A 121896-nucleotide genomic window follows, 5' to 3' on the forward strand; every position below is an offset into this window, starting at 1 on the left:
CGACTTTGTCAGTTTGCAAACCAATTTTCTTTATCAGCAACATTGAATCCATCAGGCTGAGTCATATAGATTTCCTCTTCCAAATCACCGTGTAAAAACGCGGTCTTCACATCAAGCTGAACTAGTTCAAGATCATATTGCGCAACCAAGGCTAGCAAAATCCGAATAGACGAATGCTTCACAACTGGAGAAAACACTTCATTGTAGTCTATTCCTTCTTTCTGAGCGTAACCCTTTGCTACCAATCTAGCCTTGTATCGAATTTCATTTTTACCAGGAAATCCTTCCTTCTTTGCATATACCCATTTGCATCCAATTGCCTTCTTTCCCTTGGGCAGTCTCACCAACTCCCAAGTCCTATTTTTATGAAGAGACTGCATTTCTTCATTCATAGCTTGCTTCCACTTTACACCATCAGAGTTACTTATTGCTTCTGTGTAAGTGGAAGGAACATCATCATCTGCAATTGGAAGTGCATAGGCCACCATATCGTCAAGCGAGCAGGCTTACGAATCTCTCTTCTTGGCCTCCTATATGCAATTGAATCTTGTTGCTGTAGAAGTTCTTGGGTCGAAACTTCTTCATCATTTGTTCTTTCAATATTAGCTGGATCATCATTAACCTTTTCAAACTCCACCTGCTGCAAAGTACTACTGGTTTTGTCATCCTTTGTGAATCCTCGTTCTTCATCATGGTTGATTCATCAAAGTTACATCTCTACTGAAAACAATCTTCCTTGTATCAGGACACCAGAGACGGTATCCTTTTACACCACCAGTTATACCATGAATAATGCTTTCTTTGCTCTTGGGTCTAACTTAGATTCTTTTACATGATATATGCAGTGGAACCAAAACATGTAAAGAATCATAATCAGTAGCAGGTTTACCAGTCCACATCTCCATCGGAGTTTTTCCATTTATTGCAGCTGATGGCAATCGGTTAATTGATGGCACGCATATGTAACTGCCTCAGCCCAAAATTCCTTGCCCAATCCAGCATTGGACAACATACATCGAACTTTCTCCAGTATAGTCCGATTCATGCGTTCTGCCACCCCATTTTGCTGTGGTGTATCCCGAACAGTGAAGTGTCGCACAATGCCCTCATCTTGGAATACTTGTAGAAATGGATCGTTTTTGTACTCAGTACCATTATCTGATCGAAGTCGTTTGACCTTTCGACCAGTCTGAGTCTCCACCATCTTCTTCCATTTCAGAAATGCATCCAAACTTCACTTTTTCTTTTCATTAGATACACCCATACTTTTCTTGAATAATCATCAAGAAAAGTGACAAAATAGTGCATACCTCCCAAAGAAGCCACTTTGGTAGGTCCCCACACATCACTGTGAACATAGTCCAGAATTCCTTTCGTATTGTGAATTGTTGAACCAAATTTTACCCTCGTCTGCTTGCCCAGAACACAATGTTCACAAAATTCCAATTTGCAAGAATTTGCACCTTTCAACAAGCCTTGCTTCGCCAAAGTCTGCAAAGCTTTTTCACCAGCATGTCCCAATCGCCTATGCCATAACCTGGTAGCCTCTGAATCTGCATCTTTCACAGAAGCTGTTGATGTTGATCCAATAACTGTACTTCCATTTAAATAGTACAAGTTATTTCTTCTAGTGCCTTTCATCACCGTCAATACCCCAGCTACTACCTTTAGTAATCCATCTCTCAAAGTGATTGTGAACCCTTTAGATTCTAGGGCCCCTAATGAGATGAGATTTTTCTTCAAGCTGGGTACATAGCGAACATCTGTCAGAACTTGGATTGAGCCGTCATGGTTCTTCAATTTGATTGTACCTACACCCATTGTCTTACAGGCACTATCATTGCCCATAAAACAACTCCACCTTCTAGTTCTTCAAGACTAGAAAACCAGTCCTTATTAGGACACATATGGTAAGTACATCCCGAATCCAATATCCACTCATCCGTTTGACATGCCATTGCCATGCCAACCAAGCTAAAGTCTGACTCCTCATCATGCTCCGCTACACATGCATTAGAAATAGCCTTGCCCTTTTGTAGCTTAGGACAATTCTTTTTCCAATGCCCTTTTTCACGGCAAAAGGCACATTCATCTTTGGCGGGTCTCCCTTTGGACTTTCCCCTTCTACCAGATTTGCTGCTGTGTGAACGACCTCTTACTGTTAAGACTTCTGCGGTTGTATCTCTGTGATCTCTTTTATCTTTCTTTCGAGTCTCAGATCTATACAACGCACTACAGACTGCATCAAATGTGATCGTGTCCTTCCCATGAAGCAATGTGGTGGTAAGATGATCATATTCATCAGGAAGGGAATTCAACAATAATAATGCCTTGTCTTCATCTTCAAATTTCTCATCCAAATTTAGCAAGTCTGCTAAATTTTATTGAATGAGTTCACATGGTCATTCATCGACATACCGGGTGCATACGTGAATCGATAAAGTTTCTTTTTCATATAAAGCCTATTTTCAAGACTTTTCGTTAGAAACTTTTCTTCCAGTGTATCCCATAACTTCTTCGCTGATGTCTCTCTCATGACGGAGTACTTCTGCTCTTTGGCCAAACATAGGCGGATTGTACCACACGCCTGTCTATTGATCTTGGCCCACTCCTTGTCATCCATCTTGTCAGGTTTTTCTTCAAGGGCTATATCCAGCTCTTGCTGACATAAGACATCCAGGATCTCACACTGCCACATACCAAAATTATTGGTACCGTCAAATTTCTCTACTTCAAATTTTGCATTTGTCACAGTAGTCCTTGCTGATGACGATGCTGCTGCCATTTTTCTCCTCAATCCCAACTACTGTATACGTGAACAGTACTGTATACGTGAATAGTGCCGTATACGTGAATAGTGCCGTATACGTAAATAGTGCCGTATACGTGAATAGTGCCGTAAACGGTCGTATTCCCCAAGTACGAACCTTGCTCTGATACCAATTGTTGCGCGGAAGCGTGTGAAAGAGTAAAATTATTGTACTAAAAAATCACACTAAGTTCAATTCCCAGGAAAGAGAGGTGGATCACGAGGATCACTTAAGTACCAAGTCTTTCCTAGCCAGAATATCCCTCTATCGTAATTTAATAGCACAATAAATCACTACAATCAAATTCACAAAATATGAACAATAAATAGTAAAGAACACCAGAATTTTAACGAGGTTCGGCAAATTTTGCCTACGTCCTCGGGCACTACCAAATATATTTCACTCCAAAAATACAAGTGAAACTTTACAAATAGGGAGAGAGAACAATGCCTTAAGTAGAGAATGGCAAATGTGGGATGATGAGAATGAGCAATGGTTGGCCTATTTATAGTTGAGATTCAAGGGCCACCTTGCAAAGTCACTATTCACTTAGGGACCAAAAATTGCTATTTTCCCATGCCCAACACTAAATAAATATTTGGTGCCCATAACTTTGACCTTTCCAAAGTATGGGTAGGTATGGGAAAGGTATGGGCAAGGTATGGGGTATATTCTAATACATAGAAACAGTAGAATCCACACTCAAATTCCCCAACGATTGCAATGTTTGATGCTTATCTAACCCCCTTTGTGACCTTGAATCCTTGCCCGAAAACAATGACGACCCTTTACTCCATTTGAACGATCCGACCATCCCTTGCGTTAACGGGAATGAAAGTCGCCTCTTCGATTCGTTCCCGGGTGTCCCCATGAACCTCTCTTTCATGTTTTCAAGAAAAAAATGAGAAAGTATTATGTTATTGGTGGGGTGAAAAAATAATTAAGCACTAAAAGTATTTTTGGAGAGGAAAACCTAAAATTTTATCTTTTCCTTTTCTGAACATTTCTAAAAAGTCAAAATTTCAGCTAAAAATAGCTTGTTTAGCACAGTAAACAGCTTGTTTAGCACAGCTTTTATTTTAAAAATACTTTTAGAGTCAAAAGTATTTTTTTTAAGCACTACTAAACAAGGCATTAGTAATTTGCTTGTTTAAGGACTCGAATTTATCATTCTGAACATTTTGTAGATTTTTTAGAAAATTGTGCATATTATATTTTTTTTTTTGAATTTTTAAAGTTTTTCTATTTTTTTAAGGGGACGACTTGCTCGTTTACGAAATTAATAAAGACTTGAAGGGATTTTTAAACCAATTTGATAATCAATTTTTTTATTATATAAATTAAAATTTTTAACTTGATTTAAACTCGAACAATTAAATTATTTATTAAAATTTATTTAAAAACCAAATAACTCAATTCCATCTACTAAAAAAATTTTCGAATTGAGTAAAATTTTGCTTCAATTATGATGTGGATTCCCGGGAAAAAAATGCACATATTACATGCAGATGCAGATACAAATTCAGCCCATCCATAGATAAATATTGAGGCCATGATTTAGAGATAAGTCCCCAATCTCTTGTCACTTTCACAATCAAATCCCATACATGCACCCATGCCTGGACCAATATGGCTATCGTGATCTTCATGGAAGATTATCAAATTTACGTTTGTTGTTTTCCTCTCTTGTGGTCCAAACAATTATTGAATTATTATTTTGATTTTTTATTTAATACACTATTTTATTAAATTTTACAAAATAACTCACATTATATATATTTATGACAAAAGCAAATCACTACCACACATTATTAACAAGTAATGTAAGTATGAGTTTGGATGGACGGTGCAATGCGATGCGATGCATTTAACTTACTTTTTATCTTACATTACAAGATCACTATAATATCTAATTTCACTGCTATCGTTGTTTTTACACTAACAACAAATAAATACACCGTTTGTCGAAACCTAGCATAAGTATGGGTAAATGTTGGGTTCATTGCCACCGTTATATACTTTCAGTTAGTTTATCCAACTTTCCATCCGCATAAGCAATTAAAGCGTGGGAAAATTATATTTAATGTTACTAAATTGTTAATAATTTGATATTTTGGTGACTTAAGTTTAAAAAAAAATAAAATTGTCACTGAGTTATTCGAAAGTTTTAATATAAGTCACTTTGACTGTTAAAATTATTATTGTCTGGCCTTCTTTATTAACATTGCATTATCGATCAAAAGTTCTTCTTCTCCTTCTCTTTTATAGTTTGTTTTCATGAAACGACTTTGAATGTCACAAATTTACTAATCAAAATCTAAACAGCTTTCTTCTTTAATCTCCTACACTGATCATTAGAACATTAGAATCTGATTATGTTCTTCTACTTGTCGATGGGCACTAATCCGTTGTATTAATCATCAAATCCATTGTATTAATCGTCAAATCGTCGCTTAAAACTCGCTAGCTAAATTTTTTTGGAAAAAAAAAACCCTAATAGACCAGTGATTAAATAAAAATTTTAAATAGTTCAATAATCATTTTGTAACTTTTTAAAGTTAAGTAACCAAAAAATAAACTTACTAATAATTTAATAACATTGGGTTAATTTACCCTTAAATTATTTAAAAAGCAAAAAGATTTTTTTTTTCTAATGGCTCTAATTTTCTGGCACAAATTTCAAGAAAACAGCTTAGAAGAGTAAGTTTTTGTGTATAAATAAGCTAAGCTCATGAGATTTTAATAAACCATAAGCATAGCCTTAAAAAAACATAAGAAAATGTCATTGCCAAGGTTCATCGTGATCAAATCCATCAATGCCAACGCATGCCTTGGCTTCAAACAAGACGATCCCTATGAAGGCTATACCGAATTCTCAGAATCAATGGTTACGAGCCCAAATGCAAAATTCGAAGTGGAGTCAGCTAAAGGTGGACTGGTTCACATAAGGAACTGTATTAACATGAACTACTTAGAACGAACCGAAGAGGATTCCATCTCTGGTAAAGCAGATGAGCAGTATTGGATCACTGCAACAGCCGAGAAGAAAGAAGAGGACCTATCCAAAGAATGGTGCACCTTGTTCCAGCCATTGGAAGAAGACTCGGTGAATAAAACTTACCGGTTCATGCATGTTCAGTCAGGCTGCTATTTACGCCTACGCCAATCCTATTCCCCGGATATTACTGCCGGGGTGTTGGCGACCAGCACGAAGATCGATGCTAATGGCAACGATATATTCAAAGTTATCGATTGGGACACATTGGTGATTCTACCTCGGTACATTGCGTTCAAAGGAAACAATGACATGTTCTTGCGTCTTGCCGAGATCGATGGTCACCCGTATTTACAGTTTTTAGGTGAGGATATTGGTGAGGCGGCTGTGGCAATGGAGGTTTTCTATACTCCCAATGGTGACATTAGGATCAAACCGGTTTGTTCCGATAAATATTGGAAGCGTAAACTGGATTGGATTTGGGTTGATTCTGATGACACTAAAGGTAACGATAAGGACACGTTGTTTCATCCCTTTAAAGTTGATGGTAAGACAATAGCTCTTCTCAATTTAGGCAACAACATGTTCTGTAAGCGTTTCACAGGTGAAGGGATAACGAGCTGTCTTAGTGCACGCATCCCTTCTGTTACCAAAGAGTCTTAACTAATTGTGGTGGAGCCTGTGTTGTCGAGAAAGATCGAAAATCTCCGATGCGATACCGAGAACGCTAGGGTGTATGATGAAAAGGTCCAAATTGTGGCCAAAAATTCAGCTAGCAACCATACTAAACAATCCAACACAATGGATGTGAAACTTACCTATACAGACACCACCACTAGCACTTGGAATTCTCATTTTTCACTAGGTCTTGAAGCTAAAGCTAGTTTCGAATTCGGCATCCCGATCATTGCGGAAGGGAGTGTTGAGATATCTACTAATGTTGAAACCGGGATTCAATGGGGAGAGACCAAGACAACGACGACCGTCGTGGAAATTAACCATAAAGTTCATGTGCCCCGATGACTAAGGTAACGGTGTATCTATTGATGACCAGAGGCAAGTGTGATGTTAACTTCATGTTCACTCAAAAAGACACTCTTTTCAATGGGACCATCGTCAAAACTGATATCGTAGGAAGCACTTACGTCGGTTCTAATTACTACAACGTCCAATATGATACCAAAGAAGAGCCACTCACCTCTTGAACGCCATTCCTCGTAAGGCCATGAAAATAACAAGCGAGGAGCTTGAAGACTTGTTCAATTAAGCTAAATAAATTTGTGTTTCCTTTTGTCGAAGCACTCTCTGTTTTCTTATTAGTAACTATGTCATGTACTCTTTATTATGGAAAAAATTTAATAATAAAATAAATTGGCATTATTATGTCAAGTATTTATGTGAGTTTGTTTGAGATTTGAGTTTTATATATATATATATAATAATCAAAAATTACTTATAGTCTTTTTCTCAACTCTTAAATAAGAGAATAAGACGTTTCAGCATACTTAAACCCAAATCCCTTTATAGTGATAACAATATCGATGTCAATTTAAAATTTGAGTTTTTAGATTAAATCTTCTCTATCACTTGACTATTTTAGATTAAAAAATAAATGAAATGTATTGCAATAATATTAAATGATAAAAGGGAAAGAACAAAATATCTACATTTGTCAAGTAGACATTATTGTCATCTCCATATTTTGGCGAACAAGATATTAAAGTCATATCCATGTTGGTAGATGAATGCAACAACTAGACATTAAAGTTGCACCCATATGGGTCCATGAATAGCACATTTTATGAATATGAACAACCCTGAATGTTGCAATCTCCAAATCATGATCTTAATAAATGGGATCAAATTGCAAATTTTATGTTAGTGTATTAAACTATAAATATTTTAATACAATTTTTTTTATCTTTAGCCCCAAATTTTTTAATTTTATTTCTGAATTCGCCTTGCATACAAATGTATATATACATGTTTATTTGAATACGCATGTACATATATATTTACAATTTGTATTTACCCATGTATTAATATATATATCTAGATCAAATAGTACCCAAGTTCTCCGTTCAACTCGTATATGGATTATGGCAGGGTTCAAATCTCATCAAATGCAAATTGTGAATTTACTATGGGTGAAAACGAACACTTCATGAACTCGAAAAGGCTCAATTCGAAAGTAGGAGACAAATTCTAAAAACAAATTTGAGTATAGACATCTCGAATCCAATATTGTTATTGAAAGAATCCGTTGTTCCTCAACGGATGACACTTTGAAGGCTTCTATTAGAGCTACAAAATTTCTCATATATTGTGATATGGTGATTTAGTAGCTCGTGGCCTTGCACAGATGAGCTTGAACGAAGACTATAGTAATTATCAGGTAGAAGATGTTCCCCTTTCTGTGGCTCCACAAGTGGATGAACTTGACATGATGTATAAAAATTAAGGGTTAAATTTATTGAATTTTTTAAAATTAAGATCAAATTAACAGAATACAAAAACATTTAATGATTAAATTTGCTATTGTGCCATTAAAAAAAGACCCATCAGTATTCCATTAATGATTTAATGGAAGAGTGACCAAAAATTTCAATGTTGATAACATTGGTAACGAAGTTGAAAATTTTCAAAGTTAAGTGATCAAAACAAAAACGCGCTAATATCTAAATTACCATCGATGCAATTTACCCTAAATATTACTACTAACACAAAAAACAAAATTATAATAAAAAATAAAGAAAATTTACTATAATATCTCTCCATACCCCTAAAGTCTTCAACATTCAAAGCACCATTTTCCTTTAGTTTCTGTTCTTTTTTATTTTACATGAGAAAATTTTATGAATTCAACATATCATCATTCACTCAATTTTAAAAAAATACCCAAATTGAACAACAAATCACACAAATCTATTAAATGGCTTTCTTCCCATCGTAGCAGGCATAGAAACAGTAGAATCCACACTCAAATTCCCCAACGATTGCAATGTTTGATGCTTATCTAACCCCCTTTGTGACCTTGAATCCTTGCCCGAAAACAACGACGACCCTTTACTCCATTTGAACGATCCGACTATCCCTTGCGTTAACGGGAATGAAAGTCGCCTCTTCGATTCGTTCCCAGGTGTCCCCATGAACCTCTCTTTCATGTTGCCATTGGCTCTCGCTTTGGCTTTAGCTGAAACTGTTGGTGTCATGTAGTTTGGGACCGAAAACGGTGGGCAACTCGTGAGGCTGTCGTCGTCTTTGAGTGGTAAGTTTGATGGTGAATCGATTATGGTAGGTCGGGGTCGTGAATGCTTTGAGTTTAATAACCCTGAGTTTGTTGCTTGCGGCACAAGTTTACTTGGAGGTGTTGGTGTTTGCATTGGCCTTGTGGTGGGGAGAATGGTGGACCTTGTCGATTTCGGTGTAGGGATGTCAATGATGTTGTCGAATGTGAACTGACTGGATTGTGGCCTCGGACTAGGCTTTAATTCGGAGTTTGGCCTTGGTGTAAATTGGAAGGTCTTTGTGGCTTGGTTTTCGGGTAAATCGGTTGGTGGTAATCGACGTTCTAACCAGTTCCACCACCATGGGAATACACCAGACCGAATGTTGGGTACACCTGTGTGAGGTGATTTCATTGCATCTTTCCATAGCTGCAAATGAACATGTAAAATATACGAACTTTACAACATTCCCGAATCCAGGTCGAACTTAAAACTGGACCAGACTAGTGAAAATAGAGTACCTGGTGAGAATATGCATACGCCATGGCCCTTTCTCTTTTGATGACTGCCTCCACCTTTCTCTGCATTCTTGCCTCGATTTCTTCCTTTGTCAGCAAGCTATCATCCCAGTTTTCATTCCCTGTCTCGGACTAATCCGACATCCAACTTAAGTTACTCGTTGTAATACCGATATATTGAGCAAATATGTACAAAACAAACCGAATATACGATCTCATAGGAAGAGGGCAACCAAGGCCGATCACAGTCAGTTTTACAGTTCATTTCACTTTCTTAACACAAATAAATACCTGTATAAAAGCTTTCAGTGACACGAACGGTTGGATTTCAGGGCCATCTCGATATTTAACAAGCTTTAACTTACTTAAAACAAAACAACACTAAATGCATGCAATCATACACAAAAACTTAATACCTGGCCAAAGGTCAATTTGCCGATGTCGGCCTCCTTGTCGTTCTTAAACTGAGCTTGACGTCGTGCTTGATTTTCTAACATTTGGATCCGGCGTGACTGAATCTGAGACTGAACTCGAACCAAAAGCTGCATATATTTCATGGCCGTAATAGTTTGACGTTTCACATTGTGACCTCTCACAACTCCTTGAAGCCTTACGAGGCCTTTCAAAGCTCTAAAACTTCTCCTTGCCTGTATTACAAGTTTCGAGATAATCAAGTTCAGATATCAAACATCGGTAAAAAACATATCAACGGAAGGGGAAAGTGACTACATATGCACCAGACTTGCATAACAAGTAACTTCGCACATCGGCATTCATTGTAAAGTCCTTAAAAACGAGATATCTTTAACAGAAACTGCCGAATTTTTAGCATTGTTTGCAATGTCAGAACAGTTGTCTCCGTGAATCCGGACTTGGAAATTTTAGTTATTAATAAGAATAAAGGACCTTACCATGTAACCCCGATAGGCTGCTTGAATCTTTGTAGCTGAAGCATGATGGTTCCTTAACGTTGGTTCCAGTCTAGGACGAACAAGCCTAGGAGGTCCTGCTCTCGGAGAAGCAGCTCTTGGAGGTGGAGGCAGAAACGGAGAAGCAGCTCTAGGTGAATTGGCTCGTGGAGAAGAAGCAGTCTTCGGAGAAGCAGCCCTTGGTGAGGCAATCCTTTGAGAACGAACACGAGGAGACGCAGCCCTAGGAAGCATGAAAGGTGGTGTTCTAAGTTGATCCGGTGGTGTTGAAGGCCGGAACGATAGTTTCCGATCTCTTTCAGCCTCCCCGAGAATTTTCTCGATACTACTCGGTTCCCTAAACAGGGGAATGAAGGAATTAGCTTCTCCATGCTTGTAATTTGCTTGACCTTTCTTCTTCCTTTCTTTACCGCCCTTTTTGTCCGATTCCTAAAACGATTCATCGAAACAAAACAAGCCGTAAATATTCCGATTTTACGACATACATGCTGCATAACAATCTATTAGGATATAAATCTCAATAGGTCACATACATAACAAAACCGACTTCAACCTTAAAAACATCGAAATACCGACTTACAATATCTAGCTTCCCCTTCGAATTCGATACGAAAACTCTTTTGATTGCAGAAAACCAACTTCCTTTCTTTCCCATACTGCCAGCATTACTGAAACCGAAGAACGAAAACTCTGCAGGGCCAAATTCAATGCACCCGAAATATATCGATACCGTCGATATGTATACACACAACACACAATCATAAACCTTTTAAGACAAAGAATTCAAGTTCTCAACCATGAAACATGATGGAAATGCAGGTAAGAACGACCCGAACCCGAAAAAAGAGAGATGTACCTTACAAAAAGAACCCACTCTTCTTTTCTAGCCTCCCTCACCTTTCTTACACAACATACTTAATGTTCTAAATAAATTTTGTTACAAGTTCCTAGCCTGTTTTTCATTTTCTACTTTTGAAGGGCTTCGAAAAAAATTTTATACCAACTTTATTTTCTTTCACTTTGGCCCCCAACTTTCAGCTTTTGATGGATTTATTAATAATTATAGCATTAAAATTGAAAGGGGAAATGATTAAAGGGGGTTGGGTTAGTGTTTGATGAAATGATGATGATGATTATAATAATAATAATTAATATAATGAAATAGAGTAAAAAAGAGAGAATAAAAGGAGGTGGTTGGCCAATTTCTCACTCAATGTATTGTTCAACTACTTATAGAAGGGCTTTACTTCATTTGGAAGACTATCTTGTAGTTGATAGCAACTATAACCGTTAAGTTTGGTACTCTTTCCCTCTTCTTTATTATTATTATTATTATTATTATTATTATTATTATTATTATTATTGTGGATTTTTCTTATGATAATTATCATGGAATATTGGATGGATACTAATTTTTATGGGTTTTTTTCTTATAAAAAATAGGTTGGAATATTTCATAAGTCCTTGTACTCTTTAAAATTTTAAAATTTAGTCATTGTATTTTTATTTTTAAGAATTTAGTCCCCCTTATGTTTCCTATTTCAAAATTCAGGTCCAATTATTAACATTATTAATTCTTTTTCTTTTTTTGGTTAAATTTGTTGGTTTGCCATTTTGAAATTTAAAAAAATACTCCCTTGGTAGCAATGTTAACTAGGAGCAAAGCTAGAAATTTTGTTTAGGGGGCTGAGATAAGATTATAAAATTTAGGAGGATCAAAGCTAAAAAAGTTGTACTAAAAAAGTTTAAATTGAATCCTTAATTTTTTGAAAGGACTAAAATTATAAATTTTTTTTCATTTAATCAAAGGGATTGAAATCAAATCTTTTAATTTGGGAGGGCCTAAAAAGCAATTTGACCATTTAGCCAAGGGGTCAAGGCACTTACATGCCCACCTTGGATACAACCCTGTATGTGACTACAAAAATAAAATTGTAATGAATCTGAATTTAATAAAATAGTATTATTAACCATTGAATCTAAATTTTAAAATCTAAAAAATAAAATAACTAAATTCTAAATTTTTGAAGAATATAGAAACTTATGACATATTTTAACTTTATATTAATTAATTGTGTTACTATTATTAATTATTATATTTTTAATAGTTAAATAATTATTCATACATAAATTCTTTTTAACTATATTGAGGGAAGGTCGATTCCTTCTAAAGAAGTTTTCAAAGTGTCGTCCATCGAAAGTCGATGGACTCCTCAACGGATTGGTATTATCCTCAAGTTAGGTTGATGTTTTGTCTCCCAACTTAATGAAGAGCTTGAGTGGCTAAATTATCTAAAGAGACGACGACTTCAAAAGTGAGAATAAATGTCACCTTCCAAAAGAAATGTAAACATTTACTTATGGGAAGATTCAAATCTTATCATAATTTATTTATAAAAATATAAAAAAACTCCTCAAAATAATATAATTTATTTTATTTTAATAAAAATTAAAAAAAACAACAAACACTAATAAGTATAGGTCCACATCTTGACTAAAATGTGGCAACCAACTAAATGAGTGGCTTTTAAATATAGTTAGACATATAGAGATATAGATATGTACAATTGTTTGCCCTTCTTCTTCTTTTCTTTTACCTTATAATATTTTTATTTTTTTATGAAGTTTTTTAAATATTAATTTTATTATAGGTTTTTATTTATTTTATTTTTTTATATAACATAACCTCTTCTCATCTCTTAAGTAGAAGTGTAATGCGTTTCAACGTATTCAAATCAACGTTCTCCTGCACTAACAAAAATATTAATATCAATCAAACTAACACCCAATCGATTTTTATAAAATTATTTAAAAGCTTTTATCAATAATAAATACATTAATATAATTATTGCTATGATAATATATTTTAATTGTAGGTAACAACTAAGAAGCAATGATCTTATATCCCATACACTAAAAATGATAAATAAAGAGTGAAGTTAAAATTAAATAAGGTTGTTGATAATAATGATTGATACAATGTTGTAAAAAAGCCTTGTATAGCTCAATTGTATTTAGATTTTATAATTCCTATATTTTAATTTAATAAATAATTAATTAATATTATGTTTTTTTTTACATATTTATATTTTTTTTATCAAATTAGTTTTTAATTGATAATTTTTTTATTTTTTTAAATTTAGATTCTTTTAATTAATGACGTAACGTGATGTTAAAAGTGTTATATCATCGTACTTTAATAAAAATTTAAATTTAAAAATTAAATTGAGAAAAATATCAATTTTCAAAATTTTTACAACTTACTAAATTCAGGACTAAATATTAGTTTATTCTATGTCTAAATCTAATGGCATCAATTCGACGGTCCCTTTCTTGTGAGCAGGAGCGTGTTCAGCACCTGCCATTCATTGCGGTGGGGCTAGGCATTACATTTGTCTTGTAATAAGAAAAGGGAATGGTGGAGTGTGGTGGTCTCATTATCATGGGTGAGGATGCGGGACCAGATTGGATCAACATAGTCGTAAAATGATGAAGAATATAATTATAAATTATAATTAAATATATTAAAATTTTAAATTGTACCGATTCAATCTTAATTCGACTGATATGGATATTATTATCAATATACGAATATATGAATTCGAGTGTACTGAAATGCATTGTCCTCTTATTTATAAGTTGGGAAATAATTATACGTAATTTTAGGTATTAGTATTTAAATATTTAATATAAAATATTGCAAAGGGTTAATTGCGTTAAGTATCCTCCAAATTATAATCTAAATTCTAAATTAGTTTTCAAATTTTAAAATATTCTAATTAAATTCTCAATGTATTAATATTGTATCAATCAGATCCTTATATCAATCTATCAGTAATCTAAGCGTTAAATGTTAGCTCAATTTTGACATGAAACAAATTTTAAAACACGTGAATTAAATCTAAATTATACATTGATTAGTACACGTGTTTACAATTTGAGTCATGTATTTTTAATATATTCTACAATAAATGCAAATTGCATTTAATGCCTAAATTGATTGGTAGACTAATACAAAAATCTAATTGATACAATATTAATTTTTTAATAACTAAATTGAAATGTTTTAAAATTTAAAGATCAAATTTAAAATTTAAGTGATAATTTGAGGGTTGAGTAAATTAACCCTAATACAAAATACATGAATATAATATGAATAATAAATATGCAAAGAGCACGTGAGAGTAGTGTGCAAAACAATTTATGGGGCACAAGACATGTTTGTAAATTATGTGTCAGACATCGCTCAACATTCCCACCAGTATGTTAGGATCACCAAAGAAATATTAAAAATAATATTTGAATAAACCTCATGTTTGCCTGATGGTTAGAATGTTCATCATCTTAGATATGATCTGATTTCAAGTTATATTAATCGTGTTACTATTCTTATAACTCACCAAAAAAAATAATACTTGGATTTACCATTTTAACTTATTTTTAAAAAAATTAAATAGTCATCGAATGTATTATATAAAAAAATTTAATAATTATTTTAATAGTATTTAATTTTTTTAAAAGAATAAAAAACATATTTTTATGGAATAAAGTAATATTTAGTTTTTAAATTTGGTAATTTTTTAATTTGATTTTTAAATTTTTTTTTGTTTTGCATCAGTTTCAAATAATTGATATTTTTTTTAATTTGGTCCTTAAACTTTGATTCTATTCAAGAGTGACGATATGACACTCTAAGATTGTGTGATGTCGTCACTTAAAAAATATAAAATATATATCAAATCAAAAAAATTATTAGGAAATTATAATTTTAAAAAATAGGTGATGACAATGCCATGTCATTGTACAACGAAATCCAAATTAAGTTTAACAAAACATGTTAAATTCCAAATGATTAAAATATGTTATTAGTCTCATACTTTGACAAAATTTGAGATTTCATCTCTATACTTAAAAAATTAGAAATTAAGTCCCCTGCTTTTTTATTTAAAAATCTTAGTCTAATCATTAAAATTATAATTATTTTTTGTCAAAATTTGTTACTTTAGCATATAGATTAAGTTATCTCTATATAATACGGCATATAATTAACAGAAAATAAACATGTTAAGTTAACAAATTTTAATAAAAACTACCCATTACAAGAATGACCGGACTAGAGTTTTTAAATTTAAAAGTAAGAGGATTGAATTTTTAACTTTTAAAATACAGGGATTAAATCTTAAATTTTATAAAATAGAATGACTAATAACATATTTTAACCATATTCCGAAAAAAAAACCAAATTGAAAGAAAAAACATCATATTATTTTTTAAAAGAAAATAGTGAAAACGTGTGGATTAATTAAAAAATAGTGACGTCATAGATGTAGGGTGAAGTGTCTTTAAATCATTATACGAAAGTGGTATCCTAAGATAGATTCTCATTACATCATGAACGATATATTTTTTCCCCTTTTATTACAATAAATATGGGGACACCATTATAATAGAAAGATATAATGTTGTTGTCATACCACAACATAGGACGACAACTACATATTGTTTTGTTTTGTTTTTCTATTAATAATATCTATTTTTTAAATGAGATTTTAAGATTTTGATTGTTTAAATAAATTCATGTCTCTATTAATACTCATTTTTGTTGTAATTAATGGCAAATTACATTAATAGTTATTTAACTATAAAAAGTTATAAAATAGTCATTTAATAAAAAAAATTATCGTCAAATTATGAAAAGTTATAAATTGGTCTCTCAACTTCTCTTTTTTGTCACCAATTGATTAACGTAAAAATAGGAAACACATAAAAATTTAATATAGTTGGGTGATCAAAAACGATAAAATTGAATAGTTAAGTGACAATTTTGTAACTTTTCATAATTAAGTGACCAAAAACAGCATAATTGGGTGACAAAAATTAAACTAGTCCACAACTTGCCTCACTCAAAAAAGTTAAACTGTTCAAAAAATAAAAGTGTAGGGACTAGTTTTAATAAATGATAAACATAGAAAAGTTACGTTAAAAGTAATAAAGAAGGGAGGAAAACAGAGGGAGAAGCAGAAGAGAATGGAAAATAAAGAAAAAAAAAAGCAAAGTTAAAAGAACATTAAAGAAAAAATTAAATTGCTCAAAACAAAAAAAATACGGAGACCGGTTGTATATATTAACCTAATTTTTTTGTTTGAAATGATGATTTAACGTGCCACATCAACTTACCGTTACATCATTAACGACAACTAATTACGACTCAGTGACTAAAATGTTACAACGCGATAACGTAAGTAACTAAAACGTAACATTTTAAACATAAATGACTAAAATTTAACTATTTTAGTAGTTTACCCTTTTTTTTTAATTCATATATTCTTTGTTTATCTCTTTAATGAGATATATACCATAGGCCTAATTATGGTATAATTGCAAGGGCGGTCTAATTATAGTTTTAGACCTTTTAAATATGTTTAAATTGAGATATAAATTCTTTACTTTGATTTTTCATACTGGTCATACAATCAAAGTCACGTAAAAATTTAATCAATCATGTTCGATCAATAATTAAATGCTTAAAGATTGTTTAACAACCTGGACCTACTAATAATATTATAAAAATATAGGGATCAAATCTCAAATTTTAACATAATAAAAGTACTAAAACCAATAAAAATTTTATTTATTTAAGGTTGAGTTGTATAAAAAGAATTTAAAAAAGAAAACAAGATTTATAGTTTTTAAAAACAATAATCCTAAAGAATTATTTTATTTCTTCAAAAAAATATTTTATAATAAATAAATATCATTACAAAAGAGTTAGAAGAGAAAACATGATGAAGCTAGTTGTCAAAGTGTTTGTAATAATAATAATAATAATAATGGGTACATGATATAGATTAAGCAACTACCATCCTTCATTTACAATTTTTAGCATATGGTTTTGTTTAGAGTGGCGTATAAGCAAATTGAGTGATCCAAAAGTATAATTATTTTATTATGTACTTGTTTAAATCGAGTTACTCGTATCGGTATTGGATGAATCTAAATAATTTTTTTGTAATTTGAATTATCTCGATTTGAATTGTTATTTAATAATAAAAATATTTATTCGATTACTAATATAATATTATGCATTAATTTTGAATATTAATTTAGGCAATTGAGTTGGTTAGTTACTATAATATGATATATGGATAAGTCTATTTGATTCAATGATCATTACGTAAATTCATCAAAATATTTAATCCAAAAAGTTAGTATATAAATTCGATTCTTTCTCGAAGAGTCGTATATTCTTCTTGTTGATCAACGATGATTATAATATTAGACAATCTCGTCATATATTTAATCCCACCCAGATATGTATGCAAGCGACATAGTTGTCTCTTCAACATAGCTGCATGTCTTTTCGGAAGATGATTGAGTCCCCCATCTTTTGTTCTATTCTCAAGTCCCTGAACTTATGAAGTCTCGTTTCTGTAATGGGTCAATTTGTTAACATATCACTGAGCCAATTTTTATTAACATAGTGACACCAAGCCATTATTGCGGACCGCACTACCGAATCAGCGGCATTATTTTTTATACCAACAATTAAGAATTGTTTTCCCTTACTTGCTGCATCAAAAACTACATTACAAGTTTCTGATAAAAAAACAAGCTATTCTAATAAGATTAACTTGAAAATCAAGTTTGGACCAAATCAGCACGAAGAAATTTCCCTCTACTCATATCAATTTCAACCGACCCAGCTCTCAATCTAATCGGTCCGGTCCAAACAATGCATATCAATTTCAAAGGCTACATTATGTACTCTCTACACCTAATCTATATTTGGACGTGTTGTTTTTGTTCTTGTCTTGATTGGTTAAGCGAATCCTAGCCCTGTAAACAGTCTTTCCCTCTACACATCATTAACATTATAAGGGCATTCAAAGCAAAATAAGATTAGCCCATTAAAAAGCAATGAAGACTGGAAGATCGACAAAGACCCAGATTGGAAATTGATCAAATACATCAAAAAATCTATGAGATTTCACTAACATTCAAGTTGTCCTTAAAAAAAAGCAACACTAATCACCACTTTCAGCATAGTTTTGCTGCAAAGAAAGGAGACCGGTTTCTTCTTGTTTCTTCTCTGGTTTCTGCTTCAGAAGAAAGATTATCACCGACGGCTTGGATGGAGCTTTAACTAGACGACTCCCCGAACCACTCGGACCTTCCTTACTTCTGGAATCATCAGGCAAACTAGCTTTTGTCAAGCATCTGTGGGTTACTTGAAGACACCTTTCTCCTCTTTAAGCCATCATTGCCACTCGATAAAAGGGTCGAATCCTCGTATGTTATCCTTGGAACAGCTTCCTTTGGCTTCTGGAAAATTGATTTAACGAGGGCTTCTTCTATTTTATTTTCCTTTTCTGCAGGAGTGCGTTGTTGCAAGGCCTCCAGCATTGATTAATCTACGCTCACCGTAGCATGTGTAGACTTCATAGATTTCATCTCATCAAATGCAGCAAGGATGTCCATCTCTCTTTTCGAATCCAACGTTCAGTTCTCCAAAGATTTCATCGCATCACCCATTCCTTGAGATTTCCTTTTCTGTTTCTCTTTCTCCACTTCCTCATCTTCAGCACGCCAAGGTTCAAAATTTATTCTTGCACCCAATTCAGCAACATAATTTTTATCTTGCGGATCAGTCTTTATCGTCATCTCAGCAGAGCACTTGGTGCATTTGAAATAAAACCTATGCATTCGGATTCCCTTATATGTCTCGCCGATAACATCTTCTTTGCGGAAATTGAACTTAGTGCCTTCACATATATAATTTCCGCATGCATTACAACGTATGCTCATCGGAAGCATCGACCGAACCTTCATCTATTGATTCTTCGGCTGCTGAGCCCTCGGAAGCTTCGACAGATCGAGGTCCGGCGAGTATTATTTGTTATTTTTAAAATTTAAATCCAAAATATATTTAAATTCAAAATATACCTACATAAAAATTATATATTTTATCAAAAACCTAACTAGTATGGGCTGAATAATCAACCTGGACTTCGTTAATTGGGTGGATCATTTGCTTAAACTCGAAAATTCACTCGAAATTTGAGAAAATTTAAGTAAAAAAATTAGGCCCATTTAAAATATAAGTCGGACTCAAGCTTAAACATTCAAGGTCCGAGCTCAACCTGTTGTTTATGTTTGTAATATTTTATATTATATAATTTATAATACGTAAAAATTAAATTTATATTAAAATGCTGCTATAATATAAATATTAGAATGTTATAAGATGACTATACTTAAATTTTTAATAAATAATAAATAAAATTATTAATATTAAATTAAAATAATATAAATATATTTTAAAAAAATTAATATTAATGGGCCTAAAATGAGTTTAAGTTAACCATTTGTAAATACAGACAAATTTAAGCAAAATTTTAAACTCATTTTTTACAGTTAGACTAGACTTTGGTAAGTATAAAATATCTTAATGTCATGTTCAAACTCGATCCAGTCTAATCTATAAACATCTCTTATCCAAATAAGTACAATTAACATTGAAATATTTTCATGAATTGATTTGAACTAGAAATTGTTATTTACGTGATAAAAAATTATTTAAATTTAATTATAAAATATCAATATTTAAAAAACAAAATAGACAAAAATTAAAGCAAATTGTTATGACAATATTGTCATAAAATAATTTAAATCCACATAATACTAGAAACTCTTCAACAATATTTTAAATTAGTGATAAGAGTTTATATCTTTGGATAATAAATAACGTAAAAATGTTAGAATACAAAATTTACATTTTGATCATTTAATTTCAAGAAGTTATAAAATGGTCATTGAACTATTTAAAATTTTTCATTTAAGTCATTAGGTTTTTAAAATCATTGTTGTATGGTCTTCTTTATTCGCATCGCCTGTACCAATCGAGATATCTCATTCTCCTTCTCTTATACACAAAGTTATTTGAACCAGACCGGATTGGTCGATTGGACCAAGAACTAATCAAGGTATCAGTCCAGAGAAGGGCATTGAACTGGTTGACTTGGGAAGTTAAACCAAATTTTTAATATATATTTTTATTTTTAATGAATTTTTAATATATTATTTAATCAAACTAGATGGGCTGGTCGAATTAGTCTGATCGGTTGAATTGGAAAACAGATGGTCTGATCAGTTTGACCACTGGTCTAGCTCTAAAAGCCTTGCTTTTACAGTTCATTTTTTAATGAAACAACTTTGAACACCACAAATATTGGAACCAAAATTCAAATAGCTTTGTTTTCTGATCTTTTAAATTGATCGCTAGATCGACTTGAATTTGGGGTACGTTCTTTTACTTGTCATTGAGTACTGATCCATCATACAAATTATCAAATCGTCACTTAGAGCTCGTTAATCGCGCTTAACAACCCAATGACTTAAATAAAAACTTTTGATAGTTTAATAACTTAAATGAAACCTATTTAATAACTATTTTGAAACTTTTTAATTTTAAGTGATCAAAACATAAATTTATTCATAATTTAGTACAAACTATTTAAAACTATCCGTAATCTCACACCAACCCTTCAATAAGAAAATAAATACGTTTCAACATGCTTAAACTCATGTTCTCTTGCATAAACAAGAATACTAATACAAATTATTGATTATCTAATCAAATTAAACTTAATATGGAGATCAAGATTACAAACTTTTGATGTTGCACTAATCGAGTTCTCGGAGTTTCTTCAACAAAAACAAAACTAATGGTGTTTATGCTTAGTTTACTTTGAAGTAATTTTCTTCTTTCTATCACAGAAAAAAAATAGTGAAATGGAAAAAGAAAAAAGTCAAAAAGGAAGATTTAATGATCCTCCATAGCCATAGCCATGGCCATAGCCATAGCCATAGCCTGCTGAAATACTAGGCTTTTAGAGGGTGAAAAAGACATTAGTGGGGTTTTGTATTCACCTTTAATTGAAATCATTTTCCCCACTTGGATGTAAATTCAAACACCGATTTATGTTTGAGTAAAATTAAGAAAATTATAAATATTTGGATAAAATTTATTATAATAAGTTGGTGTCGTATGCGATGAAATTGAAGACTTATACATGAAAATAAAAGTAGGTAAAAAAAAGTTAAAAAATTTGAAATTTGACCGAACGGTTTATAGAATGTAAATTTAAAAACTATTGTTACTCAAAACCAATTAGAGTTTTATTTTTTATTTAATATATAATTATTTTAAATTTTTATTATATAAAAATAAATATTTTATATTTAAAATGTAAAGATAATTTAAACGTTTTTGAATTTTTTTTAGAAATATTTATGAAAGAATACTTTAAAATTTTGTTAAACAATATTTAAAAGCCTTAAAATAAAGCTCATTTTGTCAAAATAAATCTAAAAATTCAAAATAAAAAATTAATATGAAAAAACCGAGACACGAATCGAATTATGATTGATGGTTCAAAATTTCAAAAAATTCGATCAAACTGAACTATTATCACCTCTACATGACAATTGCGTATTATGTAGGGGTAGCATCAAGGAGGGCAAACAAGTGCCTTGGCACCCCTATAATGGGTCGTTAGACCAAATTAGAAAAAGCTACCAAGTTCCGAAACTATAGTGAACAAAAAAAAAGTTTAGATACTAAAATAGACTTAGTTGCTAAGTTTAAAGTAGCGATGTTCATAGGCTGGGATGAGATAAATTTAGGCTTGGTTCCAAATAAAGGTTTTAGGCCTGAATCTGACCCGTTCAAGCTCATCCAAATGACCCTTTTTTGTTCAAACAATAATAATTTATTTAAATTTAAATTTAATTATAGAATATATAATTATTTGTGTAAACTATTTTTATTAATTATATATAGTAAAATGTATTGAGTTGGATTAGACCGACCCAAAGTTGAAAAATATAAACTCAAACCTAATCCATAAACATTTCTAGGAACAAAAATCATATTAATACTAGATTTATAAATCATGCAAAAAAAATCAAAATCATTAGGTTCTAATTCGATAAGGTTTGATTTTATTTAATCAAATTTGGGTCAAATCTATACTTCTATTCTAATGTTTTAGATTCTTATTGAAATTAAGATTCTTATTGAGTTAATGTCACCTTCCATTCGAGTCTCAACTCAATGGAAAAATTACCACAAGCTCCTTATTTATACAAAGCAATAAATATTATTTCAAAGATAAATTTATCTTTTCATATAAAATCTAGAAAAATAATCGTACATGATAAAATTCGAATCCAAAACAAATTAACGCTAATATTATGAGCTAATTATGAATTTGCATCAAAGTGACTTTAAAACTCAAATTAAATACTAAAATGTTAACACTATTATCTTCATATACCAAAATGTATAACTCTCATCAATTGTATATTTTTACGATAGAAAAAATATAATTTTACCATTTTAATAACTTATATCTTTATAATTTTTAAAAGATAAGTCAATTTTTTATCACTTTTGAAGGGTAAAGTACAATTTTATCATTACTAATTTAAAATTTTATAAACTATAAACAACCTAAATAAAAGAAAAAATCATTTTAGGAGGTCGGAGCTGCTAACCCCTGGATTCGCCATTAAATTTTAATATGCCAACAAGGGTTTAAACTCTGCTCATTTCATATTTTTTTTCTAAAAAAGGTTTTAGATAATATATTGAAGGACCAATCTAATTTTATTTAGCATGTAAATATATAGTAAAAAATGGGATAAAGCAATTTAGTCCTCAGACTTGAACTTGACAAATTTAATCACCTTGGTTCTTAAACATTTTTTTATCCACGGTAGTTTTAAAATTTGATTTTTTTTTAATTTAGTTCATAAAATTAGATTTTGTTAAAATATGATGATATGTCATTTTAAGATTGTACTGCATCATCATTTCGATTTTTTATTAGGCTGTATATAATTTTTTTAAAATTTATAAATGATTACATGACACAATTTTATAGTGTCACGTCATCACATTTTCACATAACCCAAATTCAAGGATTAAATTAAAAAAATTATCAAATTTCGAAATTAATATAAAAAATATAAAAGCTAAATTAAAAATTTTTAACAAGTTCTGTTAAATATGACTCCTATTTTCGGTCAAATTTGAAAAATAATATTTCAGTTAAACTCTATTTATTTGTTTTAATCAAACACTGATTAATTTAGATTATTTTATTATTATTTGACCTATGAGTTTAGAGAATTTTGTGTTTACGTTTTGAGGGTTCTTTATTTTTGGGTTTTCGGGGTTTAGTATTTATCTTCATCTTTTATACTCTTTGTTCTTTTGCCATTATAGTTTAATTATCTTTACCCGTGGTTTTTTATCCTCTTTAGAAGGGTTTTTCCACGTTAAATTTGTGTGTTCAATTTCTTAATTTATTTTGCTATTTTTCTTGTTCGTTGCTTAATCGGATCGATCCTAACAAGTTCAAAATAAAATTTCTTAATTTTCTAATTTATAACAACTTCAAATCAATTTAAAGTCTATTCTATCTTCTTTTAACAATGGCAAACATTTTCAAAGCATAGGTTTGAAGAAGCAAAGGAACCAAATTAGAAACAAAGAATAGGTCTTTCTATTCCAATGTAGACTTTTTATTTTTTCTCACATTAGAATCATTGAAAAGTTTATACATGCATTGACAATTCATAGTTTTGTGGAACAAAATCATACCCAATTTTGAACACTTCTATATTAGGGAAAATAGTCAAATATTAATTCAAATTTAATTATTAAATCGAGCCTGATCTCAAATGACTTATACTATTCATCGAACTAAATTTATATATTAATATTCAAATCGAATAGTTCATTAGTCCAATCAAGATTTTACATTAAGTTTTTGTAACGTCCCCCTACCCGAGACCGTTGCCGGAGTCAAGCAGGTGACATTACAAAACTTATCTTAGCACTTAAACAGTTTTCGTAGTAAACTATCCATCTGCATCACGGTCGCTAAAAAAATCATATCTCGAGTTACGAAACTCGAAATTCAATTCCGTAAATTTTCTCTGAAACTAGACTCATATATCTACTTACTAATTTTTTTTCTAGAATTTTTGGTGAGGCCAATTAGTACAGTTTATTAGAAAAATTCTCCCCTGTTTTAGGGTTCGGCTACTCTGACCCTTGTGCACTTCGAATCAAATTTCTTCCTGTACAGAAATCCAATGACTATGTCATTTGTTTCAATTAAAAATAGACTCAATAAGGAATCCATACATATAAAGTGTGAGTCCTAATTCTTAATACACAATTTATGGTGAATTTCTAAAGTCAAAAAGGGGAATCCAGAAATTACTCTAACCCTGTTTCACTAAAACGTAAATATCTCATAAAATACAACTCTTTTACCTATTTTGTTTCTTCCATATAAAAAATAGATTCATTAAGCTTCAATTACATATTTTATTCATCATCTAGTTCACTTTCTACTATTTTTGGTATATTTTCAAAGTTGGACTACTGTTACTGTCTAAATCTGTTTTAGTATAAAATGTTGATAACTAAGTTTATAACATCTTCATTTCTTCTCTCTACAACATTTACCAACAATTCCTCTTATTACTCTTCACTAACATATCAAAACATACCATACTTAAGGTTTTGGTAACATTTACAAAACATACCAAAATATCACTTAACAACTTAGATACTTTCAAAATAACCAAAAGACATCCTAGGTACAATGCCATTTTCTAAAAAGATAGAAACTTCACCAATTTGAGTTTGGGGATCGGCTTGTATGCTGAGTCCTTATACTTTCGTACCTAGCCTGTGCACGGAAACAAACCGTACGCTGAGAATACTCTCAGTGGTATTTCTATAAACAATAGCTTAATCAACTTTAAAACATGATAATTCAAACACATTATTGCTATTATTCAATATCAATCAGTACTTCAATAATCTTTACTTTATTTACCCTTATTAACATAACTCGGACACTAACGGATACACGGATCCAACCCACACTCCGAGATAAGCACATAGTGCTTCATCGGAATAAATCCGGAACTTTAACATTATAGTACACAAAGTACTTCATCGGAACAAATCCGGAACTTTAACAGTAGTCGACACATAGTGTCTCATCGACTCAATGTCGGAATATCCCAATGCTTCCAATTCCTATGACATGTCAACTATATCCGACTAGCCCGACACTGTTAATAGGGTATTCAAAATCACATTCATTTCAATATGGTAAAAATACTTACCTCATTCACATTTTCATACAATATAAATATCAAATATAGCAATAACGATTAAGCTCGGTTTATAGAAATACAAACCACTATTTATCGAATTTAATCGATATCTTCGTTCACTTTCTCTTTTCCCTTCTTTGATGACGTATCCGGTGCTACGTTTGCTACTAAAATCATACAATTAAAAACCATCAATATACTAATTCATAAAACACATTTTTCACTTTCTATCGAACTTTTACAAAAATTCCAATTTCGTCCTTTTTCCATTACTAATATTTTTTTCTTTAACTTAAGCTTCATATTCTCTTTTAATCAACTCATTAACAATTTCTAACTCATAAATTCATTATAAAACATAAATTTTGAGCTCTATTCAACTTAATCCCTATTTAAACCTAACTTAGAATTCTTTTAATAAATCGCTCAATTTTCACTTCTAACTTCAATTTCTATCAATTTAACCCATAAAACCTCAATTTATTCAACTAAATCAATATTTAAAAATTTTCTATTTTTCTTCATTTTAACCTCATACATGTAGAACTTTGAATTAGGCATCCATAAACATAAAAATTATAAGAAAATAAGCTAAAACAACTTACCAATCAAGCTTTAAGGCCTTAATCCTCAAATTTCCCTTTTCTATTTCTTTCTTTCTTTCTTTCTTTCTTTCTTTCTTTCTCACGTTTGCTCTCTGTAACTCTTTCTATGTTTCTTTACACATTATTCTTTATTCATTATACTATATTATATTATTATTAACCTATAATAAATATACAATTAACATGTGTAATAGCTATAACATAAAATATCTTATAGCTATTACACATATATACCAACTATTACACATGTTATATCATACATTCACACACATGGCACTTAGGGTCTAATTGCTAGATTAGTCCCTTTACTAATCTTTAATCTATTATCAAACTTTTATACCGTATGCAATTTAGTCCTTTAAACTAAATTCAAGCTACTTCACTTAATTAAACACTAAATAACCATTCAATTATAATTCATAAATATTTCTAATAAATGTTCATGAATAAATTTCACGGAAACAGTACTCAAGACTCAATTTCCGATACCGTAACTTTTGGTTCATTACAGTTTTAATTATAAAACTGGTCCTTAGATTATAGTTTTTCTCATTCAGGTATTTAAATTTTTTTGATAAAAAATAATACTTAAACTATCAATTTTATCTCATTTTACTCAATAAGTGTACAGCGTACAATAAAAACATGCCACATGTCATGGTCATATTGGTTGGTATCGTATTTTTGGTAAAATAAAGTATATTTGTGACAAGAATAGGTTTTTTAATCTGATTGATAAACCTCAAGAGTATAATATATTCCTAAATAGAAAAAATATATAATATATTCTTAAAAGATAATATCCCGTAATAATATTTTAATAAATTGATAGTCCAAGTATCACTTTTGACAAAAAAGTCATAATGATAACGTGCATAGCAATCTACTTATACTTCAGATTGATATGACACTATTTATCTTATATATTACATCACTAACTAATTTTAGAAATATACAAATATTCAAAATATTCAAAAATTATAAAAAAATTCATAAAAATTTTAAATTTAACTTCAATGTTTAAAATTTTAATAAAACAAATAAATGCACACATAAAACGTGACAAGATTCTAGAATTTGTCCATAATTTGTATTTTTCTTTATATAGTATAAATAAAACAAATAAGATTCCTAAAATTGTCCACCGTTTGATTTTCATTGGGTTAATTTAACTTTTAGTCCTTAAACTTGATAACTAGGTCAATTTTGATACTTAGATTTTTTTTTGTCTACTTTGGTACTTGAATTTGGTAACTAAGACTATTTTGGTACCAAAATTTGGCAAATATAAAAGTTTTATAATGTGTTATTTTGATTTTTTTTTAAATTTAGGTGATGATGTGATACGATATCAAATTTTCACGTCATAAAATTTTAATGGAATCTAAATTTAGAGATTAAAATGAATCTAATTGTCAAATTCATGTAACAAAATAAGCAAAAAAAAATGAAATAGGACTTATTTGTTAGTGAAATTAAAAATAAGTTGTGAGTAGGGGTGTTCATTGGTTAAAACCGAATTAATCAATCGAACTGGTCTAATTCAGTTAATCAGTCGGTGGCAGAATTTAGTTCAATGGAGGGTCAATTAATAATTTTTTAAAATTTTAGTTATCGGTAAATTTTTTTTAATTATGATCCTCAATCTTTCAAATTTAGTTAATTTGTTGTCTTGAGATGAAAAAATTCATTGAACTATTAAAATTCTAAAGATTCTTAAGAATACGAAATTTTAAATTTCTATGTTTTTTTAAATTTTTATGAAATACACGTAAATCATCACATAAGTTATCAAGTCAGTGCAATTAAAATTTTAACAGTTTACTGAATTGTTTGATCAAAAAAATGACTAAATCTAAAACATTCAGGGCCAAAGTGATTTAAAAAAAAGAATTAGGACTAAAATGATAAAAAGATAATCATTAAGGACTAAATTTATAGTTTTATTTATTATTGTTTTTTTGGATAAACAACCCATTAATCAAAGTAAACTATTATCTCTTTTAGTCTCTTTCTTTCATTACATGCGAAGGCTGCTTTTCAAATCTTTACAACTTTTAAATTCGCGGCACCAAATTACCCCTCAATTTTATCAAAACCACAAAATAAACATGCACAAACTCACTTTAATTATAGAAAGAACGGAAGGGCAATTCCGTCACTAAAAATATCCAATAACCATAATTTTTTCCAGTTAAAGGCCAAGTCCAAAAGTCTCCATCTTTGACTCTTTAAATTTTTTTCTTTTTAACAAAATTACAAATCAAAGAACCTAATATTAAACCCTTTTAAATTTTAATCAAAATGTTGAATAAAGTGTTTTTAATTTAGTTTTGTAATAGTGATTACTGAAAAAAATTAGCAAAGAGGAAATTTTTTTTAGGGATCAAATATTTTTATGATGATTGAAACGGCGGTGGTGGTTGATTATTTGGTGCCGTCGTGGTGGGAGGTCAAAGTGGCGGTCGCGGCGTCGGTGTTCGTGATCGTTTCTTATTGGTTTTTTGCATTACAAGGCAAAGATGGTGACGGCGGTGATCGATCGCAGGTTTCGGAGAGTTCTGCTGAAGGAATTCTTGACGATAAAGAGAAGGTCAATTCTTTGACTTTTAAAAGAAAGAAGTATTTTCTTTGAAGGTTTTGTTTTTTGTGAATTCTATTTTCTATGAATTATGTTTTGATGTAGATGATGACATCGAATGTAGGAAAATCCGAGCTTTTTCTTTTTGGGTTTAATTTTTTCTTCATTTATTAACAATTATATCTCTATTTTTAAGGGTAAGTTTTTAAGTGTTTTTATTTTGGTTACCAATGGCAGTTAGTCAACGTCAATTTAGTTACTTATTTCTTAATTTTGTTAGTTTTGGTTTTCAGTAAAGTTTTGTGAATTTTGTTTTCTTCATTAATAAGAATTGAACTTGCTTCCTTTCTTTCTTTCGTTAAAATATGTCAGTGTAAGTTTTAAAGCCCTTCATGCTGTTGGTTTCTTTAACTGATGAGTCTAACACAAGTTCAATTCATGTTTCTTATTTGATGATAATTTTTGTAGCAATTTTTTTCTTTATTAATGGATAATATATGTGTAACTTGTTTTCAGTTTAAAAAGGTTCTTTTTCTGTGAATTTTGATTTGAGTTTTCTTTTTAGTCTTATTCCTATTTATATAGAATTTTATAGACTTTTGTAGGCAATATGATCTTCAGTAGAGTACATATGTCCAGTGTGATGTATAACTTGCTTAGTTTCTTCTGTGTTGTCTATTAATTATTGCTGGTAAAATTCACATGAAGTATCGATGTCTGTCACTGTCAATTGATAGTCTTTTCTATCTGTGTCAGAATTCTCCTCCATTACTTGGTTAGCCATATTTACAGTTCACTACCTGTCTCTGTGCAATACCGAAGAAGAGTAGGGGTCACTTGTTTTTGCATGTGACTTCTCTAAGCAAGTTTGGCTGAAAGTTTGGTTGACTTCATCTTTTGATAGAACTTCCACAAGTTGGGATTTCCTTTGATGGAGGGCAAAACAGTCTCTATGCTTTAGTATTACATGGTTTATCTGATACTTTCTGTGTACATGTGTGTGTGTTAAATGCATTGCTAAAGCTGTTATAGTACTCAATCCCATCTCTGAAAACATGAATATTGTCAATCTTATTTTATTGCAGTACAAAATGGAGCATGCGCTCTTTTCATGGAGTAATTTTTCACTTCTTTGACATGCAGTTGTGCACTTATTTTGTAGATAGTCCAGTTGAAAGGAGATGTCCAAACTAATTCTCGATATCTAATCAAGGTACTTTGGGAATTTATTTCATGTGATGCAACTTGTTTCGAACCCAAAATGAGATTGCTTCTGCTCTGTTTTTAAGGTGGAATTGCTGGCAGCTAAGAATCTTATTGGTGCTAACTTGAATGGCACTTCAGATCCTTATGCTATCATTACTTGTGGTTCTGAAAAGAGATTCAGGTTAGATGTTTATATATTTTCTTTTCTTTTTTCATTACAAGTTTCTGAAGGTTGATGAATTCAAGCTATTTTAGCACTACTGGTTATCTGAGATTAAGTTTTTTTATGATTACAAATAAGCAATATAAGTGGCATGCATGAGAAGCACTTGCGGGGGAAGGGAGCATTACCTTTCTTTTTGTCCTTATCATATTATTAGTTATTACCATGTCACCTTGTACTTTGGTTTTTGGTTTATTTTGTCTTTAGTACTTTTATGTTTGCTCCTTAGTAGTTACCTGTTCATGAGGACTTTTGAACTTATTTGTTAAGTTCTCCTTTCAACATTGTTGTTTGTTCACGATTTTAGGTCTATAGTTGCATTTTTGGTTCTTTGAGGGAAAACTGTCTATGGTATTTGAGGTTATTGTTAAAACTAAAAGGGCAAATGGGCAATTACTGTTCTGGGGGTCTTTAAACACTTATATCATATGGCTTCATGATCATTCTTTCAAGTTGCAGTGCTTTTATGTTTGTAGTGTTTATATGGATTTTTTCTGTTTAGTAGGTTATGAATAAGACTATAAGAGTGTAGGTTTTTTGCCAAATGATATTCCATGGCATTTTTTCTTGTAGATTGACATTATTGCTACTATAGGAGCTCTTAAAAAGCATATATAATAGTTCTAAATAAACAAAACAACTGATCTTCAAACAAAAATGAAAATGGACTTTAGTGCTTAACAATAGTTCGCATTTGGGAACAAATTCTGCATTATACATGTGTACATTATTTTCCTGGTTCATGTTGAGTTGATGAAATTTCAACCGCGGTTAATGGAAATCCCTCTGATATTTCCAGGCTTAATAACAAAGAAAATGCTTATGAAGTAAAACTAGTGAAAGAGTTAAAGTACTGATGTATAAAGGATGGTGTTGTTTCGTGTTTACCCGTTGGTCTCAGGGATTATGATATTGGTAGTATAGTACAATATGGTTCCATATATATGATACATCCATGAGTCCTTTTTTTTAAAGTTTTCATGATAGATGTACAATATCTCCATTTTGTCACATACCTAAGAATTTAATTGTCTTGCTGTTGCAGTTCGATGGTTCCTGGTTCAAGAAACCCCATGTGGGGAGAGGAGTTTGATTTCTCTGTAGATGAGCTTCCCGTACAGGTTTACAACATAATTTATTCTCGTTTTAGACTTGTATTTGGAGATTTTCCATTTTGCTTCTTCTAGGAACATTATGGTATATACACCCTGTGGATCCAATTTTGTAATCCGGAGCAGCATTATAGTATTCTTCCTGCTTTGATGTATATTTTGTCATTCCTGAGGTAAACTGAGAGTTCTCTTGGACTACCAGATGCATAGCAGCTTTTGAACTATGGTTTCAACCTATATATTTATGATGGTTTGAATGATTTTTCTTCCAAGTTTTAGAGAGAAAGGTTTTTGTTAAGAAAATGTACTTTTCATCCTTTAGATTCTTTGATGTTCATTTTATGTGGGTGTTCCCTTGCTTAGTCTCAAACTAGTGATGAGAAACACTTTTTTTGTGTCTTTCTCTATGTGTAATGCCTTTTAACCTTTATATTTTCTGTACGGGGCTTTTATATAATGAATATCAACCATGCTTTAGAATAAATTGTTCAAAATTCTTTAAGCATCAAGGCTTTATTTTCAATTGGACTTATACTTTGATCCTTGGCTGTACAAATTTTACATTTAGTTGCTTCTACAAAGTTGCTGCTGCAAATTGTGATTATATCTTTGCTTTCCAAAGGCATGTAACCAGAATGTTCCTAATAATATAACTGTCAGTATTCCTCTCCTGATTCTTGGCATTGTCATCAAAAGGAATTTTATTTGCAATAATTTGAATACTGACTTGCATAATTATTGAAAAAAAAGAGAAGTGAGATAGTGTAATTCAATTAAGGATGTATGTGGAAGAGAAAAATAAATGGAGACACTTGTGTTAACAGTTTTTATTTTCTTGTGTGGCATGGTTTGTCTAATAGAATCCTTCTTACTCATGCAGATAAATGTGACAATATATGACTGGGATATAATTTGGAAGAGTGCTGTTCTTGGTTCAGTTACAATTCCGGTTGACACTGAAGGTCAAAGTAATGCAGTATGGCATACCTTAGATAGCACATCTGGACAGGTTATATTTTATTCCCAAGTTTCATATTTATCATTTTCTTCTGGTTCCTGTACAATCTTTCTTCTTGTAATTATCATATAAGGCTTCACTGCTTTTCAGGTCTGTCTACATATCAAAACTATAAAACTCCCCGTGAATTCCAGGTATATTATTCATCTTTCAGTATATATATAAACACATCTTAAAATGAAATATTTGTGTTAAGCTGCTTTTTCTATGTTGGCCGCACATAATGATAAATACTGGTGGAATTATTTTTATTCTCTCAATATGTCATTGAATAACTGGAGAGCTTTTACTAACAGGGGTATGAATGGATATGCTGGAGCTAATACTCGAAGAAGGATTTCTTCAGATAAACAAGGACCTACTGTGGTTCATCAAAAGCCAGGGCCTTTACAAACAATATTTAAGCTCCTTCCAGATGAGGCAAGTTTCTTAGATTGTATTTGTAAGTTTTATTTATAAATAAATTTGGCATGATATGGTTGTACTAACAAATAGGAGTTCTAGGTAATCCCTTTTAATCACTTCAGGCCTTGGGTTATCTAACAGGCATTTTCTTTCAGGTTGTGGAGCATAGTTACTCATGTGCACTTGAGAGATCATTCTTGTACCATGGTCGTATGTATTCCTCCGCATGGCACATTTGTTTCCATTCTAATGTGTTCTCAAAACAAATGAAGGTTAGGTTGTAATTTTGGTTAATAATTTACCAAGGTTTAGCCTGTTGAATTTCAGTAACCCTGTCAAAATATATGCTGAATTAATGGCAATTTTACCTACAGTACAATCCAGAGACATGTAAACTTTCACATTAAAATCTCCCCATCTTCCTTTTCTAAAGGCAAAAACAATTGAACTATATAAAGATAGTAAAAGAAATAGATTTGACACCTTCTATGGCATTATAAACCGAAAAGAGATGTTCAGTGTTTCAAATCTTAACAATCCTTTTTTACATGACAGGTGGTGATACCATTTGGGGATATAGATGAGGTAAACTTTGTTCTTCTGATAAGTTAGTTAAAGTTAGTTCTGTGATATTAAAAAAATTATTTTATAAATGTTACATGAATTGACTTGACCATGGTGGAGATTATTTTTTTTAATTTGTTTATGCTTATAATTTTCATTTGGTTTTTGCAGATTCGTAGAAGTCAGCATGCATTCATTAATCCTGCAATAACAATTATTCTTCGCATGGGTGCTGGTGGGCATGGTGTACCTCCATTGGGGAGCTCTGATGGTTAACAACTATATTCTTTTTACTAAATTCTTGGAGGCTGGTGGGATTTATATTTTTTAATATCTTGAACTAAAAGAGGATTGTACCTCAGTGATTTTATTTTTCTCCATCAACATGACATGAAGATCATTGTTGACAATTATTCTTTAATTTTTTTTCTTTTCCTAGTTTGGTGTGATTTATTGATGCCTGCTTGAGTTTACAAAATGTGAGGTTTTTGGCTGCTTTATGGGGATAAATTTTGGCCAATGTACTGGCATTTAGCTGGTTTCATTTTTCATGTTGGCTCTCCCTACTTTTAGATTGCACTGCATTAAAGTTTTATGCATAATTGAGCTCAAAAAATAGTTCATGGAGGGAAAATTATTATGGCTTATTCATAGGTGTTTATTTGTTTCATACGTGTTTCTCCTTAGTTAATGGGCTGAAAGGTTTTTTGACTGTGGAAACAAGAATGTATTTGTTGAACAGAAGAGGAGTAGAGGGAAGCATCAAGACATGTTTCACTTGTGCATAGCATGATAGATAAACTATTCTCTAGCAATCCAATGATTTCATATTCTGAATAATCACTCTTCTTTATCATTTAAAATTATGCGCACTTATGGTCATTTGTACAGGTTTGTGTCTTACACGCTAGCGCCTTTTGTTTGCTCCATTCAGTTATGCATTCAGAGATCTTTCCTTTAAAGATCTCTATTATTAATTGGGAAGAGTTAATTCACTTTACAAGAGTGAGAGCCTGGTCTTAGCATGAAACCAGTAAAAGAGTGTTTATAATTTTTCCTTTGTCTATTTCAGGTAGAGTCAGGTATAAATTTGCATCATTTTGGAACCGGAACCATGCATTAAGAGCATTACAGCGCGCATCAAAGAACTACCATACAATGTTGGAAGCTGAAAAGAAGGTTTTCTTGCCTTTGCTCTATGATTTGTGAATTAACTTTTGTTGAACTGTAGTCTTGATTATTATTATTTTGATATGATCAGAGGCATTAGTTTTCTTCACATCCATAGAAACAGCAAAATTTGGTAGCTGAAAGCTTTTCTTACTGCCAAAGAAGGGGCATTTACTTTCCATTTAGTATTAATTTTGCTAGAATCTTGTTGACATTGTCTGGGAGCTGGTAAAGATGACAGGATATTGGAAAATGTTAGTGCAGTAAATAGTTATTTCTTGGCCAAGTAGTAGGAAAATGTTGGATTATACATTGAGTTGGATTAAAAATGTAAAGAAGCAAGAACATATTGGGAATAAGTGGATGGAAAGATTGTGAAAGCTGAATTTTATAAGATTTCCTTTTCTAAATGATGAAGTATAGTTTTTCGGGGGCACTCTTTGAACCTGTGAGGTGCTCAATGATGTATTTCAACTACTCAGGAGTCTGGAATAGGAAGTGATATGGTTGGACCAATGAGAATGTGATGGGTGAATACATTTGTCTGTGAACTCAAATATAATGAAAGCTTATTTGTTGTTGCTATTGCTATTTGCTTTTGTGGTAACAAATTTATGTTTAAAGTAAAAGCTAGAGAAATGATGTATGGATATAAACTAAAACTATGTGAAGGTTTGAACTTCCAAGTAACTTAGAGATTGCTGAACTTTCAAAAAAATATATTTTTAACTGATTATTTTTTGGTTGAATTAGTTTGTTGTAATGATTATTGGAGCGCTACACGGAAAGATCCTTTTTGTAGGGCATACCTATATAGGTGTAGCAATTTCTTCAAGGTATTTCATTATTTAGCTTAGCAAATATAAAATGTTGTGTAGATAATTGTCAGTGATGCATATACTGGTAGGACAAAACTGAGACCATTTGATTTATAATAATGCCTTTGTTTCAAATATCCTTGCTTGTATTTATGTGTAAATTTTGTCCTTTTAAATTGATTTGGGGAATTTTTATTTGATTTATTTTGTCCGTATGTAGGAAATAGCAGAATCAGCATTGCGTGCACACAGCAGCTCTATTAGAGGTAGTAGAAGGCAAGCTACGGCTTCCAAAGATAATGCATCTAAACCTGAAAAATCACAAGCTTTTATCAAAGAAGAAGTTCTTGTTGGTATCTACAATGTATGCATCTTATAGTTTCCAGCCTTTTCCGGTTTTATTATGTTGTGAATTTGTATTTTTATGATTCATGAATGTTTCTTGCAGGATGTATTTCCGTGCACTGCAGAGCAGTTTTATAATTTGTTATTAAGTGACGACTCTAGTTTTACTAATGAGTATCGTGCAGTACGGAAGGATACAAATCTTTTGGTAAGCTAAGATCATTTAGTAGTTCCCCATGCTTATTCTATTGAAAATGTCTTGAAAGTTTGTACCAACTCTCCTCTGTTATTTTCAGATGGGACAGTGGCACCCTGCTGATGAATATGACGGCCTAGTGAGAGAGATAACATTCAGAACCATTTGTAACAGTCCCATGTGTCCTCCAGACACTGCCATGACAGAGTACCAGCATTCCATTTTATCACCCGATAAGAAAAAGCTTGTATGATTTCGTTCTTATTCATTCCGTCAATTCTTATTTAATGATCTCAGTCTCTCAGTTAAAAATTCATTTCCTGTGATACTTTGGCCTATTTTTTATGTTGGTTTTATGTTTGTTTCATTTAATTGAATTTAGTCAATTTTGTCTCTTCTTGTAGGTTTTTGAAACTGTACAACAGGCACATGATGTTCCATTCGGCAGCTACTTCGAGGTAAGTATTAGCTGGATATTTATGTTTTCAGTTCCGGTGGCAGTTCTAAGTTCGAACTCCTAGGAAGAGCAATTTGCTTATGATTTTTATGTCCCGCTTTTGTAATTACCAGATGTATTGGACATCGTTTTATTTATGTGCTGTACCAGGTACATTGCAGATGGTGTGTGGAGACCAATGGCGAAAATTCGTCCATTCTAGATGTCAGAGTGGGTAGGTTTTCTGTTGGCTTTTCATCTCTTGAAAACGTTTTCTAATACAAAGATCCATTGGTCCTTGCACCACACAATAGGGTAGCCCTCTCCCATCCTGCAAAATCCACCCGTCATTGCGAAGGGTTCAAACCGAGACTTCCAGATCAGTCTTAAGTTCTAGCTTCTAGGGTGTCCCCTTGGATACATCTCTTGACAAATATTTCCGGCAGCATTAGCTCTTCTCCTAGTCGAACTCTTTTTCGAAGACTGTCTTTCAATTTATACCGATATGAAATTTAGTTGGCTAATGCGACAGACAATGGTGAAAGTAAAGAACATCCAAAGCACATCCTTTCCCATTAAATTAACTTAGTTTTCAATTTTTTTTTCATTTTCTTCCATCTGAACATCACTGAATTTTATCGACGGCATTGTCTCAATTTTTGCAGGTGCACATTTCAAGAAATGGTGTGTGATGCAATCGAAAATTAGATCAGGCGCTATCAACGAGGTTGGTATATCTTGAACTATGCTCTTTGCTGATCACGATCACGAATCCCATTCTTCCAAAAACTTTTTTTTTTCATCATTCTCTTAAACATTAAAGGTCAAAATTTTAACCATTTTCCGGCTTTCCATCCAGTACAAGAAAGAGGTAGAGGTGATGTTAGACGTCGCCCGCTCTTATATCAAATCACACACAACCGGTGGTGAGACCAATAACTCATCATCCTCACCCCCAGTTACACAACAAGGTATCAGCTAGCTAATAAACTCTTTGATTTTATTGTATAATTCCTTTTTTCTTTAATACAAGTAATGTAAGAATTATATGTAGAGGTACCAAGGTTTTTGCAATGACCTTGGGTGTATAATGTAACTTAACCCTTCTTTTTCTTTAAGGTTCTTGTAATGCAGTTTTAACTATAATGGTGGGCTAATGTCAACCTTAATTTTCACTGTCAGTGAATATATACACACTGTTTCTTCCTTATTTAATTTATATGTAAATGAAAAAAAAGTTACCAAAATTGTGTTCTTTTCTTAGGATGTGATATGTAATATGCTGCTTAAACTCTATGTTTTTAGGGATGGTAACAAGACTAATATATATGTCTGATTTCGAAATTTTATATAATATTTTATAATATATTAATTTTTGCAAAATTAAATTAATATATACTATAAATCTTATTATAAAATATTATAGAACTAAATTTTATAAAAAGGGTTAACATAATAATACCTTGTAATTGTTTTCATACTTGAATTTATTTGAAATTGCTTTCACATTAAGATTTGAAATTTTAAATTTTCAAAGAAATTTCAGAGATTAATTTAGACAAAAAAAATTCAAATTCAATGTAAGAGCAATTTAAAATTTCAGTAACATTGATGAGTAAGAAATTGGGTTGAGATCCCAGAGCTGCTAATTAGTAAAACAATAAAAGTGCATAAAATTGAACTACTAATTATGTTTCATCAATATACATGTGAAACCCACAAGTTTCCAACAATACAGATGTGTTCGCCGGAGCTATGAGGCAATCAAGGACATCTGAAACAATCACCCCAAAATTCCTAACTTATATAAAAGTTTATAACTCCGTCATGACGGTGCAATACCATTTCCGATTACACAATTCTCAAATATCATAGACTATACCAATTCCGCCTACCATCATCATCCTATCTATGTCACAAAGTTTGGCTGTGAAAATGAAAGCTTCAATTGAATTGTGAGATAACCTTGTCAAATTTTGGAGATGTGGTCTTTATCGGAGCCCAAATATCGGCTCCATTGCTGCGAGCAAGTCCTACGGTACACGAGATCGGTGCAAGGCATAAACCTCGGTTTCTCAAGTTATACTGATCATCACCCTGGAAAGAGAAAGAAAATTTTAAATCGAATCCAAAATCGGAACTTTTGAACTACTATCACTGACCCTAGCTTGTATGTCTCTAGTGTGTCCGATACTTTTACATCTCCGTGTTACATATTTTTAATGTCTCTGTGTGTAACGGAGTCCATTTAATGCTAACCTGTAAACTATTTGTTGGCATGGTTTGGAGATACGGAGCACTCAACACCTGAAACCATCCGAAAAGAACAGAAAAACCGAGATTTTTTTTTAGTTAAAATTGCCATTTGTACGGAAAACGGTTTTCTGCATATCGTGAACATCTCCAATGACATGAGCGATCATAAGTACTCGAAAATTGGCCTTAAAGAAAACTAAATAATTGAACAACGGATAATACAAGTAAACGTAGGCAAGAAAAACAGACCTTAACTTGTTCGTGAAGAAATCGTATGTATCCCTTTGCCTCGAGTAGGACGGAAGCTGTATCCGTCTGCAACGAACCAAACATTACTTCACAGTTATGGCAAACTGACAACTCCATTAAAGGCCTTAATAAACACTAAAAGGAACAAATATAGCATCAATAATCGGATTATTTGTGGATTCAGAATATTAGACTCAACTTTCTGACTCAATTTTCCCCAGAAACAACTGACAGAAGTCACCATAAATGTAAACAAATTAATTGCCAACGCACCTTTCCGTATGGCGAAACAAGTTGCTGCAGAGCGGCAATCTGTTCACTGACCTGATCTTTTTTCTCCTATTCCCGGAAACAGCGAAATAAGATTAATATCAGTAACAAATACATAGAGATTATAAACACGAGCACACGATATTTCTAACTACAAAATGAATGCCGAAGATATATAAAACTGAGAACAGACAGAACTAAAAACCTTTGTGGCCTTCTGCCGTTTCGATGCCAAAGACGTAAACCCAGTATGATCAACAGAAAAAGGGCTCCGTTTGTTTTCCATCATCGTTCCGATATCAATCACTTCTTCACTAGTTAAAAACAAGAAAAAGAAAATCACCCAACCGAAATAATAACACACGACAAACAAACTTAGCTATCTCACAAATCCGATTTTATTCATCAACGTCGAAAAACACCACAAAACATTCATTACAAATAGTATAAGATCAAATAATCAAACGCTTTTCGACTTCAAAACTAAAAGCACGATACTAATTCGACATGAAAGCTCAAAAATAACTAAAAGGACAATCTTAAAAGGCAAAAACAAAAAATACCCAAAGATTAGAATCCAGCAAAGCTCAAAAATAGTGGACGTTCCTTTTGCCTTGTACATTGCATATATATATATACACACACATACATACATATATATATTATGGCAAAAGGCCATGCGTGTTGATATTATTAGTTGACCATCAATGGAACATATATTTTAATCAAAGAAACTACATTGTTTCGACTCTTTACTCGTGTCAGACACCCCTATCCGACAATATTTGTCATATTTGGACATGAAAACGAGAATATAAACCCTACTTCCGAATGCTCATATGCCACACTCACACTTAAATCCGAGTAATATATACCAAAACAAGCATCAACATGGAAATACAAACAATTTGAGTATAAGAAATTAGCAGATAATTATCCATTTACATTAATTTAATCACAACAACATAATTTAAAACCAAAAAAAAGCAATATCAACATATTTAATTATATTAATTTGTAGCCTTACAAACAGACAATCTGTTGCAAGAATCAATGAACAACACAACAACCTACAGACATTAAAAAATTGAAAAAAAAAGGACAAAAATTAAGTTAAATTAAAATATTTCATGGAATAAAAGAATAAGTCTATATATATACACTATCATCTTGATTAATCAAATTGGATGGTGGATGAAGCTCCAAATTTCAGTCTAATATACATAATATAAAATAAACTTAATTTCAAGGACCCTTTTTTACTAAAACAAGTATGCAAATTTGCATTTCTAATCCTTCTAGTTCCTTCAATTTAATTCCAAATAATAACGTAATGAAACAAACCCATGATAGGAAATACAAATAAGAGATAAAGCAACTCACCAAGAACATAAAGCCTGCATTTGCAAAGCAACTCAAAGCACAAAATCTCAAAGTTCTTTATACTATAAATTGAGAAGCTTTGAAAGCAAAAAAAAAAAAAAAAACCTTTTTTTTTTGAAGTGAAAGCCAAAGATTAAGGCTTTATGATTCAGTTTTTCAACAAAAACCCAAAGCCCAAAAGGCAAATTTTTTTGTTTTTCTTCACCATAGCATTAAAAACACCAAACTTTTTTTTTTAGTTAAATATTGAAACTTTTTATAGTATTGAAAGAAGTTGAAAACTTTAATGAAGAATTTTTTTTTTCCTTAAACCCCAAAATAGATGAAGGCTCAAAGAAGTTGAGAGAGTATCTATATGGAAAGGGAAAGGCTTTGGTTTTTTTTTTTTAAGGTTTTTAAAGTAATAAATTATAAATATTATGAGAAAAAAAAAGAAAATGAAAAATATGTGAATTGATTTGTTCTTTCTTAATATTTGACAGCTAATATCCAACCATTTAAAGAGCCCAACAAATTAATTTTCTTTCTTATAATTTATGAAAATTATTAAAAAAAATATTCGATAATCACATTAAAAATCGAATTAAGCATCTAAAAAATAAGATTTTTAATAAATATCATTTTTTATCTCTCCATCCAATAAATATTTTTATTGAATTTATTTCAAAATTGGCAGTTTTCATTAACTTATTGCTATATTTTTCTAATTTTACTTTAACTAATAAATTAAAATTACACGAAAAAGGGATACTGTTGTGTTTCTAATTTGGCGGGAAATCGTTGTCTGAAAATGAGGGTAGTTTTGGAAACACGGGTGAGTTTGAAAATCACTTTCTCCCGTATCCACAATATTCCCTCTAACTCGCACTCTTCTGTCAAGATTTTACACGTGGCTGTCTTATTAAAGGGACGTGAGGTTCAGTAGTTGAGTGAGAAGAGTGGGGAAAATGTTTACAAAAAAAGTCCAAAAAAGAGATTAGATGGGGTGGGACCCACACGGTTTTGATATTTAAAAGAAGTCATCTGTTTTCCTCATAAATCCAAGCCTATTCAGTACTTTTCCTCAGTACTTTGGTTCTTCCTATTTTAGCAAACCAAAAAAAGTGAATTTTAAATTAAATTATATTATATTAGTATATTTTAAATATTTACTATTTATATATAAATATTATTGTATCTAACTATAAAAAATAAAAAATTATTAATTAAGTTTAAAAATAAATGATTATATTTTTATTATAAATATAATTATAAAAAATAAAATATTCAAACTTTGTATTAATTGTTATTGGTTGGCACAAGATTATATTAACTAAAATAGACTGAACTTGGAATGCAACGAAATTATCAAAACGTATTAAAAAATTTTATCAAAATAAAACCATAAATACTTGGTATCGATTTAAGACAAAAACGATGTATATCAACCGAATATTGATTGGCATAATTTAAAAATATTATATATTTATATGATTAATTTTGTATAAATTATGTCACTTTTATATTGTATCCAAATTTGATAGTTGTATATCGGAAAAGTCTTTAAATTATACATAAACTTTAATTTAGTTTGTAATTTGATGTTTGAATTTTGATTTATATAATTTTAAAAAAGTTGTACGTATTTATAAAAAAAACTATCAACTTATTTTTATATTAAATCAATATAATTATCTGTTTATGTCATATGTAAATTGAAGCAAATTATATTTTTATGTATAATATTACACATTTAATCAAAATTAATTTATAATTTTAAAATTTATCTATTGTATATTTTATTATTTTTGTAAAGTTTGTATTGCAATTTTACATAATATTATATAGTTGATAATTGTTTTATTATTTCTAAATATACTCTAATTTTATTGTAAAATTTTTAAAAAATTCATGATAGAATAGTAGATATTATTTCTAATAATATATATATACTTAATATTTCAAAGTGTACAATTTATTGCCTTTTTTATTATGTAAACTCAATCAATTAGTAAAATAACAATTTCCAATAAAAGAAGTAATACTATTTTACAGGGGTGAAGCCAGAATAAATTTTTAAGGGGTTCGAATGAAATTTTAATTTTTTATAGTCATATCTTTATATTTTTAAATAATTAAATCAATTTTTTATAATTTTAGGAAGATTAAAGTACAATTTTATTTTTACTAATTTAAAATTTTAAAAAAAAAATCAAAGGTCTAAATAAAAATTTTCCATTTTATGGGCCAAACAGGTCCTGCCAGCCCCTATATCCGCCTATGCTATTTTAGCTCAATTTTCTTTAATTATGTCAAAACCTGACATGATTACTTATGAGAATTAAATTAAAGATAATGAGAATGAAATTTTTAAAATTAATATCAAAACATAACATGATTATTTATGTGAAATAAATTAAAGATAATGACAATGGTGTGTAAAATTCATGCAATAGTGGCAAATCACTTTTTTTAATAATTAAACTAAACATGTGCAAATGTTTTTTTTCCTTAATTTTTCCTCTACTTTTATAAGCATTAGATTTTTGAGGTATAGGGTAGGTCCATAATTGAGATTATGTAGACAACATGTGATTTTGGTCCAATAATTTATGTTCTAAAATTCAATCAAATGCCCAATGGTATAGCTTAGACAAAAAGTTCTAGGTTTCAAAATAGATTTTATCAGAGTAAATACATAAATTGTTGTGAAAAAATCACAATCTTAAAAGTTATTTTGTCCTAATCGATATAAATTGAAATGGACTCGCCCTTCCATGGTTAACACAATACTTCTAAATTCGTATACCCGAATGAAAAAAGATGGAACTTAAAATGATTGTTCTTCTTGTAAAAGTCGGGAAATAATATGAAAGAAACTCGGGTAAACCATATTAGGTTCAAATCTCAGGAAAGATTTGAGGGGTCACAGATGGTCCAACTTAAAATCCAATCTCCTAGATAGACTATCGCACTATTATAATTTAGTAAAACAATGAATTTTTAGAGAGCAAGAACGAAAGAAAAGAAAGAACTGAGTTCTATTATTTTTTGTGTTGTAAAAAATGAGTAGAATAACCTGCTATTTATATTGTTTTTAGAACGGGCAAAATGATAAAATAACAGTGTCAATTTCTAAAAATAGTAGAGGATTTTTCTGATTAATTAGACCCAACTGTGAAAGTTTTTGTACCAAGAGTTTTGAATTGTATTTTATCTTTTTTACTCAAAAAATGAGCATGAGGTACACATGGCACGCCACGTGTCACTTTTTGGTTTTTTCGTTAGCTACGCCAATTTTTAACTATACAAATGGATGAAATTAACAAAAAATGACAAATTTGCTCTTTGATCCAATGTAAATGGGCTAATTTGCTCATCTTTTAAGTAAAAAGAGCAAAAATGTAATCTAACTTCTAATACAAGAACCTCTATGACACTTTTACTCAAACTATATCATATGAAATATTTAGGGGTGAGCATTAGTCGATTAAATAAATTGATACAATTTATTTGTACAATTTTATAAATTAATTTCGTATAAATGATTTTTGAAAATTTTAATTCTAACTCATTGAACACTCGCAATGAAATACATTAATGTCTTAAAATTATATAATACAAATTATTAATAAAAAATAACTTAAAAAATATTATGATATATAATAAAATTAGTACAAAATAAGTGCATGCACTACCAAATCTAAAATTATTTGATGAGAAACATAAGTTGGCTTATATATTTAAATTTAATTTTATCATTAAAATATTGAAAATGCTTTTAGTATTTAAATTAAAATTATATTATTCTTACTTTAAATGGAATTTATTTTGTTTTTTCCCACCTAAAATAATTTTGTATAATTAATGAAATGAGAAAAAACTGAAAAAGAGAGTGATTATTTATGAGCAGTAATGATTTTGTAATTTTTCAAAAGGACAGGTAAGAGAGTTGGTGGAACATAGACTAAAATAAAGCACGATTCAATGTTTTTATCGGTCTAATGTGAAATTATTTCTGCTTTTATGATATGAGGTCACCAGTGTTCCTAATTTTCTTTTTTAAATGTTAATTTTAATATGATATTATCAAGGGATTTTCAATTTTTTTTAGAAATTTTAAAAGTGTTGCGGATTGATTTTTAACTCGATCGATATGAATATTGTTGTCAATACAAGAGGATGTGGGTTCGAGTACGCTGAAACGCATTATCCTCCTATTAATGGGTTAGTGAGGAGTTGTAAGTAGTTTTAAGCATTTTGTAAAAGAAAACAGATATGATCAGAACCTACAGTGAGATTATGTAAAGAAGTTATAGATTTAGTCTTTGTGCTTTTATTTGATCAATTGAGTCTTAACTCGATTGGTATGAGTATTGTTATCAATATAAGAGGACGTGAGCTTGAATGCGCTGAAGCGCATTAGCCTCCTATTAATAGGTTGGTGAGGGGTTATAGGTAGTTTTAGGCATTGTATAAAAGAAAACAGATATTGTCAATGTAACATCCCGAAATAGGGCCTAAACGGAATAGTGGTTGCAAAACCACAAATTCGAAGTAGAAAATTTTATTTTATTATTATTTTGAGGTCTATGATATGTTTTCATGATTGTGTGAAAATTTCGTGAAGAAATTCTATGCATAAAGTGCTTAATTTGAAATTAGGGACTAAATTGAATAAATTGCAAAACTTGTGTTCTAGAAGTATTTTGCATAAAATTGAATTAGATTATTAATTAGAGGTCCTTAAAGAGTAATTTTACCAATTTCTAAGTCTATGGACAAAAATTAGACATGGATAGAATTTTTGGAAAGTTTAGTAGTAAGGGCATTTTGGTCATTTAGGGGTAAAATGAATTAAAATACAAAATTAAAAGCCAATTTTGCTCATCTTCAACCCCATGGCCGAATATAGCAAGGAGAAACCATGGCTAGGGTTTTTCAAGCTTCCAAGCTCGATTGCAAGTCTGTTCTAGCCTCGTTTTTAATGATTTTTACGTTTTTTAAGTCCCGATAGCTCAATTAAGCTTATGCTAGCAATAATTCAACCTAGGGTTCATATTTGGAAAAATACCCATAGGTGAAATTTGTGTATTTTGGTGTTTTATGATAGAATATGAGGTTTTAAGTTATGTTAGACAACTTGTATTACTCGGTTTTAAGCAAAAACGAGTAAAATAACTTAATCGGTAAAAATACCTAATAGTCATAAGTACATGTTAGAGTGTGAATTTGATACTGCCATAGAAGGGAAAAATGATCAGCATGTCATAAAACATAATAAAATAGCTGAAGTTTAATTTACGAGCTTTGGGGCAAAAGTGTAAATATGCGAAAGTTTAGGGGCAAAACTGTAATTTTGCCAAAATATGATTTTGGGTCAATTTGAATAATGTGAGCCCTAATTAGACTATATTTTAAATGATAGAGTAAGGAAAACTGAAATTCGGGCTAAAATGGGGAAAATACCAAGTTGTGGACGAAATGGTAAAAGTAGCTATTTTTGCATACGAGGTAAGTTTACAGTAAATAAATGCAATATTCTTTTATTTTACATTATTATTTTCAATTTCCAGCATTTATATACTTATTTTTTTGAGAATATTTAAAGTCGAATTAAAGGCGAAGTGACAGAGAAAAAGCATTAGGAAGCCCCGTTTGAACCTTAGGAATGTTAGGATATTGGGGTTGACAGGACAGGACAGGACAGAAATGAGCCATGTAAGTCCATATCAGATATATGGCTTTGGAGACAGGAATGAGCCATGTAAGCCCATATTATATATATATGGCATTGGAGACAGGAATAATTCATGTAAGTCCATGTCGAAGACATGGCATTGGCAGGATATTGATAGACAGGAACGACCCTAGTATCCTTAGTATTCCGAGTGGTTCAACGGGTCATTGTACACATTAAATTATAGTGAATTATCAGCAAAAGGGAAGGTAGATTATATTTATGAATAGTGAAAGGTCAGGTAAGAAAGAAGGTAAATGAGTAAAGAAGAAGGTAGAAAATGAGAAGTAAAGAAAGTTTATGAGGCTAGGTGACATTATGTATAATTATTCATTATGTTGAATGTTGTAATTTATTTGCTTGTAAGCTTACTAAGCCTAGTGCTTACTCTCTTCATTTTCTTTTTCTTATAGTTCTTATCAAGCCACTCGGGGATCGAAGGAAACGTCGGAGACCGATCACACTATCGAAGGAATCACATTGGTATAGTTAGACGTTTTGTTTTGTGTATGGCATGTATAGGAACTTGGTTTCTTTTGATATGATATGATCAATGAATGATGTGTAAATACTTGCTAGTGATTAACTAATAGAAGGGCTGATGATATACATGTTTAATAGTATGTATGAATAAGTAGTAACTATCACATGAAAACTAAGAAAAATGTGAAAGTAACTTAAAAACATATTCAAGTATAAAAAATAACGTGATTTTGAAAAATCACAAGGAATTGTAGAGACATGGGTTGATGGTGAATAATATATGAAATTAAAGCTCATTGTGTCTATTTTCATATGGATTAAGCAAAACAGGTAAAGGTTTTGTATTTTATAAGATATCTGAGTTTTAGTGAAATAGGGCCAGAGCGATTTCTGGATCCCCTGTTTCAACTTTAGAAATTCACCATAAATTTTACAAAAATAATTAGGTGGTTTACCTTATATGGTTAGAATCCTTATTGAATATAGTTTTAATAGAAACAAACGGTATAGTCATATGATTTTTGTACAGAGAGAAAAGTGGTTCGTAGTAAGTAGAGGCCAGTGCAGTCGAATTCTGAAATAGGGGTAACTTTAACTAATAAACTGTACTAATTGGCTAAGTAAAAAATTCTAGAAAAAAATTAGTAGATAGATATATGAGTCTAGTTTCATGAAAAATTTACGGATCTTAATTTTGAGTTTTGAAACTCGAGAAATGAATTTTTAAGTAACCATGACGCAGAAAAACAGTTTATTCCGAAAATTAAAATAAGTGGTTTAGAGTTGTTTAAAAGGTAAGATAAGTTTAGTAACACCTCAAGCTTGACTCCGGTGACGGTTTCGGGCGTGGGGGCGTTACAGTCAAAACTTATAATGAGATTGTGTAAAAAAGTTATAGATTTAGTCATTGTGTTTTTATTTGATCACTTTTAATCTTATACTTTTCGAATTTGTTACTATTGGTCTTTATACTTTTGAAATTTAGTCTGACCCAAATAGTAACAATTAAATTCATTTAGTTAAATTCAGTTACTAATGTTGTATTATGTGCATAGTTAAATATTTAGTCTGTTTTTTTAATTAAATCATTCTAAGTCTCTATATTTTTCAAGTTTTGAAATTTCAATCTTGACACAAATGATAGTTATTAATCCATCAATTGAATTTTTAGTGAGTAATAGGTAGAAATGATAAGCTGACATGACATTACACATAAAATAATATGTTTGGCACATCATATTTTAAAAATAGCAGAACTTTATTTGATGACTTTAATGGCAACTATTTGGTCAGGACTGAAATTTTAAAATCTGAAAGATGCAGAACCCACAATTCTTACAACGTACAGGGGCTAATGGTAGAATTTAACCCTTTTTCAATAAGTTTGATATTGTTTTTGATTGAGATTTTATCTCTCGAGAGTAATTGAGGATACCTGAAAAAGAGTCAAGTTCAATCGAGTGAAAGCGTCTCGTTGGGATGAATCGTGTGTGATACACGACTACCTACCAAAGAATATAAGCATTTACATTTGGTAAAGTTTGAACTCATGCCCTATAATGTACTATGTTATCATGTAGGCAACTTAAATTTTGAGTATATTTAAAATGTCAATTCGAATAAGACATAGAGCATGTAGGGTACTTACGGGCAACTTAAAATCTAAACAATATTTTAGAGTATAGAATTATGGGAAGTATGCTACCACTTGGGCAACTTTCGTTGATCTCACCATCAATTTAGGCATTAAATATCAAATTAGATTTAATATTGAGCATATTTAAAATACATAGATTAATTTATAAATGTGTGTGTATTTATTGCATAAACAACTTGAATTTGAAGTATGTAAAAAAAATAAAATTTTTCAAGTTCATTTTCTTGTTTATGTTCGGATTTGTAGCTACTTTTAATAACAATATTGTCTTCAGTATTTGAACCTATACAGTTTATATAATGTTATTAAGGCATGTGTTTAGACAATGTTATTTGGATAGGCATGTGTAGATCCGCCTATTTTAAACATGTATATTTTAAATAAATATCTCAATCCTCTTATCAATAATTCTGATTTCACTCTTGATTACAACACGACCAGGCTATTATTTGGATTATTTATTATTTGTTTATGTGCATTATATTATCTTAGAGTTCTTGATCAGGATGAGTAAAATCTGATTCAATTCAAAAAATTCGATAAGAAATTCAAATTTTGCAATTAAATAATTCGAGTTATTTGTATAAACTCGAATAAAAATCAAAATTTCCAGTTTAACTTGAATATAACTACACTCATCTGAAAATTTGAAAAAGAAATGGTAAAACTATGTCGTTTTTAATAAATGTTTACCTTTTCTAAAGTTAAAAGTCAAAACCATTTACCATTAAGTTAAAAAGCAAAACCAATATATTGTTTATGTAATTAAATAATCTTGTATTTTGCCTACCAGCTAAATAATCGTTTCATGTAAACACAACATTGAGTATAAATAATAGAATTTGTTAACTCGACTCCAATAGACTCAAAATTTTTTGACTCGATTTGATTCAATTCAAAAAAATTTCAAATTGAGTTCGATTGCTAAAATATGATTTGTCAACTCGACAAACTCGAAATTCTTTTATTCGATTTGATTCGACTCAATCGAATACTCACCCCTATTCTCGACGTCACTAATATGTACAATTGAATAATATTTTATTTAATTTATATTACAAAATTATTATGAGATTTATAATAATTTATGTAATTAAATAATGAGTTATATATATAAATCAACAAAACTGAATTCAAAAGGGTTAGAATTTGGATAACCTTATAAATTTTGTTAGAATTTATTTTAGGAGTGAAAATTGATTTATAAATTTTTAAAGGAGTCAAAATATAATTTTATCATCATATTAATTTATTATTGTTAAATTTTCAAAGGGACTAAATTAAAATTTTATCATATTTGAAGAGTGTTTGTCCCTGTTATGTAACAATGGTGTCGTGAGTTCATTTTCAATTTAAATATATGAATTAATTGCACTAAACATATTAAATTATAGTTTGAATTTTAAATATTAACTTTGATCTAATATATAACATATTAGATGACGTGACCTATTAGGTTTAGACATGTCACATATACTATATTATCAAATGATGTATATGCCACATGTAACAATATATCTAGTCCATATCATCCAATTTTAGTAACATTATAAAAATGAACTAAAATTGAATGACGTGACCTATTAGATTTAAACATGTGACACATGCTACATCATTGAATGATATATATATCACATAGAACAACATATTTAGCTCATATTAATTGATTTTAAAGGAATTATAAAATAAATTAAAATTTGTGGCTAAATCCAAATTCAAGTACAAATTTAAAGCCAAAAAAACTATATATACTAAGAATATTTAACATATTTTCTGGAAAAAAAAAAGTACCAAATTAACATAAACCAGAAAAAAAAATTCACATCGACCCAAATTACAAAAAAATTCCAGAAATTATCCTAAACTGATATTTATTAGGGAAAGAAAATAGGAACATAATACGACGTCGTTTGAATGGAAGTAGTTAGCAATAGTATGTAGTAGCCGACTCCCATAGACGGAGCGGGCAAGTTTTCAGTAGCTGATTTGCAAGTAAAAAAGGTTCAGCCAACGGCAGCACAGATCGCCCGATACGACGTAGGTTTCTCAATCCGATCAGTAATTTTTTTTGTCTTCTTCATAAAGTTCCATCTTTTAGTTCTCAAGAAATTAAAAACCCAAACTTTTTTTTTTTGCGTTTAATAATTTTTTTAGTTTTATAGTAATTTAGCTCGAATCAAGTAGCTTTCAATTTATTTATTTTTAATTTCCTTTTATCCAATTTGATTGAAAGATTGATTATTTATTTTGTTTTAAGTCATATGCATATAATTGTATCTGCTTAATGTAAATTACGAATGAAGTTCAGTTGCTATTAAAAAACAATGTGCTTGAATTGATTCTGACATTGGGTTTTTGCAATTTTTTCTTTTAATTATCTAAGCATCCAATGGCGGCAGCTGTGGAAACTTCACCAGTTTTAGAGATTTTAGGTACTTAATAACTATGCTTCTTTTCAGAATTGGGTTAAATCGCTATTTGAGGTTTGAATTTGACAGTTTTTCCCACAGGGTCTGAACTTTCTTTTGTCTAAGTTAGGCCTTGAACTAGGCAACTATTCTCATGTTGGAGTTTGGACTTCTTTTGGTCCAAGTTAGTCCCTGAACTTGGACAAAAAAAAATTCAGGTCCTAGGAAAGAGCCACCGAAAGTATTTAACCCTTTAGAATTTATTCTCTGTATATAATTTGCTAATTTTTCTATTATTTTTATTGAATATTTTTAGTTCGAGAACCGGATGGATATTCTATCTGGAATGGACCTCCATTCAAGAATAATAATCAACCTGGGATTAAGCTTGAAAAAGTTCCTTGCAGTAATGCTAAGTATAGTGAGGATGGTTCAAGGATTATGGTGACAAAAACTGACTCTGCTATTGGTATTTATGATTCCAACACTTTGAAAGAGATAAGATGTTTTCAAATCCCAAATGTAGTCGCTTCGGCCTTGTCCCCTTGTGGGGCTTATCTTCAAACCTTTCAGAAATCTACTACGCCGCAGGAAAAGAATGTGGTCTTATGGAGCATAGAGACCGGGGATCCTGTTTATGAGCAGTTCCAGAAAAACATGACAAAAGCTACATGGTACCATATATGAACATATACATATATTGGTTGCACACATTACATTATTTTAAGTGTACTTACTTGTAAATCTGTGTCTCAGGCCATCAATCCAATTCAGCTCCGATGAAGCTGTTGCATGCCGGCTTGCTACAAATGAAATACAGTTTTTCGATGCTGCTGATTTCTCTAAAGGAATTTCGCATCGGCTAAGAGTTCCTGGGGTGGCTGCAGTGGAGCTTTCCAGAGCTCCTGGGTCCCATGTGGCAGCATTTGTTCCAGAATCTAAGGTCGGTGTTTCTTTCACTTCCGTTGGTTTCTTATAATGAAAGAAAGCGCCTGAGAAGTGTCTAGGACTGGTATCATCTTGTCCCGGATTAGTAATGTTCTGATGATTTGTTAACATGATGTGTCTTGAACTTGAACATCGACTTGTCTCATTTGTGGAAGTGAAGGAACATGTCGAAGTTAGTTAAAAGCGTATAATAAATACTATATGATTTGATTGTATAGATTCAGGGTATTTCTTTTGCGAGACTTGAATAAAATGTAGACTTTTTTGTGTTTACATGCTAAGGATGTTAGATACTGATAACTGATGAGAAACGAGTAATGCAGCTTTAGTAAAGCATGTCTTCAAGAGCTAGTATGTAGGAAGTGTTCACATATAAAAGTGCCTTGAAGTTCTGGGACTGATATTTTTTGTGTTGTAAATTGGAAATGATTTAATTACCTCCTGATTGTAGATGTACGTGACACGGGAGCCTAACTTTTTACACTTTCGATAAATCTGGGTTTTGTTTTTCTTTTTTGTAGGGGAGTCCAGCTAGTGTCCAGATATATGCGTGTGCAAAAGAGTTGCAGAGCCAACCTCTAGCTCGACGAAGCTTTTTTCGATGTTCTACTGTGCAGTTACATTGGAACCATGGTTCAACAGGACTTCTAGTTGTGGTTCAATCTGATGTTGATAAGACTAACCAGAGCTATTACGGAGAGTCGAAGTTGCACTACCTTACAACTGATGGAGCCTTTGAAGGACTTGTTCCCCTTCGTATGTTCTTGCTTAAACTTCTGCTTTTTTTCCCCTTCTTCACCATGTACAATTTATTGACTTTGTTACCTATATTGGCAGGTAAGGAGGGGCCTATTCATGATGTTCAATGGTCATATTCTGGGAAAGAGTTTGCTGTTGTTTATGGATGTATCCTTTTCTCGTCATAGAAGACATGACCGGGTGTTCAACTCTTGGTTGATGATTGGATTTTGATTTTTATCAGGGCTACATTTAGCTAGTGTGTTTATGAAATGTAATGGGATTTGGAGTGATATAGCATGCACTTTTGATACCCCGAGGTAGGCTATTTATGAATAGATCCTCTAGTGTAGTACATACAAATCATATTTATGAATTATTTAAGGGTAATTTACACTAGTAGTCACTCAACTATTAATAAATTTCTTTTTCAGTCACCCAACTATTCAATTTTTTGTTTTTTGATCGCCAGTTGGCTAACGTAAAAATGGAAACACCCAAAAATCCAAGTTAGTTGGGTGACCAAAACATAAAAGATTTAAATAGTTAGGTGACCATTTTATAACTTTTCATAATTGGGTGACCATAAAAGAAATTTACTAATAACTTTTCATAGTTGGTGACAAAAAAAACTAACAGTTGGGTGACTACTAGTGTAGTTCACCCATTATTTAATTTGTTACATATAATGTGTTGACATGTAAAACAAGGGTATCCGTATATAGTGTATGGTAACAAGGGTTAGCCTTTCACTTCATTCTTTGATGAATCCTTTCTGCAACTGTGCCCCTTGACATACTTTCAGTTATGCCTGCTAGTGCAACAGTATTTGACAAGAAGTGCAAACCAGTACATGAGCTAGGATCTGGTCCTTACAATACCGTTCGATGGAATCCGAAGGGGAAATGTATCCTTTTGTAAATAATTCATAATATTCTTCCTATTTACCTTGTCTCATGAGCTTTAATTAACTGTTCATTGTACTTTTTGACTATACATATTTGTAGCCTTAAGTCTATGATATACAGTACTGTGTTTGGCCGGTTTCGGTAACTTGCCTGGCGATATGGTATGTATACACTTTATTTGCTGTATGTATTCACCTGGTGGAGTCAAGTTTGGTATTTGGGTGGTTCCTGTGGATTTGTTTCTCCGAGTCAGTTGACCCTTTTTCTTGGAGGGTCTTTGGCTTATATCTGCCTTCTGATATTTACATTTTGGTCCTTATGTTCTATTCTCCACTTTTTCTTTTCGCTTTGAGCTAGTTTGTCTTTGTTTTTTTTTCCCTCGTTTCCTTCTAAGGAAGGGACAATCTTTTGGGTTTTGTTTTTTCTTCTCATTAGGCCTCTTCTCAATGAATTGTCCTGCCTCCCTCGTTCTTGATGGAGCTAAAGTTTAGTTTTATGCTTCAGGCATTTTGGGATATTGTAGACAAAAAGCAGCTTGGAACAACTAGGGCCGAATGCTCGGTAACAAGTGAGTGGTCTGCGGATGGATGCTATTTCATGACTGCTACAACAGCTCCCAGACTCCAAGTCGACAATTGGTATGTTGATTGTTGATGTTTTCTTATAATGAGGATTTAGCTGTTTGCGGCTGCGAGTTGGTTCATTGGCTGAATTAGAGACCGAGTTGTTCTCTTTTAAAAACCAAATAGACTAGTTAACCTCAGTATTTCAATGACTACGGAGATACTGTTGTTAAGTGAAAAAGTACTAACATCCGTGCTATTATGTCTCCATATTTTATATGAATAGAATGATCTATGTTCTTTCCTCTCTTTAGAAACCATATATAGACGATAGTGATATCGTATCTACCATTTGACCCAAGTCAAGAGTAACCATTATTTACCAAATAGTTTATTTACTAATTTCCGATTTTCTTGTTTTTGAAGTGTTAAAATTTTTAACTACAATGGATCGTTGCTCTTCAAGAAGATGTTTAACAAGTTGTTCCAGGTGAGCATCGTGATTATTTAGTGCTCTTTTCATGAATTGGTTTTGTATGCACTTTTCTTTACTTGATATTCATCATGCAGGCTGATTGGAAGCCGGAGTCACCAGATAAGTTCGGTGAAATTGCTGAACTTATAAAGTCTGTTGGTTCTGTAAAGATTGAAGAAACCAAATCACAAGGTTCTATTTCATCAAATTCTCTAATGTATTTTAATTCGACATTGGATTGAGTTCGGACCATACTTGTACTTGAGTCCAATTAACTTAGATTTGATTATTAAATTCTCATTTGTAGATGTGTTGATGTTGTTTTACTCCTTTTCCAGGACAAGGGTCAACCACCAAAAAGCCTGCATCGGCTAACCCTCCTGTACAGAAGCCTGCTGCTTATCGTCCTCCACATGCTAAGAATGCAGCGGCAGTTCAGGCAGAGGTACTTCTCTGACAAGTCTTTAAGATAACAATTTGAATGAAATGCAACGTATAAACAAAAAACTAAATGATGAGTTCACTAAGCAGTAAAAACACTATTAGCGAGACACTATCAATACAGTATAATACAATGACCCTCTAGTTGAGGATTAGTTACAGTGTCACCCTGCAAACAAATACTTTTTGGATTGTATAACCTATATTATTCCGATTTTTCATTTTTCCTTGGAGTATCCATCTTTGATCTGTATTGGACCGTGATACGAAAATATGACCTCTGAGGCTTCTCATTCTAGCCAACTTGCCTTCTGAAATATCTTCGATATGATATTCCTATGTTTTCAATTTCTTTTCGTAAGTCCAAAAAAAAGAAAAATCTTTTCGTAATCCTGACTGTCTCTATCATTGTGTAATTGCAGTTGTTCGGAGGGAGTTCTACAGGGTGAGTTTTCTTTCATTATAAATTCCGTGTCTAACATCCATGCCGGTCTTTGATTTCCGCATTTTCCGATTCTCACATGTGTGCTCTAATAATGTAGAGAAATGAGCAAGAATGCACTCAAAAACAAGAAGAAGAGGGAGAAACAGAAGGAGAAAAAGGCCGCCGAGGCGGCAGCGGCATCTGGTGCTACATGAAAAATTTGCAGTTTTAGCTTAATTACCAATCAAACTATTTAGACCTTGATGCTTTGCAGTCGCCATTTACCAGTTTTGATATGTAGCATTCGTTTCTGTTTTCCTATTTTTTCTATGGGAAAGAGAGAACTGAGTACACATATATTGTTGTTTATGCGCTAGACATAACAAATTTTCACTTATCATAATTGTTTTTAAGATGTTATATATTTATTAAAAATTGACACATTGATAATTCGAGTTATATAAATTTGACATGTTCACAATGGGTTGAATCTCATTGTTCATACCTGGACATATTATTCCAAGCAACTGATGTTGAAACAAGGTCGGACAATGATATTTACAACAATACTAAAGCTTAATGTTTATCCTTTTAATTTAAGAACATATCATGGTATTATTAAAGAATAAAATAATTATTTTAGTTAAAATTTTTTTATTTATTTTTACTGTCAAAAGTTAATGTAAACGACAAAATAACCAGACAACTTATACATGATATTTCATATGTATTTCATGTTAATATATATAGATCAATTTTTACCGATAAAAATAGATAGATGTTTAATAGAAAGACTAGTTTGTTTCTTAATTTAATGCACAATGATTGAATTGTTCATTTTTTTAATAAAAGAGGTAAAATACAATCTGACTCTTAGTATAAAGATATCTATGGTGCTTTTACCAACATCCCATATATGTTCTGCAGCAAACCTTTCAGCTTTTGTCTGCATTTTCACTGTATTTCCATGATCCTTTCCCTGCCATTCATGTTGAAGGTACAAATCTATCCCTGGAAGACCTGAGAAACAAAGATAACAGTTAATACTGGTAGCAAAGGGTTGCTATTTTTTGGGAGCAAAAGAGAAAATTTCTATTTATTTGTAAAGTACAAATCAATAAACCAAAGAAATGACCAACGAAGTGTTGGGGATAACGTAAGGCACATTCAGGGGCGAAGCCGGGGGTGGCATGGGCCCTGGTCCCCTTAAAATGTAAAATTGTTATTTAGGCCTTTAAAATTTTTAAAAAATTTTAAATTAGTAAAGGTAAAATTGCACTTTAGCTCCTCTAAAATTATAAAAATTTAATTTAATCCTTTATAAATTATAAAGATATAAACTATAAAAAATTAAAATTTCATTCGCCCCCTAAAAAATTGTTCTGGCTTCGCCCCTGGGCACATTGCACTTCTTAGGAGAGAAACACAAATTCAATAACATTGTTGGGAGGAGAAACTACGAACTCTAAATATGAATCATACAAAACAGAAAAAAACAGCCAACAAAATGTGGTTGTACCTTGATGAGGGAAGAACTTCGCAAAACACACTGCTCCAGTATGGCGTACGATAACAGGTCTGAATGAAAGGGCTGCTACCATCAGCCACGGAGATTTGAACTGTATGCATGAATTTCAGGATTTAACCTACAGCTCCATCAATGCATAAGGAAAACAGGTAAGAATGGGATGGATGGAAACATTAATTGCTAGAGATAGCTATTTTGCCACTAAGGTTTGAAGCTGAATGCACGAATTGCAGGTTTCATATGAACTTTACAAAAGATTATAACCAAATAAACCAGCACTAAATTTTACAAAGCTCCAAATCCGAGAATACAACTCCAAGAATATATGTGGCTACTATATAAACCCAATAGTGTAAATTTTAAACTCTACTGCCAGTATATTATAAAATATCCTTTTTTTAATGGTTCCTAAGAGGTATGTTAATGACAAATTATTTTGTTTATCTGCATTTACTCAAACTGTTTTTTTCGAACAACATAGAGGATATTACGTCCTCTATTGTGTCTAATCTCCTCTATAGGACATCATAATTCGAGATGCAAAAAAGGCTTCATCTAAAGATATAGTTTAAGTTGGTATGCATCTTCATAAAGGTGTATTTGAGTGTAACAAGAGTTTACCTTTGAGTTGAAAGATCTGCAGGTGATTTGCAAAAGAAATAGTTGACATTTGGCTTCTTTGGTCTTTACTTATCTTCAAGAGCCAACTCTTTGTGTTCTATTTCTAAGTATGGGATATGTGCAATTTTGGGCCAGTCCCAACCATTCTTCTCTTCCAGGCGTCCTTGTAAAGCAGGGCATCTTTTGATTACCAGCCTTTGGAGTGTAAGGTAATGTATGCCTGATGGTAGCGATTGCAACATTGGGCAACTCACGATACTTAATTCCTCAAGAGAACCAAGGGACACCAAACCGGAAATGTCCCTCAGTCGTTCACACTCCATAACATCAAATCTCTGAAGGGAAGTCAGTGATCTCAGGTCCAAAGACAATGACATCAGTCTATCACAGTACAGAATACTCAAATGTTTAAGAGAGGAAGGTGCTTGGTTATTCTCAAATAGATGATCCAAATTATCACAATCGTAAAATGTCAGTTTCTCGATAGAGAAGTTTTTAAAGTAACAGGTTAAAAACTTGAGCTTGAATTTTTCTACCACCAAAGAGCAAAGCGATGGTAGATGGACTACTGAGTGCAGTAGCATCTCATTGCTGTCACAAAGAGCTAAGCTTCTAAGATTTGGTATAACTGGCAACACAGTCAACCTATGACATCCTTTGACCACAAGTTTGTCAAGGCAGGGGAAAACTTCAAGTGACAGGGGACCAGAAGATCCTTCTATACTCGGCCATTCCTCCAAGTTAGGCATATCATATATTTCAAGCTGTTCCAGGCAAGGGAATCCTCCATCCCCATAAAATTCAAGGCCTATTAACTGCACTTCAGACATTCCTTTCAAATAGAGAAACTTAAGGGAAGGTAGCTGTCCAAGCGGTGGAAGTGTTTGACAACTGCAACTGATTAATGAAATACTCGACAGATCCCGAAGACCCCAGTTCATCCATGATGGAAACCTGGAACCTTTGTATCCTTTTAAACAAAAATCCCTTAGGTTCAGGGGTGGGTAGAGGTATTCTAGTATTTTGGCAGACATTTGAGCACTCATAACACCACTGTGGCCCCAAGATAATTCCAATGAGTGAATGCTTACTTTCTTAAACAGCTCTGCGCCTTGTGCTTCTGCCTCCTTAGTCACATTTTCAAGATTCTTAATCTCTAGTCTCTCTTTAAGGTCCAGCTCTCTCAATTCATTTAATTTAGCACTATCAGATTGCTTTCCAAGAACGAATGTTGGCAGCTTCTCAAGAAGCCTCAACTTTTCAATCCCTGAGGGAAGATAAGTCAAAGAGCAGCATGATGAAACACCGAGATTTACCAGACTTGTCAACTGGGGGACAGTTTTGGGCAACTCTTCAAGGTTGTAACACTCAGAGAGTTCCAATGTCTGCAAATACTTCAAGTTAATGATGGTTTCTGGTATCTTTCTTATATATGTGCGAGATGCATCGAGGTACCTCAAGTGTTTTAAAGCCCCAAGAGAAACAGGCAACTCAGAAATGCCGCTTTGGCTAAAGTCCAACACGTGCAGGTGGCTAAGTCTAGAGAATATCGTATCAGGGATACTGTCAAATTTACTCGATATGAAAAGCAAAGTCCGCAGGTCTTCTTTATTACTCAAATATCTTAGTTGTGTTGACGGCTCAGATTCAAATACCAAGGAGCAATGATGAAATTCTTTAGAAACAAATTTCGAACTTTCAGGTCCCACAACTGAGCATGTAGTCAAACTAACAGTCAATACAAAATCATACACTACATCATGCATTCTGCAAAACATGTTGCCAGATTCATCTCTTACAATGTCCTCAAAAAATAAGCGTTGCAACAAATTCATAAAGCAGTCCTCCGCTATGTCCTCAAAAAATGAGCCACTTGTTTGCAGAAAACCCTCAGATTTCCACAACTGCAACAATTTTTCCTTACTGATCCAACATTCTCTTGGGAATATTGAACAATACGCAAAGCATAGTTTCTGATTGGATGGTAAAAGATCATAGCTGAGGCGCAGAACTGGCAAAATATTAGAAGTATAACTATACTTTTGCAGCGCCAGTAAAGCAAGAGTAGCAGCAGATAACCAATCGCCCATTTCTCCATTATAGGGCAACAAAGCACCAAGTACTTTGACAGCAAGAGGCAACCCCCCACAATGCGCAACAAGAATCTTGCTAATTTGTAACAATTCAATATTCTGTTTTTCCTCTTTTTCTTCCCTGGGTAACAATGCCACCTTCCAAAGCATATCCAAACAATCTGCATCATGCAAAGGCTGCAAGTAATACAAAGGCATGCTACCTAAACTATCTGCAACTTCAACTGAGCGAGTCGTGATTAAAACAGTGGATCCAGGAGAACCCACATTGAATGAGTTTATTAACATGAACCATAGATCCATCTCCTCAATACACAAATTATCAAGCACAACCAAAAATCTCTTCCTCAGCAGTTCCCTTCTAACACCATCCCTCAAGTCAACCAAGGTCGTAAATTTTTTAGAGCAAATTGCTTCCCCAATCCTTTCAACATTGAAACGAAGACCATTTCCAAGAGAAACCCAATATTTGAACCTGAAATTACGCCCTAGTGCCTCATCATTGTAAACCAGACGAGCTAGTGTTGTTTTTCCCACTCCTCCAACGCCTACAATGGATACCGCCCGACATATCTCCTTGGCCTCGCTCAATAATAAACTAATCACCTTATCCCTATCCGTATCCCTACCCACAATTTCAAGTTCTAGACCTAAAGAACTAGTTCCAGATCCAGAATTCAATCGAAAATAAAGATCTGGTCCCCAATTACTTTCCAGTGGCCAATTGCCTTCTCCGGCGAGTGTGGCCAACTTCTGGAGCACATTCGCTATCGGACGCCGGTCTCCAGTTTTAGTGAAGAAACCAAAACAACAGCTCATTAGTTTTTGATTCCTTACCTTGCGTATTTGCTGTTCATAGTCATCCACCAGATAACTCAATCGGTAAGCTAAACGTTTGACTTCAGTCAACCACAGTTTGATTTCCTCCGCCATTTCGAACCGCTGCTCCGCCACTGTAGTTAAGTCTTTGACTGCCGCCACAACACTTCGCGACCTGGTCAAGATCTCGTCGCCGCCGCGGCCGCCGCCAATTGAAAGGCAAATGGAATCCAACCTATTGAGAAGCGATTGGAGAAGGGGTGACACAATTGAATCCGCCATTAAACCCTGTCTCTAAATTACAGTTGAATTGGATTCCCACTATGGAATATCCAGTAAACCAAAGAATTTGAATTTAGCACCATATTTACATTAACTGATATTACCGAAAATGATAAAAAGGTGTAAATTTACGAAACTGCACCTTCTATTCTTAGTAGCTTAAATTGAACTTTGGTGTAATTAAACTTTTCTTTTTGGATAGAATCGTCAAACCATATTATATTTTCAAAGCAACGCTAGTTAAATAAAATTTCAGTTTAATTATTCGTGTCGGACGCTACAAAATTGCGCTTCTGAAATTTTAGTCCTTTAGTTGGCTCTGGTTTTCACCAACTTCGCTGATTGCGGCGGCCGGCGGTTGTTTATGGCTTGAGCTGAAACTTTACGGTTAGTTCCGCCTTTATCTAGATCTATCATTTCCTCTCTTTCTTTTTTTTTCATTTCTGAATTGTTGAAATCAAATTAAATTCGTTTAGTTTCACTTATATTTGACTTTGATTTCTATGTATTATTTTTAGATTTTTTTTTCCGAAGGGATTCTTGCCTCGGCCTGGTCTTCGTGGAAAATCAGATTTGTTTGAAGCTATTCTCGGTCAGTAATTCAAGGAAGATAATTTGACTTCATCCGTCTGGTAAATTATTGAATTTTTTTTATGTTAATGGAAACAATGTTAGATGACTACTTCTATCCATAATCACTAACCTTGAATGAGAGGATCCATGTTCTCCTTATTGTTGTAATAACAATGGAGCCACTTTGAGCCAAAAAATTAATGTAAATAATTGAATTTTGTTAAGGTGAGAGCGGAAAATTTTTCGAGGTGTTATCTGCTGGGAGTCGACTGACCTCTCAATGAGTCGGTATTGTTCCCAACAGTGCTCTCTGGCGGAGTTTTGTCTATCCACTCTGATGAATGCCCGACTTACCTAGCCCAAGTGGTAGCATAATTGCACATAAATTCTTACATTTGCTTGGTAGGTGATCCTCCACCACCAATGGTCCGTTTCAACGAAATGCTCTCGACTCTGGGAAGAGCTTCAGTACTTGAGGCTGCCTTTTTTGTTAAGGGATTTCTGACTCTTTCAAGAGAAATCTTCTTCTGTAAATCTTTTTTGGGGCTGCCTTTTTTAAACGATTGATGAACCTTTTAAATCTGTTTGTCTGGAAAATTTCTGATCTTCTATAAAACCAGAAAATAATGTTTGGGTAAACTACAAAAATAGTCACTTTTGTTTGTCTCATGTTAGTTTTCAGTCACTCATGTTTGAAATGTTACGTTTTAGTCACTTATATTATTATTTTGTTACGAAGTGATCACTTTTTCGTTAAGTTTTGTTATCTCCCTAACGGTAATCCTACGTGGTAGTCCAACTAGATATTACTGAATTTGCTAATACGTACTTCATTCAGATAAAGTATGTATTAACAGATTCACTAATATGATTATATATATATATTTACGCATGTATCACATTACAAAAACAAAATTTTAAATACTTATACATAATAAAACATGTATCTCATTACAATAATAGTTATTTTTCAAATAACATATCGTTTTATAATTTTATTTCTTATTTAATATTTTAATTTATCCGGATGAAGTATGTATTAGCAGATTCAGTAATATCTAGTTAGACTGCCACGTAGGATTATTGTTAGGGAGATAATAGAACTTAACGGAAGAATGATTACTTCGTAACAAAATAATAACATAAGTGACTAAAACGTAACATTTCAAACATAAGTGACTAAAATGTAACATGAGGCAAACAAAAGTGACTATTTTTGTAGTTTACCCATAATGTTTTTTAAACTTGTATCCCCTAATAAACTTCAAAATAGTACTTTATGGTTTATATTAATCGCGGTTTAATGTAATGAATCCGAGGTAGAGAAAATTGAACATTTATCCAAACCGAACAAGCCCTGTGAGAGTAGTTACAAATTATTTCAGGTTTTTGCTTGATACTAGAGTTGATGGCTTTATATGGTTTTAATTTGGTGGCTTATTTTCTGCAGGTGAGATGGATTTTAGGCAGGATAACGGTTTTTCACATGTGGTTTCCTGGTGTAAAAAAATCACGGGTGCAAAATACCGGAAAAAGATTTATCCGGCACTTAAACCAAAGACTGAGTATCTGTTTGATCTACGAGATTCGGTGAAGGAAGAAATGATCAAAGAATTAATGGTTGGGACAAAGCGAACAAAAGAATTTCGAGAATGGCTGATCAAGGTGAGCGAGTTTGAAATTAATGCAAGAGAATTACTGCAGTTCCATGAGAAGACTTCGGATAACTTGAGGTTTTCCAAGAAGCAACCACATGCTGATTTGATGAATGTGCTTGATGAAATCACCCGTCTCTTGGAGAGTTCTCCGTTGCAAAGGGCAACTAGAACAAGGAGTTCTTCAATGATTGAGGGCAAGAGCTTTGGACTTGCTGAAAGAACTTCAAATGCTTACTTGAGGAGCAAAACTGAAGATCCCCTTGACAAGTATCTAGAAGATGGAAGATCTTGTGCTACGGGGAAGGAAGTTGAAAGGGATAAAGAGATACCACTTATTAAATATGGTAGGAAGTTGCGATTACAAAGAAAAGTTGAGGGAGATCAGAAGCCAAGAATAAGGACCAGAAAAAGAGGATCATCTCAGGCGGAGACCAAAGATGGATCAACTACAACAGTTGGATCAATGATTGACATGGAAGCTCCTTTATCTGGTAATTCAGGTTCTTTTTGGTTGAAACCTTCATTGATTCCAAGCTCTTTATCGCCATGGGATAGAGTAGACCTCAAGACAAAGTCTGAGGAGGTATCATCTTCACTAACCAACATCTTACCAACTGCTGGACACGAGATTGAACTTATTTCTTTTGAAGAAGGAGAAGAAGAAGAAGAAGAAATGAAACCATCTCTGCGACCTGAAATTTTTAAGGCCGTGCTTAATGAAATTGAAGAAATTTCCTCCAGTCATGAAACAGAATCTGAGACTAGTTTACCAGCAGCAAGTCGAATTCCTGAATCACTAAAAACTGTCAACCAATCAGTTGAACCTCCTATTGAAGTGGGAGCATTCATCTCTCCCCAAAGAGAGATACTCTCGGTAGATACGCTTTCAGTAGCATCTTCGGAAGAGGAAATTCTACTTACTGATGAAGTGGAGACTAAGGGTCCTAGTCAAACTGACGCCAAGACAAATGTTGAGCACACTGTGTTGAAGATTTTGGAATTTTTGAGCAATGATACAGTCAGAAGAATTGGTGTTTATGGCATTGAAAGGGTTGGGAAGACGACTGTGCTGAAAGCCTTTATTGCTCATCCCCAGATAAAGGACATGTTTGATTTGATCATTTGGGTGACAGTATCAAAATACTGGAGTATAAGGAAGATGCAGGATGAAGTTTTAAGGCAATTATCAACAGATTTCAAGTCTGAATCTGAAAATAGAGAAGAATTGTTCCGATCTTTGGAAGGCAGGAAGTTTTTGCTTGTTTTGGATGATGTCTGGGAGAGTATAGATTTAGAAGCAGTCGGTATTCCTGATCCTAGCTCGGAAAATGGCAGTGCGATAATACTGGCAACTAGGAATTTGGAGGTTTGTGATAACATGCGTTTCATAAATATGATCGAAGTTGGAACTCTTTCTAATGAAGAAGCATGGAAGCTGTTCTGTGAACAAGTAGGTAGAGTTGTCAACATACCAGGTATCCTGCCCTTTGCTCGGGTTATCGTTGAGAGGTGTGGTGGTCTGCCTCTGCTGGTTATTGTCACTGGAAGAGCTCTGTCAGGGGAAGAAGATGTCTTTGCATGGGAGCAAGCATTCAAGCAATTTTCAGGGCCTTGTGGAGATCTAAGAAACCGAAATGACGTAATCCAATTGTTAAAATTCAGTTTTGACCGATTGGAGGTTCATGACATTCAGAGTTGCTTCCTTCATTGTGCTTTTTTTCCTGAAGATCAAGAGGTTAATATTTCTGAATTTGTTACATATTGTATCGAAGAAGGTTTGATTGCCGGGAATACGGCTGATGCATATAAGAGGGGCCATGAGATAATTACTGTTCTCGTACATGCCTTTTTGTTAGAAACTACTTCCAGTTCTTCCATCATAATGCATGATATGATGAGAGACTTGGCACTGGCCATTTTGTTGCAGGAAAAAGGCAGTCAATTTCTGTTGAGAGCTTACTCAAAACCGGTGAGCCAAGAAAATCATTCATCGCTTATACTACGTGAAAGCCCCGAGAACAATAGATTGTTTATTCCCGATGGTTGTCAATTCATATTGAGAGCCGGTTCAAGACTGACCCAACCACCTTCAGTAGAAGAATGGGGAAATTCTAGTATGATCTTTTTGATGGACAATAATTTGTCCGCTTTACCTGAGAGCCCAAGTTGCCCTGGACTTTTAACACTGTTTCTTCAAAGAAATTTCAGGCTCAGAGTGATACCCGTGTCCTTTTTCGACTGCATGCCTTGTTTGAAAGTGCTAAACTTGTCAAATACCCGAATAAAGTCTCTGCCAAGAACAATTTCAAAACTTGTAAGCCTGGAAACTCTCATCCTTCGTCATTGTGAACGCCTTTCTATGCTTCCCTCTGATATTGGATCCCTCAAACTTCTTCAAGTACTTGATCTTAGAGGCACTGAGATCAACTTATTACCTGATGAGATCCGTGAACTATCCTCTTTGACATACTTTGATATATGCTTCTATGGATCTATCAACCGAAGTGAGCATCTTAAATTGCCACAAGGCTTGATTTCTAGTGGGATAATATCGAGGCTCAGTACATTGCAATCACTCGGGATTAGGGTGTGCCCAGGAGATGAGCGGTGGGACAAATGTGTCAAATCCATCATTTACGAGGTAAGTAAATTGACGGGGCTAACTTCTCTGTCTTTTTATTTTCCAGAAGCAGAGCTTCTTGAACTGTTCCTCCAAAAAAGTGCAGCCTGGATTGATCAATGCTTAACCGAGTATAATTTTGTGGTTGGCCGTGACATCAAGCGTATTGTCTCTCGAGTTCCACAATACGTGGAGCTTGATTATGATCAAACAAGCCAACGCTTGAGATTTGTTAACGGTGAGAAGATACCTGATGCAATCGTCAAAGTACTAGCATATTGCTCAGCTTTTTATTTAGATCATCACCTGGACGTAATCAGCATATCGAAGTTCGGGATTGCCAACATGAATAAGTTGAAACACTGCATAGTAAGTGAGTGTCCCACAGTTAAAGCTGTTTTGGACGATAAGGAATTTACCGAGGTTGTATTTCCATGCCTAGAGCACTTGGATCTTCACTATTTGTGGAATTTGGAATACATCTGCAACGACCTTCTTCCTGAAGGAAGCTTCACTATGCTACGGATCCTGTATGTGCACGCATGTCCAAAGTTGAAGTACGTCTTGAAAAGCTCCATGCTTCGATTCTTCTTGAACCTAGAGGAGTTGATAGTCGATGATTGTACAGCAATCGAGAAGATCATACTTGACGATGATATGACCACTGAATTGAGTCACATGTCGGATTCCAGTTTCAAAAGACTAACTCTTCACTACCTTCCCGCATTAGTAACCATTCGAGAAGGTGTTTGGCCCTCGTTCGAATATATCAGTGTATGCAACTGCCCTAATTTCAAGAAAATCAATTTAGATTCCAAGTCGAAACACACACTGAAGGGGATTAAAGGTGAGAAGGATTGGTGGGATTCATTAGAATGGAAAGAACCTTCTCTAAGCATACATTTCAACGACTTGTTTACTCTAGTTTCTGAGGATGATATATGAGGAGATAGTATCAATTGATGCTATTTTCATCGCTTGAGTCAACGATGTGTAAGAACAAAAAAATTTTACCTGCAGAAAATAAATCAAGGCTGAAGAGGTATTGTCTACTTTTCCTTTTTTCTTTTCCAGGATTATGAAGCATTTATATTTATTTGAAATTCAAGCATGCTTATATAATAGCTGAATATCACTTAGCAGTGAGTACCTCGTTATTTCTTCTTCATATTTCCTAAAGTATCCATGTACGGCACATTTTCGCAAAAATTGGGTTCCTGTTAACATCGACAAATAGTAAAAAGGTAATTATTTGATCAACTCTTTGGTAAAAGTAACATGAGAGCTCCTGCTCCTGTATTAGGAGGTCGATTGTATTTTGCCCGTCTACTAAAAAAGGGGCAAATTAGTTCTTATATATTGGATCAAAGAGCAAACTGGTCTTTCTATTAAAAAAATTCATCCATTTTTTTCTATTAAAACATGAGGTACAAGTGGCACGCCACGTTATTGTCATATTTTAACCGTACAAATTGATGAAATTTTTAACCGAAATGACCAATTTGCTTTTTAGTTTAATTTATAAGGACTAATTTGCCTAATTTTTAGTAGAAGGGGTAAAATGCAATCCGATTTCTTGTATAGGGGCCTTTATCGTACTTTTATTCAATTCTTTTCATCTAAATTGTGGTTGGTTCAATGTTTCATGGTTTAGCATGCCTTATTTGATACTTTGTTTTATTTTTCCATGCATAACTTTCCAATCAAGATTATTGATAATTCACCTTGTTTAGGTCACTCCTTGGGGAGCTTTGAAATTCCTTGCTGCACAGAGTTTCCGGCAGCAAATCAGCTCTTCACACTGGCAAACAAAGAGAAAGGCGGAAATAGCAGTCCATTGACAACCAGTGCTATTGGTATAGCGAATGCAAACAATTAGAGGTAGCCTTTTCTGGAACAATTGCCGAAAAACAGAACTACCATTGTAGATAAAACTATTGCTTCCTTCCCAATTCCCTCATGGATTGCCCGTAATGTGTTAGAGGAAGTAGACAAACAACCATGGCAGCATCACTAACAACACTTGCATCCGTTGACAGTCGATTTATCGGAATTCCGGAAAGGTATGGGTCAAGAACTAATATTTTTTGTTCTCGATACATCTAGACATGTCGAAGCCCTGAATTGAGGGTTTAAAGACCGTGTTATATTAGGAACTTTCTCTGATTATTTTGCCTTCCATGTATATAATTTGTTGTCATTTTGAATTAACTTAATACAAGGAACATGTTTTTGTCCAATTCTTTAAAATGGGGTTGTTTAATATTTTTTTTTTTAAAAATGATTTTAGTGTTGAATAAAATGTAAATTGCAAAATACTACACTTAAATACGATTAAATTTGACTGCTATGTTGAGGCAATAACAGTGCCAAATCAATCTTTTTATTTTATTTATTTAATAATATAATAATTAAATCGATCCATTTAATAATAAAAAAACTAATTTAATTTAATTTGTATAATACAAGCATCACCTAAGTATTTTAACCTAAATTATAATATATATTTATATATATGACTACTAATCAAGAACTTAACGAAAGTCGAAGGCTTTTTTTCTTTGTAGGTATTGCATGTGCATTATTGTTTAAAATGACTTTCGAAAATTTTGGTTTAAATTTTAAATATGCACTTAATTTCACAAGTTAATTTGATATCAATAAAATTACTAAAAATTAATTTTAAATAATTAATTTATATTGTTATAGAATATTTCTGAATTTTCATATATTTATATAAAAATTAATAAAAAAGCAACAATTTTAAATTAAGATAATATGCAAATAATACTATTTAAACTCAAAACGTCAAGAATATTAAATCTTTCCATCCACCTAAAGCCTCGATATCATTCTATACGATAATTATTATAATTCAATTTTATTTTTGTACATATTATATATGTGTTGTTATTATTAATTTCAAACCATACACTTTATTATTTATTTTATATTATTTTTAAACGCATACATATATTTTAAATATATAATTTCTACACACATACATGTGTAACAAAATTTCTAATATTATTAATTAGCATGAAAAAATAATTAAAATATATTCAAATTTGTTGTTACTCACATTGACATTGTAATTATTAAAAAAAATTCAAAAATAAATTTTTAAATTTCTTAAAGAATTTTTTATTGAAAATATGAACAACTATTTTTTTTTAAATTTTTATATACCTTTTTAAAAGAGTTTTTATTATGTATTTTTAAATACTAAGAGTTAAATTGATAAAAACTATTAATATTAAGTACAAAATGAATCATTCTACCTTTTCTATAATTTCCAAATTTATTAAATAGACTAATAACTTAAAATTAAAAATTAAAAATTAAAATTAAAATACAAATATCTCTTACATATTTAAACCTCATACCCCTTTAATTAAAAAAATAATTCATATATACTATAATAAAATTTATGGATTTTATAATAAATATAATACCCATCCATAAATCATCTTGGTCAGTACTTATAAAATTCCTGACTGAATGTGTATATATATTTGGTTAAAATATGTTGTTAGTTTCTATACTATAACAAAAATTAAAATTTAAATCCTATTTTTTATTTAAAAATCTTAGTTTAATCATTAAAATCGTAAGTATTTTCTGTCAGAATTTGTTAACTTGGTATATGATTAACATGAAATAAATATGATAAGTTGGCAAATTTTGATAGAAACTACCGACAATGATGATGGTCGGACTATAATTTTTAAATTGAAAAAGTATATGAACTAATTTTCAAATTCTAAATAAGTATAGGGACTAACAACATAATTTAACCGATGGGGTAAACAACACCAACCTCGGTATCATCCTCAGAACCACCGTGATTATCGTCGGAAATTTCCACAACCGGCGAACCAAATTCAACATTATTATCCAGAAAATAAAGCAAGAAAACCAGGACCAAACAACACAAAACCATAGGAATTGGTCCAAATATCCACAAAAAAAGAGGCAAAGAGAAATAAAAGCCACGTAATCCCAACGACCAAAAATAACTTCCACGGTTCACAATCGTCGCCACGTAATCCGCCGTAAGACAGTGGCGGAACTGGTTCTCCGTACTCTTCTTCTTCGGCGGTATACAAACAAGTATACTCGCATGGCTATAATATCTTATAGATTGTATATTCAATAAGAAGACCACCATAAAACAAAGTAACATAGCAAAATACTTGATCGAAAAAATCCGGTGACTTAAATCTCCGACATCGATCGCCGATTTCTCGCCGGCGTTACTCGTCATTAATAACGCGATGAGCGAACTTAACGTTATTGCCGTCGAGGCTAATACCGTTGATGCCATTATGTTGTTACGTAAAGTTTGAACTGCTAAGACACCGTTGCCCTGTACATCCTGTGAAAAAAACGTGGATTTAATTTCAAATAAATTCAAAAAATATATATCGAGTTAATGATGAAGAACAGCCACGAACCTCCATCATGCAATGAACCCAGAATCGGCGACTAATTGCATTAATTCCGATGATAGTTTTGATAGGGTATTTGATAACACGATGAAGAAGCCATAGATGATAAACAGTCATTATTAAAAGACCTATTGGAACTAATATACAATCAAGATATCTAATCTCCATAGCCTTGATTATTGATGAAGAAGAAGAAGATTATTTTTTTTCTTTTTTTGAAGCAAACAACAATTTTTTTTTAATTATATTATTTCCTTAATGAAAGGAAATAATAGTTGAAAAATAATGTGTCAATAATTTTTTTCTTTTATTTTGATAAAAAATTTAAATTATAAATAAAATTTTTGATTCTAAGAAAATGAGTTGAAATGAATTTTTAAATAGAAATTTTTTCTAATTTAAGAGTGGTATCAAATATTAAAAAAATATTTATATTTATTTTTAAATTAAATTAAATATTAACTTAGTCCTCGATTTTTTTTGTCAATTTGATTTTTATTTTTAAAAAAGAGTCAATTTGATTTTTTTAATGGAATATTTATTAAAATATTTTTTTAAAGATACTGTTGTTTGCAACTCACGTGATAGTTCACGTATACTTTATACTCATATAATATTATTTGATTTATATTCCACGTCAACAAATAATTTTAAAATTATAAAAATAAATATATATAAACTTAAAATAATTAATATGAAGTATGCACGAATTATGTTCAAAAATTAACGTTTTAGTCAATATTTTCGATAAAAAAATTAATTCGACTCTTTGCCGAGAGTTAAATTTAGCTTTTAAAAAATAAAATAAGAGCCAATTTGACAAAAGATATAAATATTAAGAGTTAAAATTGCCATTATACCTGTAATATATATATTCTTTTAAAATTATTTTATGATGCACAATATTTATCTATATGAATTTATATTTGATGTATTCACATGTATAATTTTTAAGAGTGAAGTCAGAATTTTTTCCAAGAGAGCCAAAATTAAATTATAAAATTGAGGAATGGTTGAAATATAATTTTATTATTATTTTAACAATTTTTTTTAGGGTTGAACTATAATTTACCATTTAGAGAATCCCAAAACGTAATTGTATCATTGTATTGATTTAAAATTTTACAATATTTATAGGAGAAAAACTAAAAATTACCTTTTTTTTTAGTCAAAGCGTCTGCATGCCCTTGGCACTTAAGCAATACGTGTAATGTGTAAGACAAATGGCAAATATCTAACTATGCCACTTATGCAAGGTTTTCTATTTTTCTGGAGAACCTTTATATATAAGAGTAAAATATTGATTTTAAAATATCGAGGAAACATAAACAAGTAAATATTATAACCACTTCATACATATCTTTTAAATAATAAAAAATTATCTGATCTCGTTTTACCTTTATTAATATAAAAAGTTTCGTGTTGATTTAATGGTCAGAGTGTTATCATTCTAAATACAATTTCATTTTGAGTCGTGCTAGTCACGTTGTTATAAAGATTTTGCCCTCTATAATTCACCAAGAAAAATATATAAAAAAAAATCAATATCATTCATAATAGATTACTTAAAATTCATTAAATGGTTCGAATTTAACCATTACCGATAAAGGTGAAGGTTAAATGTGACAATAATTGTTCATCGACCCAAAGTTAGCAATTTATGTTACAATGGTAAACTACACTTAATGTCATTAAACTATTAGTAAGTTTACGTTTTGATTATACAACTTCAAAATCAGGGGCGAAGCCAGAAAATTTTTTTAGGGGGGCCGGATGAAATTTTAATTTTTTATAGTTTATATTTTTATAATTTGTAAAGGATTAAATTAAATTTTTATAATTTTAGGGGGCCAAAGTGCAATTTTACTTTTATTAATTTAAAATTTTAAAAAATTAGGGCCTAAAATGAAATTTTCTATTTTAGGAGGGGTCGGGGCCCGGCCAGCCCCCTGACTACGCTCCTGTTTAAAATGTTACAAAATTAGTTATTGAATAGTTTGAATATTTTTATTTAAGTCATTAGACTGTTAAAATTGAAAGCTCTCAATCTCCTCTTTTAAAGTTCAAAATTTTTTCATGAAACAACTTTGAAACGTCACAAACTTACGAACTAATACATATGATACGCATTATATATATTTACAATTCTTTTATGATACACAATATCTATATATACGAATTTATATTTGATGAGTAAAATATTTAGGGTGAAGCCAGAATTTTTACTCAAAGAGTGGTCAATTGTACTTTTACTATTGTTTTAACTTAAAATTTACAATTTTAAAAGGATTAAACTATAAATTCACCATTTTGAGAGCCAAAATGAAGGTTTTAAAATATTTACATGTTAAGGAAAAAAATTATTTATAAACATGAAAATAATATAATAAAGATAATAAAATATTTTTAATTTCATAAAATTATATTTGGGGAAAAAAACTCAATACACAAACTGTCTGCGAAGCATTACATTACAATAACATTGTCTACGAACCGATCAAGGCCGACCCTCAGAAAACATCATAAAATGGCCCCATTAAAAGGGAAAATTATGAGGTCAAATTTAAAGAAAAGGGGCAATGAAGCCCAAAGTTTTCCTGGAAAAACACTTACAACCACAAATGTCTAGCAAAAATATAACGTTTTTTGGCCCAAAAAAGAACAAAAATATAACATTTTGAACCTTATTCTAAATTGATGTTTGGGTATAGGAACAGAGCAAATATAAAAAAATCGAGGCAATGTTCTATCGGCGAGCCTAGTTGTCAGCCACTTCGATGAGTGTTGTCTCGTAGTCATTCGGAGCTACGAAACCGTGGAGATTCATGACGGTTGCAGCCACGTTTGCAAGTCCACCATTCGGAGCATCACTGCGGAATCTAACACCAGGTGCCAATCCTGGACCTCCTATCGCAATAGGCACCTAATTGAAACATCCATAATATACATCACAAATTCAGAACCTAATATGATTTCGATAATGCGACCATTCATTGTTCTTTGTTGCAAAAAGAATAAGATATTGGAAACTTACAGGTTGACAAGTGTGGGAGGTGAGTATCTGGAGATCTCCATTCTTGTCGAGAAGAGGTTCCCCGGATTTATTTCTCTTCACCATGTCCTCGGCATTACCGTGGTCTGCAGTCACAATGTATATTCCGCCAACTTGTTCTATCGCATCGAGGATCATCTGCGCCAAGCAATATGATCAAGAAAAGCCTTCGTACAAGACAATGCATGCTTTAGAACAATATCGGATATGAAAATACAACTCAAGAATAGAACGACTTCGGTATAAATGTAAAAAATGGATGATGCATTCGTAGTAAGAAGAGAAAGTAATATTGATTTCCGATGAAAAATATCCCGTCAGCATCATATGAATAACTAGTGTGAAACACGACTGATTACAATTCATTAGAATGCTGTAAAATCATTAGAAATTTTTGAAGTAACAATTAAAGAATGAACTCAAGCCATTGTACCTTGACAGCTTCATCAGCAGCCTTGCATGCCACAACCGTAGCCTCGATATCTCCGGTATGACCCACCATGTCACCATTTGGTATGTTCACACGTACCTAAACAACAAAAAAGTTAAAGGTCAACCGGTTCAGTTTTGGTTTCAGTTAGAATAATCGGTTTTAATAGATTAAGTTTGGTGAATTGTCAGTTCTTGAATTTTACTCCATTAATAATCACCTGGTCAAATTTCCCACTCAGAATAGCATCCCTAGCCTTTTCACCGATCTCCAATGCCTTCATCTTAGGTTGAACATTGAACGTAATGCCAACATCGCTCGGGATTTCCACATATTCTTCCATTTGAGGATTGAAATACCCGGAGCGGTTCCCGTTCCAGAAGAAAGTGACATGGCCAAATTTGACAGTCTCACTGCCGATAAACAAACAAAGCATTTAACATATTGAATATTTCAAGGAAATGGGAGGTACGGATTATAATGAGTTGTCCTAAAACGCACCTGCAGGCAAAAGTACGGACACCATTATGCACCAAATATTCACCCGATGTTCTATCAATCTCTGGAGGAGAAACAAGGTAGCAGCTTGGAAGCTTCAACTCGCCATCATACTGAAGCATTCCAGCATAACGGATTTTAGGGACCCGTATACGATCAAATTTGTTGAAATCTTGATATTCAAGTGCCTTAGCAAGCATAACCATTCGATCTGCTCGGAAGTTAATGGTAACAACAGCATCACCATCTACTATCGGACCCACAGCCTTGTTGTTATCATCAACGATGACAAAGGGAGGCAAGTACTGGTCATTGGCATTTTCTCTCAGTTTCTTTACAGCTTCAATGGCATTCTTAAACTTGTGTGGGGCTTCACCGAGAACTTGAGCGTCCCATCCTCTCTTAACAACATCCCAATCATTCTACGAAAAATCCAGTCACAAAAGTTAGCTTCTTAATCAATTCAAATGAATCTTTTAGATCTTTGACAATGATTTCTCACTTCATAACGGTCCATTGTGACATACATACGGCCACCACCAGATGCGATGCGGGCATCTACACCTTTTCCACGTAACTTTGCAAGGTCATTCTCGAGAATCTCCACAAAGCCTACACTCGAACCATCCAAAACATCACGACCGTCAGTGAGAACATGAACACGGATTCTTTTAGCACCACGCTCACTAGCTCCCTTCAGCAACAACTGCACAAAAAGATTTAAAAGAACAACTAATTAAACTTAAAGAAAGGAAATGAATTCATTAAGGAAACCAAGAATCACCAAAAATTACCTGCAATTGATCGAGACGGGAGTGAACACCTCCATCGCTAAGTAATCCAATCAAGTGAAGGGTACCCTTCTCAAAAGATTCACTTATATACTTAAATCCTTCACCATCATAGATCTTCCCCGAGGCAAGAGCAAGATCAACAAGCTTAGCCCTATGGTTAAAAATGAATTAACACGTTAGAACACTTGCAGCACAGTTAATTTTCCATCAAGATAGCAAGCATATCCATCCATCCATCCATCCATACACATCACACACACACACATATATAAAGCAATAATCAAGAAAATAAGCTTACCCTTGAGCGAAAATGCGGCCTGCACCGAGAGCATTGTGACCAACTTCACTGTTTCCCATGTCATCCTCTGTTGGAAGCCCTACAGAATTTCCATGAGCTCGGATTAATCTCCATCTGTCCGGGGCACCCTATATTCAATAACATCAATTTCAATCAAAATATAAGCCTCATAACAGAATGGTATAATGTAAATCCTTTTATTAATCAAAAGATTGTAATAATGTCCATATGAAGAAAAAAAACACTTACAGTTACCATAACTTAAAGCAAACATATCTACACATTTTCCCCAAATTGCTGGAACCAACTAACATATACAGGTTAAATTGTGCTGTTAGTCCCTTGTATAAAATTTGATATTTGGTCTCTATACTTTAAAAGTTAAAAATTCAGTCCTACTTTTTTCAATTTAAAAATCCTAGTCCAATCATTAGTCATTGATAGTTTCTACCAAAATTTGTCAAATTAAAATGTGAGTATAGCCTAATCAAAACTCCAAGTCGACAATTAAAAAAAAAAAAAACAGAATTACGATTTTAATGTATAGAATTTGAGATTTGGTCCCTCTACTTTAAAAGTTAAAAAATCACTCTCCTATTTTTTCAATTTAAAAATCCCAGTCCAATTAGTCCAATCATTAGTCATTGATAGTTCCTGTCAAAATTTGTCAATTTGACATGTGAGTATAGCCTAGTTGACAAATTTTAAGAAAAAATAATTAAGATTTGAGTGACTGGGCTTAGATTTTTAATAAATAAAAAAAGGACTTAATTTTCAACTTTTCAAGTACAGGGACAGGGACTAATCTCAAATTTTGTCAAAGTACAGGGACTAACAGCATATCTTAACCACATATATATAGTTCGATTCTCTGTATTATCAGTCAACCAAATCAAACAGTCATCTCATTAAATCTCAATATTAAAACACAGGCTAAAAAAAACCTACTCTAAAAACAAGATTGAAAGCTTCATTTTCATAAAGAAACGAGATCCAAACCAACCAATACCATTAACAAACTATTATCGAATAAAAAACCAAGAAAATCCCAGATCTAAAATCACAAAAACAAATAGAATCTTAAAAGAAGAAAAAGGGCGGGACCTGTTTGAGGGAATCCATGGTGGGTGTTTGAGCAACATGGATACAATTGTATTGATCTGGTTTATATTCGCCCCAACCATCGAGGACCACGACGGCGATACGTTTTCCCTTTGGAAGCTTTGGGTGGTCCTCTAATTTAAACGATACTTGTCCTGAACTCGCCATTGTTGTTAAGCTTCGAATGTTTGTATTTTAATTAAGATTTGAATGAAGGTTTGATGATGGTTATATATAATAAGGGAGAGAAAAAAATGGAAAAACGAGAGGAGAAGACGGCGGCGAGAATAGTGAAAGGATTCAAAGATTTTGACCTTTTAAATTAAACTGGTGGCGTAGAGACAAAGCATGGCAGTACCACGTGATTACACACATCCATAAATTTTTTCTTTTTTGAAAAATCTCTCTCAACGTAATCAACCTCGCCATGAAACAAAAATATAATTAATCACCTTCAACTTACTCTAATTCATGTCTAGTTCTTAACAATTTTAGAGGTTGACAGACTCTTATAAAAATTTGATTTAATATTTTAAAAATTATTTTAAAATTTATAAAGATATATACTATAGAAAAATAAAATTTCATTCGGCTCGTCTAAAAATTTATTTTAGCTTCGCCCCTAGTCTTCTTATATTGATAATTATACTCATATTAATCGAGCTAAAACTCAATCAGTCACATATTTATAATCTTATAAAATTATAAAATTATTAAAACGAATAATCACTTATTTAGTCATTTAACTTAAAAATAAAGTCATTTTAACTATTTATTTATTTATTTTTTATTTGTGACTCTTAAATTTGTATTATTTATTAAATCATCTTAAATAAATAAAAGATTAGCATATATTAACTTTATTGATGTGACATCTATGTGGGAGTCCACGTATAAGTCACGTTAGCAGTTAATTTTTTTAAAAATTATAAAATATTAAAAAATAGTAATTTTATACTTTTTATATTTTAATTTTTTTTTGAATTTTTATTTAAAATTTTAATTAATTGTTAACATAACATCCATTTGTATGACAGTTAGGAAAGTTAACAAATAGACGAAAATTTAAATAGAATAATAAAATGACTTTTTTGTGAAGTTGGAAAGCTAAATTAGTCATTATATATACAATTTGAACCCAAAATACCATGCATGATATATATTTAACTTTAAATTTATCGTGATAATCAAAACATCAATAAATTATTTATGTAAATTTTTAATAAATATATTTGTTACATAATTTTTTCACTCACAAGTAGTTCAACAAATCTAGTTTTTTTTAAAAAAAAAATTAGTAATAAAAATAGAGTAGATTTATAAATAAATACATGATTATAACTACACATAAAGAGATTTTAACAATTAAACTTGAATGTTCAAATCTGAAACCTTGATTTTTTATTAAATTTTACTATTTAAACTTTGTACATTGTGATTCTCATAACTTTAATTTTATTATCTCAGTCAAAACCTCAACTACTAATTATATTATATTTAATTATTTTATAATATTTATATTTTTTCATATAATACAATATTAAATTCACACACTTAAATGCATATCTACTTAAAGTACCACATAAATAAAATCAAGGGCGAATTTAGGAGATAGCATGGGCCCGGCCCCCTCCTAAAATGTAATATTATTTTTTATGCTCTTGAGATTTTTTAAAAATTTTAAATTAATAAAGGTAAAATTACAATTTGACTCACTCTAAAATTATAAAAATTTAATTTAATTATTTAAAAATTATAAAGATATAGACTAAAAAAATTAAAATTTCATCTAGCCCCTTATAAAATTCTTCTGGCTTCGCCCTTAAATAAAATTATTAATTACTTATATTAATTAGAATATAGTGAACATCTTTGATCAGTGGGTCAAATGTTGAGTTCTTATAATATTTATATTATATTATTATAATATATTTTGAAATATTTTGATATTATGTTATTTTTATGTATTTAGTTTTTAATAATAATCACAGTGTATGATAGAAGATTCTAGAAGTTCAAACAAACCACAAATAATATCCCCTTTTTTCCAACGGTTCAAAAGGAAGAAGGGCGGAAAGTGACGCCAACAGCTGAGGAATTACCGAGAAAAATCGTTGAAACTGCTATTAAGGATTAATATATCATTTAGGACTTAAGTTTATTTTAATATTCAATTTGGTACTTAAATTGTGTTCCAAAGTTCAATTTGGTGTTCATACCAAACGGCATCATGCTGTTCAATAAATGCTTGACATGTGTGCTTGATATATACTTATTCTCGTTGAAGTGTAAATATGAGAGCATGAAGTATGAGCCTTCAAAAACTAAATATCAAGGACCAAAACCAAATTTCACCAATTATAATTACACTGTTCAATGGCTACATAAAGAAAAAAAATGGAAAATAAGGACACGGATGTTGGGACCCACTTGTAATATTTTCCACAATCTAATCTTCGGGCCGAAGTAGTCACTGCTTTATTAAACACTTACTATATGCTCATTTCCCCCATCAAAGCAAAGCAAAGCAAATCATCCGTTTGTGCCTTCCTATCCACGCAATGAACAACCCCAAGCTCAAAGGCTATGGCTTCAAACCCTCCGATCAAATCCTCATTGGCTATCTCCGAGACCTAACACTGTTCGGCCGTGATTACTTAGTCCAAGACATTATCTACCTCGGTCACGATATTTGCAACTATGATCCATGGGATCTACCTAGTATGTTCCATTGTTTTTGTTTTTCTTTTATTCAATTACTTATTAACATTCTCTTTAAATTCGATTATTTCTATTTGTAGGTTGCGATTCTATCACACCGAATGATTCAGAACGATTTTTTATTTACCCGAAAACGTATAAGTATGCAAACAGTAAGTCCAAAGTGATCGGTACGCCTACAAGACAAGTACCGAACGGTGATCAGCGACAACCGATGATAAATCGAGCTACCAAGAACGGAAATTGGAAAGTCTCAGGGGATCGAGTTAATGTAAAGTCTATTGATGATACTCAACAAGTGATTGGCATTAAGACAAGGTTGTATTTCAAGCACAATAGCTGCCCAAACAAAACAACATGTATGTTACATCAGTTTGAACTTGTTGGTATTGATCCTTGCCAAGTAAGTTATTCCTTAAACTCGAACCGATTTTTGGCTGCGTTGCGTTTAATGTAATGAATTTTTCTTCTCATTGATTTTTGTAGGATAAATATTTTCTTGGTAAAGTGATAATGAAAGAATTTAAGCCAACCAATATTTCAAGTAACAATATAGACGATCGGATTTCAATTCCGCAGGTTAGTTAACTTCAATTCGTGCCAACAATGGTGACTAATTAAAATACTACACATCGAGTTTATGTTTTATGTATATTTCAGGTTCGAGTAGAACTTGGTCCGGAGCCATCAGTTGAAACCCAAGTAACTAATGAGTACGAGTGGACTCAAAGTGAACAAACTAATCAATTTATAACATCCTATCCAGTTTTCGACAGTGAGAACTTTATTGATGACGGGAATGAAGTGATCTCCTATCACCAGTCACAAGTAAGAACACTTTTCTCGGAAATCTTTAAAATACTACACATAGAGTTTATGTTTTATGTATATTTCAGGTTCGAGTAGAACTCGGTTCAGAGCCATTAGTTGAAACTGAAGTAGCTAATGAGTACGGATGGACTCAAAGTGAACAAACTAATGAATTTATAACTCCCCGTCCGGTTTTCGACATTGATGATGGGAATGAAGTGATCTCCAATCACCAGTCACAAGTAAGAACACTTTTCTCGGAAATTTTGAAGTTTAGTTCATTTAATTCATGTAATTACTGTTAAAACGTGTCTCGAAATCTGTAGATAAATATGGAGCTAATTAGAAGCTTGGAAGTACCTAATATAGGTATTGAGGATCAAAACCAATCATACAAGAATATTGGGATCGATAATGATCGAACAGTCCCCGATGGAAGCAATCAACATAATATAGTTGCAGCTGCAGAGAACGAAAGCTCAATCTTGCCTTCTAATTTACAGGACCATCTAATAGATTTTATAAATCACATGGTGAGTTACTTTTATATTGTTCATCAAAAAACAGGCATAAAACATGTTGAAAAATCTAATATTTGCTTGTTCATTATGATCCAGGAATGGTCCGACTTATACAACTTATGCCGCCGTAAAGATGACGGGCTTTTTCTCGACGAGTTGTTTGACGAGCCGCAAGAACTCGGACCACAAAATCAATGTGGTATTAACCAGCAAGTTGCCGCTGGTGCTGAAATAGAGTGCACCAATTTGCCCCCTTTGGATGTGGCTGAATCTTCCTACTCGACGGATTCAGTCCGTAAAAGATTGGCCATGGAGGTTGAAGGATCGGGCACCGGTGTAGAAACTGAATTGGCTCAACAACAAGCAAAGAGAAGTAGATCATAAAGTCTGTGTTGCTTATCTCCCGTATTTGATTAGTGCTTATAAGTCGTAATGTTAGACCCATCCTCTTATTAGTTAGTTTTCGAGGTTGGGTTTATGTTTATTTGACTTGGGTTTACGTTGCTTGTATTACAAGTTAGGTTTTGAGGTCGTGTGTTTCGATATGTTTCGACTATATATATGGACATCTATAATAGCAAAGTGTGGCTTGCTTGATATGCTTTTATTATATATATATATTTATATATATAACACGTAATTTCTTGACATTTGTTGATGCTGTAAGAGAAAAGACACAGAACCATATAGTGGGGAGCATAACAAACTAAAGTGGCAAAAGAACAATAGGTTAGTGGTCAAAAAGGAAGAGAATAATGAAAAAAAATGAGGGTTAGAAAAAAAAGCATAAAAGTTTGCAAGTAATTTCATTCAAGAAAAACAAAATGTCACATTTTTAAGAGATTAAAGAAAAAAATAATATCAATGTTGCCGGCTAAGTTCTAGCTCGATTGATTTTAGTATTATTGTCTACGTAAGAGGACGTGGGTTTGAACGTGTTGAAACACATTTATCCTCCTATTGAAGGGTTGGAGAGTGATTATGGATAATTCTAATCAATTAGTATAATAATAATATATATCAATGTTGGATGGATCAATACTTTTTATGTTGATTAGTTATAGGGAAAATGACGAATAATTTACATTATTTAAGTCAAAAAATTGAATAACGGGTTCAAAACTAAACAATTATTTTTCATTAAATTTACAAGAAAAATACGTCTCATTAAAAAAAATCAACTTTTATGCCAATTAGTTATAAGTGAAGTTGCAAATGATTTAGCTTTATTTAAGTTAAGAAATTAATTCTCGAGTTCAAATATAAACAATCCCTTTTCCTTCCCTCTAATTAAAATAAAAAAAATCTTTCTAAAAAAATAATGCCATAATTTATTGAAATAAATAGCGTAAAAGTATCATAAAGGCCCTTATATTAAGAGTCATATTTCATTTTGTTTCCTCTATTGAAAAAGTGCAATTAGCACTTGTACATTACATAATAGAGTAAAATAGTCATTTCTGTTAAAATTTTAATCCATTTGTACTGTTATAAACTAATGTGCCTGACGGAACAATTAGACAGTGACGTCATGAGTTCCTCTTATTGATGTGCAAAGATAAATTTTTAATAGTAGAAATGGATTAATTTTTTAATAGAATGACTAGTTTACTCTTTGATCTAACGTACAAAGATTATTTTACCCTTTTTTTTGAATAAATGAAGCAAACTATAATCTAACTCCTACTAAAGGAACCTCCATGATACTTTTACCAATAAAAAGAAAAGTGTTGGTGTATGGTGTTGATAGTAGACGATACATCTATAAGTTTTTTTTTATTATGTATATGAACAACTAAGATTGTTTAAACCGGACTAGAATTCTACCGGATAGGTTGGACCAAGAATTGATTGAGGTATTGGTTCGGAGAAAGATATTGAACTTGTTAACTCAGAAATCAATATAGCCTAGTTGAACTGAATAAAAAATTGATTGAACTAGATTTTTAATATTTTTAATAAGTTATTTAATTAAATAGGATGCACTGAACAAACCGATTAGATCAATAATCTATTCGCCTGACCAATTCGATTATCGATTTAGTTATAAAAAACTTTCTCAACAAGCATAAAGGCAAAGAAGCTTTGGACGCAAGTAAGGTAAGAGTTGAGTGTTATTTTTTCTACGAAAAGATTGGGATGAAGATAGGGATATATTAGAAGCAAAATTGGTGCCCAAGAAAGACCTTTTTACTTGTGTTTATAATATAAGGACAACCATATTAGTGGGAACATAACAAACTAAAGTAGGCCGAAGAATAATTTGGAAAAGGCCAAAAAGGTAGGTGGGTGGCTAATGGCAATTTAAAAGAAGAATCATGAAAATCTCAAAAGAAGAATCCTAGTGAATCAGACTATTCATGTCAAAGTTCGTACGAAAAAACTGTTTGAATTTTGTTTTATAAATTCGATTCATAATTTTTAAAGTTATTTCATGAAAAAAAATTGAATTTTGGAAAAGAAGGAGAATGCGAGTTTTCGATTGATGCAAGTGATATAAATAGAGAAGGTCATATAGTAATGATTTTATTAGCCTAGAGACTTAAATGAAAACTTTCAAATAGTTTAATGATCATTTTGTAACTTTTTAAAGTTAAATAGCCAAAATATAAATTTACTAATAGTCTAATAACCTTAAATGTAATTTACCCTAAAAAATTGATCCAACCGGTTTATAGAAACGAATTATTAGAGGATTTGAAAAATCTAAAAAAACCGACCCAACAAAAGCAAGCTCAACCCAAATCTTCGCTTATTGAATTTTCTAAAAAACTTTAGGTCTGCCCAAAATTTCGTGATTCTTAGCCCAAAAATATTGAATTTTAATTTTCTATTTACTGTTTTATTTTCTGATTTAATTTTAAATTTATTTTCTTTGAGCCCTAGGCAGCTAAGTATTGCTTCATCTACTCTTTCTTCTCCTTTAGCCGTGAGCCTTTGCTTCATTGAAGTTCTAAATCTCTGCTTTGCTTGCTGCTGCCGTAGTGATTTGTATCGATTTGCTGCTGCTGTCGGCTCCGGTAATTTCTTTTTTTTTTTTTTAAATTTATTCGATAGTGTTAGAATAAGTAAGCACATGGTATCTATGTTGTTTATGAACCTTAGGCTTCTTCTTAAGTGAATATTGATTGATAATTTGATGCATTGAAAGTGTTGCGTTAAAACAAGAAATTTCACAACAGGATAAACCTATTGAAACTATTTGTTTTTACTGTTTTAAGGTTTTAGCAAATTTGCAAAATTGATCGATTATCAGAGTCAGTTTTTTGTTAGCAATATGCAATATGAACACACACACACACACACACACACAGATGTATGTATATAAGGGTTGATTTGCAAGTCAATGGACGTGACTGATTTTCATGCAATTATTTGTATTTATTAAAATATTTAGATTTTTTTTTTAAGATTTTCAACCGGTTAAATAGGGAATTAATGGTTTGATTGGTTGGATTACTAATTTGGTCCCATTCAACTAAACCCTAATTCTCTCTTTTTCATTTATGTATTTCCTTTTTCAGGATTACAATAAGAATGGACAAGTTTCATCAAACAGATTGCGTTGAAATTTTATCTCAAATTAAGCATCAAGAGAAGCTGCTTAATCTCAAAAGAAGGTTCTTCCTCTTCTATCTTTTCTTTAATTTCTTGCCTATTAATTTATTCTCTTTGATTTCTTCAATATATATACTTTTCTTATAATTCTTCACAATTCTGAAAATTAGCTAGTAATTTGTAATATAAAATATACTGCTGGTCTTTTTATTTATTTATTTCTTGTTGAAACAAGTTAAAGATCGTCCTTTTTCTCAGTGCATATATATATATGTGTGTGTGAAGGGAATTATGTTGTTTCTTGTAAGAATGCATACTAGAAAAGCCAATTCGAGTCGAATAGGGTGCTAGTGTTGCAGTCTTGAATGTTGATTCTAGTGATGTTATTGGAATGTATTTCATATTGTTATAGAAAAATGCTTTTGGTGTATTATGGGAGTTATGTTTGTATCGGAACTCAGAACTGAGTTACTCAGTTGAGATCTTTTACAGGTGGTTGATGGGACTTTCGACTTCCAGGTCGAAAAAGAAGCAATTCAAGGAACCTGAGTTTTTCAAGTGCAAGTAAGTTGGAGAGCTTACTTGTACTTATATTTGTTATTGTTGTTCTCTCCTGTAATGTTAATCAATGTGCTTGCATTCGGTTCTTTATTCCAGGACTTTGCCTGAATCTTTTCTGAGGGAGAATGATGTAAGTTAATGCAGCATTCTACTATAATGGTGGATGTTATGTTCTTTACTTCCCTTAATTTGCTACTACAAATATGTTCTTCCTTTAAAAAAATTTGTATTATGTTTTGCAGATGTTCTATGAGATTATTAAAGCTCATGTTCAAGATGCCTTCGGAGCAAGCAATTCCAGAAGAGGAAATCATGTAATTCAAGATGATGTCCAATCATTTGATGCATCCAAGATAACTGGAGTTCTTTTCTCATATCTCGATGCTTTGACTAATGATGGGCTTCACCTTATTGTTATGATACTTTCAGGTGGCTCAGGAATGATTAAGAAAACTCAGTGCGAAATGAAAAAAGCTATTAGAGAATCTTTGCCAAGCTTTTTGAGCAATAAAAACCTTGAGCATGAACAGAAGACCTCTATTATGCAGCTATATAAAATTCTCAATGACCCTAAAAATTTCCGGAACAATACTATGAAACCAATGACTCCAACATCTCTGTTTCATCATGCTGCTGCAATCCAGGTGCTGGATGGGTTAGAGGATTTGCCTTTCCAGACCTTGATTGCAATGGATAGGAAGCTTAGTTGCGTCAAAACTGTGCCCCAGTTAAAGACACGTGAACGGGGTCAGAAACGGAAACGTTTAGTTCAGAAAGTGGGTAAAACCGCTAGAAGGATGCTTATGGATCTTGATGGAGAGGGGAAGCTACAAGGGCCATTAGCTAAAGCATTGGCAGTAGCAGACTTATCACTAAACCTAACTACGGGTTGTCAAAATTCCTCCACGACAAGCTTTCTCCAATTCACACCAGAAATAGTAAGCTTGCAGAATGATATTGTGAAGGCTATTTGGACTCTTAAGACGAAGGCTAGATTCCCAGAGCTGAAAGCCTTACAGCTTTTGTTGGATCCAAATATTGAAATAGCAACTCGTTCTTTAAGAGGAGCAATTATAGATGCGTTAACAGAGTTCCTCTTTGAGTGCAGTGATATGAATACAATTCCCAAGTCTTTCTTAGAAGCACTTTCTGTTATTAACAGAGATTCCCGATCTTTGCCAAACAAGATTTCCCGATCTTTGCCACATCAAAGCTTCCTAAAGGATGAAATTGAAGAAGAGGTGGAATGTATACTCAGCGTGAGTGCTGAGATGAAACAAATTTTTGGGACTTGCTTCCTGATCACGAGTTGGATGAGGAATTTGCTGATGCCTATGGGGAAGCTTTAGAAGGAAGTGATGATGATAGTTGTATTGAGGATAGTGGTTGTTATGAAAATGATTGGAAAATGGTGAATAAGGACTTGGAAAGTTGTATGTCCCATTCTGTCAAGTCAATTGAGAGAGATGAGGTTATACAGGACGTGAAAATGGATCCAGAATATGCCTCGAGTAATGCGAAAAGTAGCGAAGATAAAAACAGAGTAAAGAACAAGGCCCCTTTCAGTTCACCAAGAGGAGAGTTAAATCGCCGATCAATTGAGAGAGATGAGGTTGAACAGAAGATTGGAGTAGATCCAGAAAATGCTTCGAATGAAAGGTTTGCAGACAACAAAACAAGCAAGTGCAGAAATCGATACCTTGCCATCCAAGAAGCATGTGATGAAACAAGTTTGGTTGCACACAAACTAATTGGTCGGTTACTGGAAAAGTTTGCTAAGGAGCAGGATATGGATTTAGATTGGAGTGATAGCTTGTATCTCGGAGGTGACTCTTCAACTCAACAACATATTCAAGGACAAGGTATCGAACTTCTTTTCTGTCCCCACCCTTGTTTCTCCCCTCAGTCAAGCTTTATAAACCATGTGCTTACTCGGCCAAATTTTCCAAAAAACTGTTAACATGAGCATATTGACTATCACGCAGTTTTAGACTACATTGACTTCAATGTTATATAAAAAATAGTTTCCCAATGTCTAATTGCTTTATAGGCACTTTCTTCACCTTCTACGATTCATAGTAAATAATACTCCATTTTCACTATTCGTGCAGAAAAGAAGCAGAAATTGACCGAGGAAGACATGGGAGATAATCTTATCGGAACACTGAAGGAGCTTATGCCTTTTGTTACAAAGAGGTATTTTTCTTATCCATGCTTATTCCAGTATATGACTTCTCGGTTTATTGATTCTTCAATCCTATCTAATCTATTAGCCCATATTTTATCAACCAAACCCTTGATATTGAGATGTAAACTGTCATTTGTTTGCCGCAGCCTGCCAGGGCATCAAAATCGAAAGAGTTGATGGAGGCAAATTTTAGGTGCCCTTTTATTATATCGGCGCAGATTTTCTATCGCATCCGTGTTTATTGATTCAACACAACCTATTCAAATTCATTTATTTGAGATGTGGGTTGGCTTACAAGGATAAAAAAGCAAACACATTCACATGTCTTAACTGATTCATTGTACAGAAAAGTAATTGTTGGTCAGTGATGAGGTAAGTTATGATCATCTTGCTTGCAAATCCGGGTCCCCATCCAAACGATGCGCTTAGGTAATCGAAATTTTGGAAAGCTGAGATCTATATATTGTTTCACATTCATTCGGAATTCAGAAATATTCATTTCTTTTAACATGTACCAATTGTTAACGAGTTCTCTCTCCTTGATAGAATGCTCGTGGAAAGAATTAAGAAAGCAATAGTTAGTTACCCTCAAAAGTTTGTTGTCAATTAGTGTATACGATGTCATGTTTATGTTATTTTCTTGTATTGTAATCGTTTTTACGATATTATATGTTTTTCAAAATTTTGGCATGTTAATGCTATGAGTTGTATAGATTTAGACACATTCATGGCAATTTGCACACTCAAATTCTTAAATGTGCAATGGTATTGGTTTTTCATGTGATAATGCTTGAATTAAGCTAAACTCAAATTTGACCTTTGCAATGTGATGATCAACCTACTAACCTCCATTTTTGTAGGATTGACATGATAATTAATAAGTTATTATACATGGATTTGAATAAACGATGCTACAACTACAATTATAACCTATATTATACAGACTTGGGTGAATGGCAGATAAAGGTATTTCTAAAATACAACATACAAGGGTCGGATATTGATACTTAAATAAAAAGTTTTGTCTAACATAAACTATAACTATGATCCTATTTCTATTGCTCCCTCCTAACATATACAACCCTATACAACTTAATAAATATAATCTATGCTCACATCTTCTTATCCTTTCATGTGTGATGGGAAATCAAATGAAGCAATGCGTGAATGCAGAAGCCTGATCGAGTTCAAAAAACTACTATGAAAGACTGATGATTGATAGCCGAGGAGCATCAGCATATCTGCTATGAGTTACGGGATAAGAAACAATTGCTACTGCTAGAACTGCCCATAGTACAAGGTACATCTCGAACTTGAAACTTAGCGCTTCGAGTTCCGACATACTCCATTATTTCCAGACACTCGTGTAAATCCGAGTCGCTAACCAACATTACCCATTCCCCTTCATCATCTAAATAGTTCAGTTGGAATGTCCCGTTTTGAACTTTGAACCTTTTTGCAACTTCTTCATATACTTGGAAGCATCCTGCAGATGGCTCAAACTTAAAACGGACTGTATTTTCTTTGTAAGTAGCTTTTATGGTAATTTTCGAGCTGCTATCAACACAAGTTTTCATTCTAGAATTTTTGGCTTCCATAGATTTCTCAGAGCTTGATGAACTTCCATGTAACCTTGAACCAGAGACATTTGAAGTGTCTGTCATGCTTGAAGAAGTATGTTGGCGGTTATATTCATCAATCCCATCATCACCTTCCTTTCGGGTATCCATCTCATCGGTAGCAGCTAAGGAGCTTGAGTTCAGAGACACGAAGTGGCAGTCGGCAATCTCTACTTTCGGATTCCCCTTGTTCAAGCCCCACATGTTGTCTCCTTGCCGGAAATACGACCCCATAGTTGCATTTTTGGGACAAATCCAAGATGCAGCACCGGCAACCGACTTAGAGTCCTCACTACAATCATTTAAAGGGACAATAGATTTCTTTACTTCTTGACAGATACTTGGAATGAGCAGACTCCTTGCAGCCTCGTTGTTGTTTCCACCAAAAGAACACTCGTTTTCATCCCACTTAACCACTGAATCCTCTCCATCAAGGCAAGATGCTAAAGGTGCTGATGATTTCTCGTGATTGAAAGCTTCGGATATTCCGATGGGAGGGTTTTTGTTTGAGAACATTAGTGTTTTCTCGGGATTATGTTCTTGGATAACAGTCCCTGCCGCAACAAATTCTCCTGTGGCTGGGTCGAACTTCAATCCTCCATCAACTCCTTGCACAGAGTCTAGAACAGTTTGTATCTTTTTCAATGACCGATTCACCTTGTTAATCTTGCGAGACGGCCATCTTGAGATACCGTGTTGTCTGCATATCCTTTTCAGTGTAGTGGGGCAAACTACAAGAAGCAAGGACCAGTTTCAAAATCATATTATTACCGAAACCCGAAATAGATCCGAGTATATAGTGACTATGTGATGCATATAGAACTTTAACATCGAAGCTTACCACCGATGTTTTTTGCAGCATCCTTCAGACTCCCTGAGAAATACTGCTGAAGAACACTGAAGCTCACATTTTTTTCTGTTGTACTTCTCTTTTGCCTCGGCAGTCCACTGATTGCCTATAGATATAGGTACCAAGGAATTACTTAACAACATAAAGAAAATATGTTGTGTGTGTGTGTGTGTGTGTATATATACATGCAAACAAACACACAGATTTGAGATCATAAAATGCTCAGTGAACCAAAAATCAGGACTTCTATCGATAATACACGAAGGGAAAGAATGTTTGACACAGTACCTTTTCAGGAGGACCATCAGCTTCCTTTCCATCACTTATTGAATTAGATTCATTAAAGGGAATGCTATGATTGGAATTCATGTCACTATCAGCAGATAATGCTGTTTCTGAGCTCCTCTGAGACATAGCCATTGGGGGGAAGGTCGGGACCGTTACACTCTGAAACTCAAATTTTGACCGTTCTCCGACAATTTCTGCATCTGAAACAGTTCTCAAAGTCCTACAGATTCGTTGCATGGTGCCCGAGAGGTTATTCAACAAGAGTTGTTGTTCCAAACTTCCTTTCATGTTAATAGGAAGAAAAAGCTCGAGTATATAATCATCATCACCGGTGTAGGTGCTTCTCAGCCGGATTGCAACTGCAGCATTCAGGTTAAACTTACGAGCATGATGGACGAGTGGATAATCACTTACGTCATATGTCTTTACATCTGCAGAGAAGAACGGATGATTGGATTGAAGTGCTTTTCCGGCTATACCCTGTCCTCCTTCGAGATAATGTTCCACACATGCATGCACAAAATCTTGCATCTCTCTTTCATTAACGTAACAGGCTGTATCTTCGATACATAAAACACACTTCCCATCCCAACTCTTATTACGCTCTCTAACACGCATTTCTATATATTCATTCTCAGCTTCCTCGGTGTAATTACAAGGAATCCATGTTAGAGCCAAAGGTAAGCTATGCGCATGACATACAGCTCGTAAAACATCAGTTATTTCAGCTAAAGCAGCTCTCTGATTCTTTGAGAGGCACTAAGAACAAAAAAAAGGAAAGACCTTAGAGAAAAAGGAACTGTATTGCCTTATTTGTTCAGGTGACATGCATATACATATACATATACATATACATATACAGGTATTAACATACCTGTGGAAGAAATCGAGGACGAGCAATGGTCCTTAAATTCACAGCCTGCAGATAATAGAGATCAAGACATATTCCATGATACCAGCCATAAAAATTTTAATATACAGTTGAGAACCTCATAGTTCAAACATTTATAACCAAAACATTCAGCATACAGCAATAGCATAGCACCTAAATGAAGATGTTAGCTATAAAATAAATTTTCATTTTTAACATTGTAAATCCAAATGTTCAGCTTAATTTCAGTGTGAATAAGCATGATTTTGCAGTTGCATAAAAGGGTAAAATTTTGTACTGCAGGACACAGTTACCAAATTCTTCGTGTTACATAACTTTTTTTTACCTCCTTGATTATAGTCTTCTTTATGTCATCTTTGCAAAGGGTTTAAGTTCTCAAATAAGCTAATAACGTAGCTAGGCCGATGATGTTGATATGTTGTGAGAATTATGAAGAGAAGGAAGTGGATATTCATTTCAAACTTGAAAAACACAAACTTGAACTACTATAGAAACAGAAATAATAGAAACTAACCTCGAGAGCATGGCAGACATGCTCCATTTCTGAATGAAAATTGGGTTTCTCTTTTGTAGTCACAAGTTCGAGCACAGCACAACAAGACATCTCAGGAGGCTGAAAAACCGGTAAGCCAATAGAACCACGGACTTCATGATTGACGGCATGTGTAATCCGCAAGTACTCAGCCTTACTGTAATGGATTACATTGGAAGTCCACTCAGGAACTCTAGATAAAAAAACACGACCCGGAAGCCCTGGAAAAGAACCCGGTTTCTGTTCTGCAGAGAAGGTATACGTCCTCGAAACTTCACGATAACCTAAAAGCATCTGGTCTAGTAAATACGGCTGATCTGAGGTGGTCAACATGTACTGATCTCCATGCTTAATTGGAACCCAAACTTGTGCCAAAATGCCCTCTCCGGATAAATCCTTAAACAAGGACAGTGCTCTAAGCATCTTCTCATCAAGTGATCGTCCAATTGGCCTAGATATTAACAAATTACCCAAATATGAAGTGTCATTTTGCTTGTTACCATCAGTATGCTGTCTAACACCGAGTTCTACACCTTTGGAATCCACAGTATTACCGAAGTGTTCATCTGTTTTCAGGAACACCGTTCTGTCTGCACAATTATAAGAACTATCCATTCCACCTAATGCATAACCAGATTCAACATATGTACTAGAACTTTGTCCTATACTATTTGTTGAATCAAAAGAGGCATGTGACATGGATGGATATGAAAAGAACCCAAAAGAGGCAAACATCTGATCTGTAGTTGCACTGCTACTACACCAACCACCATAAGCATCCAAGTTCATGAGCTCTGAATAGTTAAAAGGATCCTCGAATAGCAAATTCCGGGTATTGCCACCAAATTGTTCGCCGACCTCCATTTGTGTTCTCGGAGGAACCCAATAGCCATCCCCCTTTTCTCTAGATGAAAAGGGGTACTCCATTTCAAAAAAAAAAAAAAACAAACCAAAACAACTTCCAACTAAAATCAACAAATGCTAGAGTTCTACGAAAAAGAATTCACTCAACTGGACAATTCGATCCTGAAAAGCTTTCCCTATCTTCTTCCCAAAACCCAGGAATTTCCTCAACAAATTCATCTATTTTCAGACTTTTTTCAAACACCAACCTCAACCTGGAAAACCCACAAAGAAAACCCAAATTTGAAGAAAGATATATACATACATATATATATAAATAAATAAACATATAATACCTAACCAAAAATAGAGACAAAATTTGCAATTACTGCACATCCTAAGTTAATTCAACCATTATAGTTCCTAAAAATAGTAATAGAAAGCTCAAGAACTGACCTCAGAGGGGGAAAACAAAGATGACAGCCAAAATTTAAGTCCCCAAAGCTGCCGCAAATTCTGCAAGAAAAATCCACAATTTTCAATCAATATTACTCACAAAACCCACCTCAGATTCATCCATTTATAGAAAAAAAATTATATCAAAATTTCAAAATAAAAAACCCAGAAAAGAAGTACCTACATCAAGAAGATGAAATGAGAATTTAGGTGAAATGAATCGAATATCAAATTCTGAAGACCAAGTGATTCCCAATCAAAAAATTAACTTACTGAAAATACCATGTAACAAAGTAAGATAAGAAATTGCTGAAATTAGTAAAATTTTCCATTTAGTATTATATCCAAAGGAAATTCAAGTGAAACGAAATGAACTGCAAATGATATTCCAAAGAAAAAAAGAAAAAAAAATTACTGACCTATGGAATCTAAAGTTCCATAAAATCTCTAAAGAAAACCCAGATATGTAGAGGAAGAGAAAAAGTTCCTATAAAGGGAAATCTTAGTAACTGGTTAACGAGATTTCAAGTAGTAGAGGAGAAAATTGGAATTCTATTAGAAGGGTACTAAAACTGGAAAGTTTAGTTGAAAAGCTGTTTTAATTTAAGGTTTTAGAATATAATTGATGGTTGAAAGCTTGTCTTTGCTTTCTTTGTTTTTTTTTTTTGGTTTTTTTATAATTGAAATACATGAGTAATTAATTAAATAAAATCATTGCTTTTAAATAATTTTTAAATGTAAAAAATATTAATAGTTGATCTTTCATCTCTCATTATTTTTAATTTTTACTCGTAAGAGAGTAAAAATTGTAGTTATCTTTATACTATCGATCCCTAGTTAGATTGATCATCACTTATGTTGCTCGTTCTTTTTTGTCATTATTTTAACAACTACAATTAAGATAATTTTATTATTCATATATCATTGTTACAAAATATATGTTCATTTTGGAACTTATCATTTGCAAAAGAAAAAAAACCAATAAAAAATAGTCTTGTTTTATAAAACCAAAGTAGAATTCGGTATCTGAGTTTGACCTTTTTTTTAACGAGGTACATTTGTTATTTTCTGTTTCAATGCAATACTTGTATATGACAAAATTTATACATTTTGGTACCTAAAAGTAATAATGTTAATTTTTTAGTGTTTAATTGGGGTTTTAGAGTTGATTTGATGAAAATCTATAATTAGATAATAATATTAGCACTTATGTCATCAAATCAATCTTAAAACTCAAATCAAATCATGTCGATCTTATTGTATTTGACAAAATTAAACGTAAGATTAAATAATTTCACAATTAACATTAAAATTATTTTATTAACAAAATCATGAAAAATTGAAACATGTAGTAATATTAGTATTTAACTTTCATCAAATCAACCTTAAAATCTGAATTAAACATTAAAAAGTTAGCACCCTTACCTTTGGATATCAAAATATATAATTTTTTTTTCAAATATAAATACCAAATTGAACTAAAAAATAACATTGATACCACGTTAAAAAAGTATCAAACTCGAGTACCAAATGAATTATTAAGCCTATAATTTTTAATTAATTAATATGAGAATTGTTTTTCTTTTTGACATAGAAACTAAACATAGATCCGAGAGTGAAAGTATCATACATGCAGAAAAAAAAAGTAAAAAAAAAAATATAACAATAATTTCTTTCAAATTTCAAAAATTCGAATTCACATCCATTCTTTGAGTCCAAAATAATACATCAATCATTGTTTTTTTTTATGTAATCTTCCACGGTATATATCAAGAAAGATACGACGACGAAAATGAACCATGTCTTCTTGTTTAAAAGGAAAGCAATCACCATGCGTAAGACAATCACCATATTTCATCACGAATACCCCCACAATCAACCGAGCTTTACATTGCAGTACAAAAGAAAAAGAAAAATTTGTAAGATAACAAGTAAATAAAAGGTTGCAAAACTATAGGTAAAGAATAATACTTACTTTTTTTTGCTTTGGGATATCATTACGCACTATAAATGGCCATTTATTTGCATCACTATAACCAAGCTTCGGGAGTAAAAAGCTTGTGAACCATTGTAATAATACTTTAACATGGTTTTCGAAATGGTAAGATTGTATCAGGGAAGATGGATCTGGATCCAACCATGAAAACTTTTTTTCCTTGATATCAACATAGAACAGAACCCAGTGTGATGATAAGCACAATAGTAAAAACAACTGCAATTACAAAAAAAAAAAAAAAAACAGTATTACATCTGTTCTTGTTAGTTACAATTAGGGATTTAAATAAAATTTTATATTTTCGGTTTGATTTTTTTCTATTATATCGTAATTGAAAACAATTTATCGTTTGCATTCACCAACACAATTTAAATCTTAATTATAAGCTAAAAAGAAATTTCTAAAAAAAAAAAAATCAAAGAGCTTACTTTATGTACACCCCTTAGCTTCTCAGCTTTAAACCAATTTAATACTTCAAGTTCTGACCTGCATCCTTTTATCAACTGAGCCTAACAATTGCAAAATATTGGGGACTTCATATATATAATGATTATAAAATAATAACAAATTCAGTTTGAAATATCAATAGATTAATTTTGATAAGATATAAGTTCTTACAGCTATTTGAGAGTCAAATGAATAGTGATTGATGTATGTATTTGAAAATTCATCAGATCTCTTCTTAAGCAATTCAAAGAAAGCATTAACAACCTGCATTATAATATAAAAAATTAACATTATTGATTTATCTACAATAATATTTATACTAGATTGCAGACATGATAACTAATGCATGACACAAATATATGAATTGCCAAATTGATTTATACCTGATCACTATATATTTGATAATTACTTACCGAATCATTAATATAACACTCTTTTCGAGTTTCATCACTTTGAGGCACCATGAGTAAAGGTGCCAATATCTCACCCTGGAATTTAAATTTTTTATCTCGTCCAATCAATTTTCTGTGAAACATAAATTTCTTTATATAGTTAGATTATAATAATCATTTCATATTACAATATTAACACATCAAAACTAGCAATATACCCATTCAACTCATTCCTTTGCCATTTATCTAGCCGTTTATGCTCCTTGCTAGTAAACCTTGAGAGTAAATATGCCTTAATATCCTATAAGAGTAATAACCAAATAAAACCATTAATATATGAATAACTACAAAGGAATGTGTGTATATATAGAACCAAAGAAATGAAGTATGAACCTGTTCACACCATGGTCCTTGCTCCTTCAATGTTGCTTCATCTTCAGACTCAGAAGATGAACTCTGAACCTCATCCGATTGATTAATATCGAATAATGGATCATTGTTCACAATTTCAATTACGACATCAACATTTTTTTCATGATTAGGTTCTGTAATAAGAAAATTTGCTTAATAAGAAACCAAATTAATTTAAATTGAACTAGATAAGTGATAAAAGGATCAAATAAAGAACTTACTTCCTATTGACGATTCCAACCTATTTTCATTGCAAACCAAAGCTTTCATGATCTCTGCTTTTTCACCAATAGACTCTGAAGAAGAAAATTGTGGCTCCATCCAATTGTCAAAAGATAGACTAAAGTCTGGCATTTCAACAATTCAATTGATATCAAGTTAAATATGTTTAAGTAACACAATAGATAATAATGGTAAGTATAGTTCAACAGTTTAATTAATTTCAAATTGAAAAAAAAAATATTTTTGTTTGAGTATATGTATCAGTCAAATACTCATATCGACACTAACATTCGAGTTTAAGTAACATAGTAATTAATAAGAAGTATAATTGAATTACCATTGTTGTTGGAATCTTTAGCAATGTCTTCGGTATTAATAGCTTTTTCAAGATTCGAAGGTTTGGAATTTTTTACTGGATGAGAGTCCTCCTCATCCATCTTCCTTTTCCTTTTATCCTATGAAATGAAAATGGATTTAAGGGAGTTTAATTCTCATACTATATGAAAAAAAATTTTCAATGGAGACAGCTTCTAATCATAATTCATATACAATGTCTGAGTATGGATTGTATGAAACTGTGATTCCACGTCATCTTTCTCTCTTTAGTATGGATAGACATGACGTGTAATCACAGTTTCATACAATCCTTTCTCACAATGCCTACCGTAATTTGCATGGGTTCATGATTTTCTCCATCATCTGTAACAACAAATCGACTATGTTAAGTGATATTATGTAATACTAAAGAGCCGAGAAGGCCTTCTAAGTAAAGTGTAGGAAAATATAATTGAAGGATCTAAACACATTAGGAGTTAAGACTTACTTTCTTTTGGAGTTTCCAACCAGTTTTCACTGCATACCAAGGCTTCCATGCTCTCGGGATTCAAGCTACTGTAGGCTGGATTATTGATTATGGCACTAATACTTGAGCATGGTGTGGAAACTGATATCGGAATTGCAAGGAAATCTCGAGCCATCTTTGCAAGTATTGGAAACCTTTGAGATTTATCACACCACCAACCAAGTATGTCAAAAAATGCTCCGTCCATGGGAAGTAAAGGTTCATCTAAGTAAAGCTCAAGCTCTAGCTTCCATGGGGCCTCCTCATTAAAGTTGCTTGCAGATGCAAATTTACTCAAGGAGTCCAAAATACTATCATTTCCAAGCCCTATTGTTGAACAATCGAAATCATCGAAGACTGAAGCAGATGTAGTTAGGCTTTTGGCTTCACTGGCATATTTATAGTAGACATCCCGAAGAACTTTATGAAACTTGTTCAATTGCATCTTACTGACATGGCCATAAATCACCCTATAGGAGAGCTCCACAATTTTAAATTTTAACCTTGGATCAAGAACAGATGCAACAGCAAATGCCGAATTGCATAAGCTCCAATAATGGTCGAATTTCCTCTTCATCAATGTAACAAATGAATGACAGCTTTTTTCCAACTGAAGAAATTTCTTGTATATGTCGCAAAGCTTTGGAAAGTACAAACTTACAGGAAGGCATTGAGATCCTTTGATATCATCAAAGCATTTCAAACAACTCTGTAGAGCTACTGCATTCTCCCATTCCTCCATTGTTGGGTTTAGTTTAAAATTTTCATCAATTTGCTCCAGTTTACAAAAGATTTCTCTTGATCTCAAAGCACTATCAAGTACGTCAAAGTCTGATTCCAGCCTGAAAGAAAGATCATCCCAATATTTCCCACCATGTAGCTTCACTTGATCTACAGCTTCTTGGCATTTCAATTTTCCTTGTCTTGTTTCAGTGACATATTCAATGGACTTCCTTAACTTAAAAAGTATGCCATCCATCTCACGGAACCCATCCTCGAGAAGTGTGAAACTGATGAACCAATGATTTGAAGAAACAGAGCCCTGGTCACTAAGACAAATTTCTTTTATCTGATCAACCATACTGTCATTCAAAAAAGAGTTATCCACGGTTATGGAGCATACTTTGTTGCTTATATTCCACTCCAAAACCAAGCTCCCAATAATTTCGCCTAAAGCCTTTGTGTCATTGATATGCTCCAAAGTTTTCAAGGCAAGAATCTTCCTCTTTAGTTCCCAACCATCATCAATAAAATGTGATGTCAAAGAGCAATAGGTAGTCTTTCCAGAATTGTTCTTCCACAAACTCACTGTCAGATTGAATTTACTAGCAAGCTTATCAAAATACAGCTGATGTTTCTCCTTCTCTTCGTCATAAATGCGATGTCTATAAGATAAAATATCTTTGGATTGAAACTCAAACATGGGTTGCAAACCTTTCAAAAAATTCTTAAAGGTTTCTTGTTCAGCCATATCCAAAGGACATTGAAGCTTAATCATCATTTTCACAAGATCCATGTGACTCCTTTTTTTATCAAACCTCAAGCTTCCTTCATTGGTATCAACTGGAAGTATCAACTGGCTTTCTTGATTTTGTTTCTTCTTACCAGGACATACTTTCAAGTGGTTATTCAAGTGTGTGGTCCCACTCTTGCTTGACCCTGTAAGCACCTTGGGGCAATGTTTGCATTTGGCTACTTGTTTTCCATCTTCTTCAAACCTATCAAAGTGATCCCAAACCTTAGACCTCAACTTTCTCTGTGTGGCTTTTGAGGGTTTCTCCTTAATTGCTTTTACAATCTCAGGGTGACCATTGGGAAAAATCTGAGAAATTGAGAATAAATCATTTATACTACATTATATAATTTAAGCATAAGACCACTGATTAAACTTTTTATATTTAAGCATACATATTGACAAGCTATTCCCCTAATAACCCCTTTTTATCTTAGGAAAAAAAGTAAAATTAAAAAAATGAGGACCAAAGTATAAACATTTTACCCTTTTTTACTTAAGCAACTTTCTTGATGCAACTTTCTCCTTACAGGATTTTTGGAACTAAATAGATTAAAAAACACTTGATTTTAAGTTTCAGACCAATGAGGTCCTTCTAGTGTGTTAGAAGGAGCTGCAACAATCTTTAATGAAGAATGTATAGGTATCGGCGAGGCAAAATTTGGAACCACTCCCCTCTAAAAGCAAATGATATTATCATCATTAGAACCATGAATGCTAATTTAGGTTTAATTTGGTGTTGAAATAATAGAATAATATATAAGACAATGTAATTACCTCCACATTAACCCCGTTTATTTCTACTGCATCAACGTCCTCTGTTTCTTCAGCTATTTTCAAATGCCTTGCTGTGTTCGAAGATGTTGGAATGTTTGAAATAGCTTTTTGGGTGCCTTCAACCTTTACTGTTACAAACTTTTTCTCCATATGTTTGAAGTCATTGAAGATATGAGGAGCAAAAGATTTTGATGTTTTACTCTCCGTTGCAGGCCAATAAAATTCTACTACATAAAGATCGTTATTTGTGTAACGATTTTGTAGACAGATTGCAACAACAACATCTATGTCATATTTCTTTACATCTACCGGATATGGATTGTCTTCACCATCAAGATTAGTAATAGATGGTTCACAATGGTAGCCGTCCTTTGATTCAATTGCTTTCTCAATAATGGTTTGCTTAATCTTATCTTCACATAAATGCATAAATAGATGAGACTTAAAATCTTTCAAATAACAAGAATTACTTTGAATTGAGAAAGTATACTTATTTGGATCCGATATAGTTTCATTCATATTGTTAACTTTAGAAGCCCATGTTAAAGCCGATGAAAACTTGTGTTCACAATGTAAATGGTTTAGTATGTCATGTATCTCAGGGATGACAGCTACTCGATTCAATGCCAAACCCTGTAATTATTAAATAAGAAAGAATTATTAAAAACAAAATTTGAAATCGCACTCTAAATGAAAATAATTTTGAAATTGTACTCTAAATGAAAATAAATTTGAAGGTCTTTTTAATGTATTTTGAAAATTTAAATACTTAATTGAGTGAAAAAATAAAGGGTTAATTTTTTTTTTAAGTAGGGACCATAAATAAGTGATGGAAAGAGTCCATAAAATAATAAAATGTAAAATTAATACCTCCGGAAATGGTTGAAGAGGCGGAAGAGGTGATGGATATGGATTGAAACCTACAAAGAAATTCTATTACAATTAGTCAGCGTAATGATAAACAAAAATAACTTTTATCCAAAATAAGTTAAGGAAAAGACGATTGAAGATAATTTATTATAAAATTAAGAATGAACGATTAGCTTTAATTAATTTGGTCAGTTTCTATTTAACTGAACTTATATTTAATATATTATTAAACTAATAATGTCATGAAATTATATTTTTTAAACTTAAAATAAATTATAATATTTAATATATGATTAAACTAATACTATAATTAAAATAACTTAGTTTTGCATACGCAATTTATGATTAATGGCAAAAAAGAAAAAGAAAAGTACCTAGTCCAAACTTATCGTTGCTGGAATTGAAATTTAAGTGCTCTTCTTCAACTTTGGGTTTCCATGCCGACAAGATAAACATTCGACATTCCTTGTAACCTAAAATCAAACATTCTTCTTCCTCCCCCATTATTTTCACAAACCTGTCAAACTTATCAATAAGATCAATAGCTTTCCTGTGGTTTAATGGAATTCGACTAAAGCCAGCCATTGAAAAGAGATGTTGCCATTCTGTCAAAGTTGGGTGCCGCCTAATTACATTATTACCTTCCCATGCCTCTATGTTGCACTCCCACTCATACTCATCATCAAAATAAAGGTCCAACTCCCACCACCAATCAACAGTCTTCAAGGAATACAGAAGAGAATCCTTGAAACATGTCAAGAAATTGGAGTGGGTATGATTAGAATAAAAGTCTAGCATTATCACAATCGTCGGATTTATCTCCTTCAATCTTACTAACTCTCTCTCCATTGCTTTTGCATCTCTTACCAACTTATCAAGTTTAAATTTATAGTAAACCACCACCATTTCATCTTCTCTTCTTCTTTTGAAATCTATTTCACATTCATCCACTTCTGCCAAACTATTGGCATAAACCACTTTGAACTCATCCTCCAACTTTACATTAACTCCCTTGGCATCCCTAGTCAAAAACTCCATTTGGCGTGAGAAATCTACATATTTTTTCAGAAATGGTGGAAGTATGTAACTTACACGGACGGGTGGAGGATCGCCGGAGAAGGTCGGTAGTGTACGAAGAACTGAATTCTGAAAACAGTAATACGGGATGGAGAAATCAATGAGGTGCAATCGCCTGTTTCCCATCAAAGCAGTCTTTTCCATTAAAGCACCATGGATGACATTTTCTATGACGCCATTAATACGGTTGCTGTCATAATGATAATATGATGCAGGATCCACGTGGAAAGTTAAGTTGGAAGAAGCGGGATGCAGTCGGTAGGCTCGGCGAACCAGAGCGTCCGCAAAGTATTTCACCACTCTGCTTTTATATAGGTAGGGTCTCTCATCAGCAAGAATCCAGATGTTCTGAAGGAACGCATCGGCGCTTTTCAGATCCCCAACTTCAATAGCTTTAGCGCAGGATAGTAATAATCTCAAGGCGGTGTGAGAAAAAGAAGAAGCCATGAAAGAAGGTGAGATTCAACAGAGTTTGGGTAAAGCAGAGGAGAAATATGGTAGAAAAGAAAGTGAAAGCAACAATGATTGATATGTATAATTGAGGAAGTAGGGAAAGCGCGTCATTGATCAGTCACGCGGAAATTTAGAGGTGATCATGCCGGGCCGGGCCGGGCCGGATTGGGGTCAGGCCCAGACAAAATTTCAGGCTCGACTATTAGGTCTGGGCTCGGCCCGAAATATGGACCTAAAAATTTACCCAAGCCCGGTCCGAAATAAAATTGTTAAGCTCGAGCCCGGCCTTACCCGGCCCATATTAATTTTTTTTATTTATTTCATTAAATAAAAAATTTAAAAAATATAATAAATCAAATATATTTAAAAACATAAAAATAAATATTAAAACAAATATAAATGATTCTAAAACAATTCTTAAAACAATAAAAATATTTACAATATAATAAAAAAATATTATATTAAAAATAAATAAAAAATTTATTAATATATAATTCGGGCCGGGCCGGGCTGAGCCCGGGCCAAAAAACTCTAACCCAAAGCCCGGCTCGGCCCGTTTTTTAAACGGGCCTCGTTTTTTTGCCCAAGCCCATTTTTCAAGTCTATATTTTTATCCAAACCCTCCTATTTTTTGGGCAGGCCTTCGGGCCGGGCCGAGCTACCCAACCCATGATCAACTCTACGCGGAATACACACTGTTTCTACTTTGACATTTCTTTTTGCTTCCTACAAATTATCTACCTGCAAATTACATAATATTTCCTTTTTCCTTTCATTATTTTGTTTTTTGAGAGAGAATTTTTTAAAAAAAATTACATACAAAATCATATTAACCAGTTATTACGCGATGGTTCTAATAAGGTTGGTTTTAATAGTTAAACATTAACGCGATGTATTGTCACCAACCAACCTCAACATTAACATTCCCAATGTACAATGCTTAAGGAAATCGAATGTCAAATATGTTCATACATTTCCGAATGTATCTATCAATCACTAATATATTAATATTTGGACTTCATAATTTTTTTATTTTTATTTTTGGCTGTTGTGATAATGTTTTATTTTAAAATTGTGTCACATTATTATTTAATATTTTTAAAAAAATATTTTTTAAGTGATGGCATGTCACAATATTATATTGTCATGTCATCATATGAATCTAAGAAAAATTATCAGATTTTTTTTTGTGAAAAACAAACTTAACTAAACTAACTACTTAAAGCTTTAATAATTACTTACCCTATCATTTCAAGACTTGTCTAGAAAAACATCATACTCTAAATTGCCTTATATGGATAATTTTAAATTATGCATATTGTTTTGTCTAACTCAATGAAAATCTTAATGGTTCTCTTAAAATTCCAAGATAGACCTTGAAATACAAAGTGGTTTCTATTTTTGGTATGTGCCATATTAATAAACCAAAAATAATAGACCAAGTTACCCTTTTCCCCAACGTCTATCCAGAATTTTCTAGGTTTATTTGACCCAATTTAAGAGGTTCCCCACCCCCAAATAAAAACAGCGACCAGCAATTTCTTGGCACAAAGTACTTCAAAATATTTTTAGTATTCGGATAATCCCTAATGATATGTAAGATATTTTTTATCTCATGGTGACAGACCGGGCAGGACATACTTTGTCCAATACTCCTTCATACACGTTCTTGATTGATGAACAATATTTATTTATAAACGAGCCATAAGAAGAAGCGAACACGATGCGATCCTTGATACTTCCAGATGGCTTTACACTTAGAATTTCTTGTGTCGCACGTATATGCTTTTAACATATGATATGCACTTCTTACTAAAAAGTTACTGTAACAGGAAATCTTAGTAACTGATTAACGAGATTTCAAGTAGCAGAGGAGAAAATTGGAATTCTATTAGAAGGGTCACTAAAACTGGAAAGTTTAGTTGAAAAGTTGTTATAATTTAAGGTCTTAGAATATTATTGATGGTTGAAAGCTTGTCTTTGCTTTCATTGTTTTTTTTTCTTTTGGTATTTTTGAATTGAAATGCATGAGTAATTAATTAAATAAAATGATTGATTTTAAATAATTTTTAAATATGAAAATTATTAATTGTTGATCTTTCATCTCTAATTTTCTTTAATTTTTACTTGTAAGAGAGTAAAAATTGTAGTTATCTTTGTACAATCGATCCGCAGTTAAATTGATCATCACTCATGTCGCTCGTTTTTTATTGTCATTATTTTAATAACCACAATTAAGATAATTTTATTGTTCACATACCATTGTCACAAAATATTTGTTCATTTGGAACTTATCATTTGCAAAAGAAAAAAAAAATACCAATAAGAAATAGTCTTGTCTTATAAAATCAAAGTGGAATTCGGTATCTGAGTTGGACATATTTTTTTAACGAGGTACATTTGTTATTTTCTGTTTCAATGCAGTAATTGTATATGACAAAATTTACAAATTTTGGTACCTAAAAATAACAATGTTAATTTTTTAGTGTTTAATTCGGGTTTAAGAGTTGATTTGATGAAAATCTATAATTAGATAATAATATTAGCACTTATGTCATCAAATCAATCCCAAAACTCAAATCAAATCATATCGCTCTTATTGTATCACAAAATTAAACGTAAGATTAAATAATTTTACAATTAACACTAAATTTATTTTATTAACAAAATCATGAAAAATTAAAACATGTAATAATATTAGTATTTAAATTTCATTAAACCAACCTTAAAATTTAAATTAAACATTAAAAAGTTGACACACTTACCTTTGGATATCAAAATATATAATCTTTTTCAAATATAAATACCAAAGTGAACTAAAAAATAACACTGATACCACATTTAAAAAAGTGTCAAACTTGAGTACCCAATGAATTATTAAGCCTATAATTTTTAATTAATTAATATGAAAATTGTTTTTCCTTTTGACATAGAACCTAAACATAAATATGAGAGCGAAAGTATCATACATGCATAAAAAAAAAGTAAAGAAAAAAATATAACAATAATTTTTGTCAAATTTCAAAAATTCGAATTCACACCCATTCTTTGAGTCCTAAATAAGCCATCAATCATTGTTTATTTTTTTATGTAATCTTCCACGATATATATCAAGAAAGATACGACGACGAAAATGAATCATATCTTCTTGTTTAAAAGGAAAATAATCACCATGCGTAAGACAATCACCATATTTCATCACGAATATCTCACAATCAACCGTGCTTTACATTGCAGTCCAAAAGAAAAAGAAAAATTTGTAAGATAACAAGTAAATAAAAGGTTGCAAAACTGTAGGTAAAGAATAATACTTACTTTTTTTTGCTTTGGGATATCATTACGCACTATAAATGGCCATTTATTTGCATCACTATAACCAAGCTTCGGGAGTAAAAAGCTTGTGAACCATTGTAATAATACTTTAACATGGTTTTCGAAATGGTAAGATAGTATTATGGAAGATGGATCTGGATCCAACCATGAAAACTTTTTTTCCTTGATATCAACATAGAAAAGAACCCAATGTGATGATAAGCACAATGGTAAAAACAACTACAATCACAAAAAGAAACAGCAGAATATTACATCTGTTTGTGTTAGTTACGATTAGGGATTTAAATGACATTTTATATTTTCAGTTTGATTTTTTTATTGTATCGTAATTGAAAATAATTTATCGTTTGCATTCACCAACACAATTTAAATCTTAATTATAAGCTAAAAATAAAATTAAAAAAAATCAAAGTGCTTACTTTATGTACACCCCTTAGCTTCTCAGCTTTAAACCAAATTAATACTTCATGTTCTGATCTGGATCCTTGTATCAACTGAGCCTAATAATTGCAAAATATAAGGGACTTCATATATATAATGATTATAAAATAATAACAATTTCAATTTCAAATATCAATAGATTTTGATAAGATACAAGTTCTTAAAGCTATTTGAGAGTCAAATGAATAGTGATTGATGTATGTATTTGGAAACTTATCATATCTCTTCTTAAGCAATTCGAAGAAAGCATTAACAACCTGCATTATAATATAAAAAAATTAACATCATTGATTTATCTACAATAATATTTATACTAGATTGAAGACATGATAACATTGAACACAACATGATAACTAATACATGATACAAATATTTGAATTGCCAAATTGATTTATGCCCGATCATTATATATTTGATTATTACTTACCGAATCATTAATATAATACTCTTTTCGAGTTTCATCACTTTGGGGCACCATTAGTAAAGGTGCCAATATTTTACCTTAAAATTTAAATTTTTTATCTCGTCCAAATAATTTTCTGTGAAACATAAATTTCTTTATATAGTTAGATTATAATAATCATTTCATATTCCAATATTAACACATCAAAACTAGCAATATACCCATTCAACTCATTCCTTTGCCATTTATCTAGCCGTTTATGCTCCTTCTTAGTAAACCTAGAGAGTAAATATGCTTTAATATCCTATAAGAGTAATAACCAAATAAAACCATTAATATATGTATAACTACAAAGGAATGTATGTATATATAAAACGAATTAAATGAAGTATGAACCTGTTCACACCATGGTCTTTTTCCTTTTATCCTATGAAATGAGAATGCATTAAGGGAATTAAATTCTCACTCTGAATGAAAAAAAAAATTTTAATGGAGACAGCTTCTAATCATAATTCATGTACAATGTCTAAGAATGAAATTATGATTCTATGTCATCTTTATCCCTTTCTAATAGGAAAATGACAAATTAGATTTTTTCTCCTGATTTTTAACTTTTTCCTCTTGACAAAATTCAAATCTAATTAAAAATTCTAAAAATTAAGAGGAAAAATTTTATTTATCATCCTCTTATTGGAAAGGAATAGGGATATTTTGTAATCACAATTTCATACAATCCTTTTATCTCCTTCATTTGTAACAACAAATCAACTATGTTAAGTGATATTATGCAATACTAAAGAGCCGAGAGGGCCTCCTAAGTGTAGGAAAATATAATTGAAGGATCTAAACACATTAGGATTTAAGACTTACTTTCTTTTGGAGTTTCCAACCAGTTTTCACAGCATACCAAAGCTTCCATGATCTCAGGATTCAAGCTACTGTAGGCTGGATTATTGATCATGGCACTAATATTTGAACATGATGTGGAAATTGAAACCGGAATTGCAAGGAAATCTTGAGCCATCTTTGCAAGTATTGGAAACCTTTGAGATTTATCACACCACCAACCAAGTATGTCAAAGAATGCTCCATCCATGGGAAGTAAAGGTTCATCTAAGTAAAGCTCAAGCTCTAACTTCCATGAGGCCTCCTCATTGAAGTTGCTTGCAGATGTAAATTTACTCAAGGAGTCCAAAATACTATCATTTCTGTTGCGCGGAAGCGTGTGAAAGAGTAAAATTATTGTACTAAAAAATCACACTAAGTTCAATTCCTAGGAAAGAGAGGTGGATCACGATGATCACTTAAGTACCAAGTCTTTCCTAGCCAGAATATCCCTCTATCGTAATTTAATAGCACAATAAATCACTACAATCAAATTCACAAAATATGAATAATAAATAGTAAAGAACACCAGAATTTTAACGAGGTTCGGCAAATCTTGCCTACGTCCTCGGGCACTACCAAATATATTTCACTCCAAAATACAAGTGAAACTTTACAAATAGGGAGAGAGAACAATGCCTTAAGTAGAGAATGGCAAATGTGGGATGATGAGAATGAGCAATGGTTGGCCTATTTATAGTTGAGATTCAAGGGCCACCTTGCAAAGTCACTATTCACTTAGGGACCAAAAATTGCTATTTTCCCATGCCCAACACTAAATAAATATTTGGTGCCCATAACTTTGACCTTTCCAAAGTATGGATAGGAATGGGAAATGTATGGGCAAGGTATGGGGTATATTCTAATAATCTCCACCTTGAAGATTTGATTAGGATAATCTTATCTTCACACAATTCTTTCTGCTTTTGACAACAATACTTGATAGTGCCTTCTTCAACTGTTAAACTTGCAGGATATTAATCAAGTTCAAACAATGTTCGAACTTGGTTGCTGTTACCACCTTGGTCATCATATCTGCGGGATTATCTGCAGTCTTGATCTTCTGAAGACAAATTTTCCCCTCTTCAATGAGAAATGGAATCGTACGTCGATATCTTTTGTACGTGCATGATAGACTTGATTCTTTGCTAAATGAATAGCACTTTGACTATCACAATACACGTTAATATGCTCCTGAACCAACCCCAAGGTTTTAGCCATACCTTGTAACCAAACAGCCTCCTTTACAGCCTCTGTTACAGTCATGTACTCGGCTTCTGTGGTTGACAATGCAACTGTAGACTGTAGTGTAGACTTCCAACTTATTGGTCCTCCAGCAAGTGTAAACACATAACCGGTGGTTGATCTTCGCTTGTCCAAATCACCGGCATAGTCAGAATCAACGTACCCAATAACACCTTTACCAAGTGTATTATCCTGCTTGAACAGTAATCCAACATCTACGGTCTTCTGAATATACCGTAGAATCCATTTCACAGCTTGCCAATGTCCTTTTCCAGGATTATGCATATACCTGCTCACTATACTAACTGCCTGTGAAATGTCGGGTCTTGTACACACCATTGCATACATCAAGCTACCCACTGCATTAGAATACGGAACTTGCAACATGTATTCTCGTTCCGTATTCGTCGAAGGAGATAGTTGTGCAGAAAGCTTGAAATGAGAAGCCAACGGGGTACTTACAGGTTTTGTCTGCTCGTTCATGCCAAACTGCTGTAGTACCTTTTTCAAATACTGCTTCTGAGACAAGCTAACTCTATCATGAGCTCTATCTCTCCATATTTCCATGCCGAGAATCTTTTTAGCTTCTCCTAGATCTTTCATCTCAAACTCGAGATTGAGTTGAGTCTTCAATCTTTCAATCTCAACTTTGCTCTTAGATGCTATTAGCATATCATCAACATATAAGAGCAAGTATATGAAAGTTCCTTCTTGTAGCTTCTGAAAATACACGCAATGATCAAATTTACTTCTTGTGTACCTTTGCCCTTTCATGAACTGATCAAATCGCTTGTACCACTGCCTCGGAGATTGCTTCAATCCATAAAGCGACTTTGTCAGTTTGCAAACCCAATTTTCTTTTCCAGCAACCTTGAATCCATCTGGCTGAGTCATATAGATTTCCTCTTCCAAATCACCGTGTAAAAACGCGGTCTTCACATCAAGCTGAACTAGTTCAAGATCATATTGCGCAACCAAGGCTAGCAAAATCCGAATAGACGAATGATTCACAACTGGAGAAAACACTTCATTGTAGTCTATTCCTTCTTTCTGAGCGTAACCCTTTGCTACTAATCTAGCCTTGTATCGAATTTCATTTTTATCAGGAAATCCTTCCTTCTTTGCATATACCCATTTGCATCCAATTGCCTTCTTTCCCTTGGGTAGTGTCACCAACTCCCAGGTCTTATTTTTATGAAGAGACTGCATTTCTTCATTCATTGCTTGCTTCCACTTTACACCATCAGGGTTACTTATTGCTTCTGTGTAAGTAGAAGGAACATCATCATCTGCAATTGGAAGTGCATAGGCCACTATATCATCAAAGCGAGCAGGCTTACGAATCTCTCTTCTTGGCCTCCTATATGCAATTGAATCTTGTTGCTGTAGAGGTTCTTGGGTAGGAACCTCTTCATCATTTGTCCCTTCAATATTAGCTGGATCATCGTTAACCTTTTCAAGCTCCACTTGCTGCAAAGTACTACTGGTTTTGCCATCCTTTTGTGAATCCTTGTACTTTAACATGGTTGATTCATCAAAAGTCACATCTCTACTGAAAACAATCTTCCTTGTATCAGGACACCAAAGACGATATCCTTTTACTCCATCAGTTATACCCAAGAATAATGCTTTCTTTGCTCTTGGGTCTAACTTAGATTCTTTTACATGATAATATGCAGTAGAACCAAATACATGCAAAGAATCATAATCAATAGCAGATTTACCAGTCCACATCTCCATAGGAGTTTTTCCATTTATTGCAGCTGATGGCAAACGGTTAATTAGATGGCACGCATATGTAACTGCCTCAGCCCAAAATTCTTTGCCCAATCCAGCATTGGACAACATACATCGAACTTTCTCCAGTATAGTTCGATTCATTCGTTCTGCCACCCCATTTTGCTGTGGTGTATCCCGAACAGTGAAGTGTCGCACAATGCCCTCATCTTGGCATACTTGTAGAAATAGATCGTTTTTGTACTCAGTACCATTATCTGATCGAAGTCGTTTGACCTTTCGACCAGTCTGAGTCTCCACCATCTTCTTCCATTTCAGAAATGCATCCAAAACTTCACTTTTTCTTTTCATTAGATACACCCATACTTTTCTTGAATAATCATCAACAAAAGTAACAAAATAGTGCATACCTCCCAAAGAAGCTACTTTGGTAGGTCCCCACACATCACTGTGAACGTAGTCCAGAATTCCTTTCGTATTGTGAATTGCTGGACCAAATTTTACCCTCTTCTGCTTGCCCAGAACACAATGTTCACAGAATTCCATTTTGCAAGAATTTGCACCTTTCAATAAGCCTTGCTTCACCAATGTCTGCAAAGCTTTTTCACCAGCAGGTCCCAATCGCATATGCCATAATCTGGTAGCCTCTGAATCTACATCTTTTGTAGAAACTGTTGATGTTGATCCAATAACTGTACTTCCATTTAAAAAATACAAGTTATTTCTTCTTGTGCCTTTCATCACCGTCAGTTGCCCAGCTACTACTTTTAGTAATCCATCTCTCAAAGTGATTGTGAGCCCTTTAGATTCTAGGGCACCTAATGAGATGAGATTTTTCTTCAGGCTAGGTACGTAGCGAACATCTGTCAAGACTTGGATTGAGCCGTCGTGATTCTTCAATTAGACTGTACCCACTCCCATTGTCTTACAAGCACTATCATTGCCCATAAGAACAATTCCACCTTCTAGCTCTTTAAGACTAGAAAACCAGTCCTTATTAGGACACATATGGTAAGTACATCCTGAATCCAAAATCCACTCATCCGTTTGACATGCCATTGCCATGCCAACCAAGCTAAAGTCTGACTCCTCATCATGCTCCGCTACACATGCATTAGAAATAGCCTTGCCCTTTTGTAGCTTAGGACAATTCTTTTTCCAATGCCCTTTTTCACGGCAAAAGGCACATTCATCTTTGGCGGGTCTCCCTTTGGACTTTCCCCTTCTACCAGATTTGCTGCTGTGTGAACGACCTCTTACTGTTAAGACTTCTTCGGTTGTATCTCTGTGATCTCTTTTATCTTTCTTTCGAGTCTCAGATCTATACAACGCACTACAGACTGCATCAAATGTGATCGTGTCCTTCCCATGAAGCAATGTGGTGGTAAGATGATCATATTCATCAGAAAGGGAATTCAACAACAATAATGCCTTGTCTTCATCTTCAAATTTCTCATCCAAATTTAGTAAGTCTGCTAAAATTTTATTGAATGAGTTCACATGGTCATTCATCGACATACCGGGTGCATACGTGAATCGATAAAGTTTCTTTTTCATATAAAGCCTATTTTCAAGACTTTTCGTTAGAAACTTTTCTTCCAGTGTATCCCATAACTTCTTCGCTGATGTCTCCCTCATGACAGAGTACTTCTGCTCTTTGGCCAAACATAGGCGGATTGTACCACACGCCTGTCTATTGATCTTGGCCCACTCATTGTCATCCATCTTGTCAGGTTTTTCTTCAAGGGCTATATCTAGCTCTTGCTGACATAAGACATCCAGGATCTCACATTGCCACATACCAAAATTATTGGTACCGCCAAATTTCTCTACTTCAAATTTTGCATTTGTCACAGTAGTCCTTGCTGATGACGATGCTGCTGCCATTTTTCTCCTCAATCCCAACTACTGTATACGTGAACAGTACCGTATATGTGAATAGTGCTGTATACGTAAATAGTACCATATACGTGAATAGTATCGTATACGTGAATAGTACCGTAAACGGTCGTATTCCCCAAGTACGAACCTTGCTCTAATACCAATTGTTGCGCGAAAGCGTGTGAAAGAGTAAAATTGTTGTACTAAAAAATCACACTAAGTTCAATTCCCAGGAAAGAGAGGTGGATCACGAGGATCACTTAAGTACCAAGTCTTTCCTAGCCAGAATATCCCTCTATCGTAATTTAATAGCACAATAAATCACTACAATCAAATTCACAAAATATGAATAATAAATAGTAAAGAACACCAGAATTTTAACGAGGTTCGGCAAATCTTGCCTACGTCCTCGGGCACTACCAAATATATTTCACTCCAAAATACAAGTGAAACTTTACAAATAGGGAGAGAGAACAATGCCTTAAGTAGAGAATGGCAAATGTGGGATGATGAGAATGAGCAATGGTTGGCCTATTTATAGTTGAGATTCAAGGGCCACCTTGCAAAGTCACTATTCACTTAGGGACCAAAAATTGCTATTTTCCCATGCCCAACACTAAATAAATATTTGGTGCCCATAACTTTGACCTTTCCAAAGTATGGATAGGAATGGGAAATGTATGGGCAAGGTATGGGGTATATTCTAATAATTTCCAAGCCCTATTGTTGAACAATTGAAATCATCCAAGACTGAAGCAGATGTAGTTAGATATTTGGCTTCACTGGCATATTCATAGTAGACATCCCGAAGAACTTTATGAAACATGTTCAATCGCATCTTACTGTCATGGCCATAAATCACCCTATATGAGAGCTCCACAATTTTAAATTTTAACCTTGGATCAAGAACAGATGCAACAGCTAATGCCAAATTGCATAAGCTCCAATAGCGGTCGAATTTCCTCTTCATCAATGTAACAAATGAATGACTGCTTTTTTCCAACTGAAGAAATTTCTTGTATGCATCACAAAGCTTTGGAAAGTACAAACTTACAGGAAGGCATTGAGTTCCTTTGATATCATCAAAGCATTTCAAACAACTCTGTAGAGCTACTGCATTCTCCAGTTCACAAAAGATTTCTCTTGATCTCAAAGCACTATCAAGTATGTCAAAGTCTGATTCCAGCCTGAAAGAAAGATCATCCCATAATTTCCCACCTTGTAGCTTCACTTGATCTACAGCTTCTTGTAATTTCAATTTTCCATGTCTTGTTTCAGTGACATATTCAATGGACTTGCTTAACTTAAAAAGTATGCCATCCATCTCACGGAACCCATCCTCAAGAAGTGTGAAAGTGATGAACCAATGATCTGAAGAAACAGAGCCCTGGTCACTAAGACAAATTTCTTTTATCTGATCAACCATACTGTCATTCAAAAAAGAGTTATCCACAGTTATGGAGCATACTTTGTTGCTAATATTCCACTCCAAAACCAAGCTCCTAATATTTTCGCCTAAAGCCTTTGTGTCATTAATATGCTCCAAAGTTTTCAAGGCAAGAATCTTCCTCTTTAGTTCCCAACCATCATCAATAAAATGTGATATCAAACAGCAATATGTAGTCTTTCCAGCATTGTTCTTACACAAACTCACTGTCAGATTGAATTTACTAGCAAGCTTATCAAAATACAGCTGAAGTTTCTCCTTCTCTTCGTCATAAATGCGATGTATATAAGATAAAATATCTTTGGATTGAAACTCAAGCATAGGTTGCAAACCTTTCACAAAATTCTTAGAGGTTTCTTGTTCAGCCATATCCAAAGGACATCGAAGCTTAATCATCATTTTCGCAAGATCCATGTGACTCCTTTTTTTATCAAACCTCAAGCTTCCTTCATTGGTATCAACTGGAAGTATCAACTGGCTTTCTTGATTTTGTTTCTTCTTTCCAGGACATACTTTCGAGTGGCTATTCAAGTGTGTGGTCCCACTCTTGCTTGACCCTGTAAGCATATTGGGGCAATGTTTGCATTTGGCTACTTGGTTTTCATCTTCTTCAAATCCATCAAAGTGATCCCAAACCTTAGACCTCAACTTTCTCTGTGTGGCTTTTGAGGGTTTCTCCTTATTTGCTTTTACAATCTCAGGGTCACCATTGGGAAAAATCTGAGAAATTGAGAATAAATCATTTATACTACATTATATAATTTAAGCATAAGACCACTGATTAAACTTTCTATATTTAAGCATACATATTGACAAGCTATTCCCCTAATAACCCTTTTTATTTTAGAAATTATAAATCAGTTATCAACTAGAATATATGATATTAACAAGGAAGAATAAATACCTTCGGAAATGGTTGAAGGGGCCGAAGAGGTGACGGATATGGATTGAAACCTACAAAGAAATTCCATTACAATTAGTCAATGTAATGATAAACAAGAATAACTTTCATCCAATAAATAAGAATAAGTTAAGGAAAAGACGATTGAAGATGATTTATTATAAAATTAAGGATGAACGATCAGCTTTAATTAATTTGGTCAGTTTCTGTTTAACTGAACTTATATTTAATATATTATTAAACTAATAATGTCATGAAATTATATTTTTAAACTTAAAATAAGTTATAATATTTAATATATGATTAAACTAATACTATAATTAAAATAACTTCGTTTTGCATATGCAATATATGATTAATGGCAAAAAAGAAAAAGAAAACTACCTAGTCCAAACTTATCGTTGCTGGAATTGAAATTTAAGTGCTCTTCTTCAACGTTGGGTTTCCATGCCGACAAGAAAAACATTGGACATTCCTTGTAACCTAAAATCAAACATTCTTCTTCCTCCCCCATTATTTCCACAAACCTGTCAAACTTATCAATAAGATCAATAGCTTTCCTGTGGTTTAATGGAATTCGACTAAAGCCAGCCATTGAAAAGAGATGTTGCCATTCTGTCAAAGTTGGGTGCCGCCTAATTACATTATTACCTTCCCATGCCTCTATGTTGCAGTCCCACTCATACTCCTCTTCAAGAAAAAGTTCCAACTGCGCCCAGAAATCAAGAGTCTTCAAGGAATACTGAAATGAATCCTTGAAACACGTCAAGAAATTGGAGTGGGTATGATTGGAATAAAAGTCTAGCATGATTACAATCGTCGGATTTTTCTCCTTCAATCTTACCAACTCTCTCTCCATTGCTTTTGCATCTCTTACCATCTTATCAAGTTTAAATTTATAGTAAACCACCACCATTTCATCTTCTCTTCTTTTGAAATCTATTTCAAATTCATCCGCTTCTGCCAAACTATTGGCATAAACCACTTTGAACTCATCCTCCAACTTTACGTTAACTTCCTTTGCATCCATAGTCAAAAACTCCATTTGGTGTGAGAACTTTACATATTTTTTCAGAAATGGTGGAAGTATGTAGCTTACACGGACGGGTAGAGGATCGCCGAAGAAGGTCGGTAGTGTACGAAGAACTGAATTCTGAAAACTGGAATACGGGATGGAGAAATCAATGAGGTGCAATCGCCTGTTTCCCATCAAAGCATTCTTTTCCATTAAAGCATCATGGATGACATTCTCTATGACGCCATTAATAAGGTAGCTGCCACAATGATAATATGGTGAAGGATCCACCGGGAAAGTGAAGTAGGAAGAAGCGGGATGCAGTCCGTAGGCTCGGCGAACCAGAGCGTCCGCAAAGTATTTCACCACTCTGCTTTTATATAGGTAGGGTCTCTCATCAGCAAGAATCAAGATGTTGTGAAGGAACGCATTGGCGCTTTTCAGATCCCCATCTTCAATAGCTTTAGCGCAGGATAGTAACAATCTCAAGGCGGTGTCGGTGTCGGTATCAAAAACAGAAGAAGCCATGAAAGAAGGTGAGATTCAACAGAGTTTGGGTAAAGCAGAAGAGAAATATGGTAGAAAAGTAAGTGAAAGCAGCAATGATTGATATGTATAATTCAGGAAAAGCAAAAGCAGTAGGAAAAGCTTGTCGTGACGCGGAATATTCACTGTTTCTACTTTGACTTTTCTTTTTGCTTCCTACAATTTACCTGCCTGCAAATTAAGTAATATCTCCTTTTTCCTTTCATTATTTTCATTTTTGAGATAATTTTTTTTAAAAAAAATTACAAACAAAATCATATTAACCAGTTATTACGCGGTTCATGTTGGTTCCAATAAGGCTGGTTTTAATATTTAAACACTAACATAACCAATGTTTAATGCATACGAAAATCGAATGTCCAATATGTTCATACATATTTTTTTTTCAGTGATTGCGTAACATAGCATTATATTGTCATGTCATCATGAATCTAAGAAAAGTTATTAATTTTTTTTTTGAAAAACAAAACATAACTAAACTAATTATCTAATATTTTAATAATCACTTACCTTATCATTCCAAGATTTGCCTAGAAAAACATCACACTCTAAATTGTCTCCTTTGGGTAATTCTAAATTATGCACTATGTTGTATTATTTTGCCCAACTCACTGAAATTTTAATGGTTCCTCTGAAATTCCAAGATAGACCTTGGAACACAGAGATTTCTATTTTTCCATATGCTCTATACTAACAAACCAAAAAGAGTAGACCAAGTCACCCTTTTCCTTAATGTCCATCCAAAATTTTCTAGGTTTGTTCTGACCCAATTTGAGAGGTTCCCAGAACAAAATAGTGACTAGCAATTTCTTGGCACAAAGTACTTCAAAATATTTTTAGTAATCAGGCAATTCCTAAGGACATGTAAGATATCTTCTATCTTGTGGTGGCAGACTGGACAGGACATACTTTGTCTAATATCCCTTTGTACACGTTCTTGATTGGTAAGGGGCCTTTGTCTGCAAACAAACCATAAGAAGAAGCGAATACGATGCGGTCCTTGATACTTCCAGACGACTTTCCACTTAGAATCTCTTGCGTCCCACGTATCTACTTTTAACATATGATATGCACTTCTTACCAAAAATCCTCCATTTGTTGTATGTATCTAAAATATTCCATCAAGGCTAGCTAGAGGGTGTGGTGGAGGGATACTTGCGATCCTTTTGACAACTTCTTCTGGCAATCGTTCCTTAAAAGCTTCCATATTCCATGCTCTATCCTTTGTTACCATATCTTTAATAAAATAGTCTATGATGGGCCTATCCGTGATAGGGACATACACTTTCAACGGTCCTACTTTTGGGATCCAAGAATCGTCTCTACAGTGGACTGTCCGTGACGTTGCAACACAGAGCTTGGATGTCACAACACGGTAAACAAAAAATCAAAAGAGCATTTGGCATTGGTGTTGCGACACAACCATAAGGTGTCGCAAGATAGCCCCGAAGATATGGCCTAAGGAGTAGACTATCATCAGTGTTGCGGCACAGGCCAGAGGGTGTCGCAACACATACGTGACGAGGTCACTTAATGAGCTAAGGGTATTTTGTCCACACAATGAACTTAAACGCAAAATAGTCAGCCAAATTAGGTCAAGGATTAGTGGCCAAACCTAGGCTTATAAATAGAATTGCTCTGAACAATTTATGAACAACTTTTTACTTATTTTAATTTTACTTTCAATTGTAATTTAGATTTCGTTTCAGTTGTAATTTTTAGTTTTCTATTTCGTTCTTTGCAGGGATCGACTAGTGGCAAGATGTGGTGCTGCTTTCTCTCTAATTACAGCTCGCGGGAGTACCTGGTGGTTGTTGGTAGAAGTTTTGGGAAAAATAATATATATGTATAAAAAATGAAAAAAAAATGATTTCCATCAAATTCCAAAGAGTTCAAATATGCAATCTTTTACACACACACACACACACATATATATATATATATAAAAGAAGTTTTCAGAAATGAATCATATTTTCTTGTTCAAAGAACATCATATTTCATTAGGAAAACCCCAAAATCTATGGAGCTTTACATTGTAGTACAAAGTGTTGGGATTGTTAATACAAAACTCCGGTAAGGAAAAAAAACTCGAACACACGATCGGAACTCGAAAAGAAAAAGAAGAAATAGGACAGGCTCCAAGGCGTGTATCAAGCCACTATCTTTAAGGTTATATTTGCCCCCACTTATCTTCAGTGTGCAAACGAGTTCCAAGCAAATTAACCTCGAGGATACAATGAAGCCAATGACTATTTGCGTTTTGCACTGACGAGAATAGTCCACTATGCACTGAGTAATGTATAACAAAAAACTCAATTTCTACAAAGGATTTCTGCAGCAATACTTTATAGAATAATCTAATAATATTAGAAAATGAAGGAAGAGAAGAAATAATATTAGAATTTGTTGATATGATTTCCAAATGAAATCCCATTCCTATTTATAGGAATTTTCATGTCTCTTCATAGAGACATCTTTCAATAGGTGTCTTTATGAATAAATAAATAATAATAATTATTCATTTAATTTTGTAACTATTCAAAAAATATTTTTTGAATAGTTATAATTCTTTTTTAAAAAATCAAATGATATAACTTTTGACCAATAACCAAAAGTTTTATCTTTTGATTAATTACACCCATTCATTTATAGTTATTGGGATACTATAAATATTTGAAAATATTCCAACAATCTCCCATCATTTTCAAAATATTTAGATTTTGATATTCTTGGAAATCAATTTGCATAAATAAATGTGTCTTACGATTGAACCTTCACTTAGTGAAAACATGTTAAAGTTAATCGAAATTGTATGGTAGACTAAGCTTTGAACCAACTATTCCATTTGATTAACTGAACACATCTCACACAATGATTTCAACATCAGTCAATGCATAGTATCTAGGGACACTATTATAGCCATGTGTCTATGTCCTCTTTTCATGAGTGCTGTCAGAGCCAAGCCCTTAAGCTCCTAGAAGCGGCCATACTTCCACTCACATAGGTAGATCCCATCAAAAGTGTTCCCGTAATTATAACACTCTAACATATTTATGTTATGGGTCCATTAAGAGTACATTACTCATCCTTCCCTTATCATTACGGGTACCTAGCACTTTAATCTTAGGATGGATTTATTTATAGTGCTAACAGTCACATACTAATGATATACTTTGTCTCATTGAACTCAAGACTTGACATTATACCAAGCGTTGAGTCGAGTTTCCATCATGGGTGACTCTAATTAATAGGCTTGAGTCTCATCCCTTTTGAGGTCCTTTTTACTGCATCTCTAGCAAGACTTTTTGTCAAAGGATCTGCCAAATTTTCACTTGACCTCACATAATTAATAGTGATCACTCCATCAGAGATTAATTGTCGGACATAACTATGTCTTAATCCAATGTGTCTAGACTTTCCATTATATACTTGGCTATATGCCTTTGCTAGAGTAGCCTCACTATCACAACGGATAGAAATAGGTGAAATTGGCTTAAGCCATAAAGGTACATCATAAAGCAAATTTCTTAACCATTCTGCTTCTTTAGATGCAGCGGCTAATGCAATAAATTCTGCTGCCATGGTGGAATCAGTAATACATGTTTGTTTCTTGGAACCCCAAGAAATGACTCCTCCACCAAGAATGAAGATCCACCCACTAGTAGATGCATGATCTTCCAAACTTGTAATCCAACTAGCATCCGAATACCCTTCTAAAACTGGAGGATATCCATTATAACACAATCCATAGTTAATAGTTTTCTTTAAGTACCTAAGTACTCTATTTAAAGCTTGCCAATGCAAACTACTTGGATTACTTGTGTATCTACTCAATTTTCCAATAGCATATGCAATATCTGGTCTTGTACAAGTCATTATGTACATAAGACAACCAATTAGACTTGCATATTTCAATTGATCAATTTTCCTACCAGCATTAGATACTAATTTTAATTGAGGATCCATGGGTGTAGATGCTGGTATACAGTTGAAAAGATCAAACTTTTTAAGCACATTTTCAATGTAATGTGATTGTGATAAAGTTATAGTGCTTTCATCTCGGGTTATTTTAATCCCAAGAATAACATCTGCTACACCCATATCCTTCATAGCAAAGTTGTTTGACAAGAATTTCTTTGTGTTTTCTATTTGTTCCAAATCCGTGCCAAAAATAAGCATGTCATCTACATATAAGCAAATTATAACACCCTTTCCATTATCAAATTTACTATATATGCACTTATCGGATTCATTTATTTTATAGCCATTAGCTAAAACAACCTTGTCAAACTTTTGGTGCCATTGTTTTGGTGCTTGTTTAAGCCCATATAAAGATTTAACAAGCTTACATACCTTATGCTCTTATCCTGGAACAACAAATCCTTCCGGTTGCTCCATGTACACTTCCTCTTCCAATTCACCATTTAAAAATGTAGTTTTAACATCCATTTGGTGAACAACCAAATTATATATAGAGGTAAGTGATATTAATAGTCTAATTGTAGCAATTCTTGCTACTGGAGCATAGGTATCAAAGTAATCAATACCTTGTCTTTGTGTAAAACCTTTTGTTACCAACCTTGCTTTAAATTTATCAATGGTTCCATCGACCTTCATTTTCTTTTTGAAGATCCATTTACAACCTATTGGTTTGGAACCTGGTGGAAGATCAACTAAGATCCAAGTTTGATTTCCCATTATTGAATCCATTTCATCATTTATTGCTTCTTTCCAAAAAGCAGAGTCTTGAGATTTCACTGCTTCTTCAAATGTAATAGGATCAGATTCGGTATTATAACAATAAGGTATCTTATTGCATATAGTTTCACCTTTTCCTTCTACAAGAAACATAATGAAATCTGGTCCAAAATCTTTGACCTTTTTAATCCTCTTACTTCTTCTTAATTCTTGACAAGATTCATCATTATTATCAATTTGTTTCAATGGAATCTCATTCTCATTTGAAGAATGAATCAATTGTTGTGGTTGTAATTGTCTTGATATAGAATTAAATCTATTTTCATCAAAAATAGCATCTCTTGATTCAATAACCGTATTAATTGAAATTGAATCATTTGGTTCAATTACTATGAACCTATATGCCTTGCTATTATGTGCATAACCTATAAATATGCATTCAATTCCTCTTTCACCTAACTTTTTACGTTTAGGTGTTGGAACTTTTACAATAGCTCTACAACCCCAAACCTTTAAATAATTAAGGTTTGGTTTCCTTTTCTTCCATTGTTCATAGGGGGTTATTTTAGTTTCCTTATTAGGAACTCTATTCAATATATGACAAGCTGTTAGAACAACTTCTCCCCAAAAACCCTGTCCAAGACTTGAATATGATAACATTGAATTTACCATTTCAATCAAGACTCTATTTTTCCTTTCAGCTACACCATTTTGTTGTGGTGTGTAAGGGGCTGAAACTTGATGGACAATTCCAGTGAGTTCAAAATAACTTGGATTATAGTATTTTCCACCTCTATCCGATCTTAAGCACTTGATAAATGATTCACACTGAAGTTCAACTTCAGATTTATAAACTTTAAATTTATCAAGCGCTTCATCTTTTGAATGCAATAAATATACATAACAATATCTAGAACAATCATCAATAAAAGTAACAAAATATTTCTTTCCACCTAATGTAGGAGTATTATGCAAGTCACATAAATCACTATGTATCAAATCAAGCAATTTTGTTTTCCTTTTAACCTTAGGGAAAGGACTTCTTGTAATTTTAGTCAACATACAGGTATTGCATTTTTCAATATTATTATTAAAAACAGGAATTAAATCTAATTTATACATGTCATTCAATTTTCTATAATTCAAATGACCTAATCTATAATGCCACAAACAAAATGATTCAACCATATAAGCAGAAATAGTATTTTTATTCTTATTAATAATATTAAGTTTGAACATGCTTTCATACATATACCCTTTTCCCACAAAAATTCCTCCCTTAGACAAAATAAACTTATCTGCCTCAAAAACAAGTTTGAAACCAAACTTATTCAACAGACTTCCAGACACTAAATTTTTCCTAACTTCTGGTACATAATATACATCATTTAAGGTTAAAACCTTTCTAGAAGTGAATTGTAGTTCAACAGACCCTTTGCCTTTAATTGTTGCGGTGGAAGAATTTCCCATGTACAAGACATTGTCATTTTCACATTGTGTGAACTTTGTGAACATGCTTTTGTCTTTGCACACATGTTTGGTTGCTCCGGTATCAATCCACCATGTATTATCATCTTGTGCCATATTAATTTCAGATATCATTGCAACGAACTTTTCGTTATTATCAGCCTTAGAAGATGATTTCTTCTTTAAAAATCGACATTCATTCTTGAAATGTCCCGGCTTTCCACAATGATAGCATGAGCCCTTTTGTTTCTTTTTGAACTTAGGTGCTCTATCAGCCTGATTGAACTTTCTTTTGAATGGTTTAGTAGTCTGTACTTCCTCCGTAACATGTACTTTGGCATTTTCAGAATTTAGGTTCTGATCTTGTTTTCGATACTCTTCTTCAATACGAAGATGATTTGCCAAAGCCTCAAGAGATATTTCCTCTTTCTTATGTTTTAGACTTCTTTTAAAGTCTTTCCAAGATGGAGGAAGTTTGTCTATTATAGAGGATACCACAATCATTTCATCCATTTTCATATCATATTGCTTAAATTGATTCAGCATCTTTTCAATATCACGAAATTGTTCCATAACAGAACGACCATCAACCATTTGATAATTATTGAAACGACTGACAAGAAATTTCTTACTTGTAATGATTATATTTTAATAATATTTTAAATATAGATTATATATTCAAGTTAAATTGTACAAATAATTTATATTAATTACTAACAAATATTTAATAATGAGTTATACTAAATTTTTTTATATTCTTATTAAATATAATATTAAAGAATTTAAACATTATTTAAATATATATTTTTATTTCATAACATCAGCTGTAAAATAAATATTTTATTTCTTAAAAATAATTTTTAATGGAAAATAATTATAACTCAACTAAAAGTTGGCAAAATCTCATTCTATTGTTGAGTCATATACATTGCTCGTCACCTTTAACCATTACAC

The 121896-nt window shown here is 32.6% G+C and overlaps 13 protein-coding genes and 2 pseudogenes across 28 annotated transcripts; 6 read left to right on the forward strand and 9 right to left on the reverse strand.

Moving 5' to 3' along the window:
* The first annotated feature begins 5589 nt into the window (after positions 1-5589).
* LOC121216194 (uncharacterized) lies at positions 5590-6468 on the forward strand. The gene has a single exon (XM_041091555.1). It carries the CDS (start codon positions 5590-5592, stop codon positions 6466-6468), a length of 879 nt encoding a protein of 292 aa, XP_040947489.1.
* Positions 6469-8546: 2078 nt separating this feature from the next.
* On the reverse strand, positions 8547-11546 carry LOC107927481 (protein IQ-DOMAIN 14). Its single transcript, XM_041087853.1, has 6 exons — positions 11336-11546; positions 11060-11169; positions 10462-10908; positions 9967-10197; positions 9554-9682; positions 8547-9461 (listed from the first exon to the last, which is right to left on the reverse strand). Exons 2-6 carry the CDS (start codon positions 11132-11134, stop codon positions 8721-8723), a joined length of 1623 nt encoding a protein of 540 aa, XP_040943787.1. The 5' UTR covers positions 11135-11169; positions 11336-11546; the 3' UTR covers positions 8547-8720.
* A 7132-nt stretch (positions 11547-18678) lies between these two features.
* On the reverse strand, positions 18679-19371 carry LOC107927433 (splicing factor YJU2-like; annotated as a pseudogene).
* Positions 19372-28289: 8918 nt separating this feature from the next.
* On the forward strand, positions 28290-37546 carry LOC107927331 (BAG-associated GRAM protein 1). 2 transcript variants are annotated; one of them, XM_041087854.1, is made up of 18 exons: positions 28290-28884; positions 30035-30085; positions 30162-30259; positions 31347-31422; positions 32294-32422; positions 32522-32565; positions 32728-32851; positions 32992-33108; positions 33392-33421; positions 33572-33671; positions 34473-34579; positions 35609-35752; positions 35837-35941; positions 36030-36176; positions 36334-36387; positions 36537-36600; positions 37031-37092; positions 37225-37546. In XM_041087854.1, the coding sequence occupies exons 1-18, from the start codon at positions 28690-28692 to the stop codon at positions 37345-37347; spliced, it is 1770 nt and encodes a 589-aa protein (XP_040943788.1). In that variant the 5' UTR covers positions 28290-28689; the 3' UTR covers positions 37348-37546. The 2 variants fall into 2 exon arrangements, with proteins under 2 accessions (XP_040943788.1, XP_040943789.1); XM_041087855.1 differs by having other exon boundaries at positions 28816-28884; positions 30016-30085.
* A 495-nt stretch (positions 37547-38041) lies between these two features.
* LOC107927346 (transcription factor bHLH153) lies at positions 38042-40924 on the reverse strand. Of its 3 annotated transcripts, none has more exons than XM_016858410.2 (6): positions 40524-40924; positions 39346-39454; positions 39144-39209; positions 38871-38936; positions 38625-38672; positions 38042-38462 (listed from the first exon to the last, which is right to left on the reverse strand). In XM_016858410.2, the coding sequence occupies exons 1-6, from the start codon at positions 40541-40543 to the stop codon at positions 38310-38312; spliced, it is 462 nt and encodes a 153-aa protein (XP_016713899.1). In that variant the 5' UTR covers positions 40544-40924; the 3' UTR covers positions 38042-38309. The 3 variants fall into 3 exon arrangements, with proteins under 3 accessions (XP_016713899.1, XP_016713900.1, XP_040943791.1); XM_016858411.2 differs by having other exon boundaries at positions 39346-39449; positions 40524-40655; XM_041087857.1 differs by lacking the exon at positions 38625-38672 and having other exon boundaries at positions 40524-40877.
* Positions 40925-50273: 9349 nt separating this feature from the next.
* LOC107927403 (eukaryotic translation initiation factor 2A) lies at positions 50274-55684 on the forward strand. The gene is made up of 14 exons (XM_041087860.1): positions 50274-50419; positions 50766-50814; positions 51107-51464; positions 51547-51733; positions 52260-52494; positions 52576-52644; positions 53282-53383; positions 53505-53545; positions 53889-54022; positions 54374-54437; positions 54518-54614; positions 54761-54867; positions 55286-55308; positions 55406-55684. Exons 2-14 carry the CDS (start codon positions 50772-50774, stop codon positions 55500-55502), a joined length of 1557 nt encoding a protein of 518 aa, XP_040943794.1. The 5' UTR covers positions 50274-50419; positions 50766-50771; the 3' UTR covers positions 55503-55684.
* Positions 55685-55982: 298 nt separating this feature from the next.
* Positions 55983-60851, reverse strand: LOC107927459 (putative disease resistance protein RGA1). Of its 2 annotated transcripts, none has more exons than XM_016858517.2 (3): positions 57437-60851; positions 56807-56906; positions 55983-56307 (listed from the first exon to the last, which is right to left on the reverse strand). In XM_016858517.2, the coding sequence occupies exon 1, from the start codon at positions 60628-60630 to the stop codon at positions 57502-57504; it is 3129 nt and encodes a 1042-aa protein (XP_016714006.2). In that variant the 5' UTR covers positions 60631-60851; the 3' UTR covers positions 55983-56307; positions 56807-56906; positions 57437-57501. The 2 variants fall into 2 exon arrangements, with proteins under 2 accessions (XP_016714006.2, XP_016714005.2); XM_016858516.2 differs by having other exon boundaries at positions 56807-56933.
* Positions 60852-60895: 44 nt separating this feature from the next.
* On the forward strand, positions 60896-67721 carry LOC107927458 (disease resistance protein At4g27190). Of its 4 annotated transcripts, none has more exons than XM_016858513.2 (5): positions 60896-61017; positions 61149-61262; positions 61429-61605; positions 62654-66523; positions 67215-67721. In XM_016858513.2, exons 3-4 carry the CDS (start codon positions 61545-61547, stop codon positions 66424-66426), a joined length of 3834 nt encoding a protein of 1277 aa, XP_016714002.2. In that variant the 5' UTR covers positions 60896-61017; positions 61149-61262; positions 61429-61544; the 3' UTR covers positions 66427-66523; positions 67215-67721. The 4 variants fall into 4 exon arrangements, with proteins under 4 accessions (XP_016714002.2, XP_040943792.1, XP_016714003.2 ...); XM_041087858.1 differs by having other exon boundaries at positions 61149-61222; XM_016858514.2 differs by lacking the exon at positions 61429-61605.
* A 1442-nt stretch (positions 67722-69163) lies between these two features.
* LOC107927434 (uncharacterized) lies at positions 69164-70232 on the reverse strand. The gene is made up of 2 exons (XM_016858478.2): positions 69939-70232; positions 69164-69859 (listed from the first exon to the last, which is right to left on the reverse strand). The coding sequence occupies exons 1-2, from the start codon at positions 70098-70100 to the stop codon at positions 69275-69277; spliced, it is 747 nt and encodes a 248-aa protein (XP_016713967.2). The 5' UTR covers positions 70101-70232; the 3' UTR covers positions 69164-69274.
* Positions 70233-72333: 2101 nt separating this feature from the next.
* Positions 72334-76561, reverse strand: LOC107927473 (2,3-bisphosphoglycerate-independent phosphoglycerate mutase). The gene is made up of 9 exons (XM_016858539.2): positions 76109-76561; positions 75005-75132; positions 74707-74857; positions 74415-74618; positions 73916-74334; positions 73635-73827; positions 73418-73513; positions 72967-73122; positions 72334-72855 (listed from the first exon to the last, which is right to left on the reverse strand). Exons 1-9 carry the CDS (start codon positions 76271-76273, stop codon positions 72691-72693), a joined length of 1677 nt encoding a protein of 558 aa, XP_016714028.2. The 5' UTR covers positions 76274-76561; the 3' UTR covers positions 72334-72690.
* Positions 76562-78624: 2063 nt separating this feature from the next.
* LOC107927358 (NAC domain-containing protein 62) lies at positions 78625-80750 on the forward strand. The gene is made up of 7 exons (XM_041087861.1): positions 78625-78826; positions 78907-79229; positions 79313-79405; positions 79487-79654; positions 79723-79878; positions 79963-80169; positions 80254-80750. The coding sequence occupies exons 1-7, from the start codon at positions 78667-78669 to the stop codon at positions 80539-80541; spliced, it is 1395 nt and encodes a 464-aa protein (XP_040943795.1). The 5' UTR covers positions 78625-78666; the 3' UTR covers positions 80542-80750.
* Positions 80751-82881: 2131 nt separating this feature from the next.
* Positions 82882-87154, forward strand: LOC107927457 (uncharacterized; annotated as a pseudogene).
* Positions 87155-87297: 143 nt separating this feature from the next.
* On the reverse strand, positions 87298-92552 carry LOC107927456 (protein NLP9). Of its 6 annotated transcripts, none has more exons than XM_041087866.1 (9): positions 92364-92552; positions 92129-92178; positions 91945-92004; positions 91658-91763; positions 90628-91549; positions 90096-90140; positions 89222-89980; positions 88925-89039; positions 87298-88814 (listed from the first exon to the last, which is right to left on the reverse strand). In XM_041087866.1, the coding sequence occupies exons 4-9, from the start codon at positions 91726-91728 to the stop codon at positions 87709-87711; spliced, it is 3018 nt and encodes a 1005-aa protein (XP_040943800.1). In that variant the 5' UTR covers positions 91729-91763; positions 91945-92004; positions 92129-92178; positions 92364-92552; the 3' UTR covers positions 87298-87708. The 6 variants fall into 6 exon arrangements, with proteins under 6 accessions (XP_040943800.1, XP_040943798.1, XP_040943796.1 ...); XM_041087864.1 differs by having other exon boundaries at positions 92125-92178; XM_041087862.1 differs by having other exon boundaries at positions 92129-92216.
* Positions 92553-93604: 1052 nt separating this feature from the next.
* On the reverse strand, positions 93605-101042 carry LOC107927488 (uncharacterized). 4 transcript variants are annotated; one of them, XM_041087884.1, is made up of 14 exons: positions 99788-101042; positions 99414-99463; positions 98544-99176; positions 96236-98075; positions 96077-96111; positions 95750-95867; positions 95412-95537; positions 95173-95324; positions 94998-95080; positions 94801-94912; positions 94559-94651; positions 94369-94449; positions 93920-94099; positions 93605-93828 (listed from the first exon to the last, which is right to left on the reverse strand). In XM_041087884.1, exons 1-14 carry the CDS (start codon positions 100935-100937, stop codon positions 93820-93822), a joined length of 4662 nt encoding a protein of 1553 aa, XP_040943818.1. In that variant the 5' UTR covers positions 100938-101042; the 3' UTR covers positions 93605-93819. The 4 variants fall into 4 exon arrangements, with proteins under 4 accessions (XP_040943818.1, XP_040943810.1, XP_040943813.1 ...); XM_041087876.1 differs by having other exon boundaries at positions 93916-94099; XM_041087879.1 differs by having other exon boundaries at positions 93920-94156.
* Positions 101043-111475: 10433 nt separating this feature from the next.
* On the reverse strand, positions 111476-114861 carry LOC121203219 (zinc finger BED domain-containing protein RICESLEEPER 1). The gene is made up of 3 exons (XM_041087886.1): positions 113601-114861; positions 113220-113269; positions 111476-113035 (listed from the first exon to the last, which is right to left on the reverse strand). The coding sequence occupies exons 1-3, from the start codon at positions 114757-114759 to the stop codon at positions 111572-111574; spliced, it is 2673 nt and encodes an 890-aa protein (XP_040943820.1). The 5' UTR covers positions 114760-114861; the 3' UTR covers positions 111476-111571.
* Positions 114862-121896: the final 7035 nt, after the last annotated feature.

This window comes from Gossypium hirsutum, chromosome A02 (genome assembly GCF_007990345.1).
Source record: "Gossypium hirsutum isolate 1008001.06 chromosome A02, Gossypium_hirsutum_v2.1, whole genome shotgun sequence".
NCBI classification, from domain to species: Eukaryota; Viridiplantae; Streptophyta; class Magnoliopsida; order Malvales; family Malvaceae; genus Gossypium; species Gossypium hirsutum.

What these genes read in the sequence shown, in the direction of transcription:
- LOC121216194 (XM_041091555.1), top strand. Translation starts at nt 5,590, where the DNA reads ATGTCATTGCCAAGGTTCATCGTGATCAAATCCATCAATGCCAACGCA.
- LOC107927481 (XM_041087853.1), bottom strand. Translation starts at nt 11,134, where the DNA reads ATGGGAAAGAAAGGAAGTTGGTTTTCTGCAATCAAAAGAGTTTTCGTA. An exon ending in CAGCCTATCGGGGTTACATG is followed by an intron (nt 10,198 to 10,461) that starts GTAAGGTCCTTT and finishes CTTGTAATACAG; the next exon opens with GCAAGGAGAAGTTTTAGAGC. An exon ending in GCAAATTGACCTTTGGCCAG is followed by an intron (nt 9,683 to 9,966) that starts GTATTAAGTTTT and finishes ATGTCGGATTAG; the next exon opens with TCCGAGACAGGGAATGAAAA.
- LOC107927331 (XM_041087854.1), top strand. Translation starts at nt 28,690, where the DNA reads ATGATGATTGAAACGGCGGTGGTGGTTGATTATTTGGTGCCGTCGTGG. An exon ending in GGTTCTGAAAAGAGATTCAG is followed by an intron (nt 30,260 to 31,346) that starts GTTAGATGTTTA and finishes TTGCTGTTGCAG; the next exon opens with TTCGATGGTTCCTGGTTCAA. An exon ending in TGTTGGAAGCTGAAAAGAAG is followed by an intron (nt 34,580 to 35,608) that starts GTTTTCTTGCCT and finishes GTCCGTATGTAG; the next exon opens with GAAATAGCAGAATCAGCATT.
- LOC107927346 (XM_016858410.2), bottom strand. Translation starts at nt 40,543, where the DNA reads ATGCAGGCTTTATGTTCTTG. An exon ending in TTGTTTCGCCATACGGAAAG is followed by an intron (nt 38,937 to 39,143) that starts GTGCGTTGGCAA and finishes GGTTCGTTGCAG; the next exon opens with ACGGATACAGCTTCCGTCCT. An exon ending in TTCTTCACGAACAAGTTAAG is followed by an intron (nt 38,673 to 38,870) that starts GTCTGTTTTTCT and finishes GGATGGTTTCAG; the next exon opens with GTGTTGAGTGCTCCGTATCT.
- LOC107927403 (XM_041087860.1), top strand. Translation starts at nt 50,772, where the DNA reads ATGGCGGCAGCTGTGGAAACTTCACCAGTTTTAGAGATTTTAG. An exon ending in CAGCGGCAGTTCAGGCAGAG is followed by an intron (nt 54,868 to 55,285) that starts GTACTTCTCTGA and finishes GTGTAATTGCAG; the next exon opens with TTGTTCGGAGGGAGTTCTAC. An exon ending in TTCGGAGGGAGTTCTACAGG is followed by an intron (nt 55,309 to 55,405) that starts GTGAGTTTTCTT and finishes CTAATAATGTAG; the next exon opens with AGAAATGAGCAAGAATGCAC.
- LOC107927459 (XM_016858517.2), bottom strand. Translation starts at nt 60,630, where the DNA reads ATGGCGGATTCAATTGTGTCACCCCTTCTCCAATCGCTTCTCAATAGG.
- LOC107927458 (XM_016858513.2), top strand. Translation starts at nt 61,545, where the DNA reads ATGCCCGACTTACCTAGCCCAAGTGGTAGCATAATTGCACATAAATTC. An exon ending in TAAATTCTTACATTTGCTTG is followed by an intron (nt 61,606 to 62,653) that starts GTAGGTGATCCT and finishes TATTTTCTGCAG; the next exon opens with GTGAGATGGATTTTAGGCAG.
- LOC107927434 (XM_016858478.2), bottom strand. Translation starts at nt 70,100, where the DNA reads ATGGAGATTAGATATCTTGATTGTATATTAGTTCCAATAGGTCTTTTA. An exon ending in GGGTTCATTGCATGATGGAG is followed by an intron (nt 69,860 to 69,938) that starts GTTCGTGGCTGT and finishes TTTTTTTCACAG; the next exon opens with GATGTACAGGGCAACGGTGT.
- LOC107927473 (XM_016858539.2), bottom strand. Translation starts at nt 76,273, where the DNA reads ATGGCGAGTTCAGGACAAGTATCGTTTAAATTAGAGGACCACCCAAAG. An exon ending in TCACAATGGACCGTTATGAA is followed by an intron (nt 74,335 to 74,414) that starts GTGAGAAATCAT and finishes GATTTTTCGTAG; the next exon opens with AATGATTGGGATGTTGTTAA. An exon ending in CCTCCCACACTTGTCAACCT is followed by an intron (nt 72,856 to 72,966) that starts GTAAGTTTCCAA and finishes TGTTTCAATTAG; the next exon opens with GTGCCTATTGCGATAGGAGG.
- LOC107927358 (XM_041087861.1), top strand. Translation starts at nt 78,667, where the DNA reads ATGAACAACCCCAAGCTCAAAGGCTATGGCTTCAAACCCTCCGATCAA. An exon ending in TGATCCATGGGATCTACCTA is followed by an intron (nt 78,827 to 78,906) that starts GTATGTTCCATT and finishes TTCTATTTGTAG; the next exon opens with GTTGCGATTCTATCACACCG. An exon ending in ATCGGATTTCAATTCCGCAG is followed by an intron (nt 79,406 to 79,486) that starts GTTAGTTAACTT and finishes TGTATATTTCAG; the next exon opens with GTTCGAGTAGAACTTGGTCC.
- LOC107927456 (XM_041087863.1), bottom strand. Translation starts at nt 91,728, where the DNA reads ATGAATTTGTTGAGGAAATTCCTGGGTTTTGGGAAGAAGATAGGGAAA. An exon ending in CTGATGGTCCTCCTGAAAAG is followed by an intron (nt 89,040 to 89,221) that starts GTACTGTGTCAA and finishes CTATATCTATAG; the next exon opens with GCAATCAGTGGACTGCCGAG. An exon ending in TGCTGCAAAAAACATCGGTG is followed by an intron (nt 88,815 to 88,924) that starts GTAAGCTTCGAT and finishes TGCTTCTTGTAG; the next exon opens with TTTGCCCCACTACACTGAAA.
- LOC107927488 (XM_041087871.1), bottom strand. Translation starts at nt 100,937, where the DNA reads ATGGCTTCTTCTTTTTCTCACACCGCCTTGAGATTATTACTATCCTGC. An exon ending in GTTGGAATCGTCAATAGGAA is followed by an intron (nt 95,325 to 95,411) that starts GTAAGTTCTTTA and finishes TTCTTATTACAG; the next exon opens with AACCTAATCATGAAAAAAAT. An exon ending in AGTGTTATATTAATGATTCG is followed by an intron (nt 94,652 to 94,800) that starts GTAAGTAATTAT and finishes ATTATAATGCAG; the next exon opens with GTTGTTAATGCTTTCTTTGA.
- LOC121203219 (XM_041087886.1), bottom strand. Translation starts at nt 114,759, where the DNA reads ATGGCTTCTTCTGTTTTTGATACCGACACCGACACCGCCTTGAGATTG. An exon ending in CAACGATAAGTTTGGACTAG is followed by an intron (nt 113,270 to 113,600) that starts GTAGTTTTCTTT and finishes ATTTCTTTGTAG; the next exon opens with GTTTCAATCCATATCCGTCA. An exon ending in CCCTTCAACCATTTCCGAAG is followed by an intron (nt 113,036 to 113,219) that starts GTATTTATTCTT and finishes TCAATTTCTCAG; the next exon opens with ATTTTTCCCAATGGTGACCC.